This window comes from Oryza glaberrima, chromosome 8 (assembly GCF_000147395.1).
Source record: "Oryza glaberrima chromosome 8, OglaRS2, whole genome shotgun sequence".
Lineage (NCBI taxonomy): Eukaryota > Viridiplantae > Streptophyta > Magnoliopsida > Poales > Poaceae > Oryza > Oryza glaberrima.
In genome coordinates this window covers 15,117,822-15,262,000 of record NC_068333.1, presented here as the reverse complement: position 1 = coordinate 15,262,000, position 144,179 = coordinate 15,117,822, and the positions used below count along the sequence as shown (strand labels likewise).

The following is a 144,179-nucleotide window of genomic DNA, read 5'->3' as shown; positions in this document are numbered from 1 at the left end:
CTGCGCCGCCATGTGCGCGTGTCAGCGCCGTCGCCATCTCGCGTCGCTCTGCCGTCGCTCATGTGCACGCGTCCCGTTGCCCCTCCATGCAACCGCTGGACAAAACGATGCGCACCCTCTCAAGCTAGCACCGAGGCTCACAGGCTAGGAGCTGTAGGGTGATGATGGAGCCACAAAACCTTAGTGTTGAAGGAAATCAACCCTTATCCACGTCGTCCACCTCAATGCCCTTATCCGATTGCCATTAGGGCTCTAGCTCAGCTATTGTGTGTTGGCATCCTTATCCTCCACGGTTTCCTTACACCCTAAGCTAAGCCCCCGACAAAATCCCCATCCCTCTCTGCCTTTTTGTCACGCCCGGAATTTCTATCCAAAATTCCAAACGCTTACATGTGTGTGAACCCTCGTCCAGGAATCAGCCGAGGCACACAATAACAAATTGATAATAGAGTACAATTATTACTCTAATTAATAAGCGAATAAAATGTCATTACAGAGGTAGATAGTTCCTCTCAATCAATAAAGATCTAAGCAGCGGAAAATAAGGTAAACGGCGTAGACGACTCTACTCCACAGGCAGCTTGACCAGGGCTACACCTAATCCTCCACACCATCGGCATCACTGTAGAACTCCTCCTCTGATGAATGATTGCAAGGTGAGTATATGACATACTCAGCAAGCCACGTAGCAAATATGCAAGTGCACAGGATAACAAAGGACGGCATAGTAGGGTTTCATTTGCATAAACAGCATTTAATAAATATTTCAGAATTTAATAAAACAGTTAAGTAATAATTAAACAATATTAATCTAACGCTATACAACATACCCTGTTGCATAGGCTCAACCATTCTGAACAACCAACCCGGCTACACAGTTCTATCTCCAAACCAGGAATATACCATTCCAAACCAGGAGCTAATCAGATTATTACCAGTTATAGCATCTTTTATTATGGTGAGAGGTGTGGGACTAATCACGAAAGACATTGTTAGACCCGCCCATAACCGCGGGCACGGCTATTCGAATAGTTTTATTCTGACCAGAGGTGTACCACTGTACCCACAAGACACAGCCCCACGACATGTCACCATGCGCCTTGATACCACCATGGTACCTCGGAAAGGAGCTGTGACAGTACCCCTCGCACAACACAATCCACCACAGCGCACCGTTCCTGGATCATAATCACCCCCTTATAAACAAGGCATGGACTCCCCAACGACCCCCGTGGGCTTATCTCCGCCACTTCTCAGTCTGGTGCCCCGCAACGAACATGCTATACAAAAGGTAAAGCCGTTGCCCACGCTGGCTTGTGGTTGGCACGGTTAATGTTTCACAACCGAAACTCGTGAACTGGTCCTTAATTGTCATGAGCACGACCATCAAAACCATGTGCTCACAACCCACCATTATCAGGTTTTAGTTGGCAAATCAATTAATTAACTAATCATGATTAACCATCATGAGCTATCATTAAGCCATCATTAAATATTAGTGAATTAAAAGTTATCCCAATAGTGTGCTAATGTTTCTAAGCATGGCTAAGCAATCACCTCTAATATCTAGTTGAACCAATATATAAAGCCCAACTAGTCAAGTTATAATAACCCAAGGTATCAAGGAATAAAGTAATCAAGAACAAAAGGGCTATGACAAACAATAGGTTAATTCCACTCAATGACATTCGAAATTAAATGCAATAGTTGAATAAAAACGATAGCTTTAAACAGGATCAACATGCTCAAAGGGTTGTTTTGGGATCTGGGTGACTTGCCTTGCTGGCCTTGGAACTCTTCAAATTCTTCTCCTGCGAAAACGGACTCTCCGGAAACGTCGGAATCTAAAGAGAAAAGAGCAAAATCACCCAAACAGCACATAAACAAGCATGAACAATACATGTGGATATTTTTAACATGTAGATCTCAATTTTAGAAAAATTTAGAGACTTGAACCAACTAAATCCGAGCTAAGATGAATTAGTTATGAATTTTCAAAGATTAAATCGGATTAAATCATTTATTTAGATTTTAATTGAATTATGACACAATAATGAATTATTTTTGAAAAGGAAAAGAGGATTTATTGCGTCAGCAGCTAGGGTTTGCGGTGGACCCGGTGCACGGCGACGGTTCACGGGAACGAACGGCCGAGTTCGATCCATCCAAAACGAACGGCCGAGATCTCTCGGTCCACGACCGGTCTACGACGGACGGCAACGATGACGTCGGCGATGACGTCATCACCGGCGGCGGCTCGGGCGCGCAAGCTCGCCGGCGAACAACGGCGCGGCGGCACGAACGGAGAGCACCTACGGGTAGCGGACGGCACGGCGAACTCACCGGTGACCAAAACGGCGGCGGAAGATCAACGGACGGCGACGACGACGAGGAAGAAGCGGCGGCGACCTTCGGCTTGACGACGGCGACGGTGTTCCGGCGGTCTACGGTGACGACGGAGGGACGGACGAGGTCGGCGATGGCTTGGTGACCACGACAGCGGCCTCCCCAAGCGACGGGGACGACTGGAGCAACGGCGGCGCACGGCTAGAGCGGCGGCGACGACGGCGGCGCAAGGGCTCATGGCGCTAGGGCTCTACGGACGACGAGAGGCGAAGGCGAGGGTGGCGACGGGTAGCGAAGACACCGGGGATCCTTTTATAGGGGCAAGGACACGGCGGCGAAGGCCCACGGCGGCCGGCGACGAGAAGGAAAGTCTAGGGTTCGGAGGAGAGAGATGAATCCGATTCGAGATCGAATCCACGAATTTCCAAAGCGATTTAGATGAAGATTCCAAAAGGGAAAAGGTAGAGTGGATCACGGGGATCCTTTCCCCTCAATCAATTTCACCGGAACGGAAAGGGGCGGCCGGATTTGGAATGGCGGCGGCGGCGCGGCGCGGCTAGGGTTTCGTCGGGAGGAAGATGACGACCCTGACAGGCGAGCCCCACCTGTCAGCGGGCGGACGCGCGCGCGAGCGGCGGCTGCGGGCCGGCTTGGGCCGAGGAGGAGAGAGAGAAGGTTTTGGGCCGACTTTCAGCCCAAAGCCAAAAGAGACTTTTTAAAACCTTTTCCAATTTAAATTATTCATGAAATGCAATTCCATTTATTAAAAATACTTCCTTAGCTCAAATAAATCCCAGAAAAATCTAGGAATTATAGAATTAAGCAAAGTATTTAATGAAATTTTATCTGGCCCCATTTTATATTGGAATTTATTATTTAAAAATTAGATCTTCTCTTCTAGGCTTTTAAAATAAATTCTAGTAGTTCCAATTAAACAACAATTTATATATTTGAGATTTTTAGGGTGTGACACCTTGGGCGCGTGCTGCAGCTTCTTCCCTGCTCCACCACCGCGACATCGAACTTCGTCGTTCCTCCTTCCCTCGGTAACTCCTCGCTCCTGTGACTCCTCTTAATCCCCTAGGAACTAACTCCCACATCAATGTCGCCGATCATGGCCATAACCATGCCGAGCCCGAGCTCCAAAGCTCCACCCATGGAGGTCACCGTGGACATGCTATCCCGGGGGATCTCCCTTCTATTTTACTGGAAAAACGGAACTCTCATGCGCCAAAGATGCTCACGCCCTCACCAATTTGGTCGCAAACCATCCCGTTCGCCGTAGCTGGTTGCAGCCGAGCTAGGCCATGGCGTTGCCGTGCCGCAATGCTCGCCTCTGCTCCGCCATGCACCGCCGCCAGAGCTCCTCCGCAAACCCCCTGTACGCCACCGTGCCGGCCTCGCGCCGTACCGGCTGCGCTCGGCCGAGCCCAGCCGTGCCCTGGGTGCTGCCTTGTCACGACCGGAAATAACCCAACGGGCGTTCCTTACGTGCGTGTATTATTCCTTGTCCCAGGAGGCAAGGTACACCAAAAGTTGATACAATACAGAGTTTAACAAGCGGAAGCGTAAATAGTTAATTTATTACATGGGCGGCAAAGGCCTAGCACACATGAAGACAAACGAAAAACAACGGAAGACTAGGGCGACGACCACAGGCGCTTGACGGCAGGCACGAGCTAGACACCAAAGCCTTCATCTTTCAGAAACTCCTCTTCTGGGTTTGGGAAAATTGAGCAAGACTGAGTACAACACCGTACTCAACAAGACACACCCACAAGTGCAGAATAAATGCAAAGGAGTACAAGGGAATTATAATATAGGGGTTAAGTTTTGCAGTAAACAGCATTTAAAAGTCACTTAGTTGCCCAAAACTATTTTATAAAGACGATCCTAGAGCTATACAAGATTATTAATCAAGACCGTGAACCCACACGAACCTGCCTTAACCCAAGGCCTACGATGATTCAGACCGAACTTGCAACCCGACCCTGGGTCCCAGCTCGTCCCAAGCCAACCCAGGCCAACCATTCCACATTTTAGTTGTTAAGCTGGTTTTAAGAATTAAAACACTAACTTGGGTACATTGCTCGGCTTGCCCATAACCGAGGGCGCGGCTATTCGAATAGGTTATACTCTGATTAATGGTGTACATCTTTACCCACAAGACATGTCTTCCTCACGTGTAACCACGTGCCACATACCACCACGGCATACGGACGGAAAACATGACATAGTTTCCAACCCATCCTAGCCATAGACAAGAGTACCGACCTAACCCCACCTACGGCCGGAACCTCCGGGACAGGTAGGCAGGACTGAGCCCTTAGCAGCAGGACACCAGCCCTGTGCCATGACATCTCGACTACCGGGCCGCAGCTCGTGTAGCCTTCATTTGCCCTAGAGATGTCCATCGACCCCCGACTTCGTCCATCTCCATCCGTGTACTTTTGTTTATAACCAGACTGAGCCACAAACTAAGCCTTACCCACTAGACATGTGGAAGTACGGTAGTGCTTTGCAACAGAGGCCCGAAGACCGGTCCTTATGTGGCCGAGGTGCTACTATCAAAACCATGCACCCCGAGCCCAGCCTAAAACCATTTTGAGGGTTTTGAATAGAGGGGGAGGTGTGAATCCAATTCCACAATAATCCAACCATTCCACAATGCCCAAGTGATATGAATATTCCCAAAGTCTAGAGTTATAAAACCACCTAATGTTGCCTAATTAAACAGCGAAGCATCTACCTAAATTCATACTAGTGGTACCATGAATAGAGTACCCACTAGTTGGGGTTTTGTTTATTGTAGGGTGAACAAGGTAATAATAACAATAACAATAATAATAAGGTCATAACAAAGGTAAATAGGCATGGCTAAATAAAATAGTGATAACGCGGGAATTTAAATAAAGCGATAATGCAATAATTTAAATCAAAATAATTTTATAAACTGGGATTCAATATGCTCAAGGATGACGTGACTTGCAGAGCGGATCTCCACGTAGAGCGGATTCAATCCCAAACGTCGGCTTCAACCTCCACGTAGAGCGGATCTCCTGAAGCTGCAGCGTCTACACGACCAACGGAAAGGAAAAAGGCTTTTACTCTAATAAACTCCATATAACAAGCAGGAACAAAGTACAAAAATGGGTTCTTGACTTCTTGAGGATAAATTAGAGACTTGAACGGTCCAATTCCTAGTTCAAGTGGCCAAGTTATGGCCATTTGAAGTTTATATGCTCTTTAAGTGAATATTTGCGAATTTCTTCATTTAATTTTTAATTTAAAAAGGGGTTTATTGCGTCAGCCGAAGGGAGAGGGCGCGCGGACCGAGTCCACGGGAGTAGGGCCCACGCGGCAGACTCACGGTCCACGGTGGACCGGGCGCACCCAGGCTCACACCGGCCGGCGTCATGGGCCCCACGCGTCAGCCGCACCCGAGGGCACGGGCGGCTGACGGCCGGGCCCACGCGGCGGCCACTCGGTGCGCCCGAAGGCGGCCATGCCGGCGCGGTCGGCGGGAGGCGGCGCCCGTGCCCCTATGGTCGCCGGCGGCGGCCATAGGCATGGCGGAGCGGCGGCCGAGAGTGGGGAAGGGAAGGGGGAAAAGAGGCGGCGGTCCATGGCCCACCCTAGGTCGACGGCGATGACGAAAAAGGCGGCCGGAGCGGGGGAAGGCGGCGGCGCGGCTCGGGTCGACGGGGTCAGCGGCGTTCCGGCGGTCGGCGAGCTCAGCGAGGGGGTGGACGGGGTCGACGGCGGTGCGGCGAAGCCAGAGGAGGCGACGCTGGGGCGGGAGACGGTCCCGGCGAGCGGAGAAGGCTGGCCGGAGGTCGTCGGCGACGGAGGAGAGAGAGGGCGACGGCGCGAGCTCGATTCCGGCGAGGAGACGGTGCGGCAAGGGGCGGAAACGGGCGAGGGAGGCGTGGGGAGGGTTTAAATAGGGTTGGAAGGGGGATAGGGCGGCCGGGAGAGGAAGGAAACCGGCCGGGAGGTCCGACCGCCATCAATGGTGCCGGCGAGATTTGCGGGAGCAAATCCGGCCGTTTGAATGCGAGAGAGCGAGGGAAAAATGGGGGGAAAGGGGGAGGGGATCACGGGGAATAATTCCCCCCATTTAATTGCACGCGGGGACGGCGGGATGCGGTGGATTCGGCGGCGGCGGCGCTTGGCGCGGGCGGGGCGGCGGGAGCGGCGGGAGGACAGGGATGACAAGTGGGCCCCACCCGTCAGCGAGTGTGGCGGGCGGGCCCGCCCGTCAGCGGCGCGCGCGCGGGGAGGGAGGCCGAATGGGCCGCGGGGGAGAGGAGAGAGAGAGGGGGAGGGAGATGGGCCAAGCCGGCCCATTAGAGGGGAGAGGGGATTTTTTTAGGGTTATTCTTTTTATAAAACCTTTTCAACTTTCTTTATTTCTTAATAATTATTATTTGTGCTCTGAAAATTCCACTAAAATTTATTTACACATTTTAGGCTTTTAGGAAATATACAAAAATCCTCCAAGCCTTATGTGACTTTTAACTTTGCACATTTTATATTTTGGAGGCTTTCACAAGGATTTTAATTATTCTAGGCATAATTTTAAAGGATATATTTTAGGGTCGTTTTGGGACGTGACAAACCTACCCCCTTAAACGGAATCTCGACCCTGAGATTCGGAAGAACTGGCGAAGAGATCGGGATGGGCTGCCTACAGCTCGTCTTCACGTTCCCTCCATAGGTGGTCTTCACAGGAATAAACCAAGCTACCTTGGTTAGTCGGTCCACGACTACCCATATAGAATCATATCCGCCTTGGGTTTTTGGAAGTCCGGTGATGAAATCCATCCCAATTTCATCCCATTTCCATTCTGGTACTTGGAGAGGTTGGAGAAGTCCGGCCGGTCGTTGGTGCTCTGCTTTGACACGCTGGCACACATCACAAAGGGCCACGAACTCTGCAATTTCCCGCTTCATACTAACCCACCGGTATTTCTCTTTCAAGTCCAAGTACATCTTTGTGCTGCTAGGGTGGATCGAGTAAGGACTTTCATGAGCTTCCTGAAGTATCAACTGTTTAAGTTCCTTGTCGTTTGGAACGCATACACGATTTCCGTTCCATAGGGTTCCGTGTTCATCTTCTGTGAAACCAGCGGCTTTACCCTGTTTCATATTCTTGAGGATCCCATGCATATCTGGATCATTCTTCTGAGCCTCGCGGATTTGATCGAGTAAGATAGGCTTGGCTTCCAGCGTAGCCAAGAATCCCTGGCTAACGATGCTTAGGTTCAAGGCTCCCAACTGTTGATTAAGCTCCGGTGGAATGCCACGGACGCCAAGAGTGTTGCAATGGCTTTTTCGACTCAGCGCGTCTGCGACCATGTTGGCCTTACCAGGGTGATAGTGGATTCCCACATCATAATCCTTGATGAGCTCTAACCATCTTCTCTGCCAAAGATTCAGATCTGACTGAATGAAGATGTATTTCAAACTCTTATGATCGGTATATATTTCGCAGCAATTTCCAATGAGATAATGCCGCCTGATTTTTAGAGCATGAACCACAGCGGCCAACTCCAAATCATGGGTAGGATAGTTGCCTTCATGGAGCCATAGCTAGCGTGAGGCATAGACTACCACATGACCTTCCTGCATTAATACGCACACCAATCCTTGGCGCGAAGCGTCACAGTACACCAGGAAGTCCTTGCGAGTATCCGGTAAGATTAACACTGGCGAGGAAACCAGCTTTTCTTTGAGAGTTTGGAATGCATTCTCGCATTGCGGGCTCCACACAAATTTTTCTTCCTTCTTCAGCAACTGCGTCATGGGCCTGGCAATTTTGGAGAAATTCTCGATGAATCTTCGGTAGTATCCTGCCGAACCCAAAAAGCTGCGAACCTGAGTGACTGTCTTGGGTTGCTTCCAATCTGTGACGACGGTCACCGTTTTGGGATCCACAGCAACTCCTTTAGCAGATATCACGTGCCCTAAGAACTTGACTTCGGACAACCAGAACTCACACTTGCTGAGCTTGGCATACAATTGGTGCTCCCGGAGCTTTCCCAACACTAAACGGAGATGCTGCTGATGGTCTTCCTCTGATTGTGAGTACACCAGTATGTCGTCAATAAAGACCACAACAAACTTATCCAGGTATTCCATGAACACTTTGTTCATTAAGTTCATGAAGAAGGCAGGAGCATTGGTCAGACCGAATGACATCACCGTGAATTCATACAGTCCGTATCGCGTGGTGAATGCGGTCTTCGGGATATCTTCTTCACGGATGCGTAACTGGTGATATCCGGAACGAAGATCAATCTTGGAGAATACAGTGGCACCTTTAAGCTGATCGAACAGATTATCGATCCGAGGAAGAGGGTACTTGTTTTTGATAGTGACTTCATTGAGAGCTCTGTAGTCAACACACATCCTCTTTGTCTTGTCCTTATTCTCCACAAAAATCACGGGAGGAAGTGCTCGGCCGTATATACCCCTTTTCTTTCAACTCTTCCAACTGTTTCTTGACTTCGGCCAGTTCATTTGCAGCCATACGGTAGGATCGCTTGTATAGAGGAGTGGTTCCTGGAGCAAGATCTATCCGGAACTCAATCTCTCGCTTGGGCAGCATACCGGGTAGCTCTTCCGGAAACACATCTCCGAACTCACTGACGATGGGTATTTCTGGCACTCCTAGCTGATGAAGTACTGAACTGCCAGCGGAAGTTGGGGGTGCAAAGAAAACAACCGGTTGATCAGGCCCCCAATACAGAGTGACAGTGCGCCTTGCGCAATCCACTACTCCTTGGAATTGAGCCAACCAATTCATCCCGAGGATCACATCCAAGTTCTTGGTGTCTAGAAGAATCAGATCTGAGGGGAAAGGAATTCCCTGGATTTCTATAGGAACGGCAGGGCTATAATACTTTGTGGTCATAACACCTCCAGGGGTGGTGATGAGCAGAGGGTTCCTAAGCCTTTCTACCCCCAGCTGATTTCTCCCCACGAATGGCACAGATATAAACGAGTGGGAAGCTCTAGAGTCGAACAAAATGGTAGCAGGGATGGAATGAATGAGGAACATACCAACGATGACGTCTGGAGTTGTCAGCACATCCTCGGCAGTCACGTGGTTCACACGACCCCGAGTGACATCCTTACCACCATTGTTGGGGCGGGGAGGCGCTTGGCCTTGCTGGCGCCTCAGCTTTGGGCATTTATCCGCAAAGTGCCCGGGCTCGAAGCAGTTGAAGCATAGACGTTGTTGACCTTGAGCATCCCTGCGGCCTTGTCCAGGCTGCACGGCTGGTGCAGGAGGGCGGGGTGCACGGGTCCCTTGCTGATTCTGCTGCTGCTGCTGCGGCTGTGGGACGCGCACCACAAATTGAGGTCGGGGCGTGGAGCGAGGTTGTTGCTGCTGCTGCTGCTGCGAGGAGGATCCCCCTGGATAGGGATTGGTGTAGCGGATCCTTTGGTTAGCCCCCTGTTGATTGCGAAAATTCGCCAAGCGACGCTTGTGCGACTCAAATTCCTTGTGCTTGGCTTCTAGGCGAATGCTCTTGTCCACCAGGCGCTGGAAATCAGGATAGTCCCCGAAGACCAGACGCACAGACAGCTCAGGGTCCATCCCTACCAGGAATTTCTCCTGCTTCTCCTCATCTTCACGAACATCCTCTGGGGCGTACCAGGCCAAATTATTGAACTCGTACAAATACTCCATCACGGAGCGGTTGCCTTGCTTCAACTCCCGAAATTCCCTCTTCTTAAGGGCCATGACTCCGGCGGGCACATGGGTCCTCCGGAAGGCGGCGGTGAAACGGGCCCAGGTGATAGGCTGTCCCTCTGGCTGAGTAGCCTGGAAGTGGTCCCACCATAGAGATGCGGGCCCCTGTAGTTGATGAGCGGCGAAGATGACTTTCTCCTCATCATTGCACTGTACGGTGTCCAACTTTTTCCCTACGTCATGCAACCAATCCAATGCATCAACGGGGTTATGGGAGCTAGAGAAGGTAGGCGGGCGGATGCGGAGGAACTCGGCAAGCTTAGAGTGCTGTGGGGGTGGTGGTGGAGGCGGAGCATTGTGTTGCGGCGGATTCTGGATGTGGTGGAGGAAAGCAGCCATCATGTTGGCCTGCTGGGCGAGGATTTGGGGGAGGATGGGGTTGGTGTCAGGTGGCGGTGGTGGTGGCGGGGGAGGAGGTGGAGGTGGGCTGCCATGGTTGTTGTGGTTGCTGCCTTCGGGGTGACTGCCCTCACCGGTAGCAGCGCTTCTCCTAGTTGTCACCATCTGAAAATCTCACACAGAACCAGCAAACAGAGAGAGCTGACTATTAAAACTAACCACCCACGACTACCATAATTCTTGAATTTATTTCTGCTATTAAATTGGTTCATTAAGGTTCAAGTTGCTTAAGCAAATAAAATAAAGACAGGCTCCGACACAGTTATACCACACACCGGTATAACCATGCCCCACACGACTCAAACAGGAAAACAAACGAGAAGAACACACGCGCGAGCCTACTAGCTGCTCGTCTACTTCTGCGACGGGCCAGAGAGGAAGGTAAGAAACAGCACATCCTCCGTGCTACCAACGCCAGAGGCTCCCTCCTCCTGAGGAACCAAGGGTGCGGGCTCGGCGCGAGGGGTCTCCATGAAGCAGGTCCACGCCAAGGACTGACGAACAAGCTTAGGCCTGGAGGTACTCTTGCGGGCGGTGATCTTCAGGCTGCGGCAGACGCGGCGGTGCTTGGGGCGACAGACCTCTCCCTAGGCGATCTTGAGCTGACACAGCTGCGCCTGCACTGCGTCCAAGTCCTTCTTCAGCTGCAAATTCTCCTGACGCAGCTCCAGGATCTTCATGTTGTTCTCGACCAACCCACGGCGCACCATATGATGGAAGTCGATACGGGCCGCGTCGTACGCCTCCACCATGCGCGCCAGGTGCATGATGGTAGCGTCATCCTCCGAGCTAGCATCCCTGAAGGTGGCGTAGTCGCGGGCTCCTCCTCGACGAGGGTGGTAGCGGTAGGACGAGTGCTGCAACTCGTCCGGATAGCACTGGTGAAGAGTGCCGATGGCGAGGAGCGCGGCGTTCTGGCAAGCAGCGGGGAAAGAATCTCTACCTGCGGTGACTGTCAACGAAGTCCTCTCGGGAGAGCCAGTGAGGATCATCGCAGTGACCTCCCAAGCGGCGCGGGGCTCTGCATCGTCACCGTCCTGCTCCAGAAGCTTCTTGCCCTCGTAGACCACTCCATGCGGATACCCTAGAACAACGCACATGCCCCGCAGCTCCAAAACAAAGCCAGTCAAGTCCAGGCCACGACGGTTGAGGTTGTTGGCCATCTACAAACAAAAGCAAAAGAGAAAAGCAACATTTTAAAGATCAGCTTTTGACAATAAATGAAGCAGCAGGATAGAGAGAGACTAAAGAATTTTCACAAGTAAGAAAGGATTTTTATTTCGAAAATATTGCTAAGGCTTGGGACCTAAGGCTCGTCCTAGGGTCAAGGAGGCTCTGATACCAACTTGTCACGACCGGAAATAACCCAACGGGCGTTCCTTACGTGCGTGTATTATTCCTTGTCCCAGGAGGCAAGGTACACCAAAAGTTGATACAATACAGAGTTTAACAAGCGGAAGCGTAAATAGTTAATTTATTACATGGGCGGCGAAGGCCCAGCACACATGAAGACAAACGAAAAACAACGGAAGACTAGGGCGACGACCACAGGCGCTTGACGGCAGGCACGAGCTAGACACCAAAGCCTTCATCTTCCAGGAACTCCTCTTCTGGGTTTGGGAAAATTGAGCAAGACTGAGTACAACCACCGTACTCAACAAGACACACCCACAAGTGCAGAATAAATGCAAAGGAGTACAAGGTAATTATAATATAGGGGTTAAGTTTTGCAGTAAACAGCATTTAAAAGTCACTTAGTTGCCCAAAGCTATTTTATAAAGACGATCCTAGAGCTATACAAGATTATTAATCAAGACTGTGAACCCACACGAACCTGCCTTAACCCAAGGCCTACGATGATTCAGACCGAACTGGCAACCCGACCCAGGGTCCCAGCTCGTCCCAAGCCAACCCAGGCCAACCATTCCACATTTTAGTTGTTAAGCAGGTTTTAAGAATTAAAACACTAATTTGGGTACATTGCTCGGCTTGCCCATAACCGAGGGCGTGGCTATTCGAATAGGTTATACTCTGATCAGAGGTGTACATCTTTACCCACAAGACATGTCTTCATCACGTGTAACCACGTGCCACATACCACCACGGCATATGGACGGAAGACATGACATAGTTTCCAACCCATCCTAGCCATAGACAAGAGTACCGACCCAACCCCACCTACGGCCGGAACCTCCGGGACAGGTAGGCAGGACTGAGCCCCTAGGAGCAGGACACCAGCCCTGTGCCATGACATCTCGACTACCGGGCCGCAGCTCGTGTAGCCTTCATTTGCCCTAGAGATCTCCATCGACCCCCGACTTCGTCCATCTCCATCCGTGTACTTTTGTTTATAACCAGACTGAGCCACAAACTAAGCCTTACCCACTAGACATGTGGAAGTACGGTAGTGCTTTGCAACAGAGGCCCGAAGACCGGTCCTTATGTGGCCGAGGTGCTACTATCAAAACCATGCACCCCGAGCCCAGCCTAAAACCATTTTGAGGGTTTTGAATAGAGGGGGAGGTGTGAATCCAATTCCACAATAATCCAACCATTCCACAATGCCCAAGTGATATGAATATTCCCAAAGTCTAGAGTTATAAAACCACCTAATGTTGCCTAATTAAACAGCGAAGCATCTACCTAAATTCATACTAGTGGTACCATGAATAGAGTACCCACTAGTTGGGGTTTTGTTTATTGTAGGGTGAACAAGGTAATAATAACAATAACAATAATAATAAGGTCATAACAAAGGTAAATAGGCATGGCTAAATAAAATAGTGATAACGCGGGAATTTAAATAAAGCGATAATGCAATAATTTAAATCAAAATAATTTTATAAACTGGGATTCAATATGCTCAAGGATGACGTGACTTGCAGAGCGGATCTCCACGTAGAGCGGATTCAATCCCAAACGTCGGCTTCAACCTCCACGTAGAGCGGATCTCCTGAAGCTGCAGCGTCTACACGACCAACGGAAAGGAAAAAGGCTTTTACTCTAATAAACTCCATATAACAAGCAGGAACAAAGTACAAAAATGGGTTCTTGACTTCTTGAGGATAAATTAGAGACTTGAACGGTCCAATTCCTAGTTCAAGTGGCCAAGTTATGGCCATTTGAAGTTTATATGCTCTTTAAGTGAATATTTGCGAATTTCTTCATTTAATTTTTAATTTAAAAAGGGGTTTATTGCGTCAGCCGAAGGGAGAGGGCGCGCGGACCGAGTCCACGGGAGTAGGGTCCACGCGGCAGACTCACGGTCCACGGTGGACCGGGCGCACCCAGGCTCACACCGGCCGGCGTCATGGGCCCCACGCGTCAGCCGCACCCGAGGGCACGGGCGGCTGACGGCCGGGCCCACGCGGCGGCCACTCGGTGCGCCCGAAGGCGGCCATGCCGGCGCGGTCGGCGGGAGGCGGCGCCCGCGCCCCTATGGTCGCCGGCGGCGGCCATAGGCACGGCGGAGCGGCGGCCGAGAGAGGGGAAGGGAAGGGGGAAAAGAGGCGGCGGTCCACGGCTCACCCTAGGTCGACGGCGACGACGAAAAAGGCCGCCGGAGCGGAGGAAGGCGGCGGCGCGGCTCGGGTCGATGGGGTCGGCGGCGTTCCGGCGTCCGCGAGCTCGGCGAGGGGGTGGACGGGGTCGACGGCGGTGCGGCGAAGCCGGAGGAGGCAACGCTGGGGCGGGAGACGGTCCCGGTGAGCGGAGAAGGCCGGCTGGAGGTCGTCGACGACGGAGGAGAGAGAGGGCGACGGCGCGAGCTTGATTCCGGCAAGGAGACGGTGCGGCAAGGGGCGGAAACGGGCGAGGGAGGCGCGAGGAGGGTTTAAATAGGGTTGGAAGAGGGAGAGGGCGGCCGGGAGAGGAAGGAAACCGGCCGGGAGGTCCGGCCGCCATCAATGGCGCCGGCGAGATTTACGGGAGCAAATCCGGCCGTTTGAATGCGAGAGAGAGAGGGAAAAATGGGGGGAAAGGGGGAGGGGATCACGGGGAATAATTCCCCCCATTTAATTGCAGGTGGGGACGGCGGGATGCGGCGGATTCGGCGGCGGCGGCGGCGCTTGGCGCGGGCGGGGCGGCGGGAGTGGCGAGAGGACGGGGATGACAGGTGGGCCCCACCCGTCAGCGAGGGTGGCGGGCGGGCCCGCCCGTCAGCGGCGCGCGCGTGGGGAGGGAGGCCGAATGGGCCGTGGGGGAGAGGAGAGAGAGGGGGGAGGGAGATGGGCCGAGCTGGCCCATTAGAGGGGAGAGGGGATTTATTTAGGGTTTTTCTTTTTATAAAACCTTTTCAACTTTGTTTATTTCTTAATAATTATTATTTGTGCTTTGAAAATTCCACTAAAATTTATTTACACATTTTAGGCTTTTAGGAAATATACAAAAATCCTCCAAGCCTTATGTGACTTTTAACTTTGCACATTTTATTTCTTGGAGGCTTTCAGAAGGATTTTAATTATTCTAGGCATAATTTTAAAGGATATATTTTAGGGTCGTTTTGGGACGTGACATGCCTCCCGTTCGGCTGGAGGTAGAAGAAGGGTAGGAGAGAGAAACGGAAAGAGAGCTGCCGGGCCCACTTGTCATTAGCTCCATCCTATTTCCCTTTAGAAAATTAATCCTGTGAAAAAGAAAATCAAAGCTTTGACCCCACATGTCATCAGCTGTTAGGGATAAGGATATATTTTGGAATAAAAATTAAATGAATTAGAAACAGTAGCTTTTCGTAATTTCTCGGATTAATTCAAAATTGAATCTTTATTTGAACTCGGATTTGAGTGAAACTTGAACCTAAATTCATCTAAATTTACTAGTATAACTTGCTCATTTGAACTCGTATTTGAGTGAAACTTGAACCTAAATTCATCTAAATTCATAATCTTTCCAATGGTATATAATTTACTAATTAATAAAATATATTTTTAATTATAAAATAATTAATACCAAGAAATTAGATACTAGTTAACTTAAAAATGTGCTAACAAATAAAATTAAAATTTTACAGTAAAGTAGATGTAAGAATATTTGTCTCCAGCATGTCTTATCACTGTAACATCCACACAAACTAATTTTTAAATGATGTCTTATATTAATGTATAGGAAGATACTAGTACTATTTAATGGTTGTATAATTAAACCCATGACTTATAAATTATTTACATAAATTTTAGCCTCATATTTGGTAACTAAAATATAAACACACATAGATGAATCTTTAACTTGTTTAGGAGAATAATAATAGAGCTAGATGTGGAGGAATCACCAAATAATTTAATCAATGCAATACCATATAGAATAGCATGTATATACCTAAATTGGTTACCACTTATTAGTAACCCAACAAAACCAGTTTAACTACAATATATTCAGGAATCACTTGGAGCATTGTGTAGTACACTTTCTAAATGGCTCATGTACAGTAGGCGACCAAAACCATATATGTTGTTGCACACACATATAATGTACATTCCATTATAGCTATACTATTGATTTACCTTTTCCATACATTAACCTGGGGAGTATATGACAAGCATGTATATGTATATTAGATAAACACTAATTATAAATTTCAACCTCCTGTAATTGATCGTTACGGGACCACAATTACAAATAATCTGTACCTATAACCTCACAGATCTAACATATAGAGCATGGATAATTATTAACCCTTTTATAATTTATAATGACAAGTAAAATATGATCATAATTAAAATAACGCCTCATTGGAAAAATGATAATATAAATTGATCGATGTAATTATTTGTTTGACCCTAAATCCATCCAACAACAGAACCTTTAGTATAAGACCATTTATAGATGTATGCATAGTCGTATAACCCTCCCATAACCCTGTAGCTTGACTAAACCACATATTAGCTGTATGTACCTCATTCATATTATACTAGTTAGCTCCCAAATGAACTGCCATGATAATAGAATGATTAAGAAATGTTAGCCCTAGCATGATTGGAAACCATTAGCAAGCACGAATAATATGAACAACCCTAGGTTCGACACCATCATTATATTCTGCTTGTGCACATTTGATTGTTGTTTGAATATTGGTTTTTATCGCGTATTATAGAATTTGTATATCGGTTAGTCGTGAGGCAACGTATGCCGCTTCCAGGAGGTGAAGGTTGATCAAGATTATATCAAGAATAAGAACTATCCTGAGCAGGCAAGTCATCACCCCATTCCTTGAGCATGTTGATCCCAATTGTGAAACTGTTTTGTTTAAAAATAAACTTGCATGCAATGATGAATATCCTACTTGTTATTATGCCATGCCTTTGATTATTGCTTATCTCATTATTCCCTTGTACCCATAATTACGTATGAGTCCCTAGTCACTTATGACAAATGCTTAGTAATGCTAATTTAGATTCATGCATTCTCATATTTATCAAATGCTTTATGCTTAGGCAACTACCTTGGGGAAGATAGTTGAGATACGGCATGTGGAGACATGAGCGCCACATTGCCATGACATTGATGAGATGATTTGTGAAAGAAAGTTAAAACTAAAAAAATGTTTTCGACTGGGGCAGCTGGAGGACTTGGGTGGTGTCCGGTAAAGGCTAGTGTCGTCCCTAGTCAGTTAAGGACCGAGCCATGAAGCTAAGCATGAAACGACCCCCGTACAACCGTACTTCTCATGTGGGTATAGACCTAGCGGAGTAAATAGCCGAGCAGAGGCGGTACCCAAGCCATAGTGGTTTTCTTGATGTGTGTGAGGCAGGGCCTACGGTGGGGCAGCCATTGGTAGGACCGCGAGGGGCGGGTGCCTACAGTGGTGTCGCCATCGATAGGACTTCCATGTGTAAACCTAAACTTAACTATAACTTAATGCATGTGTGAGTCTTCCCTTCCCGAGAGCACCATAACTCCTCTCACTGCTAGAAACCGTGTACGCCTAGAGTGCATGAGGACTCAAGTTCATGGAGCGTGTACTGCCAAAGTGAGGTTGTTGAAAGGCTTTGCCGTGGCAAGTCTCATTCGTTGGGACGTAGGCTCATGTGTTGGGCAAGTCGCGGAGTACAGGTAAAGTGTACATCCACTGCAGTGTGAGTAAACCAAATCTATTCGAATAGCCGTGCTCACGGTTATTGAGCACCGGGACATGTATTACACTTGGCTAGACTCTAATTTCTTAAACTGATTGGGTGGGATGCTGCATGATGATTTTGTACTAGTGGAACAACTTCTCGAGAGGTGAGAAGGGGTAGACCCCAGAAAACCATGACGACCAGTGGCGGGAAGCTATCCTTGGGAACACAGTGGATGGTGGACAGAACCGTCGCTGTTTAATGAACAATGGAACTAAAACTTGAACAGTTTATGCTAGGTCTTAGGTTTGTTGTCACGCCCTAAAAATCGCCTAAATTAATAATCCATATTTTAAATCATTTCTAGAAATTATTTTAAAAAAGCCTTCAAGTTAAACTCTAATAATCTAGGAGAAATTGTAACATAAAACTGAGTTAGATAAAATCTTGTTAAATACTTTGCTTGTTTATCTATTTTCTAGATTTTTCTGGGAATTATTTGAGCAAGGAAAGTATTTTTAAATAATGAAACATCATTTCACGAATTATTTTAATTGGAAAAGTTTTTAAAATCCTCTCCTAAGCCGTTGGGCTGATTTCAGCCCAACATCTCTCCCCCTCGTGTGCATGCTGTGCAGCCCAAGCCTGCCCAAGCCGAGCAGCTCTTCCCCTTCTCAGCCCAGCTGAAAATCTAATTTGCCTCCCTCGGCACTGTTCATCTTCTACCTCTAGCAGCCGAACTGAGACCGAATTGGCTCGGATTTTCTCCTCCAAATCCAACCTTTTCTCTTGTGTTTTCCTAAAATTTGTTGAGGGGAAATATTTCCCTTATCTCCCTCTTTCGTATCCCCTCAAGAATCGGAGCAAACCGTTGAGTAATCTCTCTGAATCGAACTCGTTTTCGAGTTTATCTCCAAAACCGAGTTTAGATTTTCCCGGAGCGATTTCTTGCGGGAGGAGTCCGATCTCTTCAATCCAAGGCTATAAATAGGATCCCCTAGTCCTCCTCTTTCGTTTGCCCCCTTTCCCGAGCTCTCTAGTGCGCCGTAGAGTCGTCGCCGCGTCGCTTTAGCCGCCGCCGTCGCCGGCCAACCACCAGCCGCGCCGCGCCGTCGCCCTAGCCATCACCTCTGCCTCCTCTCGCCGCCTTCGGGTGCGCGTGACCGAGGGCTAGCCCGGCCGCACCTCCCTCTTCGTCGCCGGCCGCCGTAGCTCGCCGTCGCCGGTTATCCCGAGCCGCCGCCGTCGCCCCTTCGTCGCCGGCCGTCGTCGGTCGTCGTTTGGCACGAGGGTGAGTACCGTTGGGTTCGCCTCGTCGTCCTCTACGTGTACATGCCCTCCAAATTCGTAGCCGACCATCCAATCTCCGGCGAGGTCGCCATCTTGGTCCGGCCATTGATGATGTCATCATGATGTCATCATCGTTTTTCTTTTTCTCGTTTTTCCAATAGATTAAATCCTCGGAAAATCATAACTAAATAACCGTAGATCCGTTTCAGGTGGTTCAAGTTGCTAAATTTTTCTAAAATCAAGATCTACATGTTAAAAATATCCACATGTACTGTTTATGCTTGTTTTTGTACTGTTTTGTTGATTTTGTTTATTTGCTTTAGTTTCCGACGTTCCGGAGGAGAGCGTTTCAGTTGAGGAAGGTTCAGAGATTTTTGTGGAAGCCCAAGGCAAGTCACACAGATCCCAAACAACCCTTTGAGCATGTTGAACCCGTTTAAAGCTAATGTTTTATTTCAACTTATGCATTATTTTCGAATGTCATCGGGTGGTGAGCCTTTTCCCATTTAATTATGGCCGAAGATGACTTTATTTTCCTATGGGTTATAATTTGATTAGCTAGAACCTTATATATTGGTTTGGTTCAGCTAAGTGCTATATATGTATAATTGCTTAGCCATGCTTAGAAACATAAGCTCATTAATGGGATGAATCATATTACATTATTATTCACGATTATATTTAATGGTAGCTCACGATGGTTAATCGTGTTATGTTAATTAATTGATATTTAAAACCTGATTAAGGTGGGTTGTGAGCATATGGTTTTGATGGTCGTGCTCATGAGCTACTGTTGTGAAACATTTACCGTGCCAACCACAAGCCAGCGTGGGCAACGGCTTTACCTTTTGTATAGCATGATTCATTATGGGGTGCCAGACTGAGAAGCGGCGAGAAGTCCGTGGGGGTCGCTGGGGAGTCCATGCCTCTGGTTGTAGAGGGGGTGATTATGATCCAGGTATGGTGCACTGTGGTGAGTTGTGTTGTGCGAGGGGTATTGTCACAGTTCCTTTCCGAGGTACCGTGGTGGTATTGAGGCGCATGGCAACATGTTGTGGAACTGTGTCTTGTGGGTACAGTGGTACATCTCTGGCCAGAGTAAAACTATTCGAATAGCCGTGCCCGCGGTTATGGGTGGGTCTAACAATGTTTTTCGTGATTAGTTTCACATTATTCATTGATGGTGATTGTGATAATTAATTTGACTCCTGGTTTGGAATGGTATATTCCTGGTATGGAGGTTTGATTTGTACAACCGGGGTTGGTTGTTCAGATGGGGTTGGGCCTATGCAACACGGGTGTGTTGTATAGTGTTTACTTAATACTGATTAATTATTCAACTGTTTTACTACTCTCTTAAATATTTATTAAATGTTGTTTATGCAAATGAGCTATATTATGCCATCCTTTGTTATCCTGTGCACTTGCATATTTGTTGTGTGGCTTGTTGAGTATGTCATATGCTCATTCTTGCAATATTCATTCATCAGAGGAGGAGTACTTCAGTGAAGGTGATAATCTGGAGGACTAGGCTTGGTCCGGGTTAAGTTGCCTGTGGAGTGGAGTCGCCATAGCTATTCCGTAGTTTGTTTTATTTTTCCGCTGCGTAGAATTTTATTTTTTTAGAGGAACTATCCACCTCTGTAATAATTTGCTATTTTGCGAATATTAATTAGTTGTTTAAGAGTAATCTATTATCAATTTGTTATTGTGTGCCTCGGCTGATTCCTGGACGAGGATTTAACACACATGTAAGCGTTTGGAATTTTGGATAGAAATTCCGGGCGTGACATTTGTGAAATGATATTTGAAAACTCAGCTTTACGCAAAGTAACCATAGCCACTCCTTGTATTATCCTGTACATTACTGCATTTTGTGTGGTGGCTTGCTGAGTACTTTTGTACTCATTGTTAATCTATATATATCTTTTAGCAGAGTGTTGAAGAGAAGCCCTTGTTAGTACGTTTGCGTAGCTAACAAGATGATCGGAGTGCGGTTCCATTCTAGGTCTCGTTCCCCAGTCGACTGCTTGTGGCATGTCAACTGGGCCCTTATATTATTTTGTCTTCCACTGTTGTTCTCTGATAGTTGTTGGCCTGCCTGGCCCTAATGTAAGCATTTAACTCTCTTAGTCTGAATTCATTCGTGATATGTTGTGATTCGGCTATGTATGTGTGTACCAACTACTGATCTAGGGATTGGTACTGATAAACACAGAAGATTTCCGATTTACAAAATCGGGGGTCGATAGTCCGGCGGCGTTCCGCAAGCGGGAACCGGCGGACGGCGGCTGCGAGGACATGGGGAATGCAATGGTATGGTTAGGAGGATGGGAGAAGGCGTGAGACAATGGGAAACACCGGCCGAAGGCGAAGGAATTAGGGGAGCTCACCGGCGCACGAGGGGAGTAGAGCTCCAGCGGATTTCCGGCGAAGAGGGGCGGCGGCCGAGGACCTCCTCATCCTTGCGGAGCCGAGGGAGGCGACGGCGTGGGTCAGCGTCGACCGAGGCAGCGGCGCGACGCATCTGGAGTCGGCGGCGGTGGCGTATGGTGGAGGTGGTTCGGGATGCACGGTGGAAGGGTGGTTGCGGCGATGAAATGGGGAAACGGAGCGGAGGCTGGGGTGCGGCGAGGCACAGAGAAGCTGGCGGTGCAAGCGGCGCGGCGCGGCGGTGGCTAGGGCGAGCGGCTAGAGGTGGCCGGAGCTCGCCGGAGTGTGGCGGCGCGCGGGAGCAGCGTGGGGAGAGCGAGAGAGAGTGTGCCGGGCTCAGGAAAAATGGGGAAACGGACGAAGGGAGCACGGGGATGCTTTTTATGGGCTTGGGAAGGCGGGATCGAGGCCGGACGTGGCGGAATCGGCCGGCGAATGGAGGTGGCGACGTGGGGTGGATCGTGGCTCGATTGGCGCCGAAATTTGGGGAGAAGTAGGGGAAGTGGTGGAGGACGTGGAGGGGATCCACGTCCTGATGGTTAGACGCGAGAACGGGGGACGGGAGATGGCGGATTTTGCGGCGGAGTGGGATGGTTTCGGCGGCCATGGCAGTTGCTATGGTGTGGCTGGAGGTAGGAGATGACAGGCGGGGCCCATGGGTCCCACCTGTCAGCCGGAGGGAGAAGGGAGGCTGGGAGGGAGGCGAAGTGGACTTGGAGGGGGAGGGGAGCGAGCAGGCCGAGCGGCCCAAAGACGGGAGGAGGGCGGCCGGGCCGGAGCGGAAGGGGGAAGGAATTTGGGCCGAGCCCGAAAGGGAGGAAGGGGAAGATTATTTTCTTTTCTTTTTATTTAGTTTGATTAAATGAACTTTGTATTGTTATAATTACTTCTTGAGCTCCGAAAATTCATAGGAAAATTTCAGAGAATATTTAGGGCACAAAGAATATTACAAAATATTCTCGGCCAATGATTTTTAAAGGAAAATTTTAATCCCCTCACTATTTCACTTGGTTAAATTGCTTTAACTTTTATTTAATTTCTAGGAAATGCATTATTTAATGATTTTTAATCCTGAACGAAAATCGGGGCGTTACAAGCACTTTGTTCCATATGTCCACATACAAAATGGTTTGGCTGAATCGTTGATCAAAAGAATTAAGCTTATTGCTCGACCATTATTGATGAATTTCAAATTACCTTCGTCGTGTTGGGGTCATGCAGTTTTGCACGCTGCTGACCTTGTCCAACTACGACCAACTGCATATCATGAAACTTCCCCAATGCAGTTAGTATGTGGAAATCCTCCGAGTATTTCCCATATGCGTAAGTTCGGATGTGCTGTATACATACCGATCTCACCACCACAGCGTAACGCTATGGGCCCACACAGGAAGGTGGGGATCTATGTGGGATTCAAATCTCCGTCGATCATAAAGTATTTAGAATCCTTAACAGGTGATCTATTTACTGCCCGGTTCGCTGACTCTATCTTTGATGAGGAACATTTCCCGGCATTAGGGGGAGACTTGAAGTACTAGAAAGAATGCCAGGAAATTGATTGGGATGCCCAGGGTATTCCAGCCTCAGACCCACGTACTACTGAAGCTGAACTTCAAGTTCAGAAAATTATACATTTGCAAAGACTTGCAAATAACCTGCCAGATGCATTTACCAATTATAAAGGTGTGACTAAATCTTTCATTCCCGCTCAGAATGCCAGAAAGAGTGGAGGTACCAAATAAAACCACTCAACTTCCACTCACTAAAAAGAGAGGAAGAAGTATGGCCACTCAGCGAGAAACAATTGCTAATAAGCAAAGAAAGACGGTAAATGCAAACCAACCTTTAGTTGGTACACACCAAATTGATACTATATATCAAGCAGATCGTGATAGTCTGCAACCTAGCTCGGTGGTGCACAATGCTGAGACTAGGAATTCGGAAGACCATAGACACATTGTTTCGGGAGATCACGATGAGTCTATAAGGGTTGATGAAATTGCCATCAGCTACTCTGAAACTGGAGAATCTTTTGATAGAAGAGCTACAATTGTCAACATTAATTTTTCTGAACAAATTGCTGATTGCCTCCAAGTTGATCCAGAACCTAGGTCTATAAAAGAGTGCCAAAAGCGCTCTGACTGGAACAAATGGCAGGACGCAATTGACGCAGAATTAGCCTCGCTTTACAAAAGAGATGTATTCTCGGCTGTAATGCCTACTCCTCGTGGTATCTTTCCTGTGGGATACAAATGGGTTTTCGTCTGGAAACGGAATGAAAACAACGAGGTGGTGAGATATAAAGCAAGGCTTGTAGCACAAGGTTTTATGCAAAAACCTGGCATTGATTTCAACGAAACTTACTCTCCAGTTATGAGTGGTATAACTTTCCGATATTTAATATCATTGGCAGTACAAAATCGTCTATTTATACAGTTGATGGACGTAGTGACAACATATCTTTATGGGTTACTTGATTTTGATATTTACATGAAGGTTCCTGACGGAATCGACATCCCGAATCAGAAGGTAAATCGTAACATGTATTGTGTTACGTTGCAGAAGTCACTTTATGGCTTAAAACAATCGGGCAGGATGTGGTGCAACCGATTAAGTGAATTCCTTTCACTAAAGGGATACACTAAAAATGATGATTGCCCGTGCGTCTTTATCAAAAAGTCCCCCACAGGATTTTGTATTATCTCGGTATATGTTGATGATCTCAACATCATTGGCAATACACAAGATATTAATGAAGCACGCCATCATTTAAAGACGGAATATGAGATGAAGGATTTGGGTCAAACTAAATTTTGCTTAGGTCTACAACTTGAGCATTTACCTTCTGGAATCCTTGTGCATCAAAGTGCATATACCCAGAAAATTTTGGAGAAATTTAATATGGACAAGTCATATCCTTCCAAAACCCCTATGGTGGTTCGATCTCTAGACATAGAGAAAGACCCATTTAGACCAAAGGAAGATGGTGAGGATGTACTTGGACCTAATTTCCATATCTTAGTGCTATTGGCACACTTATGTACCTTGCAAATAGTACGAGGCCAGATATTGCTTTCTCGGTAAATCTATTAGCTAGCAAGATACAGCGCTGCTCCTACCAAACGCCATTGGACTGGAGTTAAGAATGTCTTTTGATATCTTAATGGCACGAGAGATCTTGGACTTTTCTTTAAAAAGAACCAGGATTCGACTTTAATTGGGTATACTAATGCTGGCTATCTATCTGATCCCCACAACACCAGATCACAAACAGGATTCATATTTTTATAAGGTGGAACTACTATTTCATGGAAGTCTTCTAAACAGACTCTGGTAGCCACTTCGACAAATCATTCTGAAATAATTGCATTATATGAGGCATCACGTGAATGTGTATGGCTTCGCAGAATGATTAACCACATATTAACATCCTGTGGTATTGGTTCATTGGAATCACCTACCATTATCTATGAAGATAATGCCGCTTGTGTTGTTCAGATGAAACTGGTTATATTAAGAGCAACATCACTAAGCATATTGCTACTAAATTATTTTATCCTCATGAGCTTCAGCAACATGGAGAGATAAACATCTTGCAAACTAAGTCATGTGATAATCTTGCTGATTTATTCACAAAATCTCTGCCATACTCCACATTCTTTAAATGTGTCGAAGGAATTGGTATGAGACAACTTAAAAATTTGCCGGATTTAGGGGGAGTACATTCCTCTAGAAAATAAACTATTTTCGTCATATTATACTCTTTTTCCTTTGTATGAGTTTTACCCTTTAGGTTTTCTAATCCAAAGTTTTTAACGAGGTAATATCAACATAAGATTATATGTCTTATCATTTGGCTTTTCCCCACTAGGGTTTTTACTAAATGATAACTGTAGACATTATACTATTTTGAATCATACTATGAGCTTTACTCATAGAGATCTAAAAATAGTCAATAATATATCACGGTTCTTTCCTTATTTTTCCCACTGAGTTTTCGAGGAGTTTTACGTGATGTATTTAACTATAATTATTTCTAAAATTATATTTACAGATATTTGGAACAATGAAAGAGCAATGATCAAAGCTGAATTCGATCAAGGGGGAGTGTTATGAAATAACAAGGGTGATCTCATCCATATAAAAGGATGGATCGCAACCGAAGGCAACCGCGCCTCTTCCTAGGCGCTCCTTGGCAACGGACGCGATGGGAACCATCGCGTCTCCAGTTGCCACCCCTTCCCCATCTATAAATTGTATCGCATTGATCAATAAAGGACACCCGCTCATTCGCTCTACTGTGTTCAATTCTCTCTCTCGCTCAATCTCTCTCGCTCCAATCAATCTTATTCACAATAGGAACAATTTGTCTTCCTCTCAACTCAAACAAGTGTTTTACGCTAATCATAACTACATAAAAAAAATTGTATTGCGTGACAAGGATGTGAACGAGCGTTCAAAGCAACAAGAATTCCATTTTTTCCATTTAGTAAGAAAAAACTGAGTTGTTACAACTATTCTTTTTCTACCCGTTTCGCACAGCTCTAGTTCCCAACTCCAACTTATCTGAAGCTGGAAGTGTGAAACGGTACAGATTCTTTATTTTTTGAGCGGAGTTAGCAGAGCTGCTCCACAAATTTGTACTACAAAGGTGGAGCTGGGTTTTTGCTGCTCCACAGCTCCACTCCACCTCAAGAGACCCACTACCCTTTAGTTTTTAAGTGTATTTACGTAAAAATGCCACTAAGCTACCCCTTCATACCCTCTCCTCCCGTTCTCTCTCCTCTCTATCTTCCTCCCATCCTCCTCCGATGGCCGGCTGTGGCGGTGGCATGCAGTGGTGGTGGGCACGGGCCTCAGCACGTCAGCGGCGGCGTGTGTGCGGGTGACGGCAGGTGGTGGCGACGGGCCCGTTGGCCGCGGCGGGCGGCACGTGGTGGCGTCAGCGGTGGCGTGCGACGTCGGCGGGCGGTGTGCGGGTGGCGGCGTCGATAGGCGACGTCGCGCGGGCGACGGCATCGACAGGCAGCGGCCCGAGGCGGAGATGCATGGGCTGACCGGTGGCGGCGGCTCGCAGGGTGCCCGACGGCGGCAATGACAGGGTGACGCCTACAAGGTGTTCGACGAAATGGCGACGTGGCGTGGAGCTGAGTAATCTAGCCAAACATTTTCTATACCCCACCTCAGCTCCTATAGGAACCAACTCTCACTAGAGTTAGAGTTTAGAGTTGGGAGTTGGAGTTTTGAGATGTACCAAACGGGCTTTAACCGGAATGCCACTACATATATGTACGTGGGTGAGTTTCTTAACATAGTTTTAGTTGTCATTGATTGCAAAAAATTCTTGCTTGTTTGATAGCAGGACATATCTAAAGAAAGGAGTATCAAACTGATGTAAGCTTTTCTGGCATAGTTGGAAGGCAATGTGGATCAAGTAAAAATAAGTAATAATAGAGGCATGTTCCAATCTATTATAAATAATATATAGCCCTAACTCAAATTTATTATACAATTAGCATTTTCTAATGATACGGATTCATTTTATATTTCGCAGGATCTTAAATTGTTAGGCACGGCCCCTCGTAACAACAATCTCGAAAACCTATGCTTTTGGAATGACGTCAAAAGTGACAATGCTTTTACCGAGTCATATGGCCCAAGCCGTCTAATTAACCATGCGGAAGAAATTAAAATGGGAACAACTCTCATGCATGCCAAATAAAGAAACAGAGCAAACCCAGCCAACTTTTGCTGTCAATTGCCATTGTTATCTTGCCTCCTCGATCGAGAAAGATCATCATATTCTGCAATTAACCAATCACCGCGTAATTAGTTCATTTACCTTCTTCAACCTCGGTATCCTCCCATCTCATCGATCAAATGTTGTGCACTTTCAAGATCAGGAGCCTCCTCTTCCTCTGCACATTCCTCACGGGAGCGTTGCTCTGGTTCATCTCCCATTTCCTCTGGTGATCCATCCATCCATCCATCCAATTTATCCGCCATTGATCCGATCCGATCCGATCAAACCCATGTGTATCTGAAATCTAGAGAGATAAGAAGCATCGATCGATCGATCGAAGGATGGTTGGTTCTTGTCATGCATCTTCATCATTGTCGGATCTGCCGGGGAGGAAGAAGAAGAAGTGCTGCTGCTGCCCAGGGTTATGAGATCGATGGACTACTACGAGATCCTCCACGTCGACCGGAGCGCCACCGACGACGACATCCGCCGCGCCTACCGCCGCCTCGCCATGCGGTGGCACCCCGACAAGAACCACACCGGCAAGAAGGACGCCGAGGCCAAGTTCAAAGACATCACCGAAGCCTACAACGTATGTTAGATCGATCGATCGATTTGTTCTTGCGAATTAATGGATGGTCATATGATTCTTTTGATCAATGGATGGATGGTCAGGTGCTCAGCGACGCCGGGAAGAGGGCGCTGTACGACCAGTACGGGGAGGAGGGGGTCAGGGCCGGTGGCGCGCCGCCGCAGCCCGGCGGCGGCGGCGCCGACGACATCTTCGCCGAGTTCTTCGGGAGCACGCCGTTCACGTACTGCAACACGGGCGCCGGCACCACGGCGCGCGCCAAGCAGCAGGCGGCCTGGGACGCCGGTGGCGGCGGCGCGTACTTTGGAAGAGGCGGGTTCGCCCGTGACCACGGCGGCGGTGGCGCGGCGGCGGCGCCCCAGCCGCCGCCGGTGGAGAGCAAGCTGGCGTGCACCCTGGAGGAGCTCTACGTCGGCGTCACCAAGAACATGAAGATCTCCCGCAACGTCGTCGATGCTAGCGGGTAATTATAAAAATGAACTTTTTTTTTAATCTTGGTTCCAAATTTGTGCAGTAATTTTTTATTACATGACACTAGTAATTTTCCCGTGCTAACGCTACGGCTATATTTAATTTTATTTGATAAGTCGGATATAAAAAGACATATATTTCAGCACTTACACATAAAATAAATCTAGTGAGTTATGTATTATTCTGGTCTGAAAAGACAAGTAACTCAACTCATGAGTAGATCTTTTGCAAGTAAATTCCAACATAATTTCTGTCATGTTCTCATGTTAAGACTATTTTTCATCAAAAGTTTTTATTTAAAAATTTCTTATGGTCAGGCATTTTTTCTAAAATATGTTTCATTTTTTCAGTATAAATCTTAAAAATGTAATGGATGTCTACTAAGGTTGGTATATATAACATAAAATTTACAAGAGGATAGGTCTATAATTTTCATGGCTCGCAGCTACAGCTAAAGCATAAAGACGTGCACAAACAGTAATAAGGAATTTTTCACGCTCTGTTAGCCAGCTGACAGGGTGCACGATTCAAAACTTGCAAAAGATCTACTACTCATTTTCGGGCATGCGTTCAGGCAATTTTTCATTCTGGCAGCTATGACCGAAAAGGTTGTGCAAATCGATATGTGATGCATAGAAGAGAACCTGCAAAATTCTTCATAGAGCATATCCTATAGTGCCCTTCAGTTCTGAAAAATGCCTAAAACTCATTAGCATCAAGGATCAATTATTCTAGTGTCATTGCCTCTTAAAAATAATTTATAGAACTCATTAGCATGCAAGGAAATTGACGAACTAAAGGACAGAAGCCAACACAATGGAAGTCATCACAATAATCTGATCCAACTTTTTTTTTTCATAAAACTATTGCAATTCTCTTTCTTCATCAACATCCTGCAAATAATTACACGATGTTCTCCATGATTCATACAAAACAAAATCATCCTGAAGCTTTGCTTTCTCCTTGAGAAGCTGGTTACTATACTCATTCCAAATGCCATACAAATGTCTATTTCTCCAATCTAAAGAACAGATCAATATCAACCCTTACTAAAACCATATGCTTTTGTCATGTGATCTTTACAAAGTGAGCATGATCTAAATAGCTTTTTCCCATGGCCTCCACTTGCCTGAAAGATTGAACAATTTACCATTGATCAAATGCCTAGCTGCTACAACTCATATCATATCATATCTGTATGCAGTTTTTGTCTAAATATAGTAAATAGAATCATGATGCAGACCAATAACCACATAAATATAATGGAGCACACCTGAAAAATCATGCCTAAATTAAGGAAAACCTGGTAGAGATTGGTTCTTTAATCCTCTCACAGCACACCAAGAAAAGGACTACAGGGAAAAAAATCTCATGCTGTTTGTGCTAGGCAGTGTGGCGATCAATCTCGTGGATCCAGATTTCGGAGTCACGTTGCTGTGTCGGGCAGACTTAGTTTGCATACTATGGTACTAATAATGCCCGCTCCAGTCATTTGAATATCATAAATAGATGAAACTCAGAAATATCCAGATTGAATATATCATGCAAATATCCAGAATTCCAGATATGCACGGTAGATTGTTCCATCAATCTACAAATCCATGTGTGCCTGAATACTGGAAAGTGCTGAATTTCCTTTGTATTAAATGCCTTACAACCCACAAATTTCCTTTGTTTTAGTTTATCAATTTGACGTGGCCAAATTTCAAGTGTGAGTGAGCAAATACAGTACTGAGCTTCTGAGGGTAAAAACTATGTTATCTTGGGTTATTTTTTGTATGAATCAGCAAGTATGAGTGATCAATTTGACATGTTAGACAAGGGAGGATAGCAATCCAGTGAGAAACCTATTTACTCTGCTAGCTCCAAAAAAATAACTTTGCAAGATCACATATTTTTTTTTACTGAAACCATATTCCTGTTTACTTATTGAAGGGAAACCATATTCTTGGTATGTCTGCCTTCGAAACAATTTACTCTGCTAGCTCCAAAAAAAAATGATCAATTGTTATATTTTGTTTACTGACGCCTGCAATTGCCTCCATATCATTCTTATGCAATGATTGTCTCATGAATACAAGTACATTATTCACTACTTGATTTTTTTCATTGGTAATTTTTTTTGTATGGAATTGGGTAAGAAAACATATAAATGTGATGAGAGCTGAGGAGAAACATGACCTGGTGGCCTGGTAGGTTTAGGTTTGACAGCTGTGTCCATCAATCTGTAGCTTCAAGGAACACATATAAGATGTAGGCAGTGTAGAAAACAGAAAACTGAGAACCATGGGATCATCTTGAAGAGAAACCCGTCAGATGTAGGCGTGTGTTTCATGTTGAATTGAATCTTATTTATCCCTAGCAGGGGCGGATCGAACTTGGACTTTTGGGGAAACAAACAAACAGAGCTCCATCCAGATCTAGAAGAGAAGCTAGGGTTAATGCAAGCAAATTTGAGACAAAAGTGGGTGGGAAAGAGAGAGAGAGAGAGAGAGAGATGAATCAGAAAGATGATGTGGGTGCTCACCGGGATGCAGCAGGACCACGGCACACCTCCCCTCCCCTGCTTTGCTCGCGAGATGGGGGGATTGGCACGGAGGCTACGATGCGGGCAGTCGGCGTCGGGGATCCGGTGGTGGCAACGGTGGCGCGGCGGTGGGAGGAGGGACCAACGACGGCTCTCGCTCCAACGACGGCTGCGAGAGAGGAGGGTGTCCGCGATCTAAAAGAGGAGAGGGAGGCGTAGGGGACTGGGAGGGAGGTGCGGTTTCCGCGTCCTTGGTGGCGGCGGGGCTGGGCGATGCGGATGCAGCGGCGCAGGGGAGGAGGGGCGGCGGGCGGAGGGGGGTGGCGGTGGCGAGATGGAGGGCAGCGAAAGGCGTGGCAGATGGGAGTGCGCGGTGATTTTGCCGGGGGGAGGGGAAGGGAGGCGATCCGATCGGATCGGATCGGGAGGGAGGCGGGGAGCCGTTGGATTTAAGTCCTCGCATGAATTTGAATTGTTGGATGTATGATACGATGAATGAGGAATGAGTAAAACTATTTGTTTAACTATAGAGTAGAAAGGCATATCCAACATGACACTCGCACACCAATAAATACGCACCTCAAAGAGAAGGAAACTAGTGCCACATCATATCTCACTAAATTCCGCTCCATCTATTAATATTATAAGTCGTTTTATTTTTTTCCTAGTTAAGTTTGTGCAAGTTTATGGAAAAATATATTAACACTTTCAACACAAAACAAATATATTATCAATAGATATTCAATGTAAGATCTTATTAAACTAGTTTGGTATTTTAGATGTTGCTAAATTTTTCTACAAATTTGATCAAACTTGACTAATAAAAACGTCAAACAATTTATAATATGAAACGGAAGGAGTATTGAAACTTGCATGCGAGAAGGCTAAGGGGCAAACGATCGCTGGCAGCGATCAGCCGATCCCCCCCTCCCCCACCCCCTTTCTCCACGTGGTTTCTTTTTTTAGCACCGTATTACTTTCCTATTTTAGTAAATTTATGCATCTAAAGTTTACACATCTAAAGTTGAAACCAAAAGTTTATAAGTCAAAAGTTTATATATCCGATTCAAATTTGAATTTGAATTCAAATATTTTTATATATAGTGTATTTCTATACATCTAAAGTTTATACACCTAAAGTTTATAGACCCAAAATTTATAAGTCAAAAGTTTACATACCCGTTTCAAATTTGAATTTGAATTCAAATATTAGTTTATAGACCAAAGTTTATTAGCCAAAAGTTTACATTCCCGTTTCAAATTTGAATTTGAATTCAAATATTAGTTTATAGACCCAAAGTTTATAAGACAAAAGTTTACATACCCGTTCAAATTTGAATTTGAATTCAAATATTAGTTTATATACCTAAAGTTTATAAGTCAAAAGTTTACATACCAGATTCAAATTTGAATTTGAATTCAAATATTTTTTATATACAGTATTTCTATATATAAATTTTTCCAACTTTATTTTTTTTATTTTTTTTAAATTTATGATGTAGTAGGAAGAGAAGGAGAGGAGTAGTGTATAGGGGGCTGGGGGTGATCGTTGTGGCTGATCACCCGCCCATTAGCCACCCACTTGCATGTGCGTGATATTTATAGATATTCGATTTGAACATTATCGGCAGGTAGAGTGATACACTCACAACTTCACCAACATACCACCAGTTCTTTTCTAAATTTGTGCCGAATCTAAAACAGTTTGTAAATAATTTGGTACAGGAGAATGAAAACGGAGTCGGAGATTCTGTCGATCGAGGTGAAGCCGGGGTGGAAGAAGGGGACCAAGATCACGTTCCCGGGGAAGGGGAACCAGCAGTGGAGCCAGCTCCCCGCCGACCTGGTGTTCGTCGTCGACGAGAAGCCGCACGACGTGTACTGCCGCGACGGCAACGACCTGGTGGCGGAGGCCCGCGTCACGCTGGCCGACGCGCTGGGCGGCACGGTGCTCGTCCTCGCCACGCTCGACGGCCGCGAGCTGCTGGTGGAGGTGAGCGGCGGCGGCGTCGTCGCCGGCGACGAGGACGACGGCGACGACGACGAGGACCCCGTGGTGTACCCCGGGTACGAGCTGGTGGTGCCGTCGGAGGGCATGCCCATCGCCCGCGAGCCCGGCAGCCACGGCAGCCTGAGGATCCGGTTCGACGTCGCGTTCCCGGAGCGGCTGACGCGGCGGCAGCGCGCGCAGATCAAGCGCATCCTCGACGCCGCCGGCTAGCAGCCGGTGGCTGGCGCGACGTGACGTGCTGTGCGATCGACATGCTTTTCTTGCTCAACCACAGCTTCATTAGTCTTTGTAAACTACTAGTACTAACGTGGATGTGTGTACAACCTTGCGATAAAACATGATTCCGAAAAGGTTAAGAAACACTCATTTATATCTAGATTCGTAGTTCTAAAGTATATCATATTGGAAATACCTATCACCGAACGTTCAATAGGAGACAAAACGTCGGAAGGCATGCAAGGTAGGATCCGTTGTCTATTTAAGTATTCAACCCATATGTTCCCAATCCTTGTCCTCTTATGTTCTCACTATTTCTTCACCGGTAGGAAGACAGGCGGCGGAGCTAACCATCATTACCGGTGGCGGCAGCGGCAGCAGTGGCGGAGCAGGATAAAATTATAGCGGGGGCTAAACCAAAGAAGCCAATAAAAATTAAAACATGTCTTATATAAAATGGCTATATTTCTAATACAGAGTATAAATATATGGATTAGAATTTTAGAGAGGTATTATGGGAGCTCTAATGGTCCATTAGGAGGTAGGGGGTCTAAATACCCCACAGCCCCCACGTTGTATCCGCCGCTGAGCGGCAGCAGCAGCAAGGCAACATGGAGAGAAAGAAAGTGATGAACACGTGAAGTTGGCCGCTGACACCGCCACAAATAGAAGGAGATGTGGAGAGATATGGGAGGTCAAGTGATGATGGTGGCTGGCTATCATCGGAGGTGCGACGAGGCAAGGATCTTGGAGTTCAGTGTTTGTTGCAATCCATTATTTGCTTTGTTGCACCTAGTTGTGGTATGATGTTTCATTGTTTTTTTTTAGTGTATATCACAAATAATGTTCTCTTTTTGTTGCAATCGGTACTTTTCAAGTAAGTGTTGCATCAAGTTAAAACTCATTAACCCAACCGATGAAACATTTTCTTAAAGAGTGATGAAATATTTTTCTCTTCAAGATACAAATAACTGATACATTTTGTTGAAATATTTTTTATTGGTCAGTGAAACATTTCAATACATGCGCTGCAACACTGTCCGGACATCCAATTTGTAGCATTCTCCATGTCATATTTGTATTAGGTTACACTTATGTTGGGACAGAGGGAGTAGATCTTTGCTTGGATTGATTTTTCAATAGGACTTTAGATTTAGTTGTTTTAGGTAAGTTCGGATTTGCAACTATTCACATAAGCTCATGGAAGGAGTAATATGGAGTATTTTCTAAGTACAAATTGGTAAAACATAAACAATGGAGGACTAACTCACTTATACTCTTTTCATTTTTAATAATTATTAGTGTGTTGACTTTTTACATGATTTTTATGAATATTTGTCTTATTAAAAATATTTAAGTATTTTTATCTTGCTATTACTTGTTTTATCAATAAAGACACTCGAAGCATAATTTAACTTTTAATAAGACGAACGATCAACCCACTAACTTTTCTCTCTTCAGTCACCTTAGCTAAATTGTTTTTAAGCCTAAACTTTTCAATGATTAATCTATGAATTAAATTATCTTACTTCTTTATTTCATCTTTAATTCACAAAGACAGTTTTATTATATTCCTTCTCTCATAGACCATATCATCTCAATTGTATTACTTCCTCCGTTTCATAATGTAAGACTTTCTAGCATTGCCCACATTCATAAAGATTTTAATGAATCTATGCATATTTGTGTGTCTAGATTCATTAACATTTATATGAATGTGGGCAATGCTAGAAAGTCTTACATTATGAAATGGATGGAGTATCTGTTTTTTATTGATTGGTTAGATAGTCATTTGCTTGTTAAAAAAATCATTTCCTTATTCACGTAAAATTGTACTTGATTTTTCATGTGGTACTCTTTACCATGCCCATAAAAGTACATACATGAAAAGGAACGTAACAAACTTTCATTATATAATATCATTAACTTTTTGCAAATAATATTAATCTTCAATGAAACAAATGTACACGGTATCGAGGAATCACATATCAAGATATGGATATCACATTTGTTTGTTTCTCTTACGGCTTATTTTGCTTCCCTTCTTTATAAGCAAATATATGATGCAACTACTTTGATGTATGGAGACAATATGGCATAATGCAAACTCTTCCCTTATTCAGATCAAACATGGTTCTTTAAATTAAAACAAAACAAATTCGAAAATAACATGATTAACCAAAACACCATTCTTCAGTTCGCTATTTTCTTGCACAACTACAAGAAAATCTTGATCTAAAAATAAATGAAATATGTGCAGCATGTAAACTCCTTTATCATTATATTTGTTAAAGATGTGAAAAATTACATTACCAAGACATGGCAAATCAGATCCGACAGATAGTTCTGCTTTAAATTATTGAGCTCACAGAGATCATCCAACAAAATATAGCACAAAGTATTTATACAATATAACATTATGAACATCATGCTTAAAATCAACATCTAACAGTCCAACCATAAAATTTGTATGTTTATTCACAAGTTGTGGCACGGATATAAGTGAAATATTACTACACAAGTCCTTCTTAGTACAAGAAATAACAAGAAAATCAACTTATGACAAAGGAATCTCAACAATGGGTTCCACTTATTAATGATTGCTCTATGTAGGATAAAAGGTGGACATCTGTAGTTCACCTTGAGCATACTCACCCTATTTAATTTTAGCACCAATTAACTTACCTTGCAAACTCTCATCTTCTTCTCAAGCAACGGGAGCCATGTCTGAATAATGAGGAACTAGGTCCCGATCTAATGAAATGTATTAATAAGTTGATTATGGAGATCTCAGTGTTGATGATTGTTGGTATTTCTTACGATCACAGATAAGATCCGCAAGTGCACGGATATACCGATGTAGCACTTTCCGTACGGAGTATTCCAAGGGTATCGAATCCAAGGGAACGTGTGTGATTATCTCCTCGTCAGGTTCATCCAAGGACACAAAGCTAATGTGGGCAGAGGGCAAAGAGGATTTCCTGATGAGAAACAGTGTCTAGGGAAAGCTTAACTTTAATCCTAACACAATACTTCAGGCACTGGCAACCCGCTATTCCCAGATGTCGCTCTACTACGTACCCGGACAGGGAGGACTTAAGTGCTCTTGAGGGTTGTCACCACCTCTACACCCACCTCAAACGTACTGTGGGATACGCAGCAACCACTGGAAATTAATTACCCAGACACCGCGTCTACGCGATTAATAACTACTGTAGTGTCGATCAAACACTAAAGCAATCAATATAAATAAATGGACTATAGTGAACAATGATCCCATATGCTAATTAGGAACTAACCAAGAAGTAATTCTCACTAGGCAAATCTTTATTACTCAGAATGATATTTCTATTAAAGCAGAGTAAATAACAAAGTACAAGAGATAAAGGAGGGTTACCGACAGCTCCGGAATTCCTCTGACTTCCTCTGACTTCTTCTACTTTATTCTCTGCCTATTCTAATATACAATAAAGTACACTAGAGCCTCTTCTAATTCAGCTCATGCTTTGGTGTGTGAATGAGGGAGAGGAGAGGGGTATTTATAGTGTGGAGGTGACTTGAGAGAGTGGAGATCCTCCAAGCATCCAATGAGCATCTTCATCCTCCTAGGCCATGTGTCCATTTGGATGATGGTTGGAGCGCCAGAAACGGTCATAACCATCATTGGGGAGCAGTTATCTACCGAACTGGACTTGGGCTAGGGCGAACGGCCTCCGTGAGGGTTCGGCCGAACCCTAGGGAGCAGTTATCTACCGAACTGGACTTGGGCCGTGGCGAACAGCCTCCGTGAGGGTTCGGCCGAACCCGGGACGGCTCCGTTTGCTCTGGTTTTCGGCCTAGACACTCATTTTGGGCCCCTTAATCCATTGGTATGAATGTTTGGCCCATTTGGAGGTGTTTAATTGGGTTCTTGGGTCCAAAACTCCATAAGTTCGGATACGAGTTTGATTCTCATTCTACTTCATATATATTTCTTCCCAACTTAGGTAGTTTGTCACCTGCATATGAATATACACCAACACTCATGGAAATTGTTAGAAATAAACCCTACCACTATGTTGGATGTTTTGTAGTTATGGTTTTATGCAGGTATTGATGGCGTTAATTTGGTACTTAACAGCCGTCAACAATGATCCAAAGGCTCCGACCAGAATGATCGAACCCCTCGCAATCACAATACCACTGCTCCGTTGGTTATCGACCAAGCCGAACACTCGGTTGACCTCGCCAATCAGGCTATCTCCTACGAGCGAATCAAGAACACAGGCAAGCAAGTAGAAGATGCAATTTGAATACATTATGAATATCAGATGAATCTCACAAGTTGGGGTTCCACAAATCAAGCTAAGCGGTGAAACTGCAATGGCATAATAATCTAAGCAAAACCAAACCTTAACTTGATGACAGCTACTGAATATATAGGTTCTAGGGTCGGCCAATGGCCTCTAGATGTGACCCTAATGAACTCCAACACAATACATGGCCCAATAGCCAAAAGACGGTGACGCAACATCGGACAGATTCTGTACACCCACTTATTTCGATGAGTTCCATTGACTTAGAAAGAATTTTTAAGTGAGACTAAATCCATTGGAAAGGTGATCTTGCTAACTTTCCATACATATGTATAACGTCAACAACGGAGTTTGAATGCAATCTAGGCGATGTGTTTTAGTGTGGATACTTGTGAATTCCAAGATGGACGTGATATGAATTGAACCTCCAACTTGACTTGAACGCTCTTGTTGGTCTTGTCCATCTCCTAGCCTCTCTCCAAGTGATGTCCTCATCACTCAACCATGCCGCTCTCCTCTTTTCAGCGAATCTTCAAAACTCCCTGCAAAAAACATTGCGAAACATGCAGTGCCATCCTGGGTCTCCCATTTTCTGTACTTATGGAGGGTGATCCCCCTGAACCATGAGCTTCCCCTGATAAAGCTCATGACCTGTTGTTTAACTTGAACTAACTCTTCGTTGCCAAAGTTATTCATCTGCCAATGGGCAATGCAATTCCTTAACAAGAACATGATATATATATATATATATAATCAATATGAGCCCAAGAAAAAAAAAGATGTAGATAAATATGACAATTTTTGGTAGCATTTGTTCTGGTATGCTGAACTAATCTGATCACCTTTATGTCATTAGTCATCTAGGGTGAAGTTGACGTATTCTTCCCCACTACGGAATTTAATTGCAGCCTGTCCATGGGACCTGAAATAGATAAGACAATAGAACAATTTAGATATATTTTTTTACCAAAATTCTGTTAACAATTTAGATAAGACAAAAACAATGTGCAAAATTCTGTTACAGAAGTGCTAATCATGCAGCATCATGTACCATGAGTGAGAAAAGAAGCTGCTAAGTTAGGTCACATGACGTAGAAAAGAGAAGACAGACCACTGGGACAAAACATAACACATCACTGTTGATGTAAAACACGAGGCCTGGGAGATCTGCTTAACTCCAGTGCAGCTCCAAAATTCGCATTCTGGTATGCTAGCGTGCCAGTTGATTTGATCCTGCAATCAACAAGAAACAAAGACAAAAAAACAGCGGTTAAACCTATAAACGATAGCCGATCGGCTAGGTGCCGATGACATATCATTTATCTTTGAGCCGATGTCATGTATGTATCGATCGGCAGTCATAAATAGATAAGAATGAACTATATCTACTCGATCGGCTGTAGATATTAACAATATATACTTCTTATATCGATATATACTTAAATCAAGTGATTGGGATAGATCGGTCGCCATGCCGAGACAGTATAAATCACTTAGATCGAAATATATATTAATAATGAGACTATATATGTTCATAGCATAGTCGATCAGATAGATCTAGCATATATCGGCTAATACTCCGATACCACTCTATATTAAGATATTAAAGTAAGTAGAATATATCAAACAAAAGCCTAATATACTTAAATGCAACAAAATCTTAACATAAAGGGCAGATTTAACATATCAATGAAGCATATAGAACAAATATATTTAAATCAGGTAAGATCGGCTGAAACCCCGATACTACCCTAATCGGCGACCAAAAAGCAGGCTAGAGATTGAGATTCTAATCATGACTCATAAGATCAAACTCAACTGATGCAGCTATAAGTATGAAAAGAAGGATAATATCTAAACAATCAAGCCATTGGAAGTTTCGTAGAGTGGTGGATACCTCATATAATCTAAGTCAACATCGATATCTAACCTAATCGGCTGCCTTCTACCGACAGATGTTAGCCGATTATAGGTTAGATGTCGATATTGCCAGAGATTACGTAAGATATATGATAACTCGATGAATTACATAAACAAGATTAGAGTATTATAAAGATGGAAGCACTGATCCCGAGAACGCAAGCCGCCGTAACAAGTTTTACCTCTTGTTGAAGATCGAAACCGATGCAGCTCAACCCGAAAGCAAGAACTCGTCGAAACAAAACGAAAGTAAAAAGGGTGGCGATGCGCCGAGATTGTATTGAATGTGTGTTTTTAATTACATGGGGTTCGGGGTCTATTTATACCCGAGAATTACAAACTATGTCCATATCGGACACAAATCTTATCTCTAACAAACTCTAAGATATCATAAGTCTTTACGACAGACTTTTTCCCAAACATATCTCTAAGGAAATTACATAAGATATCCTAATTAATAGATACAATTGCCTTCTCAGGACTCTATCCATACGTGGTAATCATCTTGAAGCATATCAACTCGACCCGATGTCGTACACCAAGTCGTATTGTCGGAATCGGCTGTATCACCTAACCCAGTCTGACTCGGACTTAGCCGATCCCGATCGTAGCCGATTCGAACTCCAGCCGATTCTTACTCTGTTTCCGCGACGATCCTCATCTTTGATTCCGTTTCGATCTAATCTTCTTCTCCGATACTGATATTACCAAATTTGGTCATTAACAATCATGAAGGGCTCCATAAAAGCCTCGCTGTTGTCATCGAGGAGCCACCATATCTAGCGGCCCCTAAGCTACGGACCGTCGGATCCAGCAGCTCCCCGCCTTCACAACGGTATCACGATCGCCTCCAGTACCTTTCTCAACAATGTCGCGGTTCTCTCGTCATTGGCCCCTACCTCACTGCAGCCTCCCACACCCCAACACCCTTCACACGACATCGCCTTCTTGTTGTCGTCTGTCCTGACAGCAGCGCTACAGCAAGGGGACGTGTCACAACCCAAATATATATTTTTTTCCTTGACAGTCTGTCGTATCCTTACACGCATATATACTAATATTTATATATGTCCATAAGGATACAAGGCAAGATGCAATGTCTAACCATCACAACTGGAGCTTGGACACCTACAACAGTGGTTCCGTTTATTATTATTACTCTTTTTTTCACCAGCTACACTGCATATTACATCGGTTGGTTTACTGACCAACTTATTGTCACTAGGATGAAACCCTATACTTAGCATGCAAGTATGTGCTCTGGATGTCTCTGAAGACTAAGTAGAACACACTCCCCACCAGGTCTGCATGTCATCATTCCCCTCTGACATCTCATCTTGACTAGTTTCTGCGCACATTAAATAGTAATAATAATATATGAGTATGTTATACATACTCAGCAAGATTAGTACATATAGCTATATATATGTTTTTAAAGACGGAAGAAAAATACTACTACCCATAGATATTAACAGCCAATAAATAATAAAGGACATTAAACATAGTAAATGAGTTAAAATACACTGCAGAGGTATTAAAATAATCGTCATAATCTCGTTCCTTCAATCCATTTTTTCCCTCAATTAGTGATATCCTCTTCTGAGAATCATGCCGCTGAATCCCCTACTTGTGTGAGGCCTTCCTCATCTCACACTGATATCAGCCGACCCGATATCGTTATTTCAGGCATCGGCCGTCTCAAGCTAAGTATCATAATCACGTTATTATTCTCACCGATGAAATCATCAATCCATTATTCGGGTGTTAATAATGTTTATTGTTAGATTGTTAGTACCACCATCTCAATATAATACAGGTAAACAAACTCAATTAGAGATGCTTAAGTAAAATAGTTGATAGGCGCAATCTTGCCTGGTTTCCTGCCGTTCTACCAGTACGTCTCACCTAGTCAAATATGCAAATCTTTGATATTAATCAATGTATAAATTTGCATGCATGACAGCTACTAACAGCCTACTAGAGTATAGCTAGTTGATGTGACTATACTAGAGGGAGGGAACCAACTAGTACTAGTAGATGCTTGCATGCATGCATGTAGCTGCTGCTAGCCACTAAAACTCGATGCGTGCATGTAGCTGCTGCTAGCCAGAGTATTAGTCTTTTCACTAATATGTATACTTTCTACACTAATCCATCTACTTATAGCTAGACATCAGATGTTTATTCTAGCCATGCACTCAGTAAAGCCAAAGGACAAGGTTCCATGCATTACCTGGAAGGCTTCTTCTAGCTCTAATACCTGAAAGGCTTCTTCTAGCTCTAAACTCTCAAGTCTCTCACAGACCTCTTGCCTAAACTCTCAAGTCTCTCACAGACCTCTCGCCACAGCCAGAGCAGGGAAAAGTACTACTGATGGACAAGAGTTGTAGGCTCACGTATGGCTTAAATAGTGAAGCTTCCTTCAGTGTGAAGCAGACATCTGTCCAAAGCCATGATGATGTGGATAGGATTCACCCTCCCTCTTCCTTACACTAGAAGGGTTCGATCCTATCCATCAACCTCGGTGATATTTATCTGTCCTCCTCCTAAAACAATTCAAGAATATATGAATGGTTCCCTGCTGCTGCTACTATTATTATTATTATTATTATTATTATTATTATTATGATTATTATTATTATTATTATTATTCACTACTACTACTACAGGACGGCAAGCTCAGGAGTGACACAGCCGATGAGCACATCTCACCCATCCCTCTCTCTTCTTGTCGTGTATTGAGGAGAAGACTGAAGTGGAATAGGGGAAATTTAACTATTTGCCACTTTTACATTTGGCATATAAATACCCTTCTTAGTTTTGCACTTATAAAGTTGCAAATAGAGAGAGAAACTTTTCTAATTGTTTGCCACTTTTGGCATTGGGGAGTGCCAAATGTACATGCCAGCATGGACGCAACACGCGGAATAACTATTCTACCTCTGATAACCAAGCTCTAGAATTGGCTGCAATATAGGGCTACAACAGAATCACTTTGGGACAAAATGATACAACCATGTGAGAATAATTTGATAAATTCAACCAGTTCATGACAACATATATACAAGGATTAATATCTTTAGCATATATATCCAATATCTAAATAAATTGAACAGCCATATGGATTCAAATAACAAACCATACAACAGCGTAAGTGCATGTTCTAATACATACAAGGGTTAATTGGCTACATGTCATTATAAATTTGACGGTTTTGATTACAATTTGATAGGAATTTGATGGATGTCACTACTTACCCTTTATACGCATTTATCAATTTTTTCGACCAAAATGCCCTTGTCTTCTTCCTCTATCTTTTCCTCCTCTTTCGATTCTTCTCCGGATCTTGTAGTAGTAGCTGCATACGTACTAGAGCACGTGCGACGACAGCGTGGCACAGCTCAGCATGAAGGCAATGAGAACAAGCGGCATCAATGGCCTGGTTAGGCTTAGGCATATCATAACTATCTTGGAAGGCGAGCCTAGCGGCACTTCTTGCTTGTGGTTCGACCCGGGAATCCGTTGGTTGTGCACACTACTCGGGATTAGCCTGGAATCTCCTCCTGGTGGTCTTCATAGGGTGGTGGGCCCTAGTGATTGGACGGTGAAGTGGCATTATCCCGTATAGTAGGGTGGCGCTCGGAGAATTATAGCTCGATATTATAGCCCAATGACATGCAAGAAGGAGGTGGCAAGACATGAAGTAATCAAACTAGTCGTGTCACCTAAAGGAATAGGGTGATGTGCCGTGTGTTGAAGAGCAGCGCACAACTTTGCCGAGATGCAATAATGTCGGCAACCAATCCACTATGCCCTCGCCAGGTTAGAAACCATGGAAGTTAAAGATGACAGCTTGCGAGAAATGGGAACCTAGGCCCTTATCCAAACGAGGCCTGAGGCACCGACATGACTCTTTTAAAGGTTTTCATTTGGAAAGCCTCAAGAAGAGTGTCGAGACATATAAGATCTATATCTACAAGGTATCAAGAAGAGTGTAGAGACATACAAAGAACTACATATTTTTTTAAAAGAACAAAGGACTACATATTCAAGGTACTGAAGTGGATACATCTGGACATCGGCATATCCCAAAGGTTATGTCCATCATGAACTGCTTCATCAATGATATCTTTTTGAGAAGCCTGTCAAAGTTAAAAACAAAAAACCCATCTCATCAAGCAGCCTAGGAGCGCGCGGGCCCCGAGAGTGTCTATGGGCCCTGGGCGCGGACTGTACTCGGGAGTGCGGTCTATCTCGGAGATGCAGCAGATCAGGGCACTGATACGGCCCTAAAGTAAGGCTTAGGCATATGATTACTATCTTGGAAGGCGATCCTAGCGGCGCTTCTTGCTTGTGGTTCGACCTAGGAATCCGTTGGTGGTACACCCTGCCCATGACCTCCTCCCGGCGGTCTTCATAGGGTGGTGTGCTCGGTGATTGGATGGCAAGTGGTGGCATTAAGATGTAGCAAAGCGGCGCCCAAAGAATTACAACTCGAGATTACAACTCAATTACATTCAAGAAGGAGGTGGCAAGACATGAAGTAATCAAACTAGATGCGTCACCTAAAAAGGAACAGTGGCAGGGGCAATGTGCCGTGTGTTGAAGAGCAGCGCATGACTTTGCTGAGAAGCAATAAGGTAGGCGACCAATCCACTACGCCCTCACCTGGTCCCACCGGGCCCAGTTTCAGAAACAGGTGGCACAAGAAGCCTTCACCAGTTGTCTTGAGCCCCCTGCTCAGCTCTTTCGGGGCACAAGCACATGTCCGATCAGCAACAATGATTACATTCAGATTGATGTGATAGGGGGATAGTGACAAGACCAAGTATAATCACTTCCCTATACAAGAATGTAATTGTTGGCTCCCCCGAAGTATAAAAGGAGGAGTCAGACTACTAAGAAAAAAAGTGGGAGGTTGGGAAAAGGCAGAACCTAGTTGATCTTGCTATAAGAACTCTGTAAAACATACATCACACATAGTGCCAAACACATAGATAGGGTATTACACTTCTAAGCGGCCTGAACCTGTATACTTGTCTGTCTTTTGTGTTCACGTGAACCAGCTTAATCACAACTCACCCCTGGCCGAATCACTCAAGGGGAAGTATTTTATTCCTTACTAGAGGAGATCCATTCTTCGACAGCTGGCGAGCCAGGTAAAGGTTAAATTCTTACCAGGACGTAGTGCTTGGTCATGCGCGCAACCCTTTATGCCTCTACATCATCTTTGGGAAGATGGGATCGGAGTAGATATGCTCGGATCTCATCTATCCACGGAAATTGGGTGGCCTCGACCCCGAGGACTTCAATAGGGGGGCGGTAACGAGGAGTAGCTTGGTGGTAAGCGCGACGCTCAGGACCTCGACACACGTGCGCTCTCCCTGTCCGGGAGTGACATGAGCACGTCGAGCAGTGGTTCCTCCCACGGCCGGCATTCCTCTCTTTGGCAACGATGGGGGCGTTTGGCTAATGGCCAAGCGTGGTAGCGAAGGGGCAGTGGTTTAGCAGATTGGTCGCAGATCTTGAGATGATGGAGATGAGGGGGCCTAGATCCTGTGGCCACGAGCGGTGGGGTGTGGATCTAACAGTGACCGGCACGAGGATACTACTGTTGGTATTTCTTAATGACATTACTAGAAATATAATTCCAAGCAATGGCGCGGAAATACTCCTGGTATATTATGGTTACAGAGTTCATCCGCAAACGCACGGATATACCATTATAGCATTTCACCCGAGAGTATTCCAAGGGTATCGTATTTATTTTATCCCGTGGGAAGATCATGTAAAGAGAACTTGACTAATAATTTATATATTACTTGTGATAATCATATTCTAAGCAGGGGTTAAAAATAATCCAAGGGTAGAGTGACACACAAGCATTAACTATTCATTCTCATAATATATTATCTAAGCTAAGTGGAAAGAAAAGAGAAAGAAAATCTATTTCTATACTTCTATTATACATAGTATACATACATTCTAGTTAACCGATATACTAGCTAATACCCTCTATCCGATGCCCTCCTGGTACTTCGAGAAGCCACCCCTGACTGTCGAGTTCCTTACGACAGCACGTTATGACCATACAACCGGGGCTAATATACGGAGGAATACCCTCCCTAGGGAATTAACTTAGGATTATATACCGGCGCCTCTCATCCGCAATATATAACCCCAAATAATGATATCCCGTAATCTAGACACCACGCCTAAACTACCAGATACTACTCTAATATCATCGTCATGATATAGAGTAATTGCATATGCAAACATTATACCCGCACCAAAGCATCTCCCAGATAAACTAGCCATATATTCAGTATAACATGAACATAATGTAAAGTAGGCATTCATATACTAGGAAAGTATTTCAATACCATAAATGTATATAGAAGAGTATTCTAATAAAAGTACAAAGCTTACAAAAGAGAAGAGGAAAGCTACTAGAGCCATACCCGAACTCTTCTGAAGGTTTCCGGACTCCTGATTTCTACTCTATTCCTATTCCACCAGCTAAATACTACTAAACTAAACTTGAGAGAAATGAGAGAGCTATTGCTTGAGGTGTGTGAGTGAAGTGAGAAGAGGAGCTCCTTTTATAGCTGAACTATGACGGTTGTGACGGTTGGAATGGTCGGTAATACCCTCCAACCGTCATTGGGGCTTCATCTGAACCGTCCAGCCAAAACCTGGATCCAACGGAGGCGAGGGAGGTTCGGCCGAACCTCCTGGTTCAGCCGAACCAGGGGCCGGCCCAACCAGCCCACCTTTCAGCTGGCGGCCTCCTCTGTTGCTCCTTTATGTGGACTTGTGAATTTGGCCCAGTTTGACGTGTTAATTCTGAGTTCTTGACCCATTCATGTATAAGTCTGATTCTTGACATCGTCCGACTGATTTATCTTCTATGTTGATGTCGATTCTCCTCCACTTTATTATCATTCTCTGCAAAAGGTTAATATACCTAATACTAGTGGAATATTATTATTCTAACAGATATATGCATTGCAAGCATCACTAGTTCTCCTCTATTTTAGTAATATTGACGGTCGAAACTAATCGATAACGACCGTCAACAACTACATCGATGGCGATGGAGTGCTAATAAATATTATGCTTGCATATTGAGGTTTAGGTGTTTAGTGGATATTAGCTTTATAGAAAGAAGAGATAGGTTCATCATCCATGCATAGGTTCATAAGGGCTTAACTGGCCACAACTTAACTAGGCCGTACATATAGATTTATCATGCCATTAATAATTACAAAAGCAAAATACATCATCATCAGGCCATACTAATAGGTTCATCCTGCCATACATCATTACAAAATGCATACAACACATATACCAAGAAGGGCAGGAGGAAATAAACCTACCAAGAAGGGCAAACAAAGAGCTTCATCACATTGGAGGATGCCGTACCAGGTCTAGGATGCGGTTTCGGGATAGAAAGGATGCCAGGACAACGACCTAACTGTTTTGTATTTTTGTTTTTTTTAATAATAGAAAGAAACATCCCGGTCTTTACTCAAATAGCTACAATCAATTATTACAGAACTCACACAGAAAGTTCACGGTAGTAGAAACAAAGCTAAAAGCAAGAACAAACTAATAGGCACCAACAGAAAATAAAGATCCCCTCTATTAGAGAACCTCCAATCAAAGTTAGCAAATAGTTGCATAATCATCGTCTCAAGTTTACGACATGTATCATTTGTTAGCTTGATATCTTCATTATGTCTTTGTAATTGAGCCCATCCCCAAAGCCAATACGTTGCCCTGAAAAGCACCTATAAATAGGATTTTAATAGTGTTTTATCAAAAACAATATCATTTCTACTAAGCTAAAGAGCCCAACATACAACGGAAGCTCTAACAAGAATAAATTTTTGATTTTTTTATCAACACCCATAAGCCAATTCCTAAACATATGAGATATACTATGTGGAAATTCGTATACTATGGTATGTACATGCGGCGCTCCAAAGTACAAAATAGTAATAAATAAAAAAAGTTTCCCTCCGATGATAAATTTGTAAGTGTAAAACTAAAAAGATACATAAAAAATTGACACATAACTAAATTTTCCGTTGATTAGGGGACACAGCCACATGGATTCTCTTTTGGATTCAGACTAAACTAAGGGCAACTCCAATATATTTAGCTAACTAGTCTATAGACGTGGAACCCGCAGCTAGGAGTCCATAGTTAAACCACCACAATGTGAGTAATTAAAGTGAGTCCCACTAAAGGTAAAAATTAATTCAGCCACCCCTACAGCGTTGCTACTCCCATTGGCCCCATAGCTGTGTAACGGTTTGTTTAACATTTGTGAAAAGTACAACTATTCAACTATAATATTTTATTACTAGTATCTTATTGCCTACCCATAGTGCTATAGACAACTTTTGCTATATTCTTGCTATAGACTACTTGCACAATATGATTAGATAGCTGGAATCTGGAAAGAATATAATATTATCTATGGACTACTTTTATAGATAATAACATTGTAGATGGCTTAAGAAAGAAAACGGGTTTAACCTGATTATGTGGCCGAGCCCGATAACACAGTACGAATTTTAGAGAGACCCGATGTTACACATTCGGCCAAAAAATATATAGCACTATAGTATAATTGCAAAAAAAAAAAAAAAAAAAAAAAGAGAGAGAGAGGATTGTGCGCCGTCAAGCCGTCGAGGATCCGTAGTGTATATCCCGTCCCCTCTTCGTCAAAAAAATAATTAGAAAAAGGAAAAAAAAATCCCGTCTCCTCGTCTCCGCTCCTTGCGAATTCGCCCACCGCCGCCGGCGCGCCGATTTCCATCTCGCGAGCACAGCGGGGGAGGGCCACCGCCGCCGTCGCCGTCGTCCTGCTGCTCCTGCCACATCCCGGTGAGCATCTGAATCTCTGTCTTTCTCGTTCATCTCTCTCCCACCCACTTTTGTCTCGATATTTGCTCGCGTTAACCCTAGCTTCTCTTCTAGATCTGGAAGCAGCTTCTTCTCTCTTAATAATTTGCCTTAACCTAGTTAATACAAGTAATCTGTTTGATTTTTTTTCCCCAAAAAAAAGTTTTGGGGGTTCCCGTGTTGGATCCGCCCCTGTTTGGGTGCCCGCGTTCTAGTAGTTAGTTGTTGATTCATCTATAATGTTCCGTAGGACAAGCTTGCTTGCAGATAATTCTGCCTTTTGCTAACTAGAAGGGGATTGTGTTTTTTTTTTTTGGGTGTGTTCAACCCATTTGATTTCATTCTTTGAGGTTATGTTTTGCCCTCAGATCAGGTATGATGTTTCAGTGCTTTGGTCCAAAGCTGTAATGATGTGGTATATATATCATAGTCTTCTGTTATCTACAAAAACATGGCTTTAGTTTTATCTAGGAAACAGAGCTGTATATATCATATAGTCTCTGTTATCTAGAAAACAATGAGGGGGGTGGAGTTCATAATAGTCAGTTGATTTTGCTCATGAGAATTCACTGGAATGTTCCATGATCTGCACTTGAACTTCTTTGTTTAATGCTGCCTTTTTAGCTATTTGACAGTTCTTCTGTAGCTGAATTGTGTTGTTAGAATTACTTGCTGGAATCATGTTTGTTCTTAGTTCTTACGGTCACTGTTTATTGACTTTTTACAGAGATGGAGTCAGTGCCACTAACTGCTGAAGCTATTGCTTTTACCGAGAAAAAGATGGACATGACTTTAGGTCTGCTATTTATTCATTGTTTGCTTAATGGCATCAATTAAGATTTCAGAATATGAGCATAGTTCCTGGGATTTTAACTTTTTATGTGTACATGCAGATGATATTATTAAGATGTCAAAGAAAAAGAATCCTGGAGGCAAGAAACCTGCTAGACAACCTGTAAGCATTTTAATTATTGACTGTACTCCATGCCATCTTGTATGGAAGTCAGTGAATAATCTCATCTTCTATCATTGCAGATCAAGAAACGTCCATTCCAGAATGACAACACTAATCAAGGGAATGCAAAGGTTCAGCGATTTATGGAATCTAGATCGTCCTTAAGACAAGTATGCTGTTTTTTCCATATGAAGTAATTCCTTTTTGTACTTTGTATTAGGTTCCATCTTAATATTGTTTTTCTGGATCTTTAGGGGGTCCTTGCACAAAGGAGGACAAATCTGGGCGGAAATCAGTTCGTAGCTACAAAGCAGGCTGCAAAGAAGGCTGCTACAATGCCAATACGCAGCAGGGGTGTCAGATGGAACAAGCCAAGGTATGAGCTAACTGCTGCACTGTTTCATTACTCTTCTTCTCCGCAGAGTCTTTATGAATTTATCTTATAAGAAATTATGAACAGGTAAACGATGGTTCTTTTATTGCTTATGAGAAGGTTTACTGCATTCAAGAACTTGTTAAATATTTTAGACAAATGCACCTGTGGGTACATGACCTGAGATTGATCGGTGCTGGTGTTTGCATGCAACTACTGTATTAGATTCACCACTATTGGTGTTTGGTTGGTACAAAGCACATGCAAGTTTAAAGTTCAACAGACACTCTTGGGGTATACGGCCTATTTTTTGGTTGAGCTGATAGAAACATGATGGATATGAGTTGGAGTAAGCTGATCAGATCATACTGGGTTGAACTTGATTTGTATGCCAAAATGCCATCACTCATCACAAGCGTTGAGCATTTTGCCTTTTTTTTCTGGCTGTGCTGGTCAAATTTATGGAATTTGAAAGGACCTTGGCATACATCAGTTATTGCCTGGCAATCAATATGGCAAATTTTGGATGTATTTATGGCAGCTGGGTGACTGCTGCTTGGGGAGGTCAGCCAAAACTCTTTGTGAGGGTTCATTATTCTCACTTGTTTGGTGATCTCTAGCATCCCCATAGCTGTTCATCCCCGATACTGGTTATGGATTGATGTGCTGAAGTTGAATGACTTTCAACTATTTGCTGCATGGTGTGGATCAATGGTTTTTATTTTGCTTTGACAACGGAAGTGTGAATCTAGCTTATAGTGTTTTCAGCAAAGCTGTGATCATCTATGTTTTGGAGTATATTCTGCTGCTGGTCTCATTCCTAGTTGGCCATATGAACCGGTGTACTGCTGTGCATTATTTTGAGTGTCCTCTTGTTGGATTTTGGACATCAGGTGCTATGTGCTTTCTATTTTATATGCCCCAATTAGTGGTCCCCAACAGTGATATTCACATTACTCATCTGAAGATCTTGACATATCATGATTTTGCTTGTTAAGAGTGGGTGGATTCTCTAGCATTCTTGGTTGGTCCTGGAATGACGTTCCCAAGTGTTGACTGGTACCTCATTGGTTCAAGCAAGCAATAAATCACGACTATTGGGATTTGGGACGTATTGAACTCAAATTTGGTATGAGGTAACAATTAGGATGTTGAGGGCCTTGTGAACCATGGTGCACCATGTATTTGCCCTCATTGATGTAATGGTCACATTTACTGTTTCTGCTTGGTATTGTTGTATGGTATGTATAACCTGACTTTAAAACTTAAAGAGGGGTATGGTGAGTGGTTTGACCACTTTATGTAGCATATAGGTTATGGAAACATACTGCTTTTGGTACTCTGTTGCATACAACAATATCTGCCTGATTGAATTTTTGCCTGTGTGAGCTGCTAATGTTTTGTCCTGGATGCAGTGCCCCATCTAACTCAATACAGCGGAGGCCTGTAGGACAGGCTTTTCAGAATGGGAAGGTAAGAACAGAATCAGAGTTTAGATGAGTTTACTGCCAGCACTTATTCAAGCATACTTTTTTAGTTTTTATTACTAGGGTGTAAAACCTTGTTTGCACATCTGCTTTAGTTTTCTGTATCGCATTGATACTATATTATTCTTGTGAAGTACGGGGTAGTACATTTAGTTTGTACGCCCTCCTTTACAAAATATAGGGATTTCTAGGTTGTCTAGCAGGGATTAAGGTTGAGAAGAAAAGACTATTGCCCATCAATATATTGATAAGGGATGAGTGGGGGTGGGAGGGTAAGTGGGGGTAAGATGGGAAGAGTTTTGAATAAAAGATCATGGACAAATTTGGTGAAACCCAAAAAGGTAAAGGAAAAATAATGTGCATGAGTGGAGTCCACAAGAAATTGGACGATTCTGGAGGCTTTAGTTGAATACTTGAATGCTATCCTGATGTTTTATACCATTAATTTTGATTTAGCTTTGCCACAATTCTTAGTGATTGCTCATATTAGTGTTTGGTTGCTATCATCGACCAATTTTGTTGAGCATTAGTGCAATACCTTGTTATGACTTATGATGGCCAAACATAACTATATAGATAAACCAAATGAAAAGAAATTAACTACACAATTGATCTCACAGCCCACCATACTCCAAGGAGATTCCTCTTTCTGTTTCTTGGTTACACTTCTGTTATTCACCTCCCCACAGCAAACCTTAGACTGCTTGCAAGGAGACTGGATTTGCTGATAGAGCAGAATGTGGGGAGTTGTTCAACAATGATATATGATGATACTAAGATAAATAAATTTATATGTTCTCTTTTTTTGTGTGTGTATTTGACTGTATTTCCTTGATAGTTTCATGCTTTTTATTTGGCAACAATATTATACCAGTTGTTGTGAATAATTTCTTTTAATGAGTTGCAAATATAAAAAATATGAAACATGTTTGATTATTTCATGCTTATGTTGCATTTTTTTATTTTAAGTTAGTTTTGTTGACACTATCGCTAAATCATAATGTAGCTTTTATCCATGTCTAGGGGAAGGAGGTGCAGAACAAGGCACCAAGGACAATGGATGCGCTCTTTGCAGAAATGAAGCAGCAGAGGATGAGGACCATGCCACAGCAGCAGACGAATACTGCCCCTGGCCGGCAGATTGCCCAGCAGCGGCGTAATCAGCAACAGCGGCGAGGAAGAGGATATGGTGGCCGCAATGGTGGTAACCAATGAGTTCAACCACATCAAATGTCCTCCATGGGAGCATTTTCAGTTCACTGGTTTCTTGGGTGGGAGAAGAGCCCCTGGAACGCTAACTTGGCTTCTTTGTTCCCTTGTATTGTTAGGAGAGTCGCGGACAGAATCTTACTCAAGTCTGTATGCAGTTTTTCTGGTTTCCTATTTCTGCTTCAGCTTGTATAATGTCCGATGGAATGTATGAAAAATTGCCTTTTTGTGTTACTAGTTGCGATGTTATATTTGGCATGCTTGTAGATAGTTATAGGTTGATGGTGCTATCGGAATTTACAGTGTCGGTTCAGTTTTTGAAAGTACAGGACCGACTTCTGTGTTAGTTTCAGTTGGTGACACATGCATTTCTCTCAGTAGGGAAAAGAGGAAACATTGGGGCACTTCTCCGTCTAGTTTTTTGTGAATCATGGCCCAACTTGATATATTTGATAATATGTTTTGTAACTTTGACACTCAAAGTTTGGTAGGGTATCAAACCAAACAGACCAAAGTTCAGTTTGGATTAGAAATAGTTGGGTGGTAAAATAAATAAAACTAGAATAAATCGAATACTTTGTAAATTAATATTTGTTTTCATTAAATTCATTTCTTTGGGTGGAAAATGGCAAACACAAGAAGTTATTCAACGCTCTTTTTGAAACAACGCTATCAGTGTTTGAACAGAAAAACTATCGTCTTCGGATAAAAATTAGGCATGTCTGGTAATAAATCCTTGAAAAATGTTTTACCTAGTTTTTGAATTCATTTTCATGCTCACATAGTCACATGGATCAGTATACCAGTGTTGTACGAAAGATCAGAGGAGTCAACTTGTTCTTAATCTTGCGTGGTGCTTGTTGCAGCATGGATTGAGAGATGGGAATACGATTCTCTTCCGGTGATCCGAATTTCATCTTTCTTTTTCTTTGTCAAATGTCAATTTCAGGGAATAAAGAAAAGGAAAAGGATGAGAATTATTCCAATTTGACTCTGTATTTTGGCCGAAGGTACAACTACCGATGAAGAGATTCTCATATGGCAAGAAGATTTATGCTTAGATTTTTGGCTTGTGGCCACGACTTTAAAATGGATGGATCATTTTAATAGATCAATTTTGCAGCTGATTCCTTTTTCCACTATGGCACTCTAATTACCACACGTTGCGATGCGATTGGCATCTTTTGACATCTCTGGTACTTTGTCACAACCCTGAACATCTTTGGCAATGCAATTTCTCTTTTGAAAATTCATGCTCTCAGTGGCTTTCGGGACTGGGAAAATTTGTCGTGTTGAACACAAAATTTCACGGTTTTAGCCCCCTTACATGAAACAAAATTCCAAACATCACATCCTTTAGAGAGGTTCATGGATAAGAAAGGACATAAGGGTAACAACATATACTGTTGTTATGACTTGTGTCCCTTGTCAGTGCCAATGTTCTTTTGAAAAAACATAGGATGCAATAGTATTGCCAAATCGACTCAAAATATTGTCAGCACGTAAGTTTAGGGTAGTCAGCTTATATGGGTAGCTAATATTTATCAGGATTAGCAATATATTTATGATGTCATATTAGGGCTAGTGACTAACCTCTTATTTTTCTTACCTTCTTTCAAAATTCTCCTAACATGTTTAGATAAGAAATATTTTGTTTCGTGAAATATACAAAAACGATTTGACTATATTATCTTTTATAGAGAAAATCCATTGTGTGCAAGTGATTTTGGCCCCGTTCTATAATATGATATTGAGTTTATCAAGATCTACAATATGCCATCGTATTTGGCTTAACTTATATAATATACCATCCCTGTCCAGTTAGATCCCGTTAGTATTGTACAATTTTATCCTAATGACTAAAATAACCCTAAGATGAAAGTTTCGAAAATTTGGTTGACAATTCCGAAATATCATATTGTACTAGTAGCAAAGAGGAGCTCGGATCTAGCGTCTTCGCTCTTCATCGGGTCGGCTCCTGCCTCCTTGAGTCCATGCAAGCCCAACACTTCTGAGTCCATGACAACATTGTGCATGACAAAAAAAAAAAGAGAAAAGACATGTCAGTGACTAAAGAGTGTGACTGCATATATAAAGCGGAGAGAAGGAACGATAGTAGCTCATAGAGAAAGAGTAGTGGTGGCGGTGCATGGAGCAGCAGCTAGTGGTTGCTGGTGGTTTAAAAAGTTTGCCGTCGACACAATCCCCAACTAAGCTTATTGTATTTTTTTCCCTTAGTCCTACTGATACGTGGGCCACTAGTCACGATGAAGTAATAACTAGTTTTAAAGTACAAGAAAATGAGATAAAGGTGAAGTACTAGAGTATCTTCCCCTTCCATCCCATGGGCCTTGGCGTAAAAGAAAGAGAAATCTCCATTCTCGTCGTCTCCTCAGCTCCTTGCGCCAAGAGACGAGTCGCAGCTCAACAGGGGAGGGGCGGCGATCTCCATCCATCCGGCGAGCAGAGCAGGGGAGGGGAGGGGATCCTGGTGAGCATCCACATCCTCTTTCTGATTCATCTCGCTCTCCCACCGGGACTACTTCTGTCTGGAATTTGCTTTGCGTTAAAACCCTAGCTTCTCTTCTAGATCTGGAAGAAGCTCTTTCTCTTAATTCCAGAGCCTTAACCTTAATAAAAGCAACAGTTTGTTGTTTGTTCCACCCAAAAGTTTGGGGGTTCAACTGAACCCCGGCCATGTCCCAAGTTGGATCCGTCCCTGTGTCTAAGTGGGCTAGAGTAATGTAGGAAATATGCTAACTAGTATTTCTCTAATCGCATAAACGCATATGATATGTTTCTGAGTGATTCATCTGTCTGCAAATGATTATGACCCCTGACACACCTTATGATGCACCAGAGCATCCTGCTGTGAGTGGACAATTATCACAATTCGAGATTTACATATGAAACTTTATGACATGCATGAATTAGTCTTGTGGATGTCTCTTGTTGATGCTTTGCCCGTGTTGGAAAACTTTACTTGATCTTGAGTTAGTTTGCATGTGAAAATAGTGAATAATTACTTTAGAGGCTACTAATAGATTATTGATATATGTAACTTGGAACTTTCCGTAAGTAACTGAACTGATTTTGTGTCACACCCTGTCCATTTCATGTGTATGCTCATGTAGAAAAAAAGGTTTCTTTGGATAATTTATTCTTCTTTCGCAGGAAAAATGCTAAACCTTATTAAGATAAAGGGTCAAAAGAAGGAAGATGCAGCCAATGCAAATGGAAAGCCTCCTGCCAAAAAGCAAAGTCCAGGGGAGTTGCGTCTTCACAAAGGTTTGCCATTTCACAAATAATACAGTTCACTTGGGCCATCATTTGGTTTATGCAGTGTGATTATACTTATCAAGGATATCCTTTCCTTTGTTTAGTTTGCATGAGCGTGTCTCTGCATTTTACTACTCTCATATCCAATTGGTGCAGTATGTGAATTTTTTACTGTCACTTTCACATTGACTTTGTTTTTTCTTGCTTTTAGATATTGCTGAACTTAACCTTCCTAAGTCGACTAGAATTTCTTTTCCTAATGGCAAGGATGATTTGATGAACTTTGAAGTTACTATTCGACCTGATGAGGGATACTATGTGTAAGTTATTGCAGGTGTTACTTTTACATGTAATTTTCATTTGGTGGTTCTGTGAAATATGTTACCAATTTTTATCTGAATTGGTGATTCTACACCTACAACATCCATTGAAATGACATTTGAATTATATGCAGAATAAAATATGCATTCGCCTCTTCCTGCATTAATAATTGCATTCCATGATGTAGTGATAGTTGTTAGAACAAGGAATAAGAGGAGTCATGTGTGTATCATGAAGGGCTAAATAAGTTTTTCTATTTGATATGTTTCATATGATAGTTTACATAGGAATGCATGCAGGGGCATTAGCAGCAAACTTAACTTTGCCTTTGTCTTCCCCTCAACATATACCTGTTCTTGATTACGGTATTGCAGTAACTCATAATTATTGTTTTGGTTTTTGTCGTTTTGGTTTCTTTATTCTGCATGGGGGAATATTTACCCTATAGCTACTCAAATTTGAAGAAAGTGGCAGAGGTGGACCATTTTTTACCTTTCTCGTTTTCTATTTCAGATAATGGTGGAACATAGCCAAGTACTTATTATTTTTATTTCAAGTGTTGGTTCTAATATGAATTTTGTTATTCTTCAGAGGTGGTAAATTTATTTTTACTTTCCAAGTTCCTCCTGCCTATCCTCATGAACCACCCAAAGTCAAGTGCAAGACTAAGGTAGCGAGTCTCTTCCCATTGATATAGTGCTTTTTAATTCTTCCCAATTAAATCTTCCAGCAAACCTGCTTTTTGGTTCTCATAATTGCAACTTGTTACTAGGTCTATCATCCCAATATTGACTTGGAGGGAAATGTCTGCCTTAACATTCTGCGTGAAGATTGGAAGCCTGTCCTGAATGTCAACACGATTGTATATGGCTTGAATCTTCTTTTCTCAGTAAGTACAGTGATTGCATGTGTGAATTAAAACAAACAAAAAAAAAGAACTGTACATCTCTGTGGAAAAATGATTTGTATTTCGCTCTTTTGGAATATTTTTTCACGGTTGTATCTTCACTTCTCTGTACATCATTTACCCATGAAAAGTTATTTTGGTTTCGTGAAACAGAAATTTCTTTAATAATTTCGTTTTGTTATTTATTACCTTGGTGTCTAATTTTCCATCATCATGTGCAGCAACCTAATGATGAGGACCCTCTAAATCATGAGGCGGCAGCAGTTCTTCGAGACAACCCAGAAAAGTTTGAGAGAAATGTCCAGAGGGCAATGGCTGGAGGCTATGTTGGTGAAACCCACTTCCCTAGATGTATGTAAGGCCTGAAGATGGTGATCGGTACCTGACTTATCTGCTGCTGCCATTTCTCCTACCAATGCACTATGGTAAAAGCAGTATATGTAACCAAGAAGGAACTTCTCTGTTATGTAACAACAGCAGTTGCTAGAAAGTAAGTTAGTGAGGCAATTGAACTCACGTTCATAACCCGCAATCCGAAGACTCTGGGTTAACCTGTTGTGGCAAATGTTCTCTTTTGGCCCTCGCGCGCATCTCAGTCATTCTGATTCATACCAGTTTCTGAGATGCTTTTGTATAATGCCAGCTAGAGAAAATGCTGAACAGTATGTGTGTGCTGCACTTACTGCCTGTTATGACTTATGGCTACCAGGAAGTAAGAACAAGTTCACTAACATTGCTTAATGTAACATGCTACCTTGGGTAGTTGTGTTGTTCTTTTTTCCAAGCTCTGTAACTGGAAAGGTCTTCTCCACCTAAATGTTCTGAAAGGCATTTCATGGCTATTTTAACTGCAAAGGGCCTGGAGCTGTTGCTTTCTGCAAATCTGTGGTCATACATCCAAAATCTATCAAAAAAGTAAACAAAGAAGATTCATCTGTAGTGGCTTTATAAATCTATTGAGCTAGAGCAGGTAGAAGGTAGATTTCGACAAGTGTTGAGCCGAAGAACAAATTGCTCTGTTACATTGATTGGTTTCAATTAAGAAGGAATAGTGTAGTAGTGCCATGAGAAGTAATCAATGACTAGCGGCACACGTACTAATGGATGATGCAGTGGAAAGGCATTGTAATGAGAGTTTAGAGCATATGCTTATTGCTCCTAGTTCTTTACCTGCCCTTTCTAATTTGCATGATCTTTGTATTACTCCATAGATAAGATTTGCAACATTGTATCCCCCCAAAACAACTTTTACTTCGCTTTCAATCGTTTCAGAACTTCTGTTCTAGAAGTAGCTCATACTCCGTTTGCACAAAGAGGGACATTTTTATAATCTGTAGTTTTTTATATGACGTCTTCAATATGTAGTTTCGTGAAAAAAAAATGGTGCTAAAAATATAGTTTTGTGATACGCATCCTCAAATTTATAGTTTTGTGATAGTTTGGTCAATGTTTATGTTGTTTTGTGAAATTTACTTGAAAAATATATAAAGCTGAGTTTTTTTTTATAGAATGAAAAGATGTTATTTCAGGGATGGATGGATTAGTATGTCTTGAATGGCTTACTGGCAAAATGATGCGTCCGATGACCTCATTCTTTCCTCTCTTTTCTGATATTTGATTGAATAGATATTCTATAGCCGCAAAAATCTATTCGAACTTAGGAGAATGATGATCATGGACTGACGGGGATGACATTGATAAGCACTTCGCATAGTTTACCTTACTCTACATGCCTATAACAATCATTCATCATTGTTTGCGTTTATCCCTTCTAGTGGGTTCCTTCGTAGGCACATGATGTGTATTGGAGTGGATTTGGATTCTCTGATCCAGAAAACCAATATGAATAGTTTGCGAAATCATATGGACCATCCGGTCAAGATCTCCAGAGCACCACAAAGCAACAGTAAATTTACTACTCATCTTTACAAAAGAATTTAGGGAGTAGCCTTGGTCATGGTCAAGTTCAGAAACATCAACAGCAATCAGTCAGTCCAGTGTGTATCTGATACTTCAAAACAGCCTGAAATCTTCAGCACATCGATTCTCCGATGTAAAGGATCCATTTTACACCCTCCAATGTGGCCATCCTTGTCAAGGCAACAATTCAATATTTACACTCCTCTGCAAGACTGCAAGGGACCAAATGCCAGCAGCTGCCCCTATATAAGTCCATGTGAATGTCTCAGAAGAATGCACACACAGCAACACTTGCACTGCAACCAGAAGCCAGCCACTACTCAGTAGGAGATTGGAGCTGAGAGCAGCAGCAGCAGCAGCAGCAGCTAGGAAGATGAAGAGCCTGCAAGGTGAGGTCCACCTGAACATCCCTGCATCCAAGGCATGGGAGATGTTCACCAACAATGAGACCCTGGGCAAGATCAGCCCCGAAATGCTGTCGGGCGCCGAGTACCTTGAAGGAGATGGCAGCCCTGGCAGCCTCAGGATCTTCAAGCTAGGACCTGGTAAAGAAACTATCTCAGATATGTTTTTGGTACAAAGTTTCCAATTGTTCACATGCAATGTCATAGTGTCATTTTCATACTGTAGCTGTCAAATAGTATTGTCAGCTGTTCTAATTGTTGTAAGCATGAACTGTGTCAACTGCAGCACTTCATCACTTTGTCAAGGAATCTGTTCAGAAGGTTGAGAAGGTCGAGACAGGCCGGTCCTTCGGCTATGAAGTGGTCAGCGGTGAGCTGAAGGAGGTCTATGATCCCTACCATGTCACCTTCTCCTTCGCCCCCGTCCCGGGGAAGGAAGGCGAGCAGTGCGTCGCTGGGTGGAAGGCTGAGTTTGAGCCCATCACCCCCACTTCCCCGCCACCAGAGAAGGCCAAGGATGCCGCCCTCGGGTTTCTTAAATTGTTTGAGACTTGCGAAGCCACTAACTAGTAAAATGACAAAAGCTGTTGTCATCTTAATGAAGATAAGTATGAAGAAACCTATGGGTAGGACAGCGTATAGAGTACTAGGCTTGACATGTGTAATACCTGCCTAGTACCTTTCTGGAAGTGTGCTATGCCAAGTGCTATGTAATGTAATAACCCTGTACTAATTACTATTTGTTGGGCTATACATGTGTGTGTTTCTAGACCGTACCCAAAAAGAAGTCCATATATGCTTCTTGTATATGTATGGCTGAAAATGAGATAATGTGTATGAAGATTCTAGAAAAACAATCACAAATATCTTCATGGTATCAGAGCTTGGTCGCCAGCGACTGCGCCAAGGCTAAACCCTAGCTAGCGGTGGCTGTGGCTGGAGAAGCACGGCGCACCGGCGGTGTATTGGCGTGTGGTGCTGGAGCTCCCGGCGAGGAAGCGAGCGTGTTGACGGTGGAGGTAGCGGTGGCTGCTGTGGTTGTGCTTGGAGGATTCCGACGTGGAGAGAAGAAGGTTTGGCTAGCAGGGAGCGCCAACGGAGACCGCGTGCACGGAGGGCAAGTTGGCGACGGCGTGTGGAGAGAAGAAGGTGCTGTTGCTTGCTGCCGTGTGAAGGTGCTGCTTGAGAAGGTGCAGCTGCTGCTTGCTGCTTGAGAAAGTGCTGCGGCTGCTGCTTGAGAAGGTGAGGATTTGGTCAGATTGAGGTCTCACAGCAAGAAAAGAAGGGGAAGAGATTAACTTGTGGAGGCGAGAAGAAGGGATATAGCTGCTATTAACTTGCTGTAATAGGGAAAACCAAGGGATTGAATAGGTGATGGGTAAATTGGTAGATATGCTTGCTAAGAAATTTAGCGAGACATCTAATACCAGCAATGCGATTGTTTCTCATGTTGAATCAGTAAAACAATTGAGTTGATGCAAAATGATATTAAGTTGGAAGGTGTCAAAAATTGTTTGAGTTGGTCTATAAGAACATTGTTGATCTTGAAGACAAAGGGATTAGAAGGATATGTTACAGGGGAGATAAAAGTGTCTGAGAGCACATCAAGTGCTGAGTGGAAGACTTGGAGTGCTACCAACTCTTTAGTAGTAGTGTGGTTGTTGACTTTATTTATCCCTGTTATTGCTACAACTGTTGAGACCATCTCTAGTGCAAGTGAGATGTGGAAAACTCTCACTAATCTTTACTTGGGAGAAGGAAATGTGATGCTAATGGTGGAGGCACAAGAGAAGATAAGTGCTTTGAAATAAGGGGAGCATTCTATTGTAGAATATGTTGCAAAACTGAAGCATTTGTAGTCTAATTTAGATCATTATGATCCTCTTGGATTAGAGCACCCCGATTGTATAGCGAAAATGAGAAAATGGATTGAGCGCACAAGGGTCATTGAGTTCTTGAAGAGCCTAAATTCGGAGTTTGAAGGGAGAAGAGATGCAATGTTTCATCAAACCACAATTCCTACCTTGGATGAGGCTATTGCAGCTATGAAACGGGAGGTGTTTAAGAAGAAAGTATTGCCTAGAGTCACACCATCTTCACCAAGTCCCACATATAACATACCAATAAAATATACTTTGAGAAATTCGTGAACAAAATATGTAAATGAGTAAAACCATCATTTGCTGTATGTGCATATATTATTTTCATTTGTTTTTGGCTCTTCAATGCATCTTCATTATAGGTTTCATATGCATTGTAAAGATAATTAAAATTCTAAACAATTATGGTGCAATATAAAATAAAAAATTCCTAAATAATCTATACAACACATACAACTTACTAGAACTACTATTAGGAGCGCAGCATTCCAAGCACGAAACATGCATCATCCCAGGCCCCGTCATCCTATTCCTACCGTTGTTGGAGTAAACGATTTACTCCTATCGCGCGCCTCTACCACCCACCTTTATTCGAGTAATCGATTTACTTCGATAATAAAAACAACTCCCCTGCTTCCGATCCCACCCCATGTCTCGCATCGTGCTCCCACCATTATTGGAGTAAATGTTTTACTTTGATAAATACAACTTCTCTGCTCCCAGTATATATTCTATTTTTTCCGTACCCAACCAACCACTCTCGCCCCCACTTCATTTTTTTCCTTTTTTTTTCGGATCTGAATCGATCCACCATCCCAGCCCACAGATCGGCGACACACCATGGAGGAGGACGATGACACCGTGGCGGTTGATGGCAGTGGCCGGCGAGCGGTGGCCTGGCTGGCGGCGCTTGAGGCGAAGGCACTGCTTCAAGCCTCGCTGCCGGACACTGGGCAGCACCTTAACCAGCAAGGAGGTGTTCACCTAGGCCAATAGAAGCAACCAACGGCTGCTTCGCGTTGGCGACATTAATAGAACAAGCAAGTAAGGAAATAACACTCTGATTTGCATCTGCATATTCTCCTTCAACTTCACGCAAGAAGCCCCAATTATTTTGCATATCAAATTAATGTGCAATCTCCAATGTTACCTGATCTCAATTGATGGGCTGCACAAGTTCTACATTTGCACATCGTGCTCCATGTGGCTGGCCGCAGAGGATAGGGTGGAGTCCACCGGTGATGGAGGTTGTTTGCTATTTTTCTTTTGCTCGTCATCTCTATTGACATGAACGAGAATGTTTTTGCATTTTTTTTGTGCTTGCTAGATGATGGATGGCTGCTACTATGCAACATCGAGCTCATCTTTATATCACACTGCTACATCCTTCTATGATTCCATCGTCGATTACTGCTCGCCACCCAGTTGCCCTCTCCACTACCAGTCACAAGACACAGACCATCCTCTTTGTCCTTATAGCAAGATCCAGCAAAGCCACCAGATAGATTTTTAGCTGAATCATTTTTTTATTTTCTAGTTTGATCCACCTGTGAGTAATTTTATCGCTTGTGTGTGATTAAGTCTGTAATTTTTTCATTCATACGACTATTTTGTGATATAGATCAACAATACTCTTAGTATCAGTTTTTACTCTTATACTGTATATTGAACACATAAGTAAACATATTACTACACAGTGGCTACGAGATCATGGTTATATTGAGAGGAAGGTGGTAATTGTTTTACTCGCAGACCACGAAATCTCAGTTTTTACTCTTATACTGTGTATTGAACACATCAGTGAACATATTACTACACGGTGGCTACGAGATCATGGGCTATATCGAGAGGAAGGTAGTAATTGTTTTACTCACAGACCATGAAATCTAAACAATATTTATAATATTGGTAAAAAAATTACTAGCATTGTAAGCTGGTAGTAATTCTTTTACGACCATCTAGGTATGGCGTTATACGATGTGGAGGCATTCATGCGAGTAAATTTGTTACTTTAGAATGAGCAGATGTGGGAGACTGGAAGTAAATGAAAAACTCCACGGAGTAAATTCGTTATTTTTGAATCGTGCGGAGATACTAGAAAAAGGGAAAACTCGGAAAGAAAAACTAGACGGTAAATGTTTTACTAAAACGCGAAAACAGAAAAACTACAGAGAAGGAATGAAAAACAGAAAAATCTGGATGGTTAATATTTTACCAGGCCCATTGATGAAGCACGAATGAGATGAAAAAAAGAAAAAAGAAACACAGAAGGTGGGGTGGTAAAAAAAGAAAAAAACGAACCGAGAAAAGGTGGGATGCGAAGGAAATGTGGGGTGGTAAAAAAACGAAAACCAGATGGAGAAGGCGTTGTGCGGTGCTTGAACTACTATTCTGCGATGTAGCGCATGGATTTGCGCTACCGACAACTTACTGTAATTTTGACATCATTTTATCACTTGATTTGATACCTCAATAAATCATCCAAAACAGCAAAATCTGAAAAAAAAAAAAACGAAATAGCACATTGCCTAATTTACACCTTCACCGTAATTCAACCATAGCTCTCCTAGCAAAAACCTTTTATCAGCATGTTAAACATGGTATACTTAACTAACAGGAGTCTTGGATTAATTTAATTCGAAATCTAACCACTTTAAATGAGCCACAAGTTCTTTAAACAATATTTGACTGCAGTCAACATAGTAAATTGGCCTTCTTTACAAATTTACCATGGTAATTCTAAAAGATGTTTAGCCTTGGGACTTGGCTCATATCAAAGATCACATCCTTGTCTACCTAGTGCTGGCTTGTCTCCCCCTAAGTCCCAATATAAATAGAGAAACACAAGAGTGCAAAATCAAACCTTGAAATAGTCTACATACTTGCTTCTAGAGTGTTTCATTCTCTCTATCTCTGCCAGAGGGGCCCAGGGTCCATGGGAACTACTCGTCATCCTCAATAACACACCCCTAGCTCACCCCCACAGCCTGGAACACAGCCAAGTGCCATAGAACGTGTCATGGCCACCGGTTGACACCTAGCTCGAACTTGACACCTAAAACTCTACCATTTGACGATCCACCTCGCCAGCATACTCCATTTCTCTCCCTTATTACGTTCCACGAAGAAACAAAACGCGTCCACCTCGGAATCGCCGGGAACGGCCTTGTCTTTCTTGTCAGTCGGAAGTGTTTGATCGTCTTCATCCACTCTCTGGTGAGCTTTGCTGCAAACCATCATCGAAAACGTATTACTATTTCCATGCTTAATCTATCCATACCTTTTGTTTTCGAGATCGAGCTGTTCAAGAACGGCGGAGCGTGGCCACGGCTGTCCCCGGTGTCCAAAGCGCCGCCATTCGTCGCTTCGCCGTTTCCGTTGACCGGGTGCATTTCCGGCTGAGCTCTCACACCCCCGATGTCCACAAGATTCCACGAGAACGATGGCCGAAGGAATCGAACTGGAAGCGCGTGGATAGGGAGATCCCCTCCTTCCTCAAGTCCGGCCGCCGCCTCCATCCTTGATTTCGTCCTCTCCGGTGAGTTGCAGCACGATTCGTCGCATCCGTAGTTTCCCTAGGACAACACTGACACACTGGACATGTTGTTTTTCCAGCTCGTTGACCGTAGCACGCCGTCGACATCCACCCGGAGTTCTTCCTCGCCGCCGAGCCGTTCCAACCGAAGCCGCTGCTATCCAAGCCTCGCAGATCCCTTCTTACATCCTAGTGAGTATAGATGGCCAAACGGGCGGCACGGCCCGGCACGGCCCAGGCCTGGCCATGCCTGTGCCGAAATTAGTCTGGCCGGCACGGCCCGATCTACACTCTGGGCCGTGTTGTGCCAGCCCACGGGCCACACACATGGCCCAGGCACGGCCCAACATGACTCGGGCTATGCTGGGCTGGCCCGAAGGCACAACTGTCCATTGCGCTTTTTCACAGAATAAGTATATTTTGGGTTCCTCAACTCTATGGTCTAGGTCCATATGGCTAGAAAATAAGTCTATTTTGTATTCCTCTTCTCTTTGGGCCCTGTATGATATGGTTCATTAAGTCTATTTTGCGTCCCTCAACTTTTTTTGTTCGGTCGTGCTGTACCGGGCCGGCCCACCGTGCCGAGGGTGCAGCCCAGGCACGGCCCGGCTGTCGGGCCGAGCCGGCATGGGCACGACCCCAAGTCGGGCCGTGCCGTGCTTGGGCCGGGCCAAAATGGCGTGCCTTGGGCTGGGCCACGGGCCTCGGACCATATGGCCATCTATACCAGTGAGCATCCTGGACGCCCAAGAAGTAGCATGCATGCATTCCCTTCCCATGAACAAGGCTGACTCACCTGCATGCATAGCCCCTGCACAGCCGCCGCTCGGACTCGCCTCTGGCGATGATCCGGTCATCATTCTCATTAAGACCACCACCTCTAGGTTTGCAAAAGTGTTCTCTACAGTTCCTATTTTAGCCGCCTCACGAGATTTCCCACCGTTTGCCGCCGGCAAGGCTAATCATGGCAAATCACAGGGACCTAGTTTGTAAATTAGAATAAGTCTAAGGATCTACCTGAAAGAATTTCCACTCACATAGGGCAGAAATAGGATAGCGGGTTGATTCCTTGGAACCTAAGGGGTCTCTTTGCATATCGACCAGACACTGCCAGTGGACCCCCTATTTCAAATCTGGAAAAATATAAGAGAAATAGTTAAGGCATTACTTGTTCAACTGAAAATAGATAAACTTGTAAATTTTGTGGAAAAACTCATATTAGCTCAGTTTGAGTTGGACAAAGTTCCAGTAGACTCACAAAAAGTTGTGCTCATGAAGTTTGTAAACAAAAACATGGAACAAACAAAATGAGTTGAACTAAAATTTGTTAGAACCACAAAATCGCACCCTTTATTTCTATGCACTAAAATATGGAACAAACAGTACAAGAAATCTTTCTAAAATTTTGTACAGCAAAATGTTAACATAATGTGCACCCTAGCTTGTAAAATGCATAAGAAATTCATAGAAGGTTCAAAAATTATGATACCAGTTAGATTGAGCTTAGAAAATTATGCTCTTTAACGCTTTGAAGTATCTCGACACAACCACATAACAAAATTATTCCAAAGTTTAGCCTAAGGAACAAATGACATATTCAAGCCTATAACTTATAAAATTCATATGTCCTAAAATAAAAATGATAAAATATAAATTATTTTACCTAAACTCATCTTAGGTCAGAACCCAACTACTGTGAAGAAATCATGCGTTTTAGAGCATTTTGGCTTTTTCGCATATTTTGATATTTTTATGCGTACACATTATAAATTGTATAGGTAAGGAGTCCGTCAACGGAGGAGTGATTTTAGTATATGATCAGATTGAATCTGAGAAAGACAAGTGCTCCCCTCATCCTTTGAACATAATGAAGCCTATGCTTTGGGGAGTGAAATGTTTTCTTTACAAAATTGCACGCGTATTTGCTATACCGATACTTGAAATTTGGTAGATGGTAGCTATGACCTATTTGGTGCATATTCCACCTTGAAACTTGGTCTCCCTACTGTTTGTAAACTTAGAATGGTTTAGAGTACTTATCAAGTGCTCAAATGGATATATACATGCCTATATATTTGCCATATGCTTAGACATGCATAGAAACTATACCTCAAACATAATGGATCATTTATACTCAATATTTTGGAAATTTTGTAACTTCTGGACAGAGATGTATACTCTAGATAATTGTGAACTAAAATGGTGAAAAACATGTTTTAAGACTTGGGAGTATATGGTGGTAGTTGCATACCGATAGGGGGAGTGTTCGCCTGAGTCAACTAAGGACTAAACTCTATGTCACCAACTATTATATACCGTGCAACCATATGTGCTAGTATGGATGGCCTAAGCTCATTAAGTTGTTTATTATCTATGCATGCAGTTGGGAGGCCATTGTAGTAGCGATAGTGCCTACGACTTGATGGTAGGGCTATTTGTGGGAGTTGCCCATGTTTATGTGAATTGCAAGGGAACGAGTGTATCGATTCGCCTTTTCTATGTTTATTGTTTATGAGGGGACAACTGTAATATTCCGCCTCACATTTATTTCTGATTTGGTAGGGGACAATTGTACTATTCCGCGTGAGGGGACGATTGTATTGTTCCGCCTCACGTACAACGTTGAGTGCCACGTAGGAAATGACTGTACCGGTTTGCCTACGGCGTTACATTGGTAAAGACCCCCCCCCCCCAATCTAATGGCATTAAGATTGTAGACTTTATGTGGAACAACACTCATCGTGCTCATGCAAGGATTTGATAGTAAATAATGTAAAGGCTTCATTGTGACCTCTAGATCGTACTCAATATGTAGAGTGTGGTGGTACCGATGGGTACTGGACAAACTTGAGTGATTCACATCATGTGGGTAAAACTGTATAAACTCTGCAGAGTCTAATCGATTGGTCGTGCTCACGGTCATGAGCGACACAACGAGTGCCATGAGTATAGTTTTATGTTTTCTAAATGTGTTTGTGAATTTAGGATGTGAAAATGGTAGATTTATGGTAACTTTTTGGCTTAAGATGATGTATATTATGACTTGTTGCCATGGAGGGCAGCAAGGGTATACTTCTGTTATCTTGATGGTGAACAACATGATTTACTTGATATATATGTTTCAAATGTTTTATTAAATACTGTTGCAAAATGCTTGTGAAATAAAATTTGCTTTATGCTGAAAATTAAAGACAACATATAGCCTTTCCTTCGATTTAGAGCTTGCATGCATTTAGGTTTGATTTAATTAATGTAATGAATCTTGCTTGTTGTATATTTTGTTTTCCTTAGTCTTTGTTGTAGGTGATAAGGTTATTTTGGGTTGAATGTTGCGGGAACCGTTGCTCTTTTAGGATGGTTCTAACTAGGGGCTTACCTCTTGTCGGTTGCTTGTGGGATTCTTTTGGGTAGACATGCTTCCGCTGAACCGTATATTGTATGGCCTGTCGGCCTATGTATATCTAAAGTTGTTGTAATCTGAAATTTATTTGTCTTAGTTGTATTCGGCCTGTCGGCCTATGTATATCTAAAGTTGTTGTAATCTGAAATTTATTTGTCTTAGTTGTATTCGCCTATGTGTATCATTGTTGACGACTGTTAAGTACCAAATTAACGCCGTCAATACCAGCATAAGACTATAAATATAAAACATCCAACATAGTGGTAGGGTTTATTTCTAACAATTTCCACGAGTGTTAGTGTATATTTGTATGCAGGTGACAAACTACCCAAGTTGAGAAGAAATATATATGAAGGAGGAGGAAAATCAAACTCGTATCCAAACTTATGGATTTTTGGACCTAAAAACCTAATTAAACACCTCCAAATGGCGCGAACATGCATACCAATAGATTGAGGGGCCCTAAATGAGTGTCCTGGCAAAACACCGGAGCCAACGGAGCCATCCCGGGTTCGGCTGAACCCTTACGGAGGTGTTGATGTGAAAAACACGAGGCCTGGGAGATCTGCTTAACTCCAGTGCAGGTCCAAAAAGCTTGCCTTTAGGTTCGTGAGCGTGCCAGTTGATTTTATCCTGCAATCAACAAGAAACAAAGACAGGAAAGTAGCAGTTAAATCCATAAACGATAGCCGATCGGCCAGTCGCCGATGACGTATCATTTATCTTTGAGCCAATGTCATCTTTGCATCGATCGGCAGTCATGAGTAAACAAGAAAGAACTAAATCTATTCGATCGGCTGTAGATATTAATGGTATATAATCCTTATGTCGATATATACTTAAATCAAGTGATTGGGATAGATCGGTCGCCAATGCCGAGACAGTATAAATCACTTAGATCGAAATATATATTAACAAGAAGATTATAAGCATTCATAGCATAGCCGATCAGATAGATCTAGCATGTATCGGCTAATACTCCGATACCACTCTATATTAAGATATTAAAGCAAGCAAAATATATCAAACAGGAAGCTTAATATACCTAAAAGCAATAAGATCTCAACATAAAGGGGCAGATCTAGCATATCAATTAAGCACATAAGATATAAGGCTAAATCAGGTAAGATCGGCTGAAACCTTGATACTACCCTAATCGACAACCAAAGACAAGCTAGAGATTGAGATTCTAATCACGACTTATAAGGTCAAACTAAACCGATGCAGCTATAAGTATGAAAAGAAGAACAATATCTAGACAATCAAGCCGTTGGATGTTTCATAGGGTGGTGGATACCCTATATAATCTAAGTCAACGTTGGTATTTAACCTAATCGGCTGCCCTCTAGTGATAGATGTTAGCCGACTGGAGGTTAAATAACAATATTGCCGGAGATTATATAGAATATATGATAACTCGACAACTTACATAAACAAGATTAGAGTGTCATAAAGATGGAAGCACTAATCCCGAGAACGCAAGCCGCCATAACAAGTTTTACCTCTAGTTGAAGATCGAAACCGATGCAGCTCAACCCAAAAGCAAGAACTCGTCGAAAACAAAACGAAAGTAAAAGGGTGGCGATGCGCTGAGATTGTTATTGAACGTGTGTTATCTGATTACATGGGGCTCGGGGTCTATTTATACCCGAGATTACAAAATATGTCCATGTCGGAGACGACTCTTATCTCTAACAAACTCTAATATACCATAAGTCTTTGCGGCAAACTTTTGCCCAAACTTATCTCTAAGGAAATTACATAAAATATCCTAATTAATAGATACAATTGCCTTTCCAGGACTCAACCCGTGCATGGAAATCCATGTGAAGCACTTCAACCTAACCCGACGACGTATACCGAGTCGTATTGTCGGAATCGGCTCAATCGGCTAACCTTGTCCGACTCGAACTCTGCCGATCTGGTTGCAGCCGATTCGGACTTCAGCCGATTCTTGCTCTGTTTCCGGAATGATTTCTATCTTGGATTCCACTTCAGTTTTATCTTCATCTCCGATACCTGAATTATCAAATTTGGTCGTTAACACATGCCCCCCAAGTCCGGAATATTTGGTAATGTTTCGGATTTGCCATATTTGCTCCTCCAAGAATATCGCTCATTGTTGTTTTTCCAACCGTTACCGCAGCGCTTTAAATACTAACCGTCACCCCCGAGAGATTTCACACCGTTACTTCCGTTTTCACCGCTTAAGCCAACTTCGTCCTCTCTCTCCCCGGCGATCCCCTCGGTGCGCAAGGCGATTCAAGGCGACTCTTCCTCCGGCCAAGCTTCCGCCCGCGGCGATGTCGACTTCCGCCAGCCCGACTGCCGCGCCATCGGTCGAGTATGCAGAGGTCCATGCCCATCGGCTAGATCCCCTTCTTTGTGCAGTAGATCGGTTTTCCTTGTCGCATCTTGTTTTCTTCTTCTCTATCCTTTTGCATCTGTAGCATCTCTCCAATCTGGTTGCGATTCCCAGCCTGTCACATGAGCATCAGTATTTTCTTGGTCCAATCGGCAATTCCGACCCCACTGAGTTCATTAGCGCCGAGACCAATAGGATACCCTTTAGATTGGCCAACCCAAATCTAGGTCATTGAAGAATACTTTCAAGTCCTGGCCTTCCCTTGAGAAAAGTTCTCCTGACACAAGTTGGCCCGTATGGTACAAGCGTATATCAGCTAGCAAGCAGACCCATTGGGATGAACTCGGAATTGGCCAAGCGCTTGCTCTTACTTTAGCAAATTCGGCTAAGGACGAGCCCCTGATGGCTTCTGCAACGTATTTCTGGTCCAACGCCCTCAACACCTTCCTGTTTAATCATGGGCCGATGACCCCTACTCTGCTAGACATCACCATGATCACTAGCCTAGATATCACCGCATCGGCGAACTCCATGAACTTGAACTCCAAGAACCAGTTTGAGTTCAAAACTAAGACCATAGGCAACTGGTCTGGCTATATTGCTACATATATGGGCAAAGAGGGTCTGTCACCCCTCGAGAGCATACAACCTTTCTGATGATGTGGCTTGAGAAGTTCCTCTTCTGTGGATCAAGTTGTGGCCCTACTACCAACTGGCAGTTCTAGCCGAATCCCTTGAAACCAAAAAGCAAATTCCTTTGGGAAAAATCCTTCTCAGCTACCTATATCAGATGTTGAACAACTCATCGGCTAAGATAGCCACAGGGTCAGTGGTCAGTGCAGGTGGCCCATGGTGGTTTCTGCAGACATAGCTTAACCTTGTTGCCATGAAGGTTGTGAATCGGCCATCTTTGACAAATGCTGAATTTCCAAGACTAGAGTCGATCACAGATGATGATGGAGAAGAGCGCACACACCGCCGATGCATGTCGTATGGAGACGCTGCATCCACACCAGCCGATTCTGGATCCAAGTTATCGGCTGAGCTGCTGAAAGACTGGTTCTTTAGTTTTTATGATGGTTTTTAGAAAGATGCCCGAGTTTGGTTTCCGTATGCAAACTCAATGAGCTTTGAACTGCCATCAGATTTCAGATTCGAAGAAATCAATGCTGAAAGATATGATAAGTCTAGAGAGGTCTTCTCGGCTACTATCAACCCATGCATTCTTCCTATTGGCATCCATCAAGGAAGAAACATTCAAGTGTCCTATGAGTTCTACCATCCAATGAGCTCGGCTAGGCAATTTGGGATGGGACAGCTGCCAATCGGCTTGTATTTTGCCGACAAAATTCAGTGCAGAGGAGAGATCTCGTCGACCTTGATGATGGATCGGCTGCTCAACATCCCAGGACCTCCCTTGGGCAACATTGAGAACATAGAACTGGCAAAGTTCAAGAGCAAGGCCTTTGATAGATGGTGGGATGAATGGAAGCTACACCTGTTCCATCAATCGACTTCCATGTACATGACGGATCTATTCCCAGATGTCATCCCTCAGGTAAATTTCTATTCTGTTAATTCTGTTAAAATAACTGTTAGCCGATTTGTATCTTGACTAATCTCCTCTTCTACCTTGCAGACAACAGAATCCTCTCCTCCTTGCAAAAGCAATAGTGGCAAGGGCATAGAATATGCTCCAGGCCTTATACCAAACGGAGGTGGACCATCTCCCCCTGTCATCGGCTACCATGCCCACAGGACCTCAAGTCTACTCCAAGGGCAGTTGAGAGAGCCAACCGATACAGGCAGGAAGAGAAAGACCAGGGCATCGGCTGCTGATCCATCGGCTATGGCTCCAAAGAAAAAGGCCAAGAAGAAGAAATCCATGCCAACCAATGATTTGCCTGCCTTAGATCCATCTATAGAACAAGCTCTAGATGAAGAAGAGATCGAGGACGACGTCGACCAAGCGGCAGCCGAACTGAGTGACTTAGGAGAAAAAACACCTTCGGCTTCGCCCAAACAGACTCCTCCAACTCCTGCTGCTCCAGCTCACTTTTCAAGGGTAAATATCTTGATCATCTCTTGAAACAACTTGCATAGCTGATTATTTATTAATCTTGTATGTGCAGAAAAAGAAAACTGTCGTGAAGAAGAAATCGGCACCAGCACCACCCAAACCAGCCCCACCAGTAAAGTTCCCTCTGTAAAATCCTTTTGCTCCTATCAAAACCGGTGTTAATTAACACTTATCTTTTGCAGCCTCCTCCTCCTCCTCCTTCACCTCCTGTGCAGCCGATGCCAAGTGATCGTACTCTATCGGCTGCAGGCAGCCATAACATCGAGGAAGAAGAACAACCAGCTGCTCCTGCCATCCTAGTAAGTTTACCCTTTAGAATCTCAGATCAGCTGTATAACATGTTTTGGTATTCAATCATCTTCAACTTTACCTTTAGAATCTCAGATCTGTTCTCTTTTGATATCAAGGATTACTTTGATGAAGAGGCAGACGAAGAAACAACAAGCAAAGCTTCAGCCCCTCTGACCGATGATGTCAAAAGAACTCTTGAAGACATATCTCATCAGCTAGAGTCATCATTAGACAACTTGGTGGTGGACTGTGGTTCAATCCGGGCAAGATTTGCAGAGGCAGAAACGTGGCCGATTTGACTAAGTCTCTCAAGGTCATTCCTGGAACCGATGCCCAAGACATCCAAGCCATCGAAGAAGTAGATCAAATTAGACAACGGGCTGTGTCGGCTATCCAGCGTTATCTGTCTATGTAATTGGCTGATTATCTCTGTAATAGGACTTAGAAAAATTTTTATAATCGTCTAAGAAACTTTGGTACTCCTTTTGATTGTCATGCTGATCCTTTGTGCCGATTAATATAACTTTTTCAACTTCTCAATTTGCTTGAAAAATTCGCAATTTGTGTATATATGTGCCCCCCTAATTTTGCAATGATGAAGGCGTTGATAAAATTATAATTTGGATTAAGGGCGATATATGAAATATCGGCCATCATACATCGGCAGAACACAACCGATGGTGACAAAATAACAAAAACTACTAAGGGCGATACATTAAATATCGGCCATCATACATCGGCAGAACACAGCCGATTATGATAATAAAACTGCTAAGGGCTATATAACTATATCGACCATCTCAAGGCGATGTAAACACATCGGCTATCACGCATCGGCAGTATCTAGCCGATCATGAATTGACCCAAACACTTGGGTAATATTTCTTCAAATACTTGCCATTGAGTGCTCGTCCATAAACTTCTCCATCAAGCCCTTGCAACATATAAGCTCCTTTGGACACAACCTTATGAATTTGAAATGGTCCTTCCCAGTTTGGTGACCACTTGCCGAATTTGTTATCTCGAGTTCCTATCAGCAAGATTAACTTCCAAAAAAGCTCTCCCTCAGAAAAAGACTTAGGCACTACCTTCTTGTTATAATGTCGAGCAACCCTTTCTTTGTCGTTGGTAACTTTTGCAAGAGCTCGCAATCTTGACTGAACCAAATCCTCCCTCTCATCTGCCATGAGATTATAATACTCATCGGCTGTCAATTCATCCTGTAAATCCGTTCTTCTCAAGCCGATTCTAATTTCCCATGGTAAAACTGCTTCATGCCCATAAACAAGCTAATAAGGAGGGACTTGAATCGATCCATAACAAGCCATCCGATAAGACCACAACGCTTCGGCTAGTCTAGTGTGCCATTGCCGAGGATAATCAGAAATCTTTCTCTTAACCAACTTGAGCAAACTCTTGTTAGACGCCTCGGTTTGTCCGTTAGCCTGCGCATAGTACGGGGAAGTAACAACTTGATGCCCATGCTATCGGCAAACTGAACAAACTCATCGGACACAAAGATCGAACCTTGATCAGTTGTAATGGTCTGGGGAATACCAAATCGGTAGATGATATGTTCTTGAACAAATTGTATAGCATCTCCTGAATCAACCTTCTTCAAAGGAATAGCTTCTACCCATTTGGTGAAATAATCAGTCGCAACCAATATAAATTTATGCCCCTTACTTGAAGGTGGATTAATCTGGCTGATCATATCCATACCCCATCCTCTAAACGGCCATGGCTTGATAATAGGATTCATAGCCGATGCTGGTGCTCTCTGAATTGCTCTAAACTTCTGACAATCTTGACATCCCTTGTAGTATCTGAAGCAATCTTCCAACATTGTCGGCCAAAAATACCCTGCACGCTGAAGTAACCACTTCATCTTGTGAGCCGATTGATGAGTACCACAAATTCCTTCATTTACCTTGCCTATCGCAATTTTGGCTTGATCGGCACTCAAACACTTAAGCAACACCCCATCAATCATTCGATAATATAACTCATCATCCAACAAGGTGTACTTCAAAGCCTTATAACGCAATTTCCGAGAAGCCGATTGAGATGGATTCTGCAAATATTGATACACATCATACCTCCAATCATCGGCTGATATTGTGGCAACTTCCACCTTGATATCTCTTATTATCGGCTTGTACCCTGATGCTCCTTGAGCCAAATCATTAGCTTCAACATTTTGCTCTTGAGATACATGCTTTAAAGTTACCAGCCAAAACCCACCCATCAACTCTTGGCACTTATCATTGTAGATCATCAATGTATCATTCTTGCATTCATATTCTCCTGCCAATTGACTGATCACCAACAAGGAATCACTCATAATTTCGATAGCATCGGCTTCAACTTCCTTAATCAATTGCAACCCCTTGAGAACCGCTTCATATTCAGCCTGATTATTAGTTGCATAAGGCTTAATAGTATAGGCAAACTCAAGCCGATACCACAACCATGAGTACACACTGATCCGTCAAAAAATAAAGTCCAAGGCACAATATCAACTGAGCCGATTGAGTCATCACGATGATCCACAATAAAATCGGCTATAGCTTGCCCCTTAATCGCCTTCGGTGACTCGTACCGAAGATCAAATTCCGTTAAAGCAAATATCCATTTTCCAACCCTTCCTTTCAAAATTAGGGCCGATAGCATGTACTTGACCACATCGGCTTTGCATATCACAGTGCATTCATTGGATAATAGATAATGCCTTAACTTTGTATAGGAGAAATACAAACACAAACATAACTTCTCCACAGGAGAATACCTCATTTCTGTGTCCAAGAGCCTGCGGCTTAAATAAAATATATCCATCTCTTTCCCCTCAAGCTCCTGAATCAAAATTGAGCCGATTGACTTCTCGCCAGCCAACAAATACAACTTGAATGGTACCCCCTTCTATGGTGAAATCAAAACTGGTGGGGAACTAAGATATTCCTCAATATTATCCAAAACTGGCCAGCCGATACACCAAAAGCACACTTTATCGGGTTCATCTTCAAGCCATATTTTCTAGTTCTCTCAAAAACCTTCCTCAGATCGGCTATATGGTTTTTTATTTCTTTTGACTTAACGACCACATCATCGATGTAAACCTCAACCAACCAACCGATCAGATCATGAAATATGTAATTCATGGCTCTCTGATATGTAGCTCCAGCGCTCTTCAAGCCGAAAGTCATCACAACCCACTCAAACAAGTCGATTGCACCAGGACATCTGAAGGCTGTCTTATGAATATCTTCTTCTGCCATAAAGATTTGATTGTAACCTACATTACCATCCATAAAACTTAATATCTTATGCCCTGAAGTAGCATCAACCAACTGATCGGCAACCGGCATTGGATACTCATCCTTTGGGGTAGCCTTGTTTAGGTCCCGAAAATCAATGCACACCCTGACTTTGCCATTTTTCTTGATGACTGGAACTATATTAGAAACCCACTCAGCATAACGGCATGGACGAATAAAACCAGCACCATACAAACGTGCAACCTCAGCCTTGATAGCCTCGAGCATATCGGCCTTACATCTCCTTGGTGGCTGCTGATATGGTCTAACCCCAGGTTTAATAGGAAGCCGATGTTCAACAATCGATCGGCTGAGTCCTGGCATCTCATAAAACTCCCAAGCAAAGCAATCTCTGTATTCTTTTAGAAGCTCTATCAACTTGGTTATGAATTCTGGAGATAAGTTCTTACTAATAAATGTCGGCCTTGGTCTATCTCCTGGACCTATGTCAATTTCCTCCAAATCATCAGCCGACATGAAACCTTGTCCTTGCTTGTCATCGAGATCATCTACCGTGTCCTTGGTGTAGACGTTTGAACCCTCCACGACGCCCTCAAAATAATAATTTGGGCTCTCCATCTTCAATTGGCTATATATCACAATCGGACACTTTTAGAAAATCTCCATCCCAAACTTTTCCAGATAGGCAATCAATACCATCCATCTCCCAAAGAGCTAAATCGGCATTAGCAACGTTAACTAACCTGTCGGCTGGTACAATTTCAATCTTGTCACCTTGCCATTGAATCAAGCACTGGTGCATAGTCGAAGGAATACAACAATTAGCATGAATCCACTCCCTTCCAAGCAACAGGCTGTAGGAACCCTTTCCATCGATGACAAAAAATGTTGTAGGAACGGTTTTACTTCCGACTGTCAGCTCCACATTCAAAACTCCTTTAGTCTCCGATGGATTGCCACCAAAATCCTTGAGAACCATGTTAGTCTTGATGAGATCGTCTGGATTTCTGCCCAACTTCCTGAATGTAGCATATGGCATCAAATTCACAGCAGCTCCTCCTTCAACCATCATCTTGGACATCGGCTTCCCATTGACAAACCCATTGATATATAACAGCTTGAGATGCCGATTTTCTGTTCCCTCTGGCTTCTCAAAAACCGCCTGCTCCGGTGACAAAACCAATCTAGCAGAGGCTTCTTCAACATCATCAACATCGGCTTGCCTAGCTTCAAACTCTGCTGGTAGCGCAAAAACCATGTTTACCGATGCAGATGCAGGAGCCTTACCCTTGAGCAACCGTTTTGCTTTATCGACTTCAACTTCATCGGCTGTCGTGACCATGCTCTTAACACGCCACTCCTGCTTAGCCTTTGTTTTCTTCAGCCGATGATTAATCTCCTGTTGCACCTCCTGAAAACGTTCTCTGTTCCTCATTCTTTGAACTCTTCTGTTCTGATTCTTGGTGAAAATGCCTGTAGGACACCATTGTGTTTTCCTATCTTCATCTTCATCATGGTGATAATCTTGATTTACTGGGCCCAATCTCTAATGAACAGGTACTATCTTCTGACTCAGCCGATTGCCTCTATTATAGGATCGGCTTGGACTCCCTGCAATGTCGCTGTATCCAGGGCAATCTTCAATCGATGGCAGCCTTATACGTTCATTCCAGCAGAATCTGAAAAACTTACAGTCCCAATGAGGATCAAAACCACCATCATCTTCTTCACAATACTTTTCCTGCTGCTTGTCATACTTTCTCTGATACTTGTTGATAATTCTAGCCGAATTCATCTGAAAATTTTGATTCTTCCCCCCATCGGCTGTCCTCCCAGATGTATGCACCATGTTAACAGGGAAAGGATTACCATCAACCTTCATCGGCTTCTTTGAATCATCAAATTTGATCTTTCCCCCTTCAATGGCCACCTGGATTTGCTGCCTGAAAACTTTGCAGTTATTAGTAGAATGAGAACCAGAATTATGCCACTTGCAATACCTCCTTTTGCCTAGCTCTTCGGCCGATGGGATTATATGACCAGCAGAAAGTTAAATCTGTTTCTCCCGAAGCAACAAATCGAAAATCTTGTCAGCCTTGGTGACATCAAAATCAAATCATTCTTCTATTCCAGAACTCCTCACCCATGGGCATGGCACAACCTTCTTGCTCCCGACCCATTCGGCTGCTGCTACTTCGGAATCATCCTCTTCATCATCAGAATCATATATGTACGGGTATACATGGTTGATCCTTTTGAAGTTCTCCTTAGCTTCGGCAAATCTTTGCTCATGCAAAGTGACCTTCTGTGCAAGATGCGATAAGCTCTCGAAATCCTGGGATGAAAATTTTTCCTTAATTGGTGCTATCAGGCCCTGAAAAGCCAGATCGGCTAACTGGGAATCTGTTAAAGACAAGCTGTAACACCTATTCCTCATCTCCCTGAATCTCTAGATATAATCTTGCACAGATTCATCATGCCTTTTCCTAATTGCTGTTAGGTCAGACAATTTCATCTCATGAATTCCACTATAAAAATAGCTGTGAAACTGATTTTCCAAATCGGCCCAACTATTGACAGAGTTATATGGCAGAGAAGAAAACCATGTGAATGCCGATCCGGACAAACATAAAGGAAACAACCTAACTCTCAAGGCATCAACAGCCGATGCCTCACCACATTGAGCCAAGAATCAGCTGACATGTTCATAAGTCGAAACATTGTCTTGCCCTGAAAATTTTGAGAAGTCTGGTACCTTGTATCGGCCAGGCAATGGAACCCTTTCAAACCACTCAGGGTATGGATGCCGATACAAATTTCCAGAGTCCTTTGGCTTGAGCCCAAACTGCTCCCTCATCACATGTACAATCATACGGGCCCAAGGCCTCTGCTAAGGTACTACTTGCATCTGTTGCTGTATCGGCTCGAACTGATTAAGCTGAGGAGCAAATTGGGGCTGAGGTGATCCTCTTTGCTGGTATTGGACATGAGGTGACGGAGGCTGGTACTGGTAGTTCAAATTACCTCCCAGGTAATTCTGGAAATTCGGCTGTATGTTGTGCACCATATGTTCAGGAATAACTTGAGCTACAACCGATTGATCTGGCTGAACATTATGTACCAAATGCCCAGGGACAACTTGAGTCACAGCGTGCTGCCTTTGCCGATTGTCAAGTGTCCTCAATCTAGCCGATGTATGTTGCAAGTGCTGCTGTTGGATCGGCTGAACGGTCTGTTGCCTTGGCGGTGTTTGCTGAATCGGCACTGATTGTACTGATCGACAATTGTTGGATTTGGTAAAAACATTGCAGCAACCTGGTCCTGAGTCAGCCGATTGATATTTTGCCCAACATGCTGCGGTTGTTCCCTGGTCAACAATCGAGGATTGGTCATTTGCCTTTGTGCCAGTGATGGTGCAGCTGGTCCAGGAGTTGAAACCGGTACCGTCGGCTGAACTGGTGGTACACTGGAAGCACTCTGTTGGTTGCTTGTGACCAAAGGCCTGTAGTTCGGGAAAACACCCCCTGGTAAATAGGCTGGCCCCGTAGTTTGATGCTCAGCTATTGTGCCATCGACCACAGACTTCACCATGTTTGTCAAGGTATTAACTAGCACTCCAGATTGGTTGATCAAAGCATGTTGCACGGCATAGTCAATCCGATCTTGGAAGTTGTTGAACTGCAATTGCTCTCTGTTGCTATCTTCACCGAGATCCTCAACCGAACCATCTTGGGGTTCATCACCTTTATCGCCCGAACCACCTGCAATGCCCTTACTGCTTGAATTATCTGTACCAACTTGAGTTTTTTTGTACCTCACCATCTTTAGAAGAACTTGTTCCAGGGACATCGGCAACTAGCTTCAGCTTGTACTTTTGAACAACTCTCCCTTGTCGAGTCTCTGTGAATGAATTCATGAATTGCTGTTGCTTATGTTTCATCATTAATTCAAACTCTTTCTTCTGCTCTGGTGATAGCTTATCTATAGTGACTGGCATAATATTTCCTTCGTTCACCTCAGACTCGTTGGTTCCTGTGGGCTTTGGAATCATGGTTTGAGGAGGGACCACCGGCTTTGTTGCCGATGATGGTGACTGTGGTGGTATCTCAGCCATGAGAAGATGTTGCTGAAACTGGGTCCCACTGAGCGTGCCAAAAGCGTGTTGATGTGAAAAACACGAGGCCTGGGAGATTTGCTTAACTCCAGTGCAGGTCCAAAAAGCTTGCCTTTAGGTTCGTGAGCGTGCCAGTTGATTTTATCCTGCAATCAACAAGAAACAAAGACAGGAAAATAGCAGTTAAATCCATAAACGATAGCCGATCGGCCAGTCGCTGATGACGTATCATTTATCTTTGAGCCGATGTCATCTTTGCATCGATCGGCAGTCATGAGTAAACAAGAAAGAACTAAATCTATTCGATCGGCTGTAGATATTAATGGTATATAATCCTTATGTCGATATATACTTAAATCAAGTGATTGGGATAGATCGGTCGCCAATGCCGAGATAGTATAAATCACTTAGATCGAAATATATATTAACAAGAAGATTATAAGCATTCATAGCATAGCCGATCAGATAGATCTAGCACGTATCAGCTAATACTCCGATACCACTCTATGTTAAGATATTAAAGCAAGCAAAATATATCAAACAGGAAGCTTAATATACCTAAAAGCAATAAGATCTCAACATAAAGGGGCAGATCTAGCATATCAATTAAGCACATAAGATATAAGGCTAAATCAGGTAAGATCGGCTGAAACCCCGATACTACCCTAATCGACAACCAAAGACAAGCTAGAGATCTAGATTCTAATCACGACTTATAAGGTCAAACTAAACCGATGCAGCTATAAGTATGAAAAGAAGAACAATATCTAGACAATCAAGCCATTGGATGTTTCATAGGGTGGTGGATACCCTATATAATCTAAGTCAACGTTGGTATTTAACCTAATCGGCTGCCCTCTAGTGATAGATGTTAGCCGACTGGAGGTTAAATAACAATATTGCCGGAGATTATATAGAATATATGATAACTCGACAACTTACATAAACAAGATTAGAGTGTCATAAAGATGGAAGCACTAATCCCGAGAACGCAAGCCGCCATAACAAGTTTTACCTCTAGTTGAAGATCGAAACCGATGCAGCTTAACCCGGAAGCAAGAACTCGTCGAAAACAAAACAAAAGTAAAAGGGTGGCGATGCGCTGAGATTGTTATTGAACGTGTGTTATCTGATTACATGGGGCTCGGGGTCTATTTATACCCGAGATTACAAAATATGTCCATGTCGGAGACGACTCTTATCTCTAACAAACTCTAAGATACCATAAGTCTTTGCGGCAAACTTTTGCCCAAACTTATCTCTAAGGAAATTACATAAAATATCCTAATTAATAGATACAATTGCCTTTCCAGGACTCAACCCGTGCATGGCAATCCATGTGAAGCACTTCAATCCAACCCGACGACGTATACCGAGTCGTATTGTCAGAATCAGCTCAATCGGCTAACCTTGTGCGACTCAAACTCTGTCTATTTGGTTGCAGTCGATTCGGACTTCAGCTGATTCTTTCTCTGTTTCCGGAACGATTTCTATCTTAGATTCCGCTTTGGTTTTATCTTCATCTCTGATACCTGAATTACCAAATTTGGTCGTTAACAGGAGGCCGCTGGCCCTAGCCCAAGTTGCATTCTATGGATAACGAACTCCCAATGACGGCTGTGAGCGTTTTACCTGAAGAAACCGTCATGAACACTTGTCAAGAGGAGAGAAGAGATGCTCTTTGGATGCTTTAGCATCTCCACATTCCCAAGGCACTTCTTCACCTATAAATACCCCTCCTCATCCCTCATTTCAACACACACCAAGATATAGAGCTGAATTATAAGAGGCTCTAAGTATACTTTAAGTTCTTTATATGTTCTATAGTATACTTAGAATACGGAGAGAATAAAGTAGTAGAATTTGGAGGAATACCAGAGTTGTCGGTAATCCTCTCCTTATTCTTGTACTTTGTTAATTACTCTGGTTCAATAGAAATATCATTATGAGTAATTAAGATTTGCTTCGTGAGAGTTATTCTTGGTTCATTCCAAATTAGCATACGGGATCATTGTTCACTATAGTCCATTAATTATATAGTGATTTCTTTAGTGTTTAGCTAGCACTAGAGTAGTTATTAATTGCGTAGACGCGGTGTCTGGGTAATTAATTTCCGGTGGTTGCTGCGTATCCCATAGTATGTTAGAGGTGGGTGTAGTGGTGGTGACAGCGCTCAAGAGCACTTAAGTCCTCTCTGTCCGGGTACGTAGTAGAGCGACATCTGGGAACATCGGGTTTCTAGTGCCTAAAGTATCGCGTTAGGATTAAAATTAAGTTTTCCTTAGACACTATTTCTCACTAGGAAATCCTCTCTACCCTTTGCTTATCTTTGCTTTGTGTCCTTGGATGAACCTGAAGAAGAGCTAAGCACACACGTTCCCTGTGGAAATCGATACCCGAGAATACTCCCGGGTGAAGTGCTACATCAGTATCTTCCATGCGCTTGCGGATTTTATCTGTGACGTTAAGAAATGCCAACAATCATTGCTTAAGATGAAAGCGTGGAGCTAGTGCATATCCTGGGAACTAGCTTCACATGAGTATGAGTTTAGAACATTTGGGATGCATTAGATCTTTAGTTGTTTTGTCAAGTCTCCTGAATGTGTAACATATCTAGTCGCCGCCTTCGTGTGGTTTGACGGGCACATCAAATGCTGAAATTGGCTGGCAAGCTAAAGGCCTAGCTTCATCTCCTACGTTCTCTATTCGAGGCTTCGGATCTTATATTATGCTTGCTTCTTGATTTGATTTGTTCATCTCAATTCGCAATTATAATATAAAGTCCAGGTGTCCACACCATATATGTAGTAGCACAAAGTAAAGAGACCAGGGAGTGCTTCAATTGTGGTGAGATGGGGCAACTTATGCGTGATTGCCGTGCTCCATGCAAGCCTAGTTATGGGAGAGGAAGATGTGGTAATAGGGGTGGAGCAAGAGGTGGAAGATGTTATGTGGGTAGTGGTAACAGAGGTAGAGGCTATGAGTATAGAGGTGATCACAAAACTAATGTGGTCACTCATAAAGAGGGTTCTTCTGAAGCTACAAATGTTGATGTTGCCAACCTTGTTAATTTCACCTAAGGTAACTGTTGACGGTCGTTACAGATAAATTTCGATCGTCAATAAAACTAAAATAATGGAGAATTAGCTATGCTTGCAATGTATATTTATTTTAGAATAATATAGTTCCACTTTTACTTTGAGAATAATATGTTGCAGGATTTTAGCAAATAAAATAAAGAGAAAGTGAAGAAACCTCACTCCTAAGCAAGCTAAAGGATAAGGAGGGCCCACATGTCAGGTGTAACCATCCGGAAACTGACTTAACTGTCACAAACTACTAAAGGACCCACCTGTCAGTGCCCTGCCCGAAGTTGGAGGCCTGTTGGGCCGGCCTAGGTTCGGCTGAACCTGCTGGCGTCGGCTCCGGCTGGCCCTCTACGTGGACGCTCCAGATCACTCCTCAATGACTTTTGCAAGGGCAAAATGGACATCTCGCATAGCTACAACTGTCATAACAGCCCTATAAAAGGAGGAGCCCATTCACTCTCTCAACACACTCAAGCAAGCTCAAGATTCCTCTTCATACTTTATTTAGTAGATTAGTGCTAAATGGAAGTAGTATAGAATAGTTCTCGGAGTGCTCAGAGCTTTCGGAGGAGTTTCGGTATGGCTCTAGTAGCTTTTCTATTCTGTTCTATAATACTTTCCGAATTAATGAAATATTCTTCTTTATATATTCTCGGTACTTTACGTAGTATGAGTACTGCTCTTGCTTTACATTTGTGTCAGTATAATTGTGTGGATAGCCTACCAGAGAGGTGCAATGGTGTGGGTTTAATGTCCGAATTATCGATTGCTCTATATCTTCTGCAGAGGTGTAGAGTAGTATTTATTAATGTAAGCATGGTGCTTAGATTAGTAAATATCATTATCTGGGCATATATGCTGCGGGACAGTAGAGGTGGGCCGCTGATGATGATAGCTCAGTACAGGTATTCCTCCACGTTATTATATATTCCTAAGACAAATTCTTGGGGAGGGTACTCCTCCGTATTTAACCCTGGTTAGATGGCCATGATAGGTTGTCATAAGAAACTCGGTAACCCGGGGTGGTCTCTCGAAACACCAGGAGGACACTATTAGGGGGTATTGGCCACATCATTGTATACTAGCAAGTGCAGAGTAAAGTTGAGTGTATATTAGAAGCATAGGAAATGAGTTCTCTCTATCTCTTCTTCCACTTAGTTAGAATTATTTATCTGAGGAAATCTATTAGCTTCGTTTCGTGTCACTCTTCCCTCATATTAAATTAACCCCTGCCTAGGCTTTGATAAAGGCAAGTAATATATATGTGTATATGTTAGCATAGTTCTGTCTTTCACAATCTTCCCTTGGGATTAAATAAATACGATATCTTGGAATACTTCCGGGTGAAATGCTACAATGGTATATCCATGCGCTTGCGGATTACTTCTATAACCATAAATATACTAGGACTATTTCTTCGCCATTGCTGGGAATGAATATTTCTAGTAATGTCGTTAAGAAATACTAACAGTAACTCAAACCAAGCATTTATGTCCATCAATAGTTCTCATTCAAATTGGATACTAGACTCGGGTGCATCCAAACATGTCACGGGTACATGTGGAGAATTTGCATCATATAAACCATACCCATTTACACGAAAAGAAACAATTCAAACTACTGATGGAACATCATGCCCAGTTAAGGGAGAGGGAGCAATACAATATACTCCTTCAATCACTTTATCATCAGTGTTATATGTCTCTTCTTTTCCAGTGAATTTGGTTTCAATAAGTTCTCTTGTTGATCATATGGACTGTTGGGTCTCTCTTGATCGTGAGAATTGTTTAATTAAGGAGAGGCAAACAGGGAAGAAACTTGGGATTGGCGTCAGACGTGATAGACTTTGGTATTTGGATCGAAAGGAGACAAGTGAAGATGCATGTCTTGCATTGATGGCTTCCACATGTGAAGAAGAGGCTAAGGTAATTTTACTTGGTAGGGCAGCGACAAGGTTGGATGGTTACTGTTTTATTTGAGTTTTATTGAGACCCCATCCAACTAAATATTTTGCGCTATCATTTCAAGTAGTTTACATATTATCTAACCCGGGTTATCCATAGGCTACCTTCATCATCGTTGACTTATGATCTCGTCTTCACGGTTGGCTTATAACGCCACTTCTAATGGATTATCTCATCTTTACCATCGACAAAGTGTGTTAAGATGAAGTGTGCTCGTTGACTTATGATCTCATCTTCACAGTTGGCTTACTACGCCACTTCTAATGGACGATCTCATCTTTACTGCGCCACTTCTAATGACCGAGCACACTTCAACTAAATATTTCGTGCTATCATTTCAAGTACTTTACACCTCTGTTTTATTGACCACCTCAGTAATCGCCAGATTGTTACTTTACCATTTGACTTACCACTCAGATCATAAGCCACTCAGATGAAGTGTGCTCGGTCTACATCACCTGGGAGATTTGTCATACATGAGCATACCGATAGGCACATGTCTCGTCATTTTAAGGGTATCAGTTAGCATTTTTGGCTGAGGTCCAATATGTCCACAGTCCATATTTTTAGGTGTGACCCATCACATTCTTTTAGGGACTTAGGCATTTTTTTCTTAGACAAAATTGCGCGTGATCAAGTGCCCAATACCTTAGAAATCTTTTTATACCATTGTTATTCAACTTTTTAGGAGTTACTACAATGCAATTTAAAAGGTGGCAAACAGTTAAGCTTTATATATAGCTGACCTGATAACTTTTTTATATAAGTTAAGTCATTGTTTGGATTTCATAAGGCAATTGATTGGATACTATATCATTGTTTTGAGCTACATATGTATGCATTCTTTAACAAAGACCAAAATTATGGCTTTAGGCTGATTATATAGTTTGGTTGTTGTCAGGTGGCTAGTAAATCTATTTATGGGTGTTATTTCACTCAGATTTTATACCATATATGCCATATATCTTCAGGTGTGCTGAAATTCTGTGTCTTATAGGGACTTGAGCATATTTGTCTTGGCAATATGCGCTCAATGTGAGCCCAATACCTTCAAAATCCTTTATTGCTGCATAAAGGCTTTTAATTTGAGTCATGGGCTATGCAATTTTTAAAGGTGACCAATAGCATGCTTTCGTGGCTTTTATAAGGCTTTTTCTTTGTAAGAGTCGGGTGCTACTTGGTATCATTCTTAAGACCTCGTTGCCCTAGAGCTATACACATTATATTCTTAAGCCACAATTGGCCTAGAGCTACGCGCAACATATTCTATGCAGTCGGTACATTGTTCGGGTCATGTTATTCAGAGACTCACACTGCATATGTTATATATTCGTATTAAGTCACTCGACTAGTTAAAATTATAGTTCTTGACTATATGCTTGGTTTGTTCAATTAATCACATAGTCAGGAGTTACACCTATTAGGCGCATCTATTCGTTGCACCTATTTATTCATCTACTTGATATATCTTTTTTATTTAATCTTTTGGACGAGCCCTCCATAGCCTCTATGCAAGTTATCAAATGAGGACTCAAGAAGGAAGCACTCGGGAAGCCTTCGCAGGGAAGATGAAGCACTCAGTATTGGTCATGAACCACAGAGAAGACTGCAACTTGACTGTGAAGGTCTTAGGGCCAGCTGTGGAGAATTTGGGTACCAGGTACCCCACACGACCTCCATATTCGACTAGAGATAGGAGGTGGGCTAAATCCATATATTATGTTATAGAGTAGGACTCGGTTGCAATGTTACCTAGTGTTCTATGACAGGACCTAGAGTCCTAACCAGGTACTACCATATAAGTGATTAGGAAACTGATGTCGTATCCGACTATGTTTTCCTCTTGGTAACCCTGCTCCCCAACCTATATAAGGTGGGCCCGATGTCCTCTACTCCTCCAAGGGCATAGAAACATGGCAACACATAAACCACAACTAGATCGTCAGATCAATATACAGCCGATGGATACAATCCTAAACAGGTAGCGAATTACCTCTCATTGAGAGAGCATAAACTTGCCTAAATCCTTGTCTTCCGCATCCTGCCACTTTTAGGTCTTATGCGCTACCCCCTTTTATCATTGCCGATTTCCAGAATCGACAGATACTATATACCTACATGGCTGGATTATCCGATTAGTTATAAGGGATACATTATATCTATAGAATATGTAACAGATCATGACTTGAGTGTTACATCTCCTTCTATATTAAGGAGACGACTTAAAAGTCTTGGTTTGGTAAATTGTAATGCAGGATAAGAAAATTGATTCCGTATTTGGTTAGGTTTCTATCGTTATAATCTTGCTCTCCAACCTATATAAGGTGGGCTAGAGGCCCTCCAAGGGCATAAGCTTCAACTAGATCGTCAAATTAGTACAACACCCGGCGGATTCTAATCCGCAAACAGGATTAGAGTATTACCTCTCGTCGAGAGGGCCTGAACCTACCTAAACCTTTGTCTCATGACCTATTTACTTTAGCTCCCATACACAACCCCTTTTCTTATTACCGATTTCTAGAATCGACAGATAGCTATCATGGTACGTATGGTTAAACATGAGCAAGAAATACTATATCAGCCAACAACATCACAAGCAAGTTGTACATGGCAATTAGTCCTGTTATAACATATAAACTCGTCATACCTGGCTTATTCTTGTTATAACATATAAACTCATCGTAGTACCTAACAAATTAGTCTTGCTATAACATATAAAATCTGGCCTTAGTGAAATCTCTTCCATTATTAAAAAAAAAAACTTAGGCAACACTCTCAATCTAACATGAATAGCATCTTCAATCTAAATAACGAGAGCTTAACATGTCAGATGGTGAGTAAGCTATACATAGAGATATTAAGGGACCAGGAAGTGGAAAATCATTTTCACAAGAGGGTCACTTAAGATATTGTTAACGAAAAATTTGGTAATTTCAGTATCGGAGATGAAGATAAAACCGAAGCGGAATCCAAGAGGTAGATCGTTCTGGAAACAGAGCAAGAATCGGCTGAAGTCCGAATAGACTGCGACCAGAATCGGCAAAGTTCGAGTCGGACAAGGTTAGCCGATTGAGCCGACTCCGATAATACGACTCGGTACACGTTGTCGGGTTGAGTTAACGTGCTTCATATGGATTGCCACACACGGATTGAGTCATGGAAAGGCAATTGTATCTATTAATTAGGATATTTTATGTAATTTCCTTAGAGATAAGTTTGGGCAAAAGTCTGCCGCAAAGACTTATGGTATCTTAGAGTTTGTTAGAAATAAGAGTCGTGTCCGACATGGGCATATTTTGTAATCTCGGGTATAAATAGAACCCGAGACCCATGTAATCAGATAACACACGTTCAATAACAATCTCGGCGCATCGCCACCCTTTTACTTTCGTTTTATTTTCGATGAGTTCTTGCTTTCGGGTTGAGCTGCATCGATTTCGATCTTCAACTAGAGGTAAAACTTGTTATGGCGGCTTGCGTTCTCGGGATTAGTGCTTCCATCTTTATGACACTCTAATCTTGTTTATGTAAGTTGTCGAGTTATCATATATTCTATATAATCTTTGGCAATATTGCTATTTAACCTTCAGTCGGCTAATATATATCTCTAGAGAGCAGCCGATTAGGTTAAATTCCAACGTTGACTTAGATTATATAGAGTATCCACCACCCTATGAAATATCCAACGGCTTGATTGTCTAGATATTGCTCTTCTTTTCATACTTATAGCTGCATCAGTTGAGTTTGACCTTATAAGTCATTATTAGAATCTCAATCTCTAGCCTGTCTTTGGTTGCCGATTAGGGTAGTATCGGGGTTTCAGCCGATCTTACCTGATTTAGCCTTATATCTTATGTGCTTAATTGATATGCTAGATCTGCCATTTATGTTGAGATCTTATTGCTTTTAGGTATATTAAGCTTCCTGTTTGATATATTTTGCTTGCTTTAATATCTTAATATAGAGTGGTATTGGAGTATTAGCCGATACTTGCTAGATCTATCTGATCGGCTATGCTATGAATGCTTATAATCTTCTTGTTAATATATATTTCGATCTAAGTGATTTATACTGTCTTGGCATGGCGACCGATCTATCCCAATCACTTGATTTAAGTATATATCGACATAAGGATTATATACCATTAATATCTACAGCCGATCGAATAGATTTAGTCTTTCTTGTTTATTCATGAATGCCGATCGATGCAAAGATGACATCGGCTCAAAGATAAATGATATGTCATCGGCGACTGGCCGATCGGCTATCGCTTATGGATTTAACTGCTATTTTCCCGTCTTTGTTTCTTGTTGATTGCAGGATCAAATTAATTGGCACGCTCATGAACCTAAAGGCAAGCTTTTTGGACCTACACTGGAGTTAAGCAGATCTCCTAGGCCTCGTGTTTTCACATCAACAGATATTGACTATGAAAATCGATTTTCACAAATGGTTATAGAACCGTCTAGAAATTAACGATATAAAATTTGAAAATGTTGATGAAAAATAACAAGCTATATTTCTTCGTTACTTCACGAAGCTCAATTTGAGGGATTTTTAAATTCTGCTAAATATTCGTTAGTGTATTCACTCCGTTACGTATTCGCTCCATGCCTGTATCTAATAATATTCGATTCCATTTTTGTATCCGGGATTTTCGATTAGGATTCTGAGAAAATATAAAAATGAATATGGTAGAACTAGATTTCGTCCATTTCCATCCCTACTGTAGGATCGTAAAGGGCCTTTCCCACCCCAAAAGCTAGCCATTGAGGTGAGGGGCTCCCCCACTTATATCTTAGGTCATTTGCCCTTCCACAACCAATGTGGGACTATTCAACAATCTCTCCCTTCACACATTGTTGTCCCTCAGCCCCTTCACCGTATTCGGGCCCCACTGGCCCACGGTCCATCTGGTATACGGGCCCCGCAGGCACCCACGGTCCATCAAGCCTTCACACACGGTGTCCATCGGACATAGATGTTAACCTAGCCAGGCTCTGATACCAATTGTAGGATCGTAAAGGGCCTTTCCCACCCTAAAAGCTAGCCATTAAGTTGAGGGGCTCCCTCACTTATATCTTAGGTCATTTGCCCTTCCACAACCAATATGGGACTATTCAACACCTATCTGCCTTATTGTCATGTGGTCAGCGTATTTGTCAAGCGCTGGATTTGTGCATCTAATCAAAGGATTATTCTAAAGGGAGAATCAAATTTGCCACCCACCGTGCTGCCATGTGTGCAGCCAACTTGACAAGGAGTAGATTTATGCACGTCCACCACCCAATGTTACCATGCGGTAAGCCTACATATCGAGGAGTAGATTTATGCAAGTCCAATGAAAAGATTATAAGGTACGTACCATCGAATTTACAATCCCACCAAGTTAGCATGTGGTAGGCTTACATGTCGATGAGAAGGTTTACGCAAGTCTCTTATGTGGTTAGACCTCCATGTTCCGTATAGAAAAGGAACTAATACACATCTCCTTTAGAAAAGAATTTCCCATAATGACTATGAATGCTTGTACCTGAAGTGACCAAATAAGGCTTAGCTGATCTTCTAATTCAAGAATCAAGATTCACTTGTGGGGTTCTTTCATTCAGTCAGTTTGATGTTCTCTTCCTATAGGGATGTCTATTTTTAGGTTACCCTGAGATGTCGAGAAGTATTGATAATGAAGATACCTCCTACAAAGCCCTGAGAAGTAGGTCTTTGTTTTGCAATGAAAAGATTCTGAAGGCACCATCAAATTTACCACCAGCACGTTGCCATGCATGTGATAAGCCTACATGTGGAGGAGTAGATATTTATGCAAGTCGAGCTAATGAAAAGATTCTAAGGTACGGTACCATCGAATATACAAACCCACCAAGTTGCCATGTGGTACATGTCGATGAGTAGATTTCCACAAGTCTAATAAAAGACATCAAACAGTGGATCCATGGAAGTCTGGTCAAAAGATTCTAAAGGCACCATCAAAATTTGATGCTGCCATGTGGTCAGCTTTTGTCGATCGATTACTTGGAGACAATACATTACATCCCAACTTGCTAAATTGCTAAATGAGGATTTAGCAAGTGGATGTTTAAATTAGGTAGGCTGAGCATTGGTATGAATAAACATGAATAAGAAACACTACATGAGCCAATAACATCGCATTCAACACCAGTACTCGTACATGGCAAGTCCTTGTTATAACATCTAAACTCTGGCAGCACTAGATCTCAAGCTTTATGAGCAATTTAAATTTTGGAGCTGTCATGGATTCCATTTAATTGCCTTGAGCAAACTAATGATACTTCTCGCCATTATATGCTACACACACAGTCCACAATTTATATAGCAAGCATTCTTTCTCCTTCGGTCCTTCCTCATACTCACCATTGCTGAGCATAAGAGAGAGAACGGGAGGGGTAGGAAGCATGGAGGCTCAAGGTGCCATGGACTCCCTCCTAAAGAAACTCACCAATCTGCTTGTTGAGGAGTGTGCCCGACTGAAAGGAGTCCGCCGTGAAATCCGCTTCCTCCGGTCAGAGCTGAACAACATGCACGCCCTTCTCCAAAAGTGTGCTGCAATGGAGAACCCTGACATCCAAGTGAAGACCTGGACAAAGGAGTTGAGGGAGCTCTCACACGACATCGAAGACTGCGTGGACGAGTATGTCCACGGAGTTGACACCAATGACCACCACGGTCACGGAGGCATCAAGGAGTTCTTTCGCCGATGTGCTCGGCGTTTGAAGACACTGTGCACTAGGCACCGCATTGCAAACCAGATCCAAGAACTGAAGGCCCGTGTTGTCGAGGTCAAAGACCAGAGGGAGAGATACAAGCTCGATGATGTTGCTGGCAGCAGTTACACCAGCTTGACAATAGATCCTCGCATGGGTGCTCTTTTCACTGAGGAGGCTCACCTTGTGGGCATCGATGGCCCAAGGGATGACCTAGTGAGCTGGCTGATGGAGGGTGAAGCTGAGCATTTGAATCATCGGAAGGTGCTGTCCATCTATGGCTTTGGTGGTTTGGGCAAGACCACGCTAGCCAATGAGGTCCGTCGTAAGATTGGACCGCAATTCGGTTGTGCGGCTCTTGTATCTGTTTCCCAAAAGCCTGATTTTAAGAAAATTCTCTGGGGCATACTCTCTCGTATAACTCCGAAAGGCACTAATCTTGTCAGAGATCTGAGAGAGACCTGGGATGAGAGTGAGACAATGCTTATTGAAAAGATAAGAGAAATCCTACAGGATAAGAGGTAATTATCTTATTTCTCGCTCATTGTTAAACATTTTAGGTCTATTGTTTCTCCATATCAATCTTAGCGCGACAATATTATTACGCTTGTACGCAATTAAGGTGCAGTTTGCGCGCGGCTTCTGCACAGCAGGACATATCTGACTAACTAGTTTCATATTAAATACTTTTCAAAAAGATATTTACAATATTCTGTTGCACGTCAGATTTGCCATCTTACAACTACTAATTCGAGAGCTTCCACGTTAATCCTCATGAGAAGGGCTTGAAAAAGAGATTAATCCTGGGAATAATTACCACAAAAATCTGGAAAAATCTGACTGTATATTTGGTTGATTCTATCTTTATTGACAACTAGAAAGGTAGTCCGTGCATATGCGCGGGTATCTTATTTAATATTGCTTTAATTTTGAGTACAAACATTTATGTGTGGATGATATCTTTCAAATACTCTTTAACTCTATTTTAAACATGTTTTTTATAATAATTGGTTTATGCATGTTACTTGAAACCGTACAACCTTGAATTTATGAGAAAAAAGTCACAATAATGAAGTTGATTCATATATATTTGTACTATGTGTGATTCTTTTTAGGAATATTTAGCATATCTTATTTTTGGAGTTTACAAACTTTAAGTAACATTTTATTCTTATCCTTGTATGCTATAGATGACGATGGACTTTATGATATATTAGTGAATGGTATTTTCTATTAAAATTATATCTAATAGAACTACTTCATCTAATTAAATAGACTTATATTACTTATACACCCTGTGTTGCATAAATCCAAAGAATCAAATTTTGTCCCAAACCAATTGGGGAATTTATATATAATCAAAACAAAGTGAATTTTGTTAAAAAAACAAAGTGAATTTTTTAAATAGTACCACGATAATCTCCAGAGTATTGTGTTATCGTTTATATTTTGACAAATGTCTCCTGGTTTTTTTCAACACCTATGATTCATAATCACATGAGACATATTTACTAATTTAAAGAATGCATTTATTTTCCCAAACTATGATTCGTTGAAGTATAGTTATAGTCACGTCAATAGAGTGTATGACATATTGACATACATCCATCAATTATCCTGAAATATTGAATCTTATCAACTATAAAAAAAATATACCATAAGTAGTTTATTGGACATGTTACTTGATTATTCATTTATTGTCAAAACTATTTGCCAAATAAAAAAACATACTATATGGCCATAAATCTCAAAAATGGACTAATGGGTTGGATTATAGCAAGATTATTGGCTAGAAATATTTTTGATTTTTTTTTCAAATGTATGTAACATTTGTGCTGGTCACTTCTCAAATACCAATCAAATAGTTCAAATTTTTTTTTGAGAATCTTAATTCAAATAATTTAAAATTAAAATAAGATTTACTTGAAAAACACAACTAAATTGGGTTGTTTATATATATATATATATATATATATATATATATATATATATATATATATATATATATATATATATATATATATATATATATATATATATATATATATATAGCGTTGTATATTCACCAAATGATATTTGACGCCCTAAATATGATGCGAAATTATTTAAAATTATCATAGCATTAATTATTATATGTCGGCCTCATGCATTGTGATGTCTTTAGGACCTTAAACAACAATAGTTTATTTAATTAAAGGAATACAACAGTATCATAAATTGGATATATGATTTTAAAATAATTTAAAAGATAGAACATTCATAGAGCATTGATTAGATATTATAGATCTATAGTTTAACATCGTATATTTGTGTAAATTTGTAAAGTAATGTATTTTATCTCTAAATTGTAGAAGATCCTATTTCTTTCCAGCTATGGAAATCACTTCAAGAGAGACTTTGCTCTGCTTGTGCACAGAGCAAAATTGTTAGATCAACCCTTTTGGAAATCATGGCTTGATACTCTTATGTAATCTCCTCTTGTACATATGTAATTTGTAACTTTTATATAGTTCTAATGTATCAGTAGAAGTCTCTCCTGTTGTTTTAACTAAAAAAGTTGTAGAAAATCCTATTCTAAAGACAAACGATTTTTTTTCAATGGTACTATATACGTATATTTTTTTTGTATCGTAAGTCTGTGCATAGTTTTTTTTCCTTCTCGTGAACTGTAGGTAATATTTATTGTTTTTTCAATTGTATGTAGGAAGTAATTTTTTTTTTCTTTTGCCGGCCAACAATTATTACTTTTTAATAATACATCTAATCTATTGATCCAAAATATCGGGTCACCAATTTAAGTTAAAATCGATGGTGAGATTAGATAGAGCCATGTGACGGTCTAAGAGTGTTTGTAGGAGTGTCACGTGGCGGCTCAAGAGTGCTTGTAGGAAGTTCAATTAACTTCTTAATATATATAATAGAAGATATGTTTGGAAAAATTGTTCATTTAATTTGGCATGGCTAATTGTTAAACTAAGCGCAAAGTCGAGAATTCCCCAGCATAGTGCTCCTGAATACCATAATGACTTGTTTGGTTACTAATTATCTGTGTATATATCAATATTTTCGTCACCTCTTTTTATGAAGATGAAAACTCTATAATTCAGCGCAAACATGCACCAGTGCACTTTTTTTAAAAAAAAACATGTACCGCTGAACTCATCTTTTTTTCTTCGCAAGAAGAAACGTTGAGTACGTAAATATGCTATGCTTGGTTTGGTTACGGTACAAACCATTGTATATATGGAACTTGATTCATTAAAACCTAAATTAACGGCAGAAATCACGTACGTATGTAAAATAGTAGTAGCGTATGCATAGAGGAGGAAGTTATAATTTTTTAATAATAGATCTAATCCAATGATGTAAATTAATAGGTCCACTAATTTAAATGAAAATCAATGGTGAGATTAGACAGTGCCATATGGCGGACAAAGAGCATTTGTAGGACTACCATGTGACGGTTTGAGAGCGTTCGTGGAAAGTTTAATGGACTTTTAATATATAAAATCAGATACGTATGTAAAATAGTAGGAGCGTATGCATAGAGGAGGAAGTTATAATTTTTTAATAATAGATCTAATTTAATGGTGTAAATTAATGGGTCCACTAATTTAAGTGAAAATCGATGGTGAGATTAGACAGTGCCACATGACAGACTAAGAGTATTTTTAGGAGTGCCATGTGGCGGTTTAAGAGCGTTTGTAGGAAGCTTAATGGACTTTTAGTATATAATAGATAGGTAGATATCAACCATTGGATCTAATTTGCTACTCAATTACTCACTTCTCCTAGTATAAAATAACCCTATAGTAATCGACTAATAATCTATATCTAAATAGCCCACCCTCTACCATTTGGAAAGATAACCTAATTGTAAGAAGTATAATATTTTGAATAAGTGTAACTTTATAGATTTTGAGCAACAATCAATTGAACTGTAATTATATTTAGTACATAAAAGTCATACCAATGAATTTATTTTTCAAACAGTTTTCATCCGAACATATTTTGTAAGCAATCAATATCACAGACTTTTTCCAAATAAAATACACCTTATAATTTCATATGGAGCAGACAACAGATCTGAATTCAGTATTGTGATATCCATAACTCGAGAACAACACATATGAATCATCTCGAAATAACCCAAATAACATCGGATAATCATATATATACTAATAGAGTATTCCTAAATTTCAAATGGCTGAAAATTTGTGAAATTTCGGTACATCACCTAAAAGGTGCATTTGCCTAAGATTAAAATTGCAGCAGTGTGGAATATGCAATTCTACTTCATTTGTACTGTAATTATGTTGTTATATATGGTTCTACATTAATTTATTATTATCTGAGTTTGAATATTTTTTACATTTAATTTTGTAAATCTTTATGAATTGGAGGTTTATTTCATGTAGTTTGGTATTTCTTTTTAAATTTTTATAGGTTAAAATAGTTTATCTAATAAAGAGAAATGAGTGATGAGAACCATTAGATTGTCATCCAAGGAAATAGAAAAGTGACAGAAGTCACCTACGTACAATCCTCTCATATTAATATACACACAAGAGGAGATCTTCCCAAAGTATTTTTCATTAATATACACACAAGAGGAGATCTTCCCAAAGTATTTTTCCTAACAAAAACATCGAATAAGAAACCATGACAACTGTTGTGAAGATGACAATAAACTCCATTCACGTCCTCAAAAGAGTGCAGGGAATTGTCACACTTTGAGAATGCTCTCTAACTTTTTACAACCATCAGATTTTTTTTCGCTGTACAAGAACCTAGTGCTCAACGTTAATTTTTGAATCACGTTGTTGTTGTGAACAATTCCATTACCTATTGATGCATGTTCTAACATTCTTACCTCAGAAATACTTTGGGAAGATAAGGCAGCATTTATGGTTAAATGAATTCTATGAAATGTAATTATTGTAGTCTAATATGGTATGGACTAATGTTTCCTTAATATGATATTAGATTTATAATACCAAATAATATAAAAATCATATGACATTTTGAACTAATTTTCAATATTTCTTATACTAACGTTAGGTTTATAACAAAAGTTCAATTCACAAGTTTGAATCATATTTAATTTAGGAAAAAGTTGGTTCGTGTTTTGCAATTATAATTAGTATGTGAAATGGATAATTAATTTTAATTCTTCAAAATCATGTATATCTTCATATAGAATGGAAATTCTAAAAACTATTCATTACTTCGATTAATTCAAATTGAATATAGAATACCAATGTTCAAAACTATATTCACTTAAATTAGTTTAGTAAATTGAAATATTTCAAAATCTGGAAATATTTTATTTTTTCTCACATCAGAAATATGTGACTTTGAAAAAACTATTTATTTTGTTTTATACTTTCTAATGTATTACTTTGCACCTTCTTTGCATTCTTGGTTGGAATTTAGAAAGAATAACTATGGGCTTTAATGCTCCTTTATATGTTATTCATTAGGAGGTTTCGGTGTCTCTGTTCTAGACTTTGATATCATATGAATTTTGGATAGAAGAGAAATCTGGTGATTTCAAGCGTTATCAAGGCCCTTAGGGCTGATATGTATCGATACAACAGATGTGAAATGACTAAAAAAGCCCCTACAAACTACACTTAATAATCTTAACACGAGAGTCAAAAAAAAACATAAGAAAAAATATTCATGAATACCGTTTGAGATGCTACTAGTTAGATTAATCTTATGATTCAATTCGACAAGTTGGGGAACCTAAATTACAACCTTGTAAAACGAATTAGCGAGTATACTATCAGTGCTTGCAATGTCGATACCTGAATTTTGAAAAATTTGTGAATTTCGGTGTCTTCTGACTGATTTTCTTTTTGAAATTTTAACATATTTTGACAGAATTTAAACAATTTATTGACCAGATTCATAAATATTTGAAAAAATCCGAAAATTTCGGGGGAGATTTGATCTTGCTGATAGGGTCCAAAATTTCGGAAATTCCTGAAATTTTGAACCGAAATTTCAAACCATGTATACTATCAAATTTATGAATCTGGCATGGGCACTTTCATTCATGTTCATGTACTTCCCCAACTCTATAGTTTCTTTTCTAAATCTTTCAGCGAAATGAATTGATCATACAAAAACTTTAAGTGATGATGTTAGTGCCAATTATTATTGCTCTATTGTGTTCACTTAAAAAAGCATGTTTTGGTTCTCAGTCCAATTTCTTTTCAAAAGGAATCCGTTTTGGGACATTTTCTGATTCACATTTTTGAATAGGTACTTCATCATAATTGATGACATATGGTCTGCTTCAGCATGGGATGTACTGAAATGTGCTCTTCCAGAGAACAAAAATGGTAGCAGAGTAATTACTACAACACGTATTGAGTCTGTCGCAAAGGCGTGTTGTTCTCTGCCCAGTGACCGCTGTTACAAAATTGAGCCTCTTAGTGAGCTCCACTCAAGAATGCTACTTTTCAAAAGAGTTTTTGGCCATGTGGATGGTTGCCCTGTGCAAATTACACATGTTTCAGATGATATATTGAGAAAATGCACTGGCCTTCCCCTGGCGATAGTTAGTATAGCAAGCTTATTGGCTAGCAGGTCCAATACAAAGGAGCAATGGGAAAAGGTGAGTACATCGACAGGATCTGTATTACAAGAAAATCATGATCTTGAGGGCATGAAAACTATATTGTCTCTGAGTTATAATGATCTTCCCCACTATCTCAAACCTTGTTTACTCTATTTGAGCATATTTCCTGAGGATTATGACATTGAAAGAGGTAGTTTAGTGAGGAGATGGATAGCAGAAGGATTGGTCAGTGAAGATTATGGGCAAAATGTGGAGGATGTTGCTGAAAGCTACTTCAATGAGCTCATTAATAGGAGTATGATTCTGCCAGTGGACATTGACTACGATGGAAGGGTGCGAGTTTGTCGTGTACATGACATGATGCTAGAACTTATGAAATCAAAGGCAAGAGAAGAGAATTTTCTTACAATCATAGGTCCGAGCCCGATCTCAACAAAACCAAAAGGTGTTGTTCGCCGGCTCTCAATTCAATATAATGATGGAGATCAGAAGTTGGCACCCCAAGAAGTTACATCGTTAAACCATGTTAGATCATTCAGCACCTTTGGTGACTGTCTCAATCAGACACTGCCATTTGCTTATTTCAGAGTTTTACGAGTCCTGAGTCTCGATTGTGAGTTGAATGAGGATGTCGATTTGAAGATTATTTGCAAACTACATCAGCTGAAATATTTGAGACTAAATGCCTTTAAGCTTCCTGCAGAAATCGGGGAGCTGCAGTGTCTTGAGACACTAGAATGGTGCAGTTTCTCATGGAATAGTTTGCTGCCGGATGGGATTTCTCGGCTACAACATCTTAGACATCTCCTTGTGGACAATGAGGGGATGTTACCGAAAGACATTGGGAGCATGCAAGCACTTCGGACACTGTCACAATTCAACATCTGTGACAGCCCAGTAAATGCAGTGCAGGAACTTGGAAATTTGAGGAACTTGAGAGAGCTCTCGATATCTTGGGATGAGGACGAGCCAAGTGATGCAAGATACAAGGAGTACTTGTCCTCTTCTCTCAGCAAATTGAGCAGCTGTAGCCTCAAATCACTAAGTATTCTGAGTGCCAGACCTATTCCTGTTGATTTTCTAGCATCTTTGTCACCCCCGCCATGCCTCCTTCAAAGGTTCTGGATGTGGAACTCCTACTTTCAGCGGTGCCCCAAGTGGATTGCACCGCTCGATAGGCTCACTGAGTTGAAACTTGATGTGTGGGAGCTGGAGGATGAAGATTTGGATTTGCTTGCTCATCTGCCGGCGCTGCTTCAGTTCAATCTTTGGGTGGTACCTCTTCGTAAAGAGAAAATTGTCATTAAGGAAACAGGTTTCCGTAGTCTTGTCTTATTCCTCCTGTGGTCCGGGTTGCCATGCTTAAGTTTCCAAGAGAAGTCCATGCCAAAGCTTGAAACCCTCAAGTTGATGTACAGTGCTTGCGGGGCAGAATTATATGGAAGCACGCATTCTGGCATTCAGCACCTCAAGAGTCTTAAAAATGTCCATGTTGAGATTTATACAGCTGGTGCCATACAATCAAACATTGAAGCTGCGCATCGCAACATCAATCACGAAATTGCTAAGCACCCGAGTAATCTCAAGACCAATATTACTATTAGTAGTTATATATACTTTGGGGAGGTAATGAATGATGGCAATGTTGATGAGGAGGATAGTGCACATCTCACTGACAACAATGGTGGCAAGAATCAGGATGAGGACAACAAAGTCATCAGTGCACTAGGATGTGATGGCTGTGCTTACTGAAATTCTACTGAGGTAACTGTAATAACCATGCTCTTTTCCGTCCATTTAATCCTGTCTTCAAATACCCATATTGTTTAATCGAGTTCTTATGATACCATCTAGCTGCTCGTGGTCGGTGCGCGCAAGTTTAGGCAGCAAATCAAGAAATGTCATGGGAAATAAAGAATGCGTGCAAAGAGAGAGCTCTACTGTTGGTTCTGGATAATTCACTTCGTGTGTCCATGCTTGGTTTGTTAGCTTTTCTACTACTCTCCTGTTTTCTTGCGTGTTTTTCTGTTGAGATCTGTGCCGCTCGCGTCGTTTGTGAGTTCATGGGTCTAGTTGTACTGCCACTAAGGCCAAGTTCTCCGTGTAGTTTGCTTTATACTAAGCATTAAGTAAACCAGAAAAGCTGCGCTTGTAGAGGCAGCACCAAAATTCCTCGAGTCCTCTCCTGTATTTTGTACTTTAGTTCTGAGCTTTTTGGCTGTGACTAGTTGGGTGCCCGTGTGTTGCAACGGGGAAAATATGCATCATTTGAAACATCCAATCTATGCCATATAGAAATATGCACAAATCAATGAGGAATCGTTTCCTTGATCTGAACAAAACGAAATTGTAACGAATCTGATTCATTTGCCAAGTTATTATGCTATATATTAAGAAGTAAAACTTGTAGATCTTTGAATTCAGCAAAGAGGAATATGGACATGTGCACCCACGTCAATTCTATGCTTTTTTATATAAACAACATGGTTTAATCACATTCCGTAGCACACAAAGAAAAATAGTATGTATGCAGATCAAAGGGATTGTGTGAAAAATGAGAAAAGGAGAGGCTACAGAACATGGGTACTAAGAATTTACTGACAAAGCATGAATTTGCGATATTTTCAAACCATGCCAAAATGTTACCATGCATTTCTTCAATCACCAAATCCGCATACAGAGCTAGAATGAGCATCTCTGAACAAATATAATTTTCATCAAGGAAATTCGAGTTCAACAATCAGATAATTCTAATTACAAACTAAGAGAGATAACAAAGAATGATTTCTGCATCAGTCTATCTTTCTGGTCAATGGTAGCCCAACACATTAGTGTCTCAAACACGATAAAATGCCCAAACATAGATAAAATAATGAAAACAAATCCATTTAGTTGTTCTCATGCCCAAGGTGCATGCAAAGTTTTATATGGGCATGGTATCTTAAATAAAGCTTTTAAGGGGGTTATTGACCAAATGGAAGGACTACTGAACAAAAGGACAATATTAGGTACCTCAAATGATGTGTACCGTCAGAACATTTAAAAAAAACTTGCATGGATTCAAAACCTTAAGCTGCTTTTCATCTGGCAAAATAACTGGAATATTCACAAATGAACAGCAACAAACTGAATTTCACGATCTTAGAGGACACAAATAATGAAGGTGTAAAGTATTCAGTTAAAAATATATTGTGCTGAAAGGTTGAAGTATTTTTTTTCAGAGCAATACATGCTTAAAACATGACAATTCAAGAGCAAATGGCATCCGATGACTTTGGTTCTAATTTAAGCAGTTACTGATTCTGTTTGTATGAGCTGAACAATCTACTACAGACTCTGGTGCATAAATAATGTAAGTGTGCACGTGAAATCCACGTCAATAATAAAATAAAGCAGAGAATAAGCACATAATATTTTCACGTCTCTAATAAGATGAAACAGAAAATAAGCTCCTATACAACAATTTAATAATTCCACGTCTCTAATAAGATAAAACAGATAATAAGCTCCCATACAATAATTTAATGACCATACAATACTTTGTATAGATAATCTTTCTGATAGAAAGAGCACTGCTACAGACCAAAGGATGAACTGCACCGAAAGGGCATAGCATGAGTACAGCAGACCCATTACATATAACGTTAAATAACAAATACATAAATGACCGTCTTCCCATTTTACTGCCAAATGATGCCTTCGAAGGCTCATAGATGAAGGAAGGGTTATATAGGCCTCAGTCCTCAGAAGTACCTTTCCATGAACCCGAGTTAAATATAATAGAGGTGACCAACATCAGTTAAAAGAAACACATGTAGTAGAGAGAATAAACTTTATGCTATGTAAATTATGAACTAAGCTCACGGAATCAGTGTCAGCTAAAAAAATGTGTGGTTATGTATTAATGTGATATAAATTAGAGTTCGTAAGTACTGCAGCCTATTCTCTGCAACGTTAAATGGATACGGAAATTGACGGGGCAAGCCAAACCGGCAAAGTGTTCTCTCGTACTGCATTCCAGATAATCAAATGTGCAGTGGATAGTTTACAGCGATATGCAATAATATTAACAACCTTCCTTTTCTATACTGATTAAGCTTAATTGAAGGAAATGATTCTGCCAAGATGCATTGATAGCAGTAAGATGACTGCATTGGTAAGGAAGATAATATAACCGTGTGAGCATAGATGATGCAATTTACTCCATGACTGAATCAGGGATTAGTGTATTTTCTCCTCGCATATTGACTAAATTTCATTGAGTGGAGGTCTTCTCTCACATTTATAGAATTCAGGTGTGGTTTATCATCATGAATTCAGGTGTGGTTTATCACCATGAATTCCCATCAGCAATTACGCTGATCATCAGAACTTAACATGAGACACTTACCATGAGGAAGTATATATATAATCACATCCAAAATTTTATGTCTAATGTGAGCACCTAGCCAGTAAAACAACTACCAGGATCATGACCAAACAGAGAGACAGTATGTTAATACCATAGGAGAAGTCGTTGTAGTGATGAGTGTGCACCACATGTAAATGCGGCATCACAGATCAATAAATGACAGACACAACATAGATCAACGATATTTCCATTGCATGTTAAAAAATTGATATTGCAGAAATTAATCAAGTAAAAACAGGACAAACAGAAGAAACTGGTCTTACTTTCACAGTAGGGAAGAGTACCCGGGTGATGAAGGAACCTGACGTCCTGAAGAAGAGTGAGCTTGTGTCCAGTGGCAAGATTTCACTTCAGATCTACGCCGTTTGTGAGATAATAATTTAAATACCATGGGTAGGTACAGGATCAATGCTCTTTTTTCGCTGGTAGTACTCTCGCATCTTTTGAAGCCTAGCTTCCTTGTCGCCAGCACTAAGAGCAGCATACCGCTCCCTAGCACGCTTCCGCGTAAATTAAATCAGAGTTAAATTAGTGATGCCGCCAAGTGTACCTACAGAAACTTGTACAGAAATCATTTCACAACATAGCAACAGTACGAAGCAGCGAGACGAAAAGGGAGAAAACAGATAATGTCCACAAATCAGATACACATTGTAGATATACCTTCAACAGGAAACTGTTTCTTTTACTTAAAACGAAACTGTCTAAGTGATACTTTCACATACATTTTGATTACAGCTCGAACAAAGCAGTACAGTGCTAAAATCACTTTGAAAAGTGAATTGGTTTCTGGACATTTGCTCAACAAATTTATGAACTTTACTTGATTTGTAACTTTTCTAGATGGGGGATGTCTAGCAATCGAATGCCATATAAGAAATTTTGTTTACCTTTTGTAGATGGGAATGTCCCTCAGTGATGGAGGGGAGACGGGCGAGTACTGCATCCACCTGCCGACAGCATCCAGCGACGACCGGAGGACTGGCGGCCAGCTTCCGGTGCGGCGCGAAAGGGACCGTGGTGGAGATCAACGGAGAGGAGCGGATCCAGTCGCGAGATGTGGCGTAGGCGACGGACTGTTGGCGTGGACGTGGGCTGCGCATGGGGAAGCGGAGTCGACGACGGAGGCCGCCGCGGGATGGGGGTGGTGGTCTAGTGGGAGGCCGGGATGTGGGGGGTTGATGCAGCCGGCCTGCGGAGGTGAGGTCGATGATGAATCCGGCTTGTAGACCTGGGAGGTCGTGGGCTTGTGGGGCGTGGATTCCACGGTGATTTGGGGACGTGGGATCGGCGATGGGGGAGGAGCGAGGCGGCGCGGTGGTTGGGCGGGGTGGGGAAGTGGCATGGCGAGGAAGGCTTCCGGCGGTGGGGATCGGTCGAGGGCGCGCCTACGTGATGAGGCAGGAGGAGACGGCGGCGATGGGGGCGTCGACGGTGGAGGCGTGATGCGGCGACTGGGGAGGAGGATGGGGCGTTGGTGGCGGTGGCGCTGGCGTGGGGGCGCCGCGGTAGGAGCCACCTGATGACGACAACCTGGAGCCGATGGCGACGCGGAGGAGTAGGCATCAGCGGCGGGGGGAGCCGGGGAGGAGGAGTAGGCGTTGGCGGCGGGGAGGAGGAGGAGTAGGAGTCGGCCCGGCGGGGGGATCTGGAGCGGACTCGACGGCGGGGGATTCGGCATCGGTTGCGGGTGGGTGGAGGATTCGGCGTCGGTGGTGAGTGGACGGAGGAGTAGGCGTTGGTGGCGGGTGATGGGGAGGAGGAGGACGCGGCGGCGGACAGGACGGCGTGACCGGCGTTGGGGGCAGTGTCTAGGGTTTCGGAGTCCGCCGCGAGGAGTCCTCCCTGCGCCAGCGGTGGTTCGACGGAGGCGGTGGCGGTGGCGAGGCGAGCAGTGGGGGAGGGAGCTGGTGGAGGACGGCGGGGAGGAGCGAAGGCGGCGGTGGCACGGGACGGTTAGGGGACGGCGATAGAGCCGTCGGCGACGCGGTGGAGGAGGACGGCGATGGCGGCGGGGAGGATCGAAGGCGACGGTGGCACAGGACGGTTAGGGTACGGCGATGGAGCCGGTGGATGCGGGCATGCGGGAGCGATGGAGCGGTGGATGCAGGAGGGATAAGGCGAGGAGCTGGGTGGGGATCGGTGCGCCGTTGGATTTAGCGATCCGACGGCTCACATTCCGCGTGTCTGCATTTGCATGTCTGATTATATAAATACATGCTTTATTTTCACATGCTTTAAAAAAAGGATACTGCAAAAAAGAAATGCTAGCGCGCGGTATGGCACTAGAATGGGTCTTTTATACCGATTTGTAACCCCCTTTGCTACCTTGTAGCAACCGTGACCAACAAATCGAGACTAAAGATACATACTAGGGGAAAAAGAGAATTTTCATAATATAACACCCAATACGCACTGCTTCCAGGATTTATCACCCAATTCGCACTACTTTCATAATACACCACTAAAGTGCGAATTTTCTTCGTTCCGTAACACTCCGTCCACCCAAAGACGCCCGTCGTCAGTTCATCCATCTCGCGCCGTTTGCCCGCATGAATCTGGCCGCCGGCGAGCTCATCCTCCCCCACGCCGGCGAGCTCGTCCTCCCCACACTAGCGAGCTCCTCCTCCCGCACGCATCTGGCGAGCTAGCTCGTGTCGTCCCCGAGCTCAGCCGCCGCCACACCGGGCTACCGCCACCGCGCCCCGAGCCGGCACCGGTCCAACCTCCGCCGCCGGAGCTCGAAGCCCTTCGCCCTCCACCGCTGCTCCAATCTCCTCCGGCCCTCCACCGCGTGCGCCGATGGTGGCGACGGACGATCGACGGCGCGGCTAACGCGGGCGGCGACGGACGAGCGACGGCGGGGCTGACGCGGGCGGCGACGGACCGGCGACGGCGGGGCTGACACGGGCTCGAGCGGCGGCGGACTGACGATGGCGGCGCCGGGAGGACGGAGGACGACGGGCCGACTGACGCTAGGGGACGGAGTGTTACGGAACGAAGAAAATTCGCACTCTAGTGGTGTATTCTGAAAGTAGTACGAATTGGTTCACAAATCCTGGAAGCAGTGCGTATTGGGTGTTATATTCTGAAAATTGTCGGGGAAAAAAATATGTGGGGACATGGGATTCAAACTCAAGACCTCTCACCTCAACCCTCGTACGCATAACCATCCAACCAACTCCACCTATCTGATATGGATAGGGATGCTTTCTTTTTGAACTAACCCTGGAGAGACCTTTATTCCCGGTTGGCGTTACCAACCGGTGCTAAATTTTTAGTACCGAATGGTAACACCAATCGGGATTAAAGATCCACCATCTTTAGTCTCGGTTGCACCAATCGGGATTAAAGATCCACCATCTTTAGTCTCGGTTGGTAACAGTCTCGGTTGGTGTTACCAACCGAGACTAAAAATGCACACCAACCGAGACTAAAGATGCATTTTTAGTGCTGGTTGGTAACACCAACCGGAAATAAAAATGTTTTTGGGACATGGACTTTTAGAATTGGTACTAGAAATATTTTTAGCACTGGTTCTAAATCTATCCGAGATATTTGTGTTTTTTATAGCACGATAAAAGATTAGTTCTCTAGTAGTGTGGCGTCCCTACGCACTCAAACAATATAGAGATTCTTAGATCAGTATGGCTAGCCTTGTTAGGAAGCTTTTAGGCTTGACCCATAAAAGCCTGGCCTATAGATTGTCAAATGGGTTGCAAAGCCTAGCCTAGCCTGGACGCGATCAAGCACGGCTTGAGATCAGTCAGACTGGAACGGCCCAACCGATACGCTAGGGCGTGTCGTGGCCACCGATGAGCTGCACCAACGGCACAGACACGGTCCAATAAGACTCGGGTTGTATCTAGCGAACTCGAAGGCACGACTGACCCACTGTACTCTTCTTAGAAAAGTCTATTTTGCCTCCCTCATTTCTTTGGAACATGGTCTTATTTGGCTGGAATTAGTCTCTTTTGCATCCCTCATCTTTATTGGTTGTCTTGTATGACTGAAACAAGTTATTTTTCCCCCAAACTGTGGTTTATGCCTTCCGGGTCGACACATCATGCTGAGGCAGAGGCCCAGGCATGATTAAAAGGTCGGGTCATGCAGTCATAAGCCCAGCACCACTCAAGCTGCGTCGTGTCTGGGTCGGGCCACAACCCCATGCCAAAAGAGGTCTAATCACTACAAGGAAATCGGCCTAGCACCATGACGCGAAAACGTTGCAATACGTAGAAATCGCAACAAAAAAATTTTATTGGCAGGCGTTGCAAGTACCTCCGATGCGATAGGGTATCGCAACGAGTGTGTCACGCGTTGCCATAAAACCGGCCTGTTGCAACGAGACGAAGCGTAGCGAAAGATTGAAGAAGCAACGATAATTGACGTTGCATTAGTGATAACTGACGTTGCAATAGTTGTTATCACAACAACGTATAATAGTTGCAAAGAAGAATTATCAAAACGTTTCAGTTTCGTTGTAATCCTCTATATTGCAACGATATTTGCAGGTGGCAATAACACGTACTGTGTTGCGATATGTTTAAAGGATATCGCAATGACATAGGATTCGTAGCTATAAGCTTACAGAATATCGCAACGAGTTAGAGTCGTCGCTATACGATTAAATGATATCACAACGAAGTAAATCGTCACTATTCACTTGAAAGATATAGCAACGAAGTTAGAGGCGTTGCTATACACTAAACATGTATCGCAAAATGTAACTCATGGCTGTATGCTCAAAGGATATCCCGTGGCTGTATGCTCAAAGGATATCGCAACTAAGTACAACATGTAACCCATGGCTATACGCTCAAAGGATATCGCAACCAAGTATGGGTCGTCGATATATGCCTGTAGGTTATAGCATCAACATGCATCCCGTCGCCATAGGCTAGAACTACATCGCAACAAAATATACCCGTCGCTATAGGCTTGAACCATATCGCAACGAAATAGGAGTTGTCGCAGATGCTAGAATATAGCAACAAAGCGAAATATGTTGTAACACGGATTTATTTGGTTATTGCAACACAAATATTCCACAGCAACAATACATAGAAATTGATGCAGCATATGTATATTGAAATTTGAAAGGAATCAAACCATCATTCACTCTTACAACCCATTCAAATTGCGATCACATCATTTTAACAAAACATTGTAACTTATCCATTCATCCATCACTCTCAATAATAAAATGTACATAAACCCTCTATTATTTATACCCATGTGTAATCTAGATCACTCGTAACAATCTTTGAGTCTTATTGTTCCGCTCGAGCTGAAATGTCATGCTGAAGAGAAACATGGTTTGAAGTGAAATGAGAGACTGATATGTTCTACAGGCTTGTATCACACGTAGAAAATACAACCATACACAATATATAGATATTACAATATGCTACCCAATCACATATGTTTTGACTAGTCAGAAGAAAAATATTAAATATTTACAGGTTCAAATTAGAAAATAACATATACTCGTGTCTGTTGTACAAGAAAATTGCAAGGTTTTGCAAAGATGAGAAAAAAATTACTAATGTCAGGAACAAATTAGATCATGAGAACCTTACTATGCAATGTGACGCCCTAGAGAAGGTGAGATTCTAGTGCAAACAATATGCTAGCTTTCCCCTTGCTTTTAAATCTTTTTCATTACCAGATATATCTTTTTTCAATACACATTCTATAATTTTCACTTGAATACAAAGACTTAATAAGTCAACAATAGTTCATTTGCAGGTTATGATTTTCAAGTCAACAATAGATAACTAGTTGTCATTAAACCAAGGTCATAGTTTATGCAACATCTTGAACCAATTTAGCTATCATACATAAGACATAAGACAGATAGATGCAACATCATTATTCTTATAGTAGTCAACAACATGTAAGATTGTATAATTGTGCCATGATTTCTAAAAACATTGAAGTTTGTACCTTGTGCTTTTGGTCTGACCACATTTTCCATAGTGCTTTCCATTGATCATCAGTCATACTCTTCAGCGGTGATGTTTTTTCTCACTTTATTTGGTGATTTACCACAAAATATGTATTCTTCAATTGCTACCTCATCTGGCATGTCCATACTTGAGCAAATCAGCACAAGCATATTTGATAGGCGTGCTTTTTGCGTCTGCTAAATTTTCCCTAAACAGGAGCATAAGCATAAACTAGATGACACCCCGCGCGTTGTGGCGGTACTTCTAAGTGATCATCATTAATTTTCTCCAGTACGATTGCTAGTGTCAGAATAAATAGCAATGATTTGAGAGTATATGACAGAATTAAAATATCTATTTGACAGTACAGGGAAAATTGCAATCTTTGTCATGGGCACATGGCATTCTGTTTAGCAACTCAAGATGCATGCTAATAACTATAAATCTCATATGAAAACACTTAGTTCCATTCATGTTGCCTCCAAAATAGTGTGTTGGATGAGAATCGAGTTAAACTCCTATATCAATAGCATTTGATATGCAGGAAAGGCTGATTAATGAAAAATCAGATGAATGGTCTAACCTTCATAGACAATTGGGTGAATAATGGCACAATTGGACTTGTGCATTGGAAGCAGATGTACTCATGCCTAGAGTAAACAGTGGTTTGTTTGCGACCTGAGAAAATGCAATGGCAGTTATTTAGAGATTTTACTATAGCACAACCATGATTTATCTTGGAACATATTACACTGCGCTTGCCTCAAAGAGCATAAGACAAAATGGGTTTATTTGTATCCTTGTAACGGAGTAGATTACCATGTAGATGGATTTGTAAATGAAATAAACATAGTAAAAAAAAAAGCTTCCTCGTAGAAGGATGAGTAACAAAGTGTACGCCTAGAAAAGATTAAATTCTATTTGAAAAAAAAACAGCAAAATGAACATTAAGCATCTAATTAACCATTTCAGATATGCCCATGAACTTTCATGGATAAAATGGGCATCTAAGATTGCGATCTTATTCAGTAGTTTTCCATACATTTTCTGCTAGAAAGATCTTATTCAGTAGTTTTCCATACATTTTCTGCTAGAAAACAGTTCCATTTGTAACATGGTTAAAAAAAATTAACCGGCATATATGATAGTACTTAATGCAATTGAAAATTAATGAATCATACTGTTCAATTCAAGTTCCTATGTGAATTACCAATATGATTTTGGATCCACCCTGCTAAATGTGTAGAAGACCTAGCAGACCGAGAACTCACAAACTGCATGCCAAATCAGAATGGCAGATTGCAACTGATAAATATGTTGCATTAACAGATCATCTCAATGAATTAGTTGACACCCTCGGAGCTGGCGATTCCGGCAGATATCAATGGTTCCAGGCCATGGACTCCTTGGCTGCTTGTACTTGGCTTGCCACGCTTAGTATGAACTATGAATAAAAACCTGGGAAGGAAAAACAGCAAAACAAACTAAGATCTTCCCTAACCAGTACTGCTACTCCCAAATCCCTCTCCAAAACATGTATATGCAGTAATAGTACTCGCTATCGACCTGCGCCTCCACTCGCCGCCGATGCGCGCCGTAGTTGTCGCAGTGGAAGCGCGCTGCCTCCTTCCATCGATTCGCGCCGCCGATGCGCCCGAGTGCGCCGCACTGCCGCCCCTTTCCGCCCTGATGCGTGCCGCCGACGCCGCCGATGCGCAGGAGTGCGCCACGCTGCCGCCCCCTTCCGGTTCGGCCCCGATGTGCGCCGCCGCCCCCTTCCGCCCCGATGCACGCCGCTAACGCCAAGGAGTCGAGGACGAGCGGGATGCGGTGCTGCTGCGTGATGGGGAGAGCGAGACGAGATGAGCTGGGATGAAATCGCCGAAGAGGAGCGAGACGAGAGGAGATGGGGGTGATGGAGCGAAGGGGATGAGTGGCAGCTGTGGTTTGGGGATTGTGTACTATCCTGAATCAGCTAGGGTTGGGAGGAACTATCGTTCACGCGAATTTACTATAATACCCATGGGATGTATAGGGGTGCACGGGTAATCCAATATGGACAGAAAAGTAATTTAACCTCAAAATATTTCGAACCTAAGCTTTTGACTCCCGCCACGCTGAAATGTTGAAATCTTTGGCGCCGGAGCCTATAATTTTCTTAATTTTGGCACATCAAAATACAATTAATATATGAAATAATTAATAGAGCAAATAAGCGGTATATATTTATATGAATATATTAATAAAATATTACGAAAATGAGTGAAAATGATTTATAAGTGGACTTACATGGTATGTCACGAAGGTTTATTATGATCGCTTAAATGAATACCAACTATTGCGCATATGATCATTTAATGTCAAATAAATAATAAATAACTAGAGGTGTATATATTAAAACTGTTTTGATTAAAGGATATCCGAATTTTAGCCGATCAGCACCGTTGATCTCTCCTTTGGGTCTCTCTTTAGTTTTATGTGTGTGTAGAGAGAGAATAATAGTGACCTTAAAAAGACAGTACATTCTATAAAAATCTCAAGGTAAAAATAGAGTTTCATACACCATAGTAAAATAACAATTTGGTACATCTATATTCATAATGTACAAAGTAGACATTCCTATATTCCACACCAGATTATAGCATAACAATGAAATCCATGGCAACAAAAAAAATAGTCATTTTTGTCAAGATCGACTGCATGAAAACATCGAGATTTGAATACAAAACACAAGCTAAAAACTCATAAGATAGTGTTGGTAAAAAAAGAGATGAAATCTTTACACCATATAATCTAATTTTCAAAACATTGCCCACAAACCAGTGGATATATTTGTTGTTTAACAAAGATGCAAATGCACTGCATTTACTTTCTAGCAAGTAAAAGGAATTGCAATTTCATGTACTACAATATATGTTAAAACCTTTTTTAAAAAGGGGCTCAATTAATGCACCAATTTCAGTTATCCCTATTCTGACAGCAGATGAGTGTAGCTGGGATGACATATTGATATAAGATTCCTGCACAATGAGTGGCAACTTGTCAGGGTCATGTATACAAATACTCACAACTCCAATAGGAGTCTGCACTTAGAGCACTATTTAATATTTGATAAAAGGGGTAATTTAGAGTCTAAATTTCTTTTAACTTCATATTTGGTACTGTAAGCAACTAACCACATCTACCCACCTCGTCGAAGTAGAAATCAAAAATTCTGGAACTCGATAAATATTTCAAGAACAAGCGCTGCAGAGTACACAATGATGGCACATACAAGATTTAAAAGAACAGTAAGACCATTGCAAAAAAAAATATGGGGAAAAAAGAATGTTAAGAGAAAGATGCGGGTGACCTTTGGCTACTTTAGGCTGCACAAGGTTTGGCTACTTTAGGCTGCACAAGAGTAAATTCACTGCTCTACTAAATATTCTTACAAATTTATATTTATATTACATATATGCATGTGTTGGTTCCTAAAAATAAGCAAAGAAAAATAAACCAGTCATATTACCTTGGAACTAAATCAAGATATTTTCATTTGTACGATATGCAATATATATCATAGAAAATATTTTTATTGAAAATACGAAAAACTCTATTGTAAATTTGTAATGCGTATCGAAGCTGTTATTTCATTTGAGACAATGATTAAAAAAACACAAAAGTGCGTACATTATCAATTATATGACATGGTACAGCGTCAACCTTGCTCAATGAGGCGCCATCCCATTTTCCATGGGCTTTTCTCTTTTGCTCCTCCCCTCTATCCTCTTTGTCCTGTAAACCCAAACAGCTGCACTCAATGCTGGCATTGATAGAGTTCATATCCTTGACAAGCAAAGAAAGAATAGTAGCAAAATATGTGCACAACTATGTATGGGTAGTTCATAGAAAAATTGCTTAAAAACCAAAAAAAATAAAATAATGAATCTTTCCCTTGATGAAAATAAAAACATGAATAGAAGGAAATCAACCCTTTTCAGGATGTCGTGGAGTAGTTTGTTACCATATTGTACAGAACCAACAATTAAACTATCCATTTTTTTAAGAACTGATACATAATGAAGGGAGGGCAATGAATATAGGTTTTGTATGTCTAAAATGTTGATTGTTCCATGAAAGCTATATCTATATATTCTGGTACAATCACGAAATATTTTTGGATGTAAGAATCCTCTACCCAACACAAACATCTATTTGTATCAAAAGATTAGGAAATGGATACACTGCCTTATTACAGTATGTCTGTCAAACCAAAACCTTCAGATTTAATTTTATCTAAATCCATAATTACCAAGCAGGGGCATCTAACCTTTGGGAGGTAAATATAAGGCAAGAACAGGATTGTCATGTCTCTAGCTCCCAACCTGCTGCTACTGCTGGTCCAATCAGTGGAACAAGAAAGGATTGGACCTCAATATTGCTTTTAGCAGGAGATTCACAAACAAAAGCTTATCTCCATCAAATATGTGGTAAAATATATCTCCTACTTTCAAAAGTAAAAGAAAATCAGAACTATACTGACAAATGGATGGTTTATCATGTTTTGACAAAGTCACATTATCCAGAATCTAGTTTATTTTTACAATGATAAAATCAATTTTACTTTGCAATTATAATTATGCAAATCAAGGATATATCAACTCAAACCAAAATACATGATTAAATTAAGAAATGCATAAATTTGAGTACATAATCCTGCAACTCAATAGTATACTTAGCTGGCTATAATAATCCACTACCACATGTGGATAGTATTCTTCAAACTAACATAGCTCAATCTAAAATTTCAAAAGCACGTTGGAGATTACATGGCAATTTCTTGCGATAAGATATTTTCCCGCAAGAAACTGGTTGGCAGAAAAAAGAAACCAGACTTAAGAAATAGAGTGCTCACATGGGCCAGAAATCACCAGATAAGAGCCAGATGACGCTGAAACATACAACTGGGCAGCACAAAGCCATACTTTGGAATACAACCTGCCCTGAAAATGCATTCCACCATGTAACATGAGTACTATCAATAAAAAATAAGGGCTCCGTGATATTCAGTAGAGGAAGCCAAATAGAAGTCACAAATAGGTATAAATATGCATGAACTCAAATTTGACATAGGCATTCGATTACCCCTAAGAAAAAAAAAGTCAGTTAAAATGGAGTGAGCTACTCTATTAATATCAATTATTTTGCCAATTTGTCAATCAGTTAATCCGATTTAGTCACTCCAAGCAATACTGAACATCGCAGTAATCTTATAACTTTTTCATGCCTAACTCCATATCACACTTCTTAACGCCATATTGCTAGTGTTAAGAGTGTATAATAACATAGTAATTTAAAGGATAAAAATGATATACATGCCATGAGCATCTGCCACTGACATGAAGGATCGATGCAAATATTAGCAGAAAATAATGATATTTGCAATTTACAAATCATTAGTGTCATTAAGTGTGTTGAGAGAAATAATTAATATAAACAGCAGGTACACTTAAATGTATCGCCAAGGGAACAACTTTGAAAAAGCTTCCAAAAGCATATAACTAAACAATATGACAAGCCTAGGTACTGCACATTTTCTACCTAGGGATAATTACTCTCAATCATTCATATCGCGTAGGTGCTAATACGGGTGATTAGGCACCTATCCTTGCCCTTTGTTTCAAGCCTTGAAGGCACCTTTACATATGTTTCATGCTAGGCTGACTTGAATTTTGCTGCACACAGTAACGACATGGATTGAACCCAATTCCCCGAAATTACATGCAAGTGCAGCAAAATCGTGGAAGAGAAATCAGTGACAACTGACCTTGCTGGAGCTCTTGTTTACATTTTTACTATGGGATAAGCCCCAATAACATATGGCATCCATGGTCCTTGTAGTCTTCCAAAACACTTAATTTTTTTTTCTGTAATAGAACTCACCATAGGCAGCAATAGTCAGGCCTTAGGACCAGAGCAGAAGCATTATACCGTGATATCTGGAGCTTGGGAAACACATAGATCATGTGAAGGAACAAATCATGTCCAACGAACCAGCTATCAGCTACAAAACAGAAACGGAGTAAAAGTGTGCTAAAAATCGGTTGAAGAAAAAAAGAGTGCATACAGCATACCCACTTTGCAAAGTGAAATATGCTTGGGGAATAATATTGACTAACCAGCATTTCATCGAACACCTTTTGGACATGAGTATCAATGATCCTTTTGTCCCTAATAATCCTGAAAATAGACTGATTGGAAGGCACTCAGACATGTAAAATGATCAGCCCATAACTCAATATCTAGCTTTTGTTGTGGATCAAGATGAAACAACTAAACTAAAAGGGAAAACACAGATCAAACACCATTTACCTTCACTGCTGGGGGGAGGGGATAAGATCAGCTGGCCACATCGGGCTTGAGGGCCGGATCACGTGGGTGACATTGAGTGGCGGGAGCGCAGGAGGCAGCGCCGTGGTTGAGGTCGAATTGTGTCGTGGCAGCGCCGTGATTGAACGGTGATGCAGGCGGAGTGGAGGAGGCAGCGGCGGTGACCACTTGTGGAAGATGGACGGCGACGGCGGAGACCGCGAGGAGGACCGGTGCCCGGCGCAGTGTTGGAGTGAGGAGGATATACAGCGGGGAGGGGAAGAGTGGGAGATGCGACAGCTCCAGCGAAACCTCCGGCGCGGATGGATGGATGGATGCGCGGTGGCGGATGCGCGATGGATTGAAAGCGGCGGAGGCGGGGTGCGAGGCAGAGATGGCGAGGGCGGAGTGATCGCGCGTGGACGGCGGTGGAGAGGATAATAATCGTCGGAATAGGTGGATCGAGGAGGACAGCGAAATAAATTGACGGATGAGATGAGAGGAGATAGCAGATGGATGGATGAGATGGGAGGGGTTGATTTCACCTGTAGGATTGCTAGGCACAACTCCTCCTTTCTATATTAGTATAGAGTAGGCACACAACGGATTGTTGTGATGTTTTAGTGCGATGTACAAAACATAGTAATATTACTATTGGATCGATTTATAGAGCGATGGGAGCATGGTTCGAACCTGATTAGTAGTGAGGCCACATGTCAAATACTATCTCTGATTAAACTTTTTAATTGATGACCTTGTTGATTTTGGTCACACATTTGACTATTCGTCTTATTCAAAACGTTTATATAACTATAATATAATTTATTTTGTTGCGAGTTGTATTTTCACTAAAAGTACTTTAAGCCTGAATTTTATCTTATGCGTTTGCACAAAAATTTGAATAAAACGAATTGTCAAACGTATGTCCAAAAGTTAATAATGTCATATATTAAAAAAAAGCATGGAGTATATAATAATTTTGATGGAGGTATATGTTTAAACTGTGTTGAATAATGTAACTTCAAATTTTATTTGATCAGCCCTGGTGGTATCTCCTATGGCTTTCTTTACTGATACTATGGGCCTGTTTGGCACAACTCCAGCTCATGCTCCACCTCTCCTGGAGGAGCTCAGCCAAATAATTTCAGCTCCTCGTAAAATGGGAACGGAGCTGGGTGGAGCTCTCTCACAAAATGAACTAGAGAGGTGGAGCTGGGTTTAGTCAGCTCCATAACTCTACTCTAGACCCAACTCTTGGAGCTAAGGGTCTGTTTAGCACAGCTCCAGCTCCAGCTCCACTTGTCCTGGAGTTAGAGCTCAGCCAAAAAATTTCAGCTCCACCTAAAATAGGAGTGGAGCTGGGTGGAGCTCTCTCACAAAATGAACTAGAGAGGTGGAGCTGGGTTTAGGCAGTTCCACAACTCCACTCCAGACCTAAACTCCTGGAGCTAAATTTAGGAGTTTGAGCTCTACCACACATGGCCTACATGCACGGCTGATTGTTATGATCATTTAGTTGGATGTGTAAATATATTCCCTTCGGTTTTTAATAGTAACACCATTGACTTTTGACTTGGTGTTTAATCATTCATCTTATAAAAAAAATATAAATGATATTTACTTTGTTGTATAAAAAAACACTATAATCATAACTTATACTTTTACATATTTATACTAACTAGGAAGGTAGCCCGCGCATTGCGCGGGCATGTATTTTAGATTGTGTTCGAAAAACTTATATAGATCGAATATCAACTCAATGACATTGCCATGTTTCATAAGTACTATTTCTCCATAATTTTACTTCATCGGTATTGCTTAGATAATTTTTTCAAACTATTTGTTAGCTTTTAAAATATATAATATTTAACTCATTCGTATAAATAATTATCTATGATCTGTATAAACATATGTCATGTTTCAAAAGAATCTATTTAGTTTGTTTGGAAAAAAAACATATATAACGAATTAAACGTAAATTAAAAGTAAAATATTTTGTCTTGTTTAATTAAATGTTTAGTGGCTTTTTTAACAAATCCTAAAGCACTATTATCGTTAGTAAATATGCTTTATTTGTACCATCAAGTTAGTCCTCTTTTTAGTTGGTTTAGATTCACACAAGTTGTTACATACTTACATATAAATTAACAAAGACATATCATAGATCATCGCTTCCTTGTAATATGTTTGACCTACGGTATCTTTTCTAAAAGAAAATATAGTCAACATGAGTTCCAAAAATTTTAATTTAATAGTAATAAATATAACTTTTCAACTAACTATATGTATACTGCTACCATAGTGTGGCTTAATAGGCTGACCAACTCATAATACTATGGTATAGGATAGATGCAAGGCCATTAATATGTAAGCATTTAAAAAATATTATAAAAATGAAACATGTAATGGTTGGTCCAATTTTAGTGAAAGGTATGATCTTATTTGATTTTCTCCAAATAGTTCAATTTAGTCCCTATTGATATTTTATATTTTAAATTTTATTTTATACCAGTTCAAACTATAGAGGTTATGAACCATTAAATTGTTGATTTAATTATGAATATAGCAATAGTTAGATTAGAAATCAGATGTACAGTTAAAAAAATTGCATGTTTTATTATTATTGATTATTTCTCACTATAAAAAGGAGGGGTAAAGGAGAGAGTGGAGAGCTCAAGCTGAGACGGGAGGGAAGGAAGGGACGGGTAGTGCTATGTTGTGCACATGTAAGGGGAGGGCAAAGTGTGGGGGGGGGGGGGGGGTTTCTAATGATTTAAGTGAAAACCGATGATCCGATTTTTTTGTCAAAATTTTTAATATCCTTTATGTCTAAATTTTAAAGCGTAACACATGGCAGCTTAAGATTTTCTCTAATATTATATCTATTGGTTAAAATAATGGATCCACCTATTAAGTGGAAACTGATGGTTAGATGTTTTTCCTTACAATTTCTAAGGTCTTACTTTTAATTAAGATGTAACATGTAAGTTACGTACCACTGTAAATACGCTACAGAGGATGTACAATGATTTAAGGTGATGTAATACTTATTGTCATTTTTTTATAATGCTCTATTTTTTTCTATTTGGTTACCATGCAAAGGATATATGTGTATGCTTAAATGGTGTATTTTCATTTTTATGAAGTGAAATATGAGTAATATGCATCTTGAATTATTTATTTAATTATAAACAAAATAACATTTCAAAAAAACTAAAAAACAGATATGACATAAGAATCATAATTATTTAGCTTTGTAATTATTGATCATTTTTTATTATGTTGTTAATTAGTTAAAAATTATAAGACATAGGAGTTGAGTGAGATAGGAGAAGAAGAGAAGGTCGAATGGGACAAAGTACGTGCACATATAATTATTTTTTTACATTTATTGTGTTTTACTTACTATTACTTTCTTAACTAAAAATAGAATAAAATTTGTATTGATTGATTAAGATCTATCTTTTTTACTCATCTTTTCCTACATAGTATACAATATTGAATAGTATACAATATTGAAAATGTGAACACTACAACTCTACTAATGTTATTTTTGATTTATTATAATATCAGAATGGGAAGAGTAAAATTTTTGGAACAATACTTAGTGTTATTAGGTTCATTTTACTTTTTGTCATTACAGATCTAATTGAATTATTGTGAACTTATATACAATGATAAAAATATATATCATTACTATTCACAATTTTATAATTGTTTGAATGGCACATAAAAGTCAGATAATATAACCCCAAATATGGGTCTTTAAATGTAAAATAATCAAAATACATAAGCAAAAATATTACTTGTATGATTTAGGGGATCCCATGATTGAGATGTTAAAGCTGCTTATTTTTTTCGTGTAACTCTTGCTTTCTAACTTATATATTTTGGGAACATTACTCATAGCTATTTTTATTTTAGATTTTATGATTGTAGATATAATTTAATTCTTATGAAGTTATGCACAATGATAAAGTCTATAATATTATTATTTAATATTTTTTTGTAATTGCTTGAAAGGTACGCAAAAGTCTGGAAATATAATCCAAAGTGTCATTTTTTTCTCAAAGTTGAATTATTGTGGAAATTTGGTCTTTGCCGGTAGATTTAGTCATAAATAATTTAAAGATATAAGCGGATTAAAAGTTAGTTGTATGATTTAGATAGATGTTATAGTTGTTGAATTGTTTAACACAAAAACTATCTTTTCTAACTAATAAAGTATATAGTTGTTGAATTGTTTAACACAAAAAACATCTTTTCTAACTAATAAAGTATATAGTTGTTGAATTGTTTAACACAAAAAACATCTTTTCTAACTAATAAAGTATATGATAATAGGGGAAGAAATATGTGCAAAAATATGAAGAAATTGAGGAAAGAAGTGGAAGTACGTTACTAACGAACGTACTTACTATCCTTAACTACTATCCTTAAGAATGTTAGGAAACCGCCGGCCCATGAAGGCCCGGCCCGGTTACCCACTAATTGGGTCCATCACTAAATATGGAAAGTACTTATGGCTATGCCTATATATAGAGGGGAGGAGGTGCTATTGTATTACACAAGTGAATAAATGAAGGAAAAGAGTTCTACCCCTACACATCTGTGTCTTCATTTTTTGTAGACATTACGATCTAATCGCGAAAACGAATTCCTCTCTTTGTTCTTTTTCCGTTTTTGCCGTTCTCGACGAAATCCACCACAGCCGACTTGGAGTCGCCGGTGTATGCCGATTGGTGGAAACCGCGATTGACAAAACACTGCGTTTGCATGCTGACAAAGCGCCATGGCCGCTAGCCTGCGCATGCAACACCACGGCCGCACCCTGCAAGGGCAGCGTGCCCGCGTGCAATGGAGGCGCTGGCCGGAGAGGACTTCAAGGATGAAGAACAGAACCAAGAAAAGAAGAAGGAATAAAATTGAAAAAAAAGAAAAGGCCATGCCGGCCGCACCGCTGAGGCTTGCGACGGCGACGGCGGTGCCCATAGAGGTCGCGACTGCGCCGTCTGTGCAAAAACGGCCGCATCCGCGCCGCCCTCGCTGCCGACGCACGGCCGAGCATCGCCGGCCCACGTCTGCACTGTGCTGCGCCTCGCCATCGAACGGCGGCGCGCGCACCATCCTCGCATGGCCGCATCCTGTGCCAAGCCCGCGCCCTGCAAACGTGTCGCTAGGCCACCACCGCCGACCGGCCTGCGCCTCGCCGTGCCCGGCCGAGCCCGCACCAAGTACCGTCGGTGCCGCACCGCTTGCGGCTTGCGCTGAGGACGAGCCGCATGGCCTCACCCCGCCGTCGCACGGCTGCACCGCGCCGCTCCGGCCGCCGCGAGGTGCCGCATCTTGGCCGGCCGCGCCGCCGCATATGGCAAATGCCCCAATCAAAGGAAGAAATTGAAAGAAAAAAAAAATGATGAAAAAGGGGAACGGAGGAGACCGCGCCGATGACGTCGCGCCTATGCATCGCTGCGACACCGTCGCGCCGTCCGCCGCGCAAGGCCGCCGTCGACCGCGCCTGTGCCTCTCCGCCGGACGGCCGAGCCCTGCCGGCCGACCGCGCCGTGCCGCCGCCATCCGGCCGCACGCGGTCGCCACCAGCCACGCCACCACCTTCCGACCACCGCACGGCCGCGCCGGCCAGCCACGCCCGCGTCCCGGCCGCACCGCCGCCGCGTGCCCCCGTGCCGGCTGCCCCGCCGCCACCGCGCGCGGGAAACCCGGCCGCGCCTGTATCCAGGCCGCCGCATACTCGCGCCGCCTACCAGCCACCTCGCCGCCGCCCCACCGTCGCCTGGACGCGGCGCCGCCCAAGGTGGCTGCCGTGCCGCCGCCGGTACTCGCCGTGCCTGCCGCCGGCCACGGCGCTGGTTACGCCGGCCCCCTCCGCCGGCCGCATCGAGGGGGAGAAAAGAAGGAAAGGAGAAGATAAGGAAAGAGAAAAAGAAGGAAAGTATCCTGTGATTTTGCAAAAATGCGCTTGCTGTTTTTGGAAATTAAGTGCATGCTCCACTGCATTGGAATCTTTGCACTCTAAACCCTGAATTTTTCAGAAAATACACAAATAACCCTCTGCATTTGGGATATTTGTTTGAAAGGCATTTGAAATTTGCAAAATTCACCGAAAATCATATTATCGCATAAAAGAGCCACGGGACATTGAATTTCAACCCCAACTTTGTATTTCAAGTACTTTTATTGCTGATATATATGATTATGAAATTTATTTATCGCATTTACGATTATTGATTATTTGTGATGCTTTATTACTTATAATTAATATCGTTGCGGTAAAATGTATAGAATTGCACAGTATATATTGGAATTATTTGCGGGAATTTTGTGTACCATTATATTGCAACACTTGTGCATTTTACCGGCATTTAATTTGCACATATTTTTGAATAACGAAAGATGACAGGCATCACGAATTAGAAAATTTGCAAAATCTAGAATATCTCTGACATATTTATTTAATGTTGAAATTACGATAGAGCGAGAAACTCTATGGTACCATTAATCTAATCGCGACATGTGCATTGACTCGATGAGTTTGATCTAGCATTTCAATCTCTCGTTAGTGCCTCCAAGCTACTCTCATGAATGAGTACGAATGAGCGCGTTAGAAGATTATGGACCCTATCTCTCGTAGAGCAAGTACTATGAGCAAGAGTGGGTATGTCTTGACTATAGTTCACTGAGTAAATGACCCAGAGAGTATGGTAATACAGTGCACCGAATTTGCACTGAATACTGCAGAAACTCTTGATGTTCTACCCGAACGCGACGAAAGTCGCACGCAAACATCACTAGTGTACATACAAAGAAGTATGCCTAACTAGTCGATAATAGAATTGCGTAACATTCAGGATAGTGTTCACTAGAAGAGCATTATCTTCCAAAACCAACTAGCACAGTTGATAATGAATTCAACATGAGCAGCTAGCCTGATGCGCTTACCTTAATAGAAGAAGAGGAAAAGGGGGAGTAGAACACAGGTCAAGGTGAACAATCCAGAACTACGAACATAAAAAGAAAAGGACTATCCTAATAGCACACTCATCATGAATTGAGGGGGAGAACTCCTAGCCTATTTGCATGGCCATGGACGTAGAATCTCCTCTGCTATATCGGATAGGCCCTAAAATTTATGTCGGAATAGTAAATCATTGCCATAGCTGTTGAGCAAGAAGCTCGCTATGAAGTTAATTGAATCCGATGTACCGGAATACTTCGTTGAATCAATAAACTTCGTCATCACATGTTGCAATTTTTGAATATAGCATTGCATCGAAAAATGGTCCTTGCCCAAGTAGAACACACATTTCCCTGCAATAAGAATTATTTCCAGTATAAAATAGCATATTTAAGGCATTTACTATTTTGTTGCTCTTTTCTAGCACATAGTTATAATGCTTTGAATTTCGTGTAGCGCCCAAACATAAAAGAAGAATGAATTGTGGTCTGCATAACCACAAATAACACTTTAAGAGAAAGAGGTATTTCCAGACTCATAGAATTGGAAATATTATGACTGTCGCTAGCAGCAACAACCGAATTTGTTGGCCTAGAAAGTGCCACGGTTATATTACCTATGGAACAATTATGCACATTATAGAAGCATGTATTGTCCATCACCCCCCCCTCTGAACTTTCTAAAAGTGTGATGATTTGGGCTACACCTTTTAGCAATGGATTTTTCAGCCATTTCGGTCTTAGAATTATAAGAATAAATATTACAACTCGTATGATCAAAGCTCATATATGCATAATTTTCCTAAACCATGAAAATTTGTGTGCCAGTATGCACCAATAGGAGATTAATGCATAAACCACATATAGTTCCAACATCCCTGAACTGGATTGCGAGGAATAGTTGCGGTCCTATTTGGTACTAAATGGATAAATGCGCTTCCGAAGCAGCAAACATCCAGTGTCTGTTAGACACCGTGTCCTTGCCAAGACTGATCCAGCAAGATTACGTGAACTCCAATAGAACTCACTAAATCATCTTCAGAAGTCCACGAGGATAATGCAAGCATTGCATTTGATGATTGGTGAATTGGCAGCACGAAGTACCAAATATCCGCATAAGCGAACTAAGTATAAGCTATGAATTGCAATATTTGTTATATCATTGTTGTAATACCCGCGATAGAAAAGGACATGTAGTCTTGAAAGCAGCGGACTCTGTGAATTCAGACCATCGGCATGAACATCCATCCTGCAACTAGTGCTATTGCATCTGTTTGGTTTATGTGCATATCCCACTATCATAATGCGTTGCAAAAGGCTCTCTCCGAAAGTCGGAAACCTTTTACGGAGATAGTTATGAAGCCTAAATTCCTTGACAAATAAGAATTATTTCCAGTCATTTAGGGGGAGAGAATGGACCCCTAGATAGGAAATGTCAGGAAATATGATAGTAGAAAGGGACTAATGCATGTTACACCGCACTAGTGAATGCAGTTTGCATAAAGAATTAAAACTGCCAAATCACTTTGTAAATACTTTTGTGATTTCGAAGAGTTTGACTAAGTCGCATGAATAAAATGCACCGGAGGAGGGTGATACCGAATAAAGTAAAGGTATCCCTCGTCTTGTCTAGAGGCTTCGAACAAAAGAATTGGACAAGAAACTTCGGCTCCTCACACCCCTAAAGTAACTGGAGATGTCTGGTGAAAATAGGGCAAGAGGGACTATCATACTCAAAGTCATGAAAGATACCCTACCGAATAGAAGGGGAGCCACTTGAGATCTGGAAAACGGTACGGAACCTCAGAATAGGCGTACCGCACCTTCCCATCAAGGAAGAAAACCAGCTGTTGGAGTGCACACTAACGCTGGTACATGCCCACATCAAGAAGTATTAAGCAAAGAAGAAGATTAAGCATATGAAAATGCATCTCCTCGTATATCCATGGATATTTGCATAGAGTCTCATGCAACCAATAGAAGTTAGCAATGAGACCGATTATGGGCAATGTCCCTTTTAGACAATAAAACTCATTGGCAGTCAACCCGGGGTTGAATGGAATTGGTGAACTAGAAGTTGAAAAGAAAAACTCGACCTGAATATTGATAAACATTGAAGATAGAATCAATGAATGCATTTCAGGAGCTTGGATCGGACACTTGCATAATAGTACATGAAGAAGTACTAGGTCCCAAACCAACATAGAAAGAATAGAACAACCAGAAAAGAATCGAAGAAGCAAACTCGTTTGTTTTGAATTTGAGTTTAATTTTGAAATATTTGGCTGAACCCAAATCATGCTCACGCTTTGTATCTAAAAGCATGCGACAGATGGAAGTCTAGTACATCAGTCCAACCGCACTTAGAAATGTTCATGGTGCATAGCTTTTGGTTAGTCAATTATCGCCAAAATGGGACGGAATTCCCAAACACAAGTGTGTCATAGCAGCAGACAAATACTTGGCTAATTGAACTAAACCGAACTAAACATCATTGAACTGTTCAGAGCCTCGGCATGGTTTTGAGAGATGGTTACCCGCGACAGCAATCACGACTTGGAAACTATCTTAACCCCCACTACTTATGAAACTAAAAGCAGCATATGTCGCATATATGCAAAATGAGTTACGTGAGAAGCAAACTCACTAAGCACATGAACCCCAAGCTCTTCTATGCGCATGAATTGCATAGAAGTAGTGAACTAAGTCATGTGGAAGTCTTATAGATTTGTCCACTAACTCATTATTGACATCTTCTCTTGAATAGGTGTGTCCGAGAAATTCCGAGACTTAGAGGAATGCAAAATTTAGGGGGAGAATTTCGCTAACTCATTCCAGAATCTTGATATGGAAATTGAAGTACCTAGAATCAATCTAGAAAGACTGAACGAAGAACTGGGTGAATTGTACTCTTTTTCCCTTGGATAAGTTTTCCCAGCAATTTCTTATCAAGGTTTTTAATGAGGCAATTCATGCGACGTTGCAAGCGTATGCTATGTACTCTTTCTCCAAATTTTTCCTACTGGGTTTTTGTGGAGTTTTGATGAGGCATAGGCATCACGCAGTGAGAGCCCAAGGGGGAGTGTTAGGAAACTGCCGGCCCATGAAGGCCCGGCCCGGTTACCCACTAATTGGGCCCATCACTAAATATGGAAAGTACTCATGGCTATGCCTATATATATAGAGGGGAGGAGGTGCTATTGTATTACACAAGTGAATGAATGAAGGAAAAGAGTCCTACCCCTACATCTCTGTGTCTCCATTTCTTGTAGACATTACAGGACCCTCTTGGACTGCTTCGTGTAGCAGGAGGGTTGCGTAATAAAGAAAACGTACGCTACGTACAGGCCCATTGGATCCGGTTTGGGGGTTAGGGAGTTCTTTTAAAGATAAGTCTAATGATGGTAAATAATGGGTCCACCTAATTTAATGAAAATTAATGTCTAGATGTTTTGTTTTTTCTTAAAATTTTTAGAAATTTCTCTAATTTATTATAGTGACACGTGGCGTCTTAGTACGTAGCGTTAACTGTGACGGGCCGCAACTTTAGGCCTGTTTGAGATATGGAATGTTATCTCAAACAGGCCTAAACTACGGCCCGTCACTGATAGGTTCATCCGTGACGGGCTTAGGTTTTATGCCCATCTAACATGTCTGTGCGACCATATCTCAATCGGACACTTTTCGGCCCAATTGAGATGACTTCCTTGTGATGGCCCGCTATTTCTAGGCATATTAGAGCTCGTCACAGATAGAAGGATCTGTACTAGTGGTTTGCAGGATGCCACGTGGTGGCTTAGAAACGTTTGTTATATAATAGATCTAACTTAATTTGTTTATGCATATTATGTGAATTGATATATGATCGTGTAATCTACATTATCAATTTTTCCCTATTTTATATGACAGTATTATGTGATATGCAAAGTTTAGGATGTGATAAAAAAAATTAAATATTTCATATAGATTAAAGAACACCTTATATTTTTTAATTGTTGATAGACAACATGCAAATAACTATAGAAAAAAATATGGTATTTAAGATTTATTATTTTTTAAAAAAATTTATAACTAAAGAAAAAAGAAGAAGAGATTGGATAGGACGGGAGGGAGGAAGTACGTATGTACGAACTTGAGTTGTACGTCCGGTTGAAGGATGGACCCATGGGGAGAGGAGAGAGGAGGGGAGTTTGTGGGGTTATTTTTTTTAATAAAATTCTAATAGATAAAAATATTGGGTCCACCCGGTTTGTTAAGATGACATGTGATGGTGTAGGAGTATTTGTAGGAGTACACATGGCGGCTTAGGAGCGTTTGTAGAAAGTTTTATGGACTTTTAGTATATAATAGATATATAATAGATTTTGAAATAAAACGAATAGTTAAACGTTACGCGCAAAAAGTCAACAGCACATAAAAAAACAAGAGGGAGTTATGTATGAGTATAGTATGTCCACACCTATATATAATATGCTCGAGTATATGTCGATGTGTTATATATGAAGGTAGTTTCCTTGTGAAAGGGTTATTGGTTTGGTGTACGAGCTATATATCCCGTGACCATTAAGGTTCAGTCAAGTCAAAACAATATTACGAAAAAAATCAATTAATATTGTTTAGCTCAAAATGAATAATTGGAAGGACGATAGTTTGTATGTTTAAGTGGTGAAAATAATCAATTAACGTTGTTTAGCTAAAAATGAATAATTGGATGTGCATGTATTATGGAAATAGTCAATTAATGGATGTTTAGCTAATAAAGAATAACTAGATATTCAATTAAATAATCAATTAATGTTGTTTAACTTCATATTAAAATGTTGCACTGTTGATTGTCCAATAAAGAATATATCACATAAATATAATTTTGAGCCGAACCCCATATCCACTGGCGCGAAATTCCATTCCTTGTGCAAATTACTGGCGCCAAATGTTTCATCAAGGCGCCAAATCTCTGCTTATGGCGCCAAATCCAGCGTCTAATCTCTCCTCAAATACAAGTACCCCTGCCCCCGCCCCAAATCCTCTCTACCTCTCCGCAAAAAGGTCCTCCCAGAGCAAATCCTCTCCTGCCTGTCACTTTCGGCTCCGGTCTCCCTCGAGGTCTGAAGATCATGGGCGCACGGACGGGAGGAAGGTGACGCGGAGCACACAGGAGGCGCCGTTGCGGTGGGCCGGAGGCTGCAGCAAAGATGCGACGGCGGAGGCAATGGCAATGGTGTCGGCGCCGCCGACGGCTGCCCCTCGAGTGGCCACCTTCTCGCCAGTAAGTTTCTCGCCAACGGGGAGACGCTTTGTCCTCCACTCTCGCAGCTGCAGTTGCTCACGTCACCTCTCACCTCGTGTTATCGATCCCTGCAAAGCCCCGCAATACTGGATCTTGCCAAAACCCATCACACTGCTGGCCAGGTAGAGTTTGCTAGCTATAGGTCAAGTCATCTCGATCTTGATCTTTTGTTGGGTGTGGGGGTGAAATGGCTGGCACATGCACAGAGGTATGGGGGGGGGGGGGGGGGGGGGGGTGGGGGGGGGGGCGAATGGGAATAATGTGGGTCTAAATCTCTTCACTTATCTTGCCATCATGCACACAATCTTGCTATTGAACAATAAGTGAACAACCCAATGGATTAATCCACTCCTATTTGTGTATATTAGGAAATTGAACTCGATTTTTAAGTCTCTCTCTATTTTTTTTGAAAGTGCATTGTCTCTGTTTAATATGATGATGTTTATTTTGTTTTCCAAATGAATATTAAGTGGTAAAGGAATTTTTAATTTGTGCCAATTGCATTGTTTCTTGGTTAATTCACTGAAAGTGATAAAAGGGCACTTTTATTTGTACAACCTAATGAAATCTTGGTTTTTGGATAGGCATCTTGTGTTTATCCTGACTGCAAGCTATCAACCTGTCACTGGTTTAGGATTGTTAACTTGTCCATATTTTAGGGTTGCGGCAGTATTTTGCCACCAAGAACGAGTGATTTTGAGTACTGAAATTAATTGGTATCTATTGGTAGGTGTTGTGAAAGGACATGTAGCCTAGTGGTTGCAGTGACATGAGTAGCACCCAAGGTTCCGAGTTCAAATCTTCGTATGAGCGAATTTCAGATTGAGTTATTTGAGGGCTAGTTCTCTGCTCGATAGGCTAAGTTCTTATTTTAAAAAAAGGCTGCATATATCCGGTTGGATATAGGTGTCATTATCAGTTTGTCATGTTTGGAGTGTGGTACTACACTGCACAATTTCTACTAAATATGCTTGATTGATGTTGTGTTTTATAATGTGTAGAACTTGAGATATCTTGCATTGCATGGCACTAGTTAACCTCAGTTTTGCCAAGAAGAAACATTTTTCACTAGTACATTATTGTTGGCCACTCATCAGCTATCGTCCAAAGGTGAGTGAATGAATCCCCAATTCTCCAAAGGTTGCACATCTTTCGGTTTAGCTGCAGGTGGAAAGACGGTGTTTTGCTTTGCTGCTTTGAGAATCAGGATTCTAGCTGACTTGTTTTATTAAATTATACAGTTCTATATCATGCAATATTTTGTAGGTTCAGATAATATCTGCACTCGGATATACCATCTGCCTATATATACATTTGTGCAGCATTATCTAAATCTATTGTTTTTCGGTAGGTGTTAAATCATCACGTCTTTAGATTTGCATTCTGACAGTTGTTCTCAGTTCATGTTTTCTTTAGCAATTCAATACCTAATTTGGATATCAGACGTTGTGCCTTTTTAAAGTGAATAGTTTCACTATTTTTGCTCCTTTTTATATGAGCTAACTATTGTCTGAATAGTTTGCTTTTCTAAACAGCTACTAGCTAGCAAGCCATGTATGTATCCCCTTTTTTGTTCACTGGTGGAGAACCTTCTTTAGTCTCGGTTCGTAACCCTCTACCAATCCGGGACTAAAGATCGCTATCTTTAGTCCCGGGTGAAATAATCGGGATTAAAGATCGATCTTTAGTCTCGGTTGGTAACACCAACCGAGACTAAAGATGGCTTAGCCATCTTTAGTCTCGATTGGTCGGTTGGACTAAAGATCTAGCTACTTATTTTTTGCATGGCCCTGTTGCTGCATGATATATATGTATATGTATATGTTTATATATATATATACACACACACATATACATATATCTATACATATATATATATATATATATATATATACACACACACACACACACACATATACATACATACGTATATATATATATACATACATATACATACGTATATATATACATACACATACATACATATATATATATATACATACACATACATACATACATACATACATACATACATACATACATACATACATACATACATACATATATATATATATATATATATATATATATATATATATATATATATATATATATATACATACACATATATATATATATACATACACACATATATATATATATATGTGGCACCTTATGGTGCTACGTATTAGGTGGTGCCTCATTCAGTTCCCACCCGTCCTCCAGCCAACGTGTCCCCGCAGCCCACCTCAGCACCACCCACCACGTCAAGGTGAGTCATTGTTTTACTTTATTTCACGCTGGCAGTCCATCCAATCCGCCACTACCTGTAGCACGTTACGAGTCAAAATTTTACTCTGTGCACATCAATTTTAGCCTACAGACGTACTACGTGTCATCAGTGATCGTGAGCACGTCGTCGCGAGTCAAATTTTAACTATGTAACATCCGTCCATGCCTACCAATGCTTCATCCTACCACAACGTCCAGAGTCAAATTATAACTACATACCATCTACCCATGTCCACCCACGCTCATCCAACCCACCTGTCCTCTCCACAAACAACGTGTTGTTGCGAGTCAAAAATTGACTATAAAACAATCCCTCCGTTACCACCCACGCGCCATCTGAGCATTTCTCACTCTCCCCACACAACTTGACATCGCGAGTCAAAAGTTTACTTTCTATACAACCATCGCACGCGACAACAGCCAACGTGTTACACGTAAGTGAGTCAAATTTTGACTCGCTTTCAACCATACACACAGGGTGTGCCATGTTTATAGCTTGGCCAGCCAGTAAAATTATAACTTTTACGGCTACATCTAATGTTCGTTTGTAGTCAATACGTGTCAAAGCTTTTTTTTTACTCAACACCACATGGATTGTGTTAATTAATCGATGGCATAGAAATAACTCCCGTTTACGCAGTGGCAAGTTACGATTTACCGAACCATCTTATCCGGTGTGAGATAGACTCATCGGGTGAAAACTCCTTCAGTTATTTTATAACTCATCACAAGATTAACTTTTTTATCCGCTGCCATTTTTTTTAGTTTTTCTTCGCTGACAGTTACAGTGCGTATAGCAGCGAATCTTCAGGCGGTAGTCATTCCAAAACATCTCATTTACTGTCTTCTCCGCTCATTACGGCCATTCCTCGCTTTTCTCCGGCGACTGTGACCACATCCTCTCTTTTCTTGCGGCTTGTGAATCGGGGGATCGCCGGCGCCGCTGCATCTCCATCCCGACGCTCACCACTACAAGGCTGCGCCAGGTATCGCGCCATCCTCCGGCACCCTCTAACTCTCTTCTGAGTTTTATCTTTTCCCATTGATTTTTCCCCCAAATCCCAAACCTTGTTAGACTGCCCGGATAGGTTGCTAAGTGCATGCCAATCATTGATGGTTACGAATAGCAGCGCTCGTAGGTTAAACTCCTCCCGTTTATCCTCGTCCCAGATGGGGACACCTTCTTTCTTCCACAACAGTTTCAGATCTTCGATCAGTGGTCTTAGGTACACATCGATGTCGTTACCAGGTTGTTTGGGGCCTTGAATAATAATCGACATCATTATGTACTTCCTCTTCATACATAGTCAAGGGGGGAGGTTGTAGATACACATCGTAATGGGCCAAGTGCTATGGCCGCTGCTCATCTCTCCAAAAGGATTCATGCCATCCGTACTTAAACCAAACCGAATGTTTCGTGCGTCCTTTCCAAAGTCTTTAAATGTTCTGTTGATGTTCTGTTGATGTTTCGCCACTGCGAACTATCGGCGGGGTGTCTCAGCATCCCGTCCTGTTGACGTTCTTCAGCGTGCCAACGCATCATTGTAGCATTCCCCTTGTTCCTGAACAAACGCCTTAGCCGTGGTATTATAGGGAAATACCACATCACCTTAGCAGGAATTCTCTTCTTCGTTGGCTGCCCGTCAACTTCACCTGGATCATCTCGTCTAATCTTGTATCGTAGTGCTTTACAAACAGGGCATGTTTCTAGGTTCTCGTACTCCTCACCGCGATATAGGATACAATCATTCGGACATGCGTGAATCTTCTGAACTTCCAGTCCTAGAGGGCAGACTATCTTCTTAGCCTCGTACGTTGTCTCGGGCAATTTGTTTCCCTCCGGAAAAATGTTCTTGAGGAGTTTCAATAAATCGCCAAATGCCTTGTCACTAACACCATTTTTTTGCCTTCCATTGCAAGAACTCCAGAGTGGTATCCAACTTTTTGTGCCCCTGCTCGCAACCTGGGTACAACGACGTTCTGTGGTCCTCTAACATACGCTCCAATTTATGGGCCTCCTTTTCACTTTCACAGTCCTCCTTGGCGTCCTTCAACATCTGACCAAGATCATCCGCAGCGTCGCTATCGTCAGCATCCCTGTCCACCTCGCCCGTTTGATTTTCTTCAAATCCAACATACAGAGCCTAGTCCGGAATGTTCTCGTCCTCCACTTCATCTTCTTCCATTTCAACCCCTTGCTCACCGTGGGATGTCCAACAATTATAGCTTGGCATGAACCCTGACTCAAACAAGTGGAAATGAATAGTCCTGGATGCAGAATACTCCTTCTGGTTCTTACACTTATTGCATGGACAACAAATAAAAACCCTTATGCTTGTTAGCTTCGGCTACTCTCAAAAAATAATGCACGCCATCGATAAACTTTTTGGACCACCGGTCAGCGTACATCCATTGCCGATCCACCTACATGAAATGAAAAAAAATCGTACATAAATAAATTTTCGTACAATAATGACAGTCATACAATAATGATAAAATAATTAAAAACTCTTTCAACAGTCATACAATAATGACATATCATTACTCATACAATTATTAATAATTATAAAATAATCCAACAAACAATTCTTATTTATTATTTTTGAAGTTCTAAACTAATATTAATGTTGTACTTCTTTTAATTTTCAATTTAGTTTGTTTTCTATTTTTTAATAGTAATTTTCATTATATTTTAAACTATGAGAATAAAACTTTTTTAAGTAAACAAACAAAATTTCTATATATTCTTCTTTCCCACATAAATTTTCTCTCTCATCAACTTACAATAAAGTTTTGGAGACAAAAAAAAATGTGTGAAACATAGCTTCAAAAGTAATATAACAACAAAAAACATTGGAGGATGAAGTTACTAACAACAAAAAAACATTGGAGGATGAAGTTACTAACCTTTTAGACACCTCTGATTTGTATATAATCACTAAAAAAATTTCACAAGAAATTTTGGTAGGACCTCCCTTCTTTTTTAGAGAAATTTTGAAGCTTGCTCGGGCTAAAGGAGGAAGAAGACATATATAAATGAGGGGATTTTTAGTCCCGGTTGGTGTTATCAACCGGAGCTAAAGATCGCCGGGAACATCAACCGGGACTAAAAATCCCGGGGGGTCTGACAAGGTCTCACATATGCCCGTTGTAGCCATCAACCAGGACTAAAGATCATCTTTAGTCCCGGTTTTTAGTGGAATCGGGACTATTGCGGATTTCGGCCGACCGATTAAAGATGGTTTCTCCACAAGTGGTTGGTGCATTGCTGATTGGGCTGGCACTTGGTCTTGTGTTAGATTAATTTGTTTTTTGGTTAGAAATTTATCATTGGCAACTCAATCGGTGCGAGGTGCTTTGTTATGTTCTTGGAAGCATATTGTGCTTAAGAATACTAATCAACTTTTGCTTATTTGGTTGTAATATGGAAATATGGTTTTGTCCTACAGGGCCGTGGAGAACATGCACATTCGTTTTGAAAAAGTGAAGTGGTTAATTACAAGCTGGTAAGTTGATTCTACGTGCTTGTGTCTATCATATGCATGTTTCACATGTTCACATGTCTAGATTGACAACACAATACAAGATTTAGTAAAGAAAAAAAATTACTAGTAAACGAAATCAGATTTGCGTGAAGCATCATCATCAACTACTAGTGAGTCATAAATATATCTCAGTTTTTTTATTGGACTAGTACTAACGAAAAAAGGCATTTACCATCCCGATTTTTTTATTTATAGTAATTATTATATCTTGAATTAAATAAGTAGTGAATCTGCTCTATTAATAACGAAAATAAGAAGGACGTTGTTGTTGAGAGCGTCCAGCCGTGGACGCTATTCGAAATAGTGTCCAATCTTGGACGTCATTCGTTACAGCGTCCTCACTTGGTGCGGCCCAATGACCAAACCCAACCATGGTCCTCCTTCCTGTCCACACGCCGCGGTGGCGAAGCTGCCGTCTGCCATCCATCCTTGAGGTCGATGAGAGAGAGAGAGAGAGAGAGAGAGAGAGAGAGAGAGAGAGAGAGAGAGAGAGAGAGAGAGAGGGCGAGGGAGAGAAAGAGGCGAGGCCATGGCATTTTTTGGAGTCATCAGCGCCGCCAGCCTCTCGGCTTCCATGCACCAGTTTGTTTGGATGGGCAAGGCAGTTGTTCTCCAGTTACTCACTGGAACCCTCCCTGCTTGGTTCTACCTCAAACGTTTGCAAATTTCTCTTTCCACATCGATTCTGACTTTCAATCTGATCTGATTGTTCTATTGCAGGCCATTATTTATAAATTCGTGTCACCACATTTGCTTGCCAACCGAATTGATTTCTGAAGGCAAAGTTGTGATTTACCTGCTCTTGCGTTGGTCAAGCAAGGAATCCAAATGTAGCCATATTCCTGAGGAAGACGATTCGACAACATTTCTACAATACATGGTGATTTCAAGTTTCATGGCAGTTCAACATCCAAATAATTTCATTTGCTTCCGAATCAGCAATGAACTAGTATATATGGATTGTACGCTGCTAGCTATGATACTATGATCTGCACTAGATCAATGCAGATGTCAGCTGGGCAAATAAATACACGTTCGTGCAGTAAGTAATTATACCGATTCCATACAGCAAGAGATCCAGGGTAAACATAAAAGGATTCAGAACGAGGCAAATTATAGGGGCGATGACCATCATCTTGCTTCTCCGATCGGGATTATCCGCGAGACTTGAAGGCTGGATACTCCAGGTTGTTTCGTGGCCCAACCAAAGGTGGACGCTTTTACAAACCGCGTCCTAACCTGGACGTTGTACTCGTTAGCGTCCGCACTTGGACGCTGTCCAGCCCAGCGTCCTTCCTATTCCTACAAATCTATGTTTGGAATTACTACATATTTAACTCGAGGAGTACAGATTACTATCAATAAAAAAATCGTTTTACCATCTGTTAGATTAATTTGTTTCATGTTAAGGAATTGCAATTCAATAGATTTGGATCGATAAGTACAAAATCAATCTCGTGTAACATAATGCAATCCAAATCCTCGTTATGTAAGAATCGACATTGATTCTTCAGCTAGAGAATGAATCCATGTGATGCAAATGAATGCATGAGTTTAATAATAGTATACTAAATGCGAACGAGTGACCATAAGGGTTTGGATCGATAAATACAAAATCAAACTCGTGTAACATGATGCAATATGAATCCACGTGATGTAAGAATAGAAAATGAATCCATGTACGTGATGCAAATGAATGCATTAGTTTGATAATATAGTGTACAAAATGCATAGGTTTCCGCAATCAATCAGGGTAGGGTTTTCTCGTATCAGATTTTTTACACGAATTAAGTTCTTGTACAACCCAACTGTGTATGTGTGAGCCAAATTACGTATGTGCCGAGTCCGACTTGGGCCATATTGATGCAAAGGCCCGTGGACAACTTTGGTGGCAGCGCCAAACTCATCTATTGCCACGAATTGTTCTACTATAGCAATGACGAAATATTCGTTGCAATAGATCCTTGCTAGTTGCAACGATTTCTGGTGTTTGTTGCAATATCTAAGAATCATTGCAACGATTCAAGTTTGCGTTGCAATACCTAAAGACTCATTTGCAACGATTCAGGATTGCGTTGCAATACCTACAGACTCATTTGCAACAAAGTAGTTTCGCGTTGTTATATACATGACTCTAATAACAACGCTCTAAATTCGTTGCGACATGGATAACTATTGCAACGATAACAAAAAGCGCGGCAATATCGTCACCCTAATTACAACGCAAATTTATTCATTGTGATACTTCTTACTTATTGCAACAAAAAAAATTACAATCGCAACACTACACAATTAGTGGTAATATGCCCCCCTATCGCAACCAAATTAGACTTCGGTCGCAATAATCCTTATGTATTGCAATGAAAATCACGTCGTTGTCCAAAATTTCGTGGCATTAGCCTGAAAACCTTATAGTGAATGGATCCCACTAAAAAATGTTAGGAAATCACACGATCTCACAGTGCCATAACTTTAGGGTATTATCAGCCATCCAATCTACAACGAACAAACGAGACTAATCGCTACAGTGCGCAAAGTTTTAAACTATATCTACACTAAAAAACTGCAAATCACTGTTTTCCACTATAGAATCAGACTTATTTTACTGTGCGCCTGTGCAGTTTGCTCCTAAAGTCAAAGGAGCCGGATCCGAACTTCTATATGCCTAATTGTGCATGGCCGGCCAGGGCCTTGACGCCTGGGGGCGGCTGCACTGCCCGTCCTGCCTGCTGGCCTTGCTCCTTTTATTAAGATAGGTATATGCCTAATAAATAATGAAATCATCGGATCCAACTACCAAACGTGCCATCCCATGATCTGAATTCGGCTCAGCCTATTCTACGATTGACAAAATGGAAAGAAAACTAACTACTCGGATGAATGAAACTTTGAACAATTCAGCCACCCGTTACATGCAGAATCCAATGTAGCAAACTTAAAACAAATGCAACTAACTTAATCACTACTTTTAAAAAAGGCAGCCTTTGTGGTACAAATTTTCAAGCTAAAAATATACTCTTTTTGGGAGGGAGGGAGTATATTCGCACAAGGCTAGGGTGGTTGGGATGAGAGCTCACTGCTCTCTTCAATGCAGCCTCTGCATTTTCAATCTCATGATCATTTTTGTTATATTGGTAAAGCAAATACTGGACCGTCATGAGGCAGGGGAGATTTTCTAGAGCAGCATTAGTCACAGTCTCTGGTTTAGATGCATTTATATTGAGTATGAGTAGTTCTAGCCTTGGCATTGATCCCGCTGTAAAAATTGGTTGTTGCCCGATGAAACAAAAGTCCCTCAAACAAGAGAATCCATAGCAGCCACTGATTATGAGACTGTCTCTGTACCCTGGTACACGGAGAGAAAGCTGTAGCAGAGAAGGTAAACATCCGATGATTGATAGATCTTCACAATTCACTCCCTCTAGAGCAAGGCCTAACCTTTTGAGGTTGACCAATGAACCTATCCAAGTTGGAACTCGTGGCATTGGTGAGCCTGAGATGTCAAGTCCTTCGAGTTTAAGCGGAGCAGGGCACCAGGGATCTGGTAAGTAGATGTTGCCAAGTATGATAGAAGTCATAATATTTAGACGACGGAGGTTGTACGTGCCTAGTTGAAGTAGACAAGAGGCAATAGTCTTCATATGCTCTTCTGTGCATGCATCATAGTCGTAGATCAACAAATTCAGTTCCCTCAGATTCTTTAGCTGTCCAAGTTCTTTGACGATGTTAGAGGAATGCTTGGATAGGTCCACCGCTTGTAATGTCTCTAGTGCCTGCATCTTTGCAATGCCATCTGGGAGTTGAATCTGATTGCCAATAAATAGATGCATCAAATTTCCAAGTCGTGTAATACATTGTGGTAACTGAACCATATGGTTGTCCATAACATTCAGCGTCTCCAAGTTCTGTAGACATCCGATTTCTTCAGGAAGTTCAGTTAAACCTGTTTTCTTGAGATTCAGGTACCTTAATTGAAACAACCTGCCTATATTTGCAATACAGTGGCTTTTCAACCATTTGCAATATCTAAAACTCAGAACACGCAAGTGCCTGAACTCCAATAGAGAAGGCAACTTTGGTTGATAGCAGAACACATCAAGAGATCGAGCATGAGACAAGTCAGACAACCTTCTTTGTAAGATTGAATTTCCATCCTCGATACCAATTTGAAGGGAGAGCCGACGAACCTTGTTCGTCCCAATAGTTTGATCAGGAGAAGCTACTAAAGTAACAAAGTTATCTTTGATGGACATCGAGATGATAAAATCAAGAATTGTGTCATGAACTTTCCAATCATCCTTGTTACTGCAACGTTGGATCAAATTTCTGTTGGCGAGTTCATTGAAACACATTTCTCCTAGCTCAAATGATGTATAACTTCCCTTTTTATGAACGAATCCCTCGGCAATCCATCTAAGTATTAAGTCATCCTTCTCAATTAAGTAGTCTTCTGGAAATATACTGAGATGTAATAGGCAAGTTTTCAGATGAGGAGGAAGATCATAGTAACTCAGTGATAATATACTTATCATTACATCCACGCTAGGATTTCTTTCGAGCGCAGAACCAATTGAATTTTTTACATGATCCCATTGATCCTTTGTCATTGGTTTGTTAACCAACAAACCAGATATAGCTATGATTGCCAGAGGTAAGCCATCACACTTTTTCAAGATTTGATCAGAAACTTCTTCTAGGTGTGAAGGGCATTTTTCTTTGGAATTGAATAATCTTCTGTGGAATAAATGTCTTGAATGTACCATATTAAGTGGCCTTATATTATACACATGACCACTAAATGAAGAACAGCATGATCTAGCGACATCATTTATACGAGTAGTGGTGATTATTTTACTGCACTGACTGCTCATTGAGAATGCACCCTTAATAATGTTCCATATTTCCACCTTCCATATGTCATCAATTACAATAAGGTACCTACATATATTTTAGGAGTGATATAATAATATATTTAATTTATCAATCAAAATTTTAAGATAAGATAAATTGGCAAGCCATGGAAGCTGTTCTTGAACCTAGTTTGATATTTTTCTCTTGTAATTAACAGAAAATCAAGAAATATATATAGACATTTTAAAATTTCTTATAGCCCGCAGTTAGATGGTAAAGAATATAACTCAACCTATTTGGATCAAGCTGCCAAACTAACGAATTTGATGGACAGATTGAAGTATGTTTTTTTACATCCTATAATTAAATCTATCTATCTCTATGAGGATTTCTCTTTTTAGTCCTACAATAAATTAAAGAAAATACTAGTTGAAAAAAATATAGTTATCAATTTCGACTTAAATTAACCCACTATTTAGGCTATTAGATTTGTCTTTTTTAAAAAAGCTGTCCAAGTTCCCTGCCCTCTCCTCTCATCTCTCCATTATATTGTTTAGCTAGCAACTTCAGATAGAAAGAAATAGCCAATAATTAGATATATAAAAATCACCATTATGTGTAAGCTACATAGTTAATTTTTAATCCATTTTAACTGCTGTTTTTTTAATAATTTAATCAATAATTCAATATCCATATTGGCTATGTTTTGCTATATAAGAAATGTGCCATTTCAGCACATACCAAATCCTTCGCTTGACATCCAAATAGTTACAAAAATTTCAACAAACATGAATAGCTAAACTCGATAAAAAATATCTAAATACAATAAACAAATTCAAACATGAATCATCTTGCTATGTAAAATAAGAGCAATTTTATCATCCAACATTTGATACCTCGAGGTACCACATTTCACACACAAAATTTTGGTACCTCGAGGTACTAAATTTTGCACTAGAAAGTATCTCGAGGTACCAAAAATTTGTTGTATCTCGAGATGTCAAATGTTGGATGATAAAATTGCTCGTAAAATAATATTTTAGTTACGGAGCACGCTCTTACCTTTTGTTGGAAAGAAAATTGGAAATTTTGATAATAAGTTGTTGTTCATATCCATCTTCTGTCAAAGCATAGTCACGTTGTGCCACCTCACTTAAAATAGTTCTTAGAATTCTCATCATGTTTGGATTTCGTGATACTGATAGGAAAGCCGAACAGTCAAATTTCCCCTTGAGCTCTTGGTATACTTGGTATGCAAGGGTAGTTTTACCTAGTCCTCCAAATCCAACAATCGAGATAACCTTTGGTTGTTGCTGCATAGATTCACACCCATCATTACTGGACAATAATTTTATTACCTCATTTTTTGGTTCATCAATACCTACAAGGTTTGAAGCAAGCTCAAAGATAGAGAGAGCTCTATGGTCAACGATTCTATTGTTGGTCCTCAAGACAGTCTCCCTTGTTCTATACCTTGCATGCCTATCTCCAACCTTCGTGATTTGGCTCTTGAAATCTCTGATTGCCTTGGCAATTCGACTTCTAGTCTTCATCTTCGCGAGCGAGTTCTTACACTTGCTGATAAACCCATCAGGATTAGCAGAATCATCATCAACTCGGACCATGAACTCATCAATAATATCCTCAATGTCGTAGGATAGCTCCCTTACATCCATCATCCAAGCATGATCTTGGGCATCAGGATTCTCTTCCTCTGACATCTTCAGAAGAAATGAATGGATGGCCGTGAGTTCGCTAGAGAGGGTCTCGATCTCTTTGTGCACCTCCTTGGAGATCATGTACTCATTGCAAAGCAGAGTGGCTAGCTTCATGAGGACGGGCTTCAATGCCCCGGTGGCTATGCTCACTATAGCCCCTTCCATCCTCTTTGACACCCTAATCTTTCAGTTTTGTGGGGAAGAACAAACTAGAATCTGTTTTCTTTTTCCATTAAGAATACAAAGAAGAATCAGTTAGAACTATATAGTTCTAGTTGACACAGAATACATGGTACGAATGATATACAGGGACATAGATCGAACCTGAATAAAGGCGACATAAACTTTGCTCTTAAACCTTTACCACGCAAAAGACGCCTGAAAGACAAAACACACAAACTGGATCAGTATAAAGAGGAGATGACAGATCTGGATCAGAACAGAGCGGAAGAGAATATATCGAATGATGCTAATAGATCGGTATTCAGCAGTATAGTACTGCTATGCTATTAGCGTTAATTAGCTGCCGATGTGACCGAAGCATGTGAGCTTAATTGTAGGGCTAGGCATTAACATGCATGATGTACCTTCTTTACTTGTACACTTGATAGGTACTGGGCATCTTTCATTCTTTCTTATGTCCCATCAATGTGATTTGCTGCGAAAGAACAAACCATGTCAACACAACACTGTCAATGGTAGGATATGCCAAATTAAACGTGTAGAGAAAAGGACGTTACCAACTAAATTAATAATATTTGTACTACGCGGCCAGAAAAAAAATTTGATTACTACTGATGATAAAGAGAGCTACCAAAAATTATTGCTATTGGGCTATTTCATTTCTAAATAAGTTCCTCTGTTTTGTTATCTCATGCTCACTTCAAAGCTAACCAGGTTTGGTGGATGCACGCTCACCTACTCTCTCTCTCTCTCTCGATCTGTTGTATTTTTTACCATCCAACATGGCGAGGAGATACCATATCTCAATCATTGATACGACCAGATCCAACGGCTGACAGAGGTCAGTACCACGAGGTATCATTTGTGTCCTTAGGTGTTATTTCCCCCGTTTTACAATGTAAGACATTTTAGCATTGCTCATATTTATATAGATATTAATGAATTTAGATAAGCGTCTAATTCATTAACATCTACTATAAGAATATGTGCAATGCTAGAAAGTCTTATATTGTGAAACAGAAAAAGTAACCAGGAGGGCATCGGATAGAGGGTATTAGCTGGTATATCAGATAACTAGAATGTATGTATACTATGTATACTAGAAGTATAGGAATAGATTTTCTTTCTCTTTTCTTTCCACTTAGCTTAGATAATATATTATGAGAATGAGTAGCTGCTGCTTGTGTGTCACTCTACCCTCGGATTATCTTAACCCCTACTTAGGATATGAATATCGCAAGCAATATATAAATTATTAGTCGAATTCTCTCTACATGATCTACCTACGGGATAAAATAAATACGATACCCTTGAAATACTCTTGGGTGAAATGCTACAATAGTATATCTGTGCGCTTACGGATGAACTCTGTAACCATAATATACCAGAAGTGTTTCTGCGCCATTACTGGGAATTATATTTCTAATAATGTCGTTAAGAAATACCAACAGCTGCTGCCCGTCCCATTCGGCTGTGACCGATTGCAACCTAGTCAAGGCCGATTGACGCACGTCAATCGACTGGCGTGGCATGCCTGCCCATGCCGCATTAAACGCAGCGCGGGGGGGGGGGGGAGGGGGGGGGGGGTGGTTGGGGCGCTGCTCATCAATTGACTTGGTGGTGCCCCCTCCTCCGTTTGCTTGGCTACGACGTGGCAGCTGAGCAGGGGCCTCGGGGTGATGTAGCCCCCTAAGCCCCAGGGGTGCGACGGGATACCCCGAGGCCCCTTGGCTACTTGTGATTTGCGCGCCCAGCCTCCCCCGAGGGAGGAGGGAAAACTAGGCCGCGCGGCCACGCGGCTGGATAAAAGGATTATTTCCCTTCAGCGTGCGTATACCTCGAGCCCATATCACCGACAGCGCATAAATTGCATGAAAGCAACGAACTAAGTTATGTGGAAGTCTTACAGATTTGTCCACTAACTTATTATTGACATCTTCTCTTGAATGGGTGTGTCCGAGAAATCGGAATAATGAGACTTAGGGAAATGCGAAATTCAGGGGGAGAATTTCGCTGACTCATTCCAGAATCTTGATATAGAAAATCAAGTACCCAAAAACAATCTAGAAAGATTGAACGAAGAATTGGGTGAATTGCACTCTTATTTCCCTTGGATAAGTTTTCCTAGCAGTTTCTTATCATGGTTTTTAACGAGGCAATTCGTGCGACATCGCAAGCGTATGCTATGTACTCTTTTTCTCCAAATTTTTCCACTGGGTTTTTGTGAAGTTTCGATGAAGCATAGGCATCACGCGGTGAATGTCCAAGGGGGAGTGTTAAGAAACCATTGGGCTTGGGCCCATGAAGGCCCAACCCAATACATTTACTGGGCCCCTCACCTAACCTTCCATATATGCATCATGCCTTTAAATAGAGGGGAAGAGACTCACTATTGTATCACTAAGAGAATGAATGAGAATGAGAAGGTCCTACCCCTACATCTTTGTGTCTCCACTTTTCTATATAATTACGGGACCCTCTTAGACTGCTTCGTGTAGCAGTACGGTTGCGTAATAGAAATGTTTCTTGATGTTTCGGTTCAGTCTGCAATTGGCTGTCGTAAACTGATTGTTTTTTTTTGGCAATGTTAATGAGATCAATTTGTATAGATTTAATTATAGCCAGTTGACGTCTCTGGTTTGAACTTGTGCATTAATTCTGAAGTTCACTTGCAATTTTTGAGAAATTTGCTTTTACTAACATGTATATACAGGCACTACAAGAATAGCTATTTTTTCGTGTGGTTGTTTTAATTTTTGCGTACGGTTGTTTTGCCCGTCTGGAACATTGCGTCTGGGAAAATCGCGATTTTCTTGTGCGGGTGGCGCAACCGCACGCGAAAATCCGATTTTCGCGTGCGGCTGCTTATGCCGCCCGCACGGGAAAATAAAAATCCGAAAAAAAAATTTCAAAAAACACAAACCCTAACCCTAAATCTGGATCCAGCACCCCACCGCCATTGCCGCCGGATCTAGGCATGGGGAGGGCGGCGCCGCTGCCAGCCGCCGCCTCGCCATCGTCGTTGTCGCCGGCCGCCTCCTCCTCCCGCTCCCGGCACACGTCGTCTGCCCGCTCCTGGCCGCCGCCTTGCAGTTGTCGTCATCGTCGCGCGCACGCCACTGCCGGCCGCCGCCTCGTTGTCGGCCGCGCGCACGCTGCTCTTGTCCGCCACCTCGCCGCTGTCGTCGTTGTCGTCGGCCGCGCGCACGCTGCTCTTGGCCGCCACCTCGCCGCTGTCGTCGTTGTCGTTGGCCGCGCGCACGCTGCTCCCGGCCACCTCCCCACGTCCGCCCGCCGCCGCCGTGAGCCCCCCGTGCTGGCCCGCTGCCGCCGCAAGCCCGCTGCGCCCGCCCAGCACCGCCGCAAGCCCGCCACGCCCACCCGCCACCGCCGCGAGCCCGCCGTGCCCGCCAGTTGCCGTCGACCCCTCCGCTGAGAGCCGCCCGAAGGAGAGGAGGCATCGGCGCCATGCACAGGAGGAGGAGAAGATGAGAGAGAGAGAGGAAAATGAGAGGAGAGGAAAGTGAGAAGATAAGGGGGAGAGAGAGAGGAGAGAAGGGGGCGGGGGAGAGAGAAGAAAAGTCCAATTTTTTTTTTGAATAGGATAGGAGGGAAGTGCTATTTTCCTGTACGGTTAGATTAGGAGGCCCGCACGCGAAAATAGAGTTATTTTTGCGTGCGGCCTGTTAAGTGACCCGCACACGAAAATTGATTTTCGTGTGCGGGTAACGACCCGGCTTCGCTCCCCCTATTTTTCCGTGCGGTCCAACTTACGGATTGCATGGAAACAAAATGGGGTGGCGTTCAGGAAAATCAATCATGCAGTAGTGAGGATGAAATATAAATGTGGCTGGATTACGAAGTTGCACGAATTCCAGTTTGCTTCATTCAGAGAGACCGCATAAATGTGAGTATGGATATGGGAATGGTTAATGAATACCCAGTGACAACCCGTTAAGATGAAGGGGAGCGGATTAGTGCAGGTGCGAGGAGGATGACAGCCCTAGGTAGGATGAAAGGGAGCGGATTAGGGCAGGTGAAAAGGAGGATGACACAGTGGTGTTGGACAAGGCATATAGATCTCCGGAGCTTGCTTTCGCTGGCTGGCTGCATCAAGGGGAAACTTCATTGGAGGGCATTGTTTAGCTGTCATGGATGCGTACGTGGTGAGTAGTCACCATATACTACCGGGTAATATTGATTTTGTTCCTGATCTCCTTACAGCACTACGCAACCTGGTAGCTAACGAGCCGGCAAGTAGGAGCATGTTGCTTAGACGATGTGCATCATCTTTCTTCCATGTTGTTATCATACGTCGGACCTTCGGTGCATTGTAGGCACCATTGGTCCTTTTTAATCTTCTTATTTGTTCTCCTCTTTTCCACTTTAATCATATAATAAAGTAACTTATCATTTCTATCAATAAAGTAACTGGATCTACCTTGTGTCAAAAAAATGTATC

General features: G+C 41.9%; 6 protein-coding genes and 3 long non-coding RNA genes across 23 annotated transcripts; 5 read left to right on the top strand and 4 right to left on the bottom strand.

Annotated features, from left to right (window-relative positions):
- The first annotated feature begins 27,013 nt into the window (after positions 1-27,013).
- Positions 27,014-33,096, top strand: LOC127781339 (uncharacterized). Its single transcript, XM_052308282.1, has 3 exons — positions 27,014-27,620; positions 27,704-28,083; positions 32,344-33,096. The coding sequence occupies exons 1-3, from the start codon at positions 27,453-27,455 to the stop codon at positions 32,837-32,839; spliced, it is 1,044 nt and encodes a 347-aa protein (XP_052164242.1). The 5' UTR covers positions 27,014-27,452; the 3' UTR covers positions 32,840-33,096.
- Positions 28,741-31,028, bottom strand: LOC127781340 (uncharacterized). The gene is made up of 3 exons (XR_008018980.1): positions 30,619-31,028; positions 30,273-30,511; positions 28,741-29,220 (listed from the first exon to the last, which is right to left on the bottom strand). It is a non-coding gene; the product is annotated as an uncharacterized LOC127781340 (long non-coding RNA).
- A 14,649-nt stretch (positions 33,097-47,745) lies between the features above and the next one.
- LOC127782584 (uncharacterized) lies at positions 47,746-52,237 on the top strand. 2 transcript variants are annotated; one of them, XM_052309853.1, is made up of 7 exons: positions 47,746-47,958; positions 48,704-48,772; positions 48,870-48,931; positions 49,012-49,101; positions 49,186-49,307; positions 50,720-50,777; positions 51,798-52,011. In XM_052309853.1, the coding sequence occupies exons 2-7, from the start codon at positions 48,706-48,708 to the stop codon at positions 51,870-51,872; spliced, it is 474 nt and encodes a 157-aa protein (XP_052165813.1). In that variant the 5' UTR covers positions 47,746-47,958; positions 48,704-48,705; the 3' UTR covers positions 51,873-52,011. The 2 variants fall into 2 exon arrangements, with proteins under 2 accessions (XP_052165813.1, XP_052165812.1); XM_052309852.1 differs by having other exon boundaries at positions 47,754-47,958; positions 51,815-52,237.
- Positions 52,238-54,338: 2,101 nt separating this feature from the next.
- LOC127783367 (NEDD8-conjugating enzyme Ubc12-like) lies at positions 54,339-57,291 on the top strand. Its single transcript, XM_052310627.1, has 6 exons — positions 54,339-54,491; positions 55,175-55,288; positions 55,491-55,599; positions 56,192-56,270; positions 56,373-56,489; positions 56,729-57,291. Exons 2-6 carry the CDS (start codon positions 55,180-55,182, stop codon positions 56,864-56,866), a joined length of 552 nt encoding a protein of 183 aa, XP_052166587.1. The 5' UTR covers positions 54,339-54,491; positions 55,175-55,179; the 3' UTR covers positions 56,867-57,291.
- A 1,396-nt stretch (positions 57,292-58,687) lies between these two features.
- LOC127781586 (major strawberry allergen Fra a 1-E-like) lies at positions 58,688-59,582 on the top strand. Its single transcript, XM_052308565.1, has 2 exons — positions 58,688-58,972; positions 59,118-59,582. Exons 1-2 carry the CDS (start codon positions 58,801-58,803, stop codon positions 59,399-59,401), a joined length of 456 nt encoding a protein of 151 aa, XP_052164525.1. The 5' UTR covers positions 58,688-58,800; the 3' UTR covers positions 59,402-59,582.
- A 31,500-nt stretch (positions 59,583-91,082) lies between these two features.
- On the top strand, positions 91,083-101,233 carry LOC127782485 (disease resistance protein RGA5-like). The gene is made up of 3 exons (XM_052309687.1): positions 91,083-92,082; positions 97,835-99,917; positions 100,008-101,233. Exons 1-2 carry the CDS (start codon positions 91,253-91,255, stop codon positions 99,903-99,905), a joined length of 2,901 nt encoding a protein of 966 aa, XP_052165647.1. The 5' UTR covers positions 91,083-91,252; the 3' UTR covers positions 99,906-99,917; positions 100,008-101,233.
- Positions 101,234-101,638: 405 nt separating this feature from the next.
- LOC127782486 (uncharacterized) lies at positions 101,639-104,778 on the bottom strand. The gene is made up of 2 exons (XR_008019183.1): positions 103,455-104,778; positions 101,639-103,114 (listed from the first exon to the last, which is right to left on the bottom strand). It is a non-coding gene; the product is annotated as an uncharacterized LOC127782486 (long non-coding RNA).
- Positions 104,779-107,624: 2,846 nt separating this feature from the next.
- On the bottom strand, positions 107,625-115,607 carry LOC127782187 (uncharacterized). Of its 14 annotated transcripts, none has more exons than XR_008019131.1 (11): positions 114,870-115,602; positions 114,677-114,737; positions 114,325-114,561; positions 113,413-114,232; positions 112,188-112,292; positions 111,439-111,535; positions 110,082-110,351; positions 109,726-109,973; positions 109,099-109,193; positions 108,514-108,648; positions 107,625-107,867 (listed from the first exon to the last, which is right to left on the bottom strand). It is a non-coding gene; the product is annotated as an uncharacterized LOC127782187 (long non-coding RNA). The 14 variants fall into 14 exon arrangements; XR_008019130.1 differs by having other exon boundaries at positions 113,413-113,500; positions 114,099-114,561; positions 114,870-115,594; XR_008019136.1 differs by having other exon boundaries at positions 108,514-108,723; positions 113,413-114,561; positions 114,870-115,607.
- Positions 115,608-135,953: 20,346 nt separating this feature from the next.
- Positions 135,954-139,981, bottom strand: LOC127781607 (disease resistance protein RGA5-like). The gene is made up of 3 exons (XM_052308593.1): positions 139,859-139,981; positions 138,879-139,757; positions 135,954-137,903 (listed from the first exon to the last, which is right to left on the bottom strand). Exons 2-3 carry the CDS (start codon positions 139,697-139,699, stop codon positions 135,965-135,967), a joined length of 2,760 nt encoding a protein of 919 aa, XP_052164553.1. The 5' UTR covers positions 139,700-139,757; positions 139,859-139,981; the 3' UTR covers positions 135,954-135,964.
- Between the last annotated feature and the right edge of the window lie 4,198 nt (positions 139,982-144,179).

Bases quoted from the DNA above. Each gene is read 5' to 3' on its own strand.
- LOC127781339 (XM_052308282.1), top strand. From the start codon at position 27,453: ATGAGATCGATGGACTACTACGAGATCCTCCACGTCGACCGGAGCGCC. The intron at 27,621-27,703 runs GTATGTTAGATC...ATGGATGGTCAG, and splicing joins ACATCACCGAAGCCTACAAC to GTGCTCAGCGACGCCGGGAA. The intron at 28,084-32,343 runs GTAATTATAAAA...AATTTGGTACAG, and splicing joins AACGTCGTCGATGCTAGCGG to GAGAATGAAAACGGAGTCGG.
- LOC127781607 (XM_052308593.1), bottom strand. From the start codon at position 139,699: ATGGAAGGGGCTATAGTGAGCATAGCCACCGGGGCATTGAAGCCCGTC. The intron at 137,904-138,878 runs GTAAGAGCGTGC...AAATATATGTAG, and splicing joins AATTTTCTTTCCAACAAAAG to GTACCTTATTGTAATTGATG.
- LOC127782584 (XM_052309852.1), top strand. From the start codon at position 48,706: ATGGAGTCAGTGCCACTAACTGCTGAAGCTATTGCTTTTACCGAGAAA. The intron at 48,932-49,011 runs GTAAGCATTTTA...CTATCATTGCAG, and splicing joins AGAAACCTGCTAGACAACCT to ATCAAGAAACGTCCATTCCA. The intron at 49,308-50,719 runs GTATGAGCTAAC...TCCTGGATGCAG, and splicing joins GTCAGATGGAACAAGCCAAG to TGCCCCATCTAACTCAATAC.
- LOC127781586 (XM_052308565.1), top strand. From the start codon at position 58,801: ATGAAGAGCCTGCAAGGTGAGGTCCACCTGAACATCCCTGCATCCAAG. The intron at 58,973-59,117 runs GTAAAGAAACTA...TGTCAACTGCAG, and splicing joins GATCTTCAAGCTAGGACCTG to CACTTCATCACTTTGTCAAG.
- LOC127782485 (XM_052309687.1), top strand. From the start codon at position 91,253: ATGGAGGCTCAAGGTGCCATGGACTCCCTCCTAAAGAAACTCACCAAT. The intron at 92,083-97,834 runs GTAATTATCTTA...ATTTTTGAATAG, and splicing joins GAAATCCTACAGGATAAGAG to GTACTTCATCATAATTGATG.
- LOC127783367 (XM_052310627.1), top strand. From the start codon at position 55,180: ATGCTAAACCTTATTAAGATAAAGGGTCAAAAGAAGGAAGATGCAGCC. The intron at 55,600-56,191 runs GTAAGTTATTGC...GTTATTCTTCAG, and splicing joins CCTGATGAGGGATACTATGT to AGGTGGTAAATTTATTTTTA. The intron at 56,271-56,372 runs GTAGCGAGTCTC...ACTTGTTACTAG, and splicing joins AAGTCAAGTGCAAGACTAAG to GTCTATCATCCCAATATTGA.